At 39.6% G+C, this 143,818-nt stretch overlaps 5 protein-coding genes and 2 long non-coding RNA genes across 10 annotated transcripts; 4 read left to right on the top strand and 3 right to left on the bottom strand.

Annotated features, from left to right (window-relative positions):
* The first annotated feature begins 12,135 nt into the window (after positions 1–12,135).
* FBXO28 (F-box protein 28) lies at positions 12,136–25,661 on the top strand. The gene is made up of 5 exons (XM_051614537.1): positions 12,136–12,385; positions 18,137–18,246; positions 19,271–19,409; positions 21,847–22,042; positions 23,784–25,661. Exons 1-5 carry the CDS (start codon positions 12,173–12,175, stop codon positions 24,176–24,178), a joined length of 1,053 nt encoding a protein of 350 aa, XP_051470497.1. The 5' UTR covers positions 12,136–12,172; the 3' UTR covers positions 24,179–25,661.
* Positions 25,662–26,270: 609 nt separating this feature from the next.
* Positions 26,271–32,960, bottom strand: LOC127382646 (uncharacterized). 2 transcript variants are annotated; one of them, XR_007889013.1, is made up of 4 exons: positions 32,822–32,960; positions 30,512–30,942; positions 29,023–29,989; positions 26,271–26,852 (listed from the first exon to the last, which is right to left on the bottom strand). It is a non-coding gene; the product is annotated as an uncharacterized LOC127382646 (long non-coding RNA). The 2 variants fall into 2 exon arrangements; XR_007889012.1 differs by having other exon boundaries at positions 30,512–32,960.
* Positions 32,961–33,505: 545 nt separating this feature from the next.
* DEGS1 (delta 4-desaturase, sphingolipid 1) lies at positions 33,506–40,170 on the top strand. The gene is made up of 3 exons (XM_051614194.1): positions 33,506–33,664; positions 34,593–35,335; positions 37,095–40,170. The coding sequence occupies exons 1-3, from the start codon at positions 33,583–33,585 to the stop codon at positions 37,239–37,241; spliced, it is 972 nt and encodes a 323-aa protein (XP_051470154.1). The 5' UTR covers positions 33,506–33,582; the 3' UTR covers positions 37,242–40,170.
* A 3,996-nt stretch (positions 40,171–44,166) lies between these two features.
* On the bottom strand, positions 44,167–84,832 carry NVL (nuclear VCP like). Its single transcript, XM_051614192.1, has 23 exons — positions 84,560–84,832; positions 83,053–83,126; positions 81,821–81,873; positions 81,646–81,736; positions 80,703–80,757; positions 79,909–80,175; positions 78,712–78,838; positions 78,361–78,437; positions 77,943–78,077; positions 76,534–76,635; positions 74,528–74,645; positions 73,910–74,054; positions 70,753–71,020; positions 68,502–68,720; positions 67,778–67,882; positions 66,957–67,019; positions 65,490–65,609; positions 64,433–64,532; positions 55,850–55,956; positions 51,674–51,750; positions 50,202–50,284; positions 45,659–45,729; positions 44,167–44,410 (listed from the first exon to the last, which is right to left on the bottom strand). The coding sequence occupies exons 1-23, from the start codon at positions 84,614–84,616 to the stop codon at positions 44,366–44,368; spliced, it is 2,559 nt and encodes an 852-aa protein (XP_051470152.1). The 5' UTR covers positions 84,617–84,832; the 3' UTR covers positions 44,167–44,365.
* Positions 84,833–84,900: 68 nt separating this feature from the next.
* On the top strand, positions 84,901–92,593 carry CNIH4 (cornichon family AMPA receptor auxiliary protein 4). Of its 3 annotated transcripts, none has more exons than XM_051614195.1 (5): positions 84,901–85,022; positions 86,294–86,362; positions 87,331–87,443; positions 90,813–90,953; positions 91,527–92,593. In XM_051614195.1, exons 1-5 carry the CDS (start codon positions 84,954–84,956, stop codon positions 91,552–91,554), a joined length of 420 nt encoding a protein of 139 aa, XP_051470155.1. In that variant the 5' UTR covers positions 84,901–84,953; the 3' UTR covers positions 91,555–92,593. The 3 variants fall into 3 exon arrangements, with proteins under 3 accessions (XP_051470155.1, XP_051470158.1, XP_051470156.1); XM_051614198.1 differs by lacking the exon at positions 84,901–85,022 and adding an exon at positions 86,593–86,778 and having other exon boundaries at positions 91,527–91,728; XM_051614196.1 differs by lacking the exons at positions 84,901–85,022; positions 86,294–86,362 and adding an exon at positions 86,369–86,778 and having other exon boundaries at positions 91,527–91,728.
* A 1,771-nt stretch (positions 92,594–94,364) lies between these two features.
* On the bottom strand, positions 94,365–126,380 carry WDR26 (WD repeat domain 26). Its single transcript, XM_051614193.1, has 14 exons — positions 125,530–126,380; positions 123,856–123,955; positions 123,674–123,730; positions 117,350–117,486; positions 116,693–116,790; positions 115,747–115,903; positions 111,030–111,168; positions 107,339–107,479; positions 105,873–105,992; positions 104,935–105,080; positions 104,322–104,400; positions 103,656–103,785; positions 100,783–100,968; positions 94,365–99,319 (listed from the first exon to the last, which is right to left on the bottom strand). The coding sequence occupies exons 1-14, from the start codon at positions 125,883–125,885 to the stop codon at positions 99,294–99,296; spliced, it is 1,872 nt and encodes a 623-aa protein (XP_051470153.1). The 5' UTR covers positions 125,886–126,380; the 3' UTR covers positions 94,365–99,293.
* A 47-nt stretch (positions 126,381–126,427) lies between these two features.
* Positions 126,428–133,902, top strand: LOC127382490 (uncharacterized). The gene is made up of 3 exons (XR_007888968.1): positions 126,428–127,247; positions 131,727–132,075; positions 133,325–133,902. It is a non-coding gene; the product is annotated as an uncharacterized LOC127382490 (long non-coding RNA).
* Positions 133,903–143,818: the final 9,916 nt, after the last annotated feature.

Genomic DNA, 143,818 nt, shown 5'->3' with positions numbered 1-143,818 from the left:
TTTCTTTTTTTTTTTTTCCTTTCACTCAAATTTTGAACTTATTTTACCAGATAAATATGTTTCAGGCCCACGTGGCAAAGATGAACCAAAATCCTTCTGCAAGTATCTGCTGAATGTTTAGGAGCATCTAGCTGGTAACGGATAAAATAAGGAGTATGATCTTTTAATGTATGCCCCAACTACAGGTACCAATTATTGCTAATAATAATTGTAATATTATAAATTCTAAGCCTATCAAATAAACGTGTGTTTATATAAAAAGCAGGTTTCAGAGGTGTGTGTGTGCACGGTACATACATCTTGTTAGTGCATGCTGCTTGCAAATCAATCCACAGGAGTCTCTGTTGGCACAACTTCTAATTTTTACCTTTTCCACACAAAACTGCAACTGTACCCCAGCTAAGGAAATGAAGCTTCAAGGGGTGCACCTATTTCTTTCCAGTTTTTGTCCAGGCTCTCTGACTCATACGCTGTGGCAGATGCCCTCGGTGCCATCTGGCCACGCACTTCAGATCACAGCTTCACTCCCAAGAGAGGAGGCAAGACTCGCCAAGTTTGCAGGTAAAGTGGGGTCAAAACCACTTGCACCTGCGCATTTCTCAGCAGCATTTCTTACCTCCCCTACAGCATGCCACATTTCTGCCCCTTACAGGAATTCAGACATGATTTCACTGGATAAGCATGAGATTAATTTCCCACAACAGGTCACTAATTACAGGAGAGATTGTTCATTTTATGAGCAGGGTTTAGAAACATTGTGAGAGTTTCTGACTGCAGGTTGAATCTCCAGAGGGTCAACAGTTGGAGGTAACCGAGTCACATACAGGAGAACGGGCAAAAGGGAACAGTTTTGAGTTCTGCATATGCAGAGCTTTCACAAAAAGGAAGAGATCTGCAGGATCTTGAGCCAACAGAGCTGACAGCTGAAGCTCTGCACCTCGTCCCTGGTTCCCACTACTGGCAGCCTGTCCGGAGCATGCTCCAGTTGACTGAGACCACATGCAGTGCCCTAGAAGCACACACAGCAAGGGTCCAGGGGAAGTTAATACTCATGGAATTGCTTGAAATGCATCCAAGAAAAGGAGGAAAAAAATAACCAAACAAAAATGTAGCAGAATTATTCTTCTGTCCATGACAGATCTACATCATTTCAACAACAAAAATTTGCAGTAGCAAAAGGACATTATAGACAAGAGTGGTAACGATAGTCAGTAGAAATCAACAGCAGCAATTTTTTTTATTGCCAGTAATCTTGTTGTGCAACGGGATCAGGGAGAGGGGGGCTGGGAAGACACTGCTGTATTGCATGCCTTCAGCACACCGCTTAATACAATACCTTGTAACAATTAAAAAAAGCTGTACCTGGCAGCCGTTTATATTTTAATAGCCTCTTTAATTCTTCAGCAAAAAGATGGTGAACCTGATTGTTAGATTGTTTCTAAGGCCGTAATTTCAGAGAGTTTGTCAGAAAGCAACGCAAATAGCGTCAGACGAGCTGGAGACCAGCTGGTTTAGATTTGATGTCCACCGCCACCTACTGTTAAAACTGCACCAAGTCAAACTTCCAAGCTCTAGTTTCTGAGGGAAACGGCTTAAAAGGGCAGAGAGAATGGAAAGTTTTGGAATTGAGATTGCTGGGGGGAAAAAAAAGGAACACGCCAAGAGAATTGCTCACCTAAACTCAGCGGGGACACAGCACAGCAGCTTCATAAATTTGGATTCTTCCCAGCAGTGTTGAAGTTCTGGTACCTGATCTAGACAGCTCACCCTCCAGCTCAAGATAAGGCTTTTCCAGACAGTGATTCAAAGCAAAGGCCTCCACTAGTCAGTGTTGTCAAACTCCCTCACAAAAAAACCCCCAAAAGTAGATATAGAAAAGACAACTGATGGCTTTACACCTTTAGCACCTTTATACAGTTTGGGTAATCCACCAGCTGTCCTCTGACAGTTGCTAAATTCATTTTCACTACGTAATGTTGCATTTCTAGTATTTAATTTGTTTTAAAATGTCAGAGCACATATTTTGCAGTGGAAGCAATTTTGGGGAAAATGTGCAGCAGTGACTGAATCTGTCTCCCAGATGGAAAAGAGAGTCCACTAGTTCTAGGACATCCCATATTATCCCAGTGGGTGTTTCCAAAGCAAAAGCCTTTGCTCTATGCTACATTCAAAAGACCACATGAAGAATTACATTTAGACAATGTAAATTTTACATGAAGACGCAGTGTGCCTCAAGTGGTTTGCCTTTCTGTCAAGTCCAATTCTTTAAGTGTAAAGGTTTTCTTAGGCATTGAGAAGTGCTATAATAGGCATACCTTCCTTCTGGTGACAAGCTACTTCTTTCTAAAACGTCTGAGTCTGGCAACTGAAATGACTCTTCAGCTGTAATCTCCTTCTAGAGGACATTCCAGAGGAGATTCCATCAGTGCATGCTTAAAGAACAACATCACCAGGCCTCTATTTGAATGGTTTGCATTTTGTTGAAAGGCATGTTTGGTTATCAAAGTCCATTTTGGGTGCAATGTATACTTCCTTGTTCACTCAGAGGGATACTAATCCAACAAAACAAAAACAAAAACAAAAACAAAAAACACCCACAAACAAACAAAAAAGGTATTCTGTGGCATTCCTGTGTCGCAGCTCAAACAAAATTAAATTTGCCTAACACAAGGATTTACCTCACTCAGAGGCATGAGAGCCAGTCTATTGTCTTGTGAAAGCATTTACTTGTGTATAAAGGGAATATAACTTTGTTGGTTACTGTATATATGAACTGGTAATGCATGTGAGCAACAACATGAGACAACAGAGGTTCAGGTCGAGACCCTGTAACCTTAATTAAAAAATATTTCTTGCTTAACTTGCATCCTCCCTGTAATCCCATTATCTAAGTGAGAGTCACACATGCACCCACTGCACAAAGTATATACCCAATGATGTCACTCAGTAAGCTAATAATTATACAGAGCCAGCAGTACCCAGAAACCAGCAGCACTCAGGAACTAGTTTAGAAATTTGCATCTATTTTCCTGCAACTTATTCAGCTCTTAAGCTGATAATTTAATAACAGCTTCAAAGGGTGATTTTATAAAAGTAGAAAGTTACATTAATACCACTGTATGTAAGCAAGCATCACTCACAGTAAACAAAAGTATTCAATTTATTCCAGATCAACAGGGAATTATGTAACCACAGTAAAATAAAGCTTCTCCAACTTCTCAAGTTACCTGCTAGAAGAAAATTCTAAACTAAAACCTTTTTCTTTTTTCTTTTTCTTTTTTTTTCTTTTTTTTTTTTTTTTTTTTTTTGTAGAAGGTTTTCCACTGAGCTTACTTTTGAGTACAGTTGTGTGAGGATACATAACCCGACCAACATGCTTTCCAGCACTTGAACCTGCAGTCCTCTTTCAGGGAAGATATTTTGACCCCAAGAAAACAGAAAGGTTATTTGTCTGAATCCTTTTCCTTTTCATCCCTCAAGTGCATCAGTTGATCTAATAAATATATTACATATCTCCAGACTCCTACCATCTTGTGGAGTCAAGAATACTTGAATACTTTTAGTTAATTTTTTTATTATTATTTATTTAAAACAGAAAACTACATTTAGTGAAAGCTTGACTGTGTAGCATGCCTAGCCTACAAAAACTTCTCAACATTAGTTTGGTCCTCATATTTTTACCTGAGAAAAATTGTATTGTCTTTCATCTTGTCTCCTACCTGTTCTCCTTTACCGACTTCCTTGAATTTTCCAAGGAGCAACATGTTCTGCCTCTCACCTTCAGCTTAAAATTACTTATGTATGGTATTACAAAGAAATTATTAGGTAGATTTGGATTTTAGAGTTGGGTACTCAACCAGCTTTTTATGCAGTATGTAGCACTACTGGGCCCAAAACTGGTTAAACTACAAAGGATCCATTTCCATATCAGTATCAGTTTAATTGAACTGGAATTACATTCATATCTGAAGCCATTACTCCAGACAACAATAAATATTACGTTTCCTATATAAGAGATAAGTCTCAGCTGCAAAACATGAATCTGTGCAAATTTACACACCTGTCTAAATTAGTTAAGAACATTTTATCAGATTTTAATATGCCTTTATTTCCTGTTTCTATTTTAATGCCTCTCAAAAAAAGAGTCTAGCAAGCTAGAGGCAATTCACAGGGACAAGAGCACCAACTCTCTGTGGATCATTCCAAGCTTGCTTACACGTCTCTCCTCCTCTTCTGGCTCAAAAGTAATGGTCCCTGGAGATGCCCAGATGCAACTGCTCTTCCATGTAAGCAAAACCAAGCTGTGTATTTTGTCTGGATGTGGCCTTGCACCAAACTTCTGCATTAGATTTAGCCTTAGACTTTACTCCATCTCTTGGCACTATCTCTCGGCATATCAAGGGTGAGGGGGTCATCAAGAGCAGTCAACATGGTTTTACCAAGGGGAAGTCATGTGTGACCAACCTTATAGCTTTCCATGAGGAAGTAGCTACGTGCATAGATGACGGTAGGGCAGTAGATGTGGTTTATCTTGATTTCAGGAAAGCATTTGACACTGTCTCCCACAGCATCCTTGTAGATAAGTTGATCAAGTATGGGTTTGATGATCAGGTAGTGAGGTGGATCAAGAACTGGTTGAAAGGAAGAAATCAGAGAGTTGTAGTCAATGGGGCAGGATCTAGTTGGAGGTCTGTGACTAGTGGAGTCCCTCAGGGGTCGGTACTGGGACCGGTGTTGTTCAACATCTTCATCAACGACCTGGATGAGGGTACAGAATGTACCCTCAGCAAGTTTGCTGATGACACCAAGCTGGGAGGAGTGGCTGACACACCAGAAGGCTGTGCTGCCATTCAACGAGACCTAGACACACTGGAGAGTTGGGCAGGAAGAAACCTGATGAAGTTCAACAAGAGCAAGTGTAGAGTTTTGCATTTGGGGAAGAAAAACATAATGTACCAGTACAGGCTGGGGGCTGACCTGCTGGAGAGCAGTGTAGGGGAAAGGGACCTGGGGGTCCTGGTAGACAGGAGGATGACCATGAGCCAGCAGTGTGCCCTTGTGGCTAAGAAGGCCAATGGCATCCTGGGGTGCATTAGAAAGGGTGTGGTTAGTAGGTCAAGAGAGGTTCTCCTCCCCCTCTATTCTGCATTGGTGAGGCCGCATCTGGAGTATTGTGTCCAGTTCTGGGCCCCACAGTTCAAGGACAGGCAACTGCTTGAAAGAGTCCAGCGCAGAGCCACAGAGATGATTAAGGGAGTGGAACATCTCCCTTATGAGGAAAGGCTGAGGGAGCTGGGTCTCTTTAGCTTGGAGAAGAGGAGACTGAGGGGAGACCTCATCAGTGTTTACAAATATGTAAAGGGTAAGTGTCAGGAAGATGGAGTTAAGCTTTTTTCAGTGATGACCAGTGATAGCACAAGGGGCAATGGATGCAAACTGGAGCATAGGAGGTTCCGTGTGAATATCAGGAAGAACTTCTTTACTGTGAGAGTGACAGAGCACTGGAACAGGCTGCCCAGAGAGGTTGTGGAGTCTCCTTCACTGGAGACGTTCAAGACCTGTCTGGACAAGTTCCTGTGTGATGTGCTCTAGGTGATCCTGCTCTGTCAGGGTGGTTGGACTAGATGATCTTTTTGAGGTCCCTTCCAACCCCTAGGATTCTGTGATTCTGTGATCTCGTTGTCTAGCAGCTTGAATGAGAATATGACTGTGTGAATATACCAGACTTCTTTCAAATGTATCACCTCTTATAAAAGCCCTTAATATCCATAAAGTGAGCAAAGCACTCCAGAGAATACATGCCATGCAGAAAGGCATTTTGTATTTTTCAATTGATTACACTAACTTAATAAAACAAATCTGTTCTCCTCCCACCCAACTTCTGCTCTTATCCTCAGTTTTTGAGCACATTACTCTTTGCTCTGATATTCCTCATTAATGTGGCAGTTCTTGACCTAGTTACGCACCTTCCTTCACCTCCAGCTCCTACTCCAAGCTTTCTTCCCCCCATCCTTTGTCTTCCCAGACATCCACTTGTTAGCTCCCGCTTCTCAGTCTCTTCCTTCCCTTCTCTGAATCTCTTATCCTTTCTCACATTTGATATTTACAACTTTCCTTGTATTTGAGCCAGGATCCTTTCTCTTCATTGTGCCTCTTGGCATTGCTCATCGCTACAAAATGCCCAAATTAAATATTCTATGTACTTTCAGTAAAATTTTACAGTCCCTGCTGCCCTTAACAGACCACACTCAAATAAGTTGGAAACATGACATATATATTGTCTTACAAGCACACAGTAAGCAGTGAGAGGCTGAATCTGCACAGTATAGATCCCGAAAGAATGAAAAAGCTACAAGAAGTTTTGCTTAAAAGGAGTGGAACAATACATTCCACCTAACATCTTCCTGGTGCATCATTTAGATGTTCCCAAAAAAATTCAGTCCAGTTATGCTTACTGTTCTAATATGGTATAAACAGAACTAAGGCTATTTCAGTATTTCTTTTAAATCTTATAAGCATTGCAGAAATCTAAATGAGTAGTAACCCAAATAAGACAAATGAGGTATATATCATGCATGCAAAAAGTTGAGAACAGAGTTTGCATGTTACTTGACATGCAATAGACTCTACATAACTTTATTTCATCCCTTTTGGGAAGTACTATCGAGTTATCTGGCTTCATTCTAGGCCCTGGTAAATGAACAGTTAAGCTAGTAGAGATTTTGTGATTTTCTGCAATTCTCTGTCAGAAAAATGACACAAGATACACTGGGGAAGGATGGGAATCAGCACCTGCAAAGTGGTAGATTTACCCTACTTATGGAAGCAGACTTATTAACTATAAAGCCATAGTTGTAGTAAATATTATAAAATATATATTGTGCATATTATTAACATACTCTGCATAGTAATATAATAAAAATAAATAACATATAGATTATATTTAGTAATCTTAAAACTCAGATTGTTCAAATTATAAGACAACACAGAAAAGTGTTCTTGTAACTATATTGAATTTTATATGCTTAGGTAAGATGAAAAAACCTACTTGCTTTTAAAGCATTAATGGACTGCCAGACCAAACTTCACAAGCCAAATCACAAGTTTATAAAGAATTCTCCTAAGTACATTGTAAACTGCTGAGTGTGCATGTGAAAGGAGATCAGGTCCTAAAATCATGCACAAGAATAAAAGCCTTGTTCTAATATAGCCAGATCATTTTACAGCTGCATTTATGAGTTGAGGGGTGGGAGGAGCACAACACTTCCAAATCCATAGAAGATGTACAGTGTTCTGCTCCCAAAAAGGAAATTAAAAGTTCAGTGCACATTTTTTGAGTGCCATTAGGATGACAGACATAAAGGCTTACCCTTGCATTTGCCCTGATCTCAAAGTAATTCTTTTCTAGTTGCAATATTTCTTTTTTTAAGAAAGAGGTTGTAGGTGGGCTTCCAAGGAAGGGAGGTGGCTGCACATGAAAGAAATGGGTCAAGATAAACCTTCAAAGAGAAGAAACATGGCTGAAAAAAATGTACAGAGATGGCGCAAGCAGCTAATGCTTTAGTCCTGTAATATGTTAAGCTGTACCTACCTTGGTGCAGGCACTGCAACAAGTGGTTCCATTCTCCCCAAATATTTGATGGCTTTCTCCCACACACTTTCCTATTGTCACTTCTGGCATTTCATAGAATCATAGAATCTCAGAATCACAGAATATCAGGGGTTGGAAGGGGCCTCCGAAGAACACCAAGTCCAACCCCCTTGCTGGAGCAGGCCCAAAAACCAACAACAACCACCACCACAAAAGAAAAAAAAAAGAAAAACCAAACCAAACCAAAAAAACCCCAAAACTAGGGCAGATGACTCAGAAAGGCATCCAGACAGGTCTTGAAAGTCTCCAGAGAAGCAGACTCCACAACCACTCTGGGGAGCCTGTCCCAGTGCTCTGTAACCCTCACATTAAAGAAGTTCTTCCTCATGTTGAGGTGGAACTTCCTGTGCTCTAGTTTGAATCCATTGCCCTTCGTCCTATCACAGGGCAAAAATGAAAGAGGTTGTCCCTCCCTTCTTGATGCCCAGCCCTCATGTATTTATAGACATTAATCAGATCTTTCCTCAGTCTTTTCCTCTCTAGACTGAAAAGCCCCAGGTCTCTTAGCCTTTCCCTGTAAGGCAGGTGTTCCAGTCCCTTAATCATCCTCGTAGCTTCCACTGGACTCTCTCAATTAGATCCCTGGCCCTCTTAAACTGGGGAGCCCAGAACTGGACATAATACTCCAAGTGAGATCTCACCAAGGCCGAGGAGGAGGAGAACCTCCCTCGATCTGCTGGAGACACTCCTCTTAATGCACCCCAAGAAGCCACTGGCCTTCTTGGCCACAAGGGCACATTGAATCATAGAATGGGTTGGGTTGGAAGGAACCTTAAAGATCATTTAGTTCCAAGCCCCCTGCATGAGCAAGGACACCTCCCTCTAGATCAGGTTGCTCAGGGCCCCATCCAACCTGCCCTTCAACACTTCCAGGGATGGGGCTTCCACAGCTTCCCTGGGCAGCCTGTGCCAGTGTCTCACCACACTCACACTAAAGAATTTCCTCCTAATGTCAAACCTACATCTCCCCTCTTCCACTTTTAATCCATTACCCCTTGTTCTCTCACTACAAGCCCTTGTAAAAAGCCCCTCCTCAGCTTTCCTGCAGCCCCTTCAGGTACTGGAAGGCTGCTATGAGGTCTCCCTGGAGCCTTCTCTTCTGCAGGCTGAACAGGCCCAACTCTCTCAGCCTGTCTTCATAGCAGAGGTGCTCCTGCCCTCAGATCATCTTTGTGGCCTTCCTCTGGACTTTCTCCAGGAGCTCCATGTCCTTCTTATGTTAGGAACTCCAGAATTGAACACAGTACTCATGAGAGCCGAGTAAAGAGGGAGAATCACCTCCCTTGACCTACTGGCCACACTTCTTTTGATGGCTTTCTGGCCTGCAAGTGCACATTGCCAGCTCATGTTGAGCTTCTCATCCACCTAAATCTTTCTCCTCTGGACTGTTTTCAACCTATTCTCCACCCAGACTGTATTTGTGCTTGGGATTGCCCTGATCCAGGTGAAGGATCTTGCACTTGGCCTGGTTGAACTTCATGCAGTTTGCACAAGCCCACTTCTCAAGCCTGTCAAGGTCCCTCTGGATGGCATCCCTTCCCTCCTGCGTGTTGACTTCAGCACACACTATGGTGTTGCCAGCAAACTTGCTGAGGGTGCACTCAATGCCACTGTCCATGTCACTGACAAAGATGTTAAACAGCATGGGTCCAAGTACCGACCCTTGGGAAACAACACTAATCACAGGTCTTCATCTGGACATCGAGCTGTTAATCACCACTCTTAGAGTGTGATGATCCAGCCAGTTCCTTACTCAGTGAGTGGTCCATCCAACAAATTTGTACTGTTCAGTTTTGATACCAGGATGTCATGTGGGACAGTGTCGAAGACTCTGCACAGGTCCAGGTAGATGACATCAGTTGCTCCTCCTTTGTCCACTGATGCTGTGCCCCATTATAGAAGGCCACCAAAGTAGTCAGGCAGGATTTGCCCTTGGTAAAGCTGTGCTTATTGTCACCAATCACCATTTGTTTTCCACATGCCTTAGCAGGGTCTTCAGGAGGATCTACTTCATGATCTTGCCAGGCACAGATCCTCTTTTCTAGTCAGTGAGAATTTCTCCAGACTGCCAACACTTTTCAAATATGATGGATAGAGGCTTTGCAACTTTGTCTGCAGTTCCTTCAGGAGCCATGGATGAATCCCATCAGGTACCCATAGACTTGTGCACCTTCAGGTCCTTCAGATGGTCACAAACTTGCTCTTCTCCTACAGTGGGGAGATCTTCCTTTTCATGGTCCATACCTTTGCCTTCTCTAACTTTGCCTAATTATTTTCTTTTGCAAGTCAGTCTTCAGATCCCAAATAAGGACACACGCTCAATGCTACTGATGTGAAAAAAACAGTGGCAGCTGAAAAAGCAGCAGTGGCAGTGAGGAGCCTGGCACCATACTTCTTCACAATTCTGTCTGGCTAAAATGGTTGTGAAACTACAGTGCTAGTGTCTGACCATGCTCAGAAGCACAAGAGAATGTTCTAAACACGGTGCTGCAGTAGTTACGTCAAAGAAACCTCCCTAATATAAAGGATTAAATGCAAATAAAGGAGCAGTTTGTCTTATTCTGTGTTCAGCTTCCTTGATTACACCTAGTTCCAAGCAGTGGTTTGCGTGCAGTTGCAGTTTTCAGCTGGCTCTGAGCCCTGACAGGCTGACAGCAGACCTGCACACCCACTGCTCCTCCCGGCTGCTGGGGCTGCCCTTGCACCTCCTGGGTCAGGCTGGACACCAAAAGAGGGTGCTCACCTGAATTACAATTGTAAGAAGTATGCAGTTGTGCCTCACCTACAAGTGAAAGAAGTATTTTTCTGAACTATAGCTGCCCCACTGTAATTCAACTGTATTTTCCTGGGGGGTGCTGTACCTGTGCAGTTGGTGCTGCTCCTGCAATGCAGAGGGAGCAACAGCAGCAATGGAGTTTTTGGAAGTCCTTTTCATATTCTCATACAGTTTCTTCAGGAGGGGACATGAACAGGGAGCTGCTGATCTCTTCAGTGTCTGGTCACAGGGTGCAAGGGGATGGTGTAAAGCTGCCTCTGGGGAAGTTCAGTTTGGGTATTAGGTATTATGTCATCATGGAAAGCAGAGCAGAGGGATGGGCTCCCCAGGGAAGGGTCACGGCCTCGAGCCAGTTGGCATTCAAGAAACATGTGGAGATGCATGTATATATGTATATGTGTATATATACATACATATATATGTGTGTGTATATGTATATATATATATGGTGAAAGCTCCTGCACCTGGGTTGGGACAATCCCCCATATCAGTATCTGGGTGAAGGGATGGAGAGCAGGCCTGTGGAGAAGGACTTGGAGGTACTAGTGGAAAAAAAGCTGGACATGTCCCAGCAATGTGCACTTGCAGCCCAGAAAGCCAAACATATCCTGGGCTGCATCAAAAGAAGCGTGGCCAGCAGGTCGAGGGAGATGGTTCTCCCTCTGTGCTCCACCCTCATGAGACTCCACCAGGAGTACTACGTCCAGTTCTGGAGCCCCCAACACAGGAAGGACACGGAGCTCTCGGAGAGAGTCCAGAGGAGGGCCACGAAGGTGATGAGAGGTCTGCAGCAGCTGTCCTGCCAAGACAGGCTGAGAGAGTTGGGGCTGTTCAGCATGGAGAAGGTTCCAGGGAGACCTTACAGTGCCCTTTCAATACTTACAAGGTGCCCGTACGAAAGCTGGGGACAGACTTTTTATGAGAGCCTGTTGTGACAGGAGGAGTAATGTTTTAAAACTAAGTGGGTGGATTTAGACTAGATGTTAGGAAGAATTTTTTTTATTTATTTATTTTTTTTACAATGAGGACGGTAGAACACTGGAGCAAGTTGTTGAGAGAGATGGGAGGTGCCCCATCCCGGGAAACATTCAAGGCCAGGCTGGACAGAGCAACCTACTGTCGCTGAAATGCGCCTGCTCACTGCGGGGGGGATGCACCGGGTGACCTTTCAAGGTCCCTTCCAACCCAAACGGTGCTGCGAGTCTACCGCTTAACCTTCACGCCACCCCGCGCGGAGGGAGGAGCAGATCCGGACGATGACCGCGGGTCTCTGCCCTCCGCACAGCCCACCCCTCCCTGACACCCCGCACGCTCCCCAACCCCCCCTCCCGCCTCCCCTCCGGAGCGGGAAAGGCCCCGCGGCGCCACCACGGCGCCGCCCTCTTCACCCCCCCCCGCCGACTGCAGCTCTCAAGCTGCCGTGACACACGGTACCACCGACTTCTGTTGTGTGTTGTTTCAAACCTGCCGCGAGGCGCTGCCCGGCCGACACTGGGCGGGGAAGGGGGGGAACTGGAAGCAGCATCCACCGCCCTTCGGCGCCCTGCCGGGAAGGGTCTCCCGCGGCGCCGGCCGCCCCTCAGGCCCCTCAGGGCCTCGGCCCACGGGCGGGCGGCCCTGCCGAGGGCCCCGCCGGGCCCCGCCGCCGCCGCCGCGGCGCATCCCGCCCCGCCCGGTGCCGGAAGTGTCGTCATAGGAAGGCTCGCTGCCCGCCCGCCCTCCGCGGAGGAAGGACGGGCTCCGAAATGGCGGCGCCGGAGGAGCGGCTCCTGTCGGACGGGGAAGGCGGCGCCCTGGGCTCGGCGCGGCTCTCCCCGCCCCCGGGCTCCGAGTCTCCCGAGGCTCTGGCGCCCTTGGAGCCGCCGCCTCAGAGCAACACGCTGATGGGGCTGCCCATCGTGGCGATCGAGAGCATCCTCGGCTTCCTGTCCTACGACGAGACGAGCCAGCTCCGCCTGGTAGGGGCCGGGGAGGGGAGGCGGTGGGGCGGGCGGGCGAGGCGCCGTGCTGCGGCCGGGGCCCCGGCCCCGCTGGCCGGGCCCGGGGCGGGGGCAGCGCTCGGGGAGGCGGGGAGGAGCCGTCCCCGCCGGCTGCTGCCCTCGCCGGCGAGAGGGCGGGGGGGGGCTGGCTCCCCTCGCCCCCGAGCCCCGGGTGCGGGCGCGCAGGTGTGCTGCTCCTCCGCCGAGGCCTTTTACCGCCTCCGTTCTCCCGCCGTTCGTTCTCTTTAAGAAACGACTGGCATCCTGAGGCTCGTACCCCCCAGCGACGGCTTTCCGTGGGAGGGGGTTCGTCTGTTGTGTGTCCTGGGTGTATTTATTTTTGCTTACAGAGCTTAAGCCTGCAAGTGTAGGAGACGGTGAGCCTGCTGCTCCATTTAGAAATAAATGGGGGGCGAAAAAGATGACGTAAGAAAGCCCTTGTCTGCCTGAAAGGATTCCTGCTTCTTCCAGTCATAGTAGTAGGTTTAATAAAAAAGATAAAACCTCTACTTCTAAGCTTTATAATGCCAAAAAAACCACAACAAAGTGCAGCTGTCAGTGAGGACATCAGTGTACATCTATCTGTACTGCCTGCATAGGGAGCCTGATGTATACCGTGACATAATGTGATAAGGTGCTGTCTTGCCGAATTTCTTACCAGGCTGTTAAATGAAGTAACAGTGGGGGAGTTAGTGCATAGTTTTATGTACTGTACTGTTTCTGTTTTAAGAACTCTAGTAGCCTAAACTGGATAATCTTACAAGCACATTTCTGCGGAAAATTAGACCTCACGTGTCCTGAATCAGCAACCTGAAGTATTGCATCCTGACCATAGCTTTAAGTTGAAAGATCTTCAAGCGGAAAATCTGTTATTTTTTTTTACTGCACCAAATACACCAGCACCTAAATATATCTTGCCTGATATCAGTCCACTAAAGACTTTTGCTGCTTCTGTGAGCGTAGGTAGTGGAGCTGTGAAAAAGATGTAGTACTGCCTTGTTGGACTGCAGCCTCTTCTTTTGAGTACTTACAGTTGGAATGAAGGGAAGTTTGTGTACGGTTTGGGTACGCTCAGTGTCGCATTTTATAAATGGTAGTACCCATGGGAGTTATCACTGGTCAATAGAAGGTTTTTTCTTTCTGTAGGGTGAGGCTAATGTTTGTAAGCAATGCTTTGTAGGCAGTAAAGTTAAGAATAGAAAAGATGGTGGTGTAAGGACTAAGCCATCTCTTTTCTTCTTCATGCTACTTAAGAAGTAAAGTTTAACAGTTTTGTGCTGTCTTATGTAGCACCTGCAAGTTCATTTTTGTGGAAGTAGTTTTCCCTTTTCAGAAATTTCAGAAAGATGCAAAAACAGGCTGGATAAATACTAAATTTGACACACACGCACATAATACTAGATGTAAAAAGAAGGAAACCGTTTAGTTGGTCTTTCCCTATTTTTAATTTTTGACAGTCAAGAAGCTTAGTCTCATCAAATTCCTTACTGTTCCTTAAGCACATCAGAAGGCATTATGACCGGTCGTCTGAGAAAAAAGTACACTTGCCTTTGTTAACCAGCACAAATGTAAAGAATCAAAACCCTTTCAGCTTCACCTAGGCAAAAGTGTAGCTCATAACTACTTAAGCTTGGTCAGCTAGGTCCTTTGGATGGGCACTCAGAATTAAAGGCATTCTTTTGGCAGTTCAGTGAAGGTTATAACCACAGAGCAAGAAACTGGATGTAACTCCAGACTCTGTTGATGGAGAATTAAGGTAGCCTTTAAAAATAACAATAGCTAGGGATAAATTCATAATGAAATTTCAGCACTTGCAGATTTTTTTAAAGGCTACAAGTAGCCTTAGGAGGCACTTGTATATGCCTGCTCTAAGATCTGTCTTGCACAAACAGGAAATTTTTCTTCTCTGAGAACTAACAAGAGCTCCTTATCAAAGATGAACAGGTGTATCTTATAATGAGTAGTATTCTGCTAGAGATACATTGCAGGGCCACATTAATTTAATGTCATGGATTAAATTGCTTAGGATTCTTAAAGTCCGAAGACACTTAAAGTGCCCAAAAGCAGCCTAGTTAACTCCTTAGAATGTAGCATTCTGTGGGCTAAAGCATGTTGAGAAAGGTAGGAAGATACTATCCAGTACATCAGTCAACCTAAGCAAAGTTTGATCATCCGTGCATAGACACAAATACTTCCCTAAAGTATTCACTTTGATATGTTCTCTGGATCCCAGCATTGAAGGAAATGGCTGTTTTACTGTCTCTTTTTCTGGATCACTTTTACTCAATGATAAAAAAAATAAAGTGTTAGTTGAACCAGTGTTGGAACTAGAGTGTGTACAAAAAGACAGGCTAAGGAGTTGGCTGGGTGGGAGGAGACAGAACATCAGCAAATGTTCCAATTAAAATAGAGATAGGAACATGTTTTGTTTATGTAGAGCATAATGAGGCTTAAGATCTGTAAGTTTTTTTCCGTCACCAAAGGACAAGGTAAAGAACATTTCCAGCTTGTAATGACTGCCATCAGGGAAGGCAAGACCATGAGCCCCTCACTGTGCAGAGAAGCACTTGCTTTCTGCTATTCCTGCTGCTACTGCATTTAAAAGCATAAAGGAAGCACCTACTGATTAAGCAGAAAAGTAGATCTAAAGTAATGGAGATTAAACAGTAGGTAGACAGAATGCAATCTTGTCTGAAATTATGCCTCAGTGTAAATCTTGAGTTCTCAAACCTTTGTTCAGATAGTGAATGAGAGAAAAAGCAGCAGCATTTTGCTTTAACTTCTTTTGAATATTAACTTCATCTACTTCCTCTGACATGTCATCATAAGAGAAACACAGAATATCCAAAAGATCCTTATGTCTGAAACTGTAATGTTCTGGACCAGCTGCAGCTTAGTACGATGTTGATACGGAAACTAGCATATCTTCTAGTTTTCCAGACTTCTTTTACTGGAATTTTTAATGACTTACAGAAGTTCTGGAATTTTTACGTGAATGGGGTAATTATGAAATTCTTATATTCCAGTTTCTTTTCATTCACGTGTCTGAGCTTGGTAATGTGCTTCCATTCAGGCTATTCCTACAGCGAGTGTGATGAAAAACAATCAATCCATAACCTCCTCCCATGAACACTCTGAGGAAAAGGTGATCTTGGATTCTGACACACATCAGAAGTGTCTTAGATTCTGCAGCAAGCTTGAGCTTATTTTCTGCACAACACAAATAAGGACTGATAGCTTTTGGACAGCACAGCTTTAATCTTCTCACAGTTTCAGTAAATCTGTATTTCTGTTTTAAAGCTTCTTGCTGAATTCATCAACATTTTGTCACTTACTTTACCCTAGAAAGACTTTTTGAAATGTGGTGCCTGTGTAGCCTCTAAGAAAAAGAACATATATTGAAACTAAATACTTTAGGATATTTTAATCTCTGTTTTGATATTGGTTATCTGTAAATGAAGCTTAGAAGAAATAAGACAGGCTTCAGGAACTGGAAGCTGGCAGTAGTTCTGTAGTAGATTGTGTCAGTTTAGATTGTTTACAAAGGAAATGGAAAACTAGATCTTCCATAGGAACTGTTTTAAATTGGTGCAGGAAGAAGCAGCCACCTTCTTATTCTCCTTTTCACATGGATTTGGAATAACTTTCCAACACTGAAATTTGAACACATTGTTTTATTGGACTTCATATTTGAGAAAACATTGGCTCTTTCAGTTTTAGTCACAAAAATATTCACAGCAATTTGCAAATATGAATATGAGCAAGTTCAGATTTTTACTTTCTTGTGGGTCCATTGATTAGCTAGTATCAAACTGTCTTGGACTGATACGAATGCTTAAAAGTGTAATAATGCTGCTTTGCATAGGACTGTTGACTATGCAGTCTAAAAGAGGTGTATTGTTCCTGTAACTTCAGGGGTTGTATGGTTTAAATGGTAACATCAGGAACCAGCTGAGAATTAAGAGTTGATTGGCAAAACAAGTTGCAGACAAATACTTTTGGTTTCTGGTGGTACCTGTGTTTGGTTTCTAGGCTGATAATTGGCACGAAGACAGGTAACGTCCAGAAACTGGAGCAAATATTTCTTCATGCTGCCTAATGCAAGCAAGTGAGTAAGAGTAAAAAAAATCAGAGTTTAGAAATGTAGTGCAGTTCACGTTACCCATTGTGGTAGTGAAGGGCTTCACCACACTGCAGGGTCCTCGCTGCCACCAGGTGTCAGTGCACACGTGGTTAAAATCACTCCTGTTCTTCCTCCGGATTTCTAGCTAGTAGTGTATCTAGGATTGCTTTTCTCGTGTGCAGAGTAATTAATCGCGTGGCTGTCATCGTCGTTGTGTAGGTACTGGTTCCTTGTTCAGGGGTTTGGCAGCATTAGAACTTCAAGTAAGCTGTTAAGTCTTGTGCTCAAAAATGGTGTCAGGTCCAGGCATCATTAGTGCAGGTAGTATCTTGGAAGAAATGTGGCAATTTCCTCCTTGCTGTAGTTGAAGGGCCAGCATTATTTATTATTCACTGGAAGTTATTTAGCTACACTCGGTGAATGTGGGGAAGAGTGTACTGAGGCTGTTGTACCTCTGTCGTTAGCCTGTGATTCTTCTGTGTTAACAAGGAAGATCCAACAGAAAGGAGCACAGACACATCAGCAGTAATTACTTAATGGTCTGTTAAAACAGATCTGTTTGAAAATGGTCAGTTCTTACAGAACTTAAACCAACTATGACTCGCAGAAAGTAAAAGTCCTTTAAGTAGTGGCTTCCATATAAACAGGAAATAATTGCAGGCTTTTCTGGGAGAAAAGATAATCTCCTTTCTCAAGGTATAAATTTACATAGACATTAAAATTATGAAATGAGTATGTAGTGTAGTGAGCAGTGTACAGAGGAAAGGAGTGTTTGTTTAAAAAAAGAAAAAAGGTGAAGCTAAAGGGATCACAGTGGGAGTTGTGCACTTCAGTAAAAAAAAAATAGAACCAGTTTCAAAGGAGAGTTCACTAAGCTCTTGCAACTTCAAAACTGAATTTTAACTGCTTTAAACGAGTTGACTTTGTCTTGTAACTGGTTACTTTGTGAAGGTTTAAACTTAGCAGTTTATTATGTTTTCTGCAGCTATTAATGTTCTTTCTCCCTAAATCTGAAAAAAAATCAAGGCCTTTGGTATCCAGCAGAGCAAATAAAGGAATCTGTTAAACAGAGAAGAAAAGACTTGTATACAAAAAGAATCTTGCTTCACATGCACTGTACTGCATATTTTTTTTTAATTTAGTTGTGGCTGTCTTAAAAAATACAAGCCTTAAGTGTTGAAAGAAAATAATGATGATTTCTTGTTTTTAATGGCTTCTTTTTTGAGGTGACAAAATATTAACTGGATCTACTGGAATCACTTTGGAGACCAAGTTAAAAGGCAGACACAGGCATTTGCAGCGTCCATTACAATCAGAGGAAATGGTATCTGCTTATGTATGAGTAGCATTCAGCCTACTATCACTTGTTAGGCAGTGCCAGGAGATGAATTTGTGAACTGTGTGGAACATAGTTCCTTCTTTTTGGAGTATCATGACCATTGTTAGAGATAGTGATGCCTTAAGCTCAGCTGCAGTTTCTGCTTCTTGAAATAGGCCAGACACTTCTAAGAGAATATTTTACTATCCAGCAACTATGGAAAAGATAATAGTAAAAGTAACTCGTGGCCTTAATTGAGCCTTAAGTTTTTCTTTTTATTTACATACAGGTTTGCAAGCGAATGGACTTGGTTTGCCAGCGCATGTTAAATCAGGGATTTCTGAAAGTGGAAAGATACCACAACTTGTGTCAAAAGCAAGTTAAAGCTCAGCTTCCAAGGTATGTACCAGTGTACCAGTTAAAACTATAGTTAAAATTAAATGTGCTAGATTCTTTTAAGCAGAATATTGAAAAGAAATTTCTTGCTAGCTAATTCAACTTACATATCTTGAAAATTTGATTCATGTTTGTTTACTTTTTTTTTTCTTCCAAAAGCACCTTGACTGTAAGATCCAATTACAAAGTAATGGTTTGGGTGAATGTAAGTTGTCTTATGCTAGGAACTGGAATATTGGAAAATATCTCTGGTATTTTAAACAGAGAAAATAAGACTGGGTCCTGTATTACCCAGCTCTTATGGCAAATGAAGCAAGGACTCCTAGGAATGAATAAATGCCATTCCTTTTCAAGACTGACTGTCTTCCCTGGTGATTTATCTACAACTCTGCTTTATAAAAGCAAGTTTTTTTCAGTGCCAAGCATTAAACAGGGAAAAGGGAGGGGGTTTGACATGTGAGCATTACTGGGAGCTAGTTTCTCACTTATTGTCTTTTATCCTCTTTCCAGTGAATAAGTGCAGCTGGTCCTGAAGCCTAGCAGATTTCACAGTCAGAGTGAAGAAACGAAATTCTACTTACTGTAGAGATCCTTTGTCAAAAGAGCTTGTATCTCAACCTAAGCTTTGTAGCAAGCACTAACAATGTATAAATTAATGTCAATTTCACTGAAGTACAAACTGTAGCAATGTGAGGGGATAAAAATACTCACACTGACTCAGTGCCTACTGCTGGTTAGTGCTGAATACTTGTTTTGAGCAGTCCTAAGTTATGTGATCCATAAATTCTATACATAAGATGCAGTAACTATGTAGAGAACAAATTTTGTCTAAGAAAGTGTAGTCTGCTATTACTATCTGGTTCTCAAACTGTAATCAATTTTTCCCTCATAAACATAGAACTAATGTTAGTGGTTACTTTTTCAAACCTCAGAGTGTTGTAGGGGGGAAATTAGCTTGAGCGATTGTTACCGTTTTATTTTAGTAACTCATTGTTAAATCAGTGTCACTTAATGGTCTGCCTTCTAGACGGGAGTCAGAAAGAAGAAACCATTCATTAGCTCGTCATGCAGACATCCTTGCTGCTGTAGAAACAAGACTGTCTCTGTTAAATATGACTTTCATGAAGTATGTGGATTCCAATCTCTGTTGCTTCATACCTGGAAAGGTAAAATTTAGACTATATTATGTAGACTGTATGATGTGTTTAAAAAAGATCATTGTCTAACTTGACCTGAGGCAGCTGAGACAAATTTGTATAATGTGGATATATATACTGAAACTGCATTTGAGATACTTGCAAACAAACACATAAGCCAGTACTCTGCTATAATATGCATTCTGAAATGAATGAACCAGACTGTATCTCAATATTATTTGATTTCCATTTTCCCTTAGAATCTCGCTTAATTCTGACATTTGACTTGTGGCATATACAGCCTTTTTTACAAGAAACACATGATATGTAGGGTTTAATTCTGAATTTTAATTGTACAAAACAGCTGGAAGCCAGGTCATCAGAAAATGCAGTAATTTAGACTGTGTAACACTGTGTACTCAATCGGGAAGATTTTCTGCACTTTTCCTAATGGTTTGAGTACTTCAGGTCAATTGAATTAAGATATTTTGTATGTGGAAGCACTGTTCAGTGTTACAGTGGATGGGGTATTTTTGTACAGTAGGTGAAGTTAGTTCTGAATGTAGATAAAGTGTGTTAAATATTAATACTACTGAACAATTCTGGTGTTTCAGAATACTACAACATAAAAATATAAATTATGCATTGGAGATTCTATAAGGGGTGAAAACAGGCATGCAGAGGGGAATTGACAAAGTCATGATGTGAAGAAGACTGATAGAGCTCAGGGTTGAAACAACATCTGTGAACATTAGCCTAATGTTCTATTCCTCTGTCTTTCCACGTGAGGCTTGGATATGTTGGTATTAATTTTACATGGTCAGATAACTGAGTTGTTCTGGGATAAATGGGAAAGTTAGCTGCTGGATTCAGGTGAAGCATGGCAGGCATTTTTACATTCAGTACAGCAGGACCAGTTGTCATTATTAAATATATTTTTATTTTGAAGTGGTCACTTCTTATCTGTACACTCTTGTTGACTTGATGTTTAATTTTGAATTCTATCATCATAGTTTAATATATTTGTGCTTATTTGACTTTATATTTTTGTATATATCCTGTATTTAAAAAAATTTAATATAAAGTCAAATAGCCTTAAGTCCTTGATACTCACATAGTAAATGGAATATTTGGAGAAGTGCTGCCTTTTTTGAACAGTAGGTGGAAAGGCAATGTGCAGTTCAGACCTCAGGTGTGCAGGAGCTGGGCAAGTGAGCTTGCCAGCCATTTTCCTTGTGGGCATGGAGTCATAGAGACCTTGTTTGTATTCTAATATAATAGCTATAAAGTTGGGTTTTTTTTAATTAGTTACTTAGTGTGTGAGCTTTCTAGTGTCGCTGCTCTCTCAGCACAGTTAACAGTTTATCAGAAAATCCTATTTTGGTCAAACAGATTCTTGCCTTTCTTTGTGTTTTTCTCCTGACCTGTCCTGCTCCCTTCAGGAAATTTTGATGAATTAAGCTGCCACAGAGTTGTCAGGATGCTAATTTGTGTTAGAATATGTGAATCCTGAATTGAGGTTTAGGGTATTGTGTTCCTGGTGATAGCAGAGCACTGCTTCAAGATTTTTATATTGAGGATGGCAGGAAAATGCTTTGATGTTGTTGCCAGCAGGATATAGCATAGGTAAAATTAGAGAATTATCTTGTAAGCGTGTTGTGTGATGAGACACTTCAGGCTTGTCTAGCTTTTGCAAATTTTTAGCTTTATTAAAACACAAGATGCAACTGTAGTGTCTTCGCAATGATTTTAAGTTCCTAAGATGTGCGTTCTTCAGGAGACTCTTCAACCATTCTGAGTCAGTAGTTTTGGTACTCAGAGATTGGCAGTCCTGTCTTGACCTGCCGGAGACTATGATTCATAGATTAGCAAGATACATTTCATCTCTCTCTACCATTCCTAACGAAAGGGCTTGATTGTCAAACCTGTTAAGAGGATGTTTATGTTCTCTGTCAGTAGTGATTTGATGTTTTATTGATTTGCAGTGGTTTTGATGCATGCAAGTGGACTCGAGTAAATATTTACAGCTCTTCAGACTGACATGATGGTGATGATTCTTGCTGTTCCATTCATGTTTTGTATGCCTTGTAACTGGCTGGGGGAGTGACTGCTCTGCAGTGTGGCTTAAAGTATCTTGTGTCAGCTTCTCCAAAAAGAAAATATTATGGTCTGCTGAGTATATATTATATAATTATATGTAATTAGAGTATGGATGTAGTAAAACAGACTTTCACACAATGAGCATTATTTCATGAGTTTAAAGAGAGTTTTTGTGATAGACCAAGTGAATAGCTTCTCTGATAAATCACAGACAGCACTTCATTTCAAAAAGCTGATTTAGAACTAAAGCACACAGTGGTATGCAACTGTTATGTAGCAAAAGCCCCTGGATATGCCAGCATTTTTAGAATGGTCTGAAATAATCCTGCCTTTATCAGAAAATCCTAATTCTTCTTAAATGTTTTAGGTAATAGATGAAATTTATCGTGTGCTAAGGTATGTAAACTCTACTAGAGCTCCTCAGAGAGCTCATGAAGTTCTTCAAGAACTAAGGGACATTTCCTCCATGGCTATGGAATATTTTGATGAGAAGATTGTTCCAATACTGAAAAGAAAGATGCCTGGGTCAGATGTATCGGGACGTCTAATAGGAACTGCCCCAGGTATTAATTCCAATGTATAGTTAAGTTTTATTTAGTTTTTCTGTAAAAATTCACAGCACTGTATTTTTTTAAAGCTCCTTCCCTTAAATGCAAGCTTTATTACATAAATTTGATGATAATTGTTTCTTAAGAATGCTAACTGAAATGAATTTTCTTTGAAATTTAAGGAGCCTTTGTACTGCCAAAAGAACAGCCGCTTGAATGTATGTTAGAGTTACAGCTAGTGTGTATTCATTAAACAAATGCTTTCATGCCACCAATGAATGAAACTTTTATCATTGTACTTGGTTGAAATTTGGCACATGAGATGACAACTCAATGCCTTTTATTTTTAGGATGATCAGCAATGAGTTAGCCTAAGCTGTTGTAGTGCTAGTATACATTTGTATGTGCTTTTTTCCTGGGGCACTAATGTATGCACTAACAATCAAAATACTTATGGGTAATAGAGAAAAGACAATTAAAATAGATCTATACATAAACAATTAAGCTGGTCCTTTGTATACTCTGTCAGAATTTCCAGGATTTTTGTGAACCAAAGTCTAAGGTAATTTCCTCATGTAATAGGTGAAAAGCAAAAAGTTGGTAGAACTGTAGTGTTTTCCCTGTGCTGAACAACTTCACATTTCTTAAGAACTGTGAAATCAACTCTCTGAAAGGATAACTAAATGAAATAAATACATCTTAAGCAAAAATGATAGAAGTAACTGTAGGAGCTGCATGTTGTTTCTGCTGTCCTGTTCATCCTTTTAAGCCGTAAGTGTGAATGCCACCTCTTAATTATATCCTGTTAATTATACCTCACTTCCATTGAGTCTCTCCATTGAGGAAGTACTGCCCAAAACCATAGTTGATGTCAGTTGGTGTTTGAAGCCCATGGCTTTATCTGGCTGAAAAATGCCTGTTTTGTATTGAGGGAGGAGCATAACTTATCTAATGGCAAGCCTTTAGTGTCACGTAACTGTAGCTATGCTGGCAGATTAAAGGAAAAAAAAAAACCAAGAGGACTGTTCTAGGCTGTTCCTTACTGTTCTGTCTTTGTAGTGCTTGAAAGCTGCATCTTACTTGCACAGCATCGCCAGAAGAGTAAACTGATGGAAAAAGTGATTGATATCTTTTGTGACAGAAAAAGTGAAAGAAATTATACAGAAGCTGTTAGTCTCCTTGATTTGCAGAACTTTATTAATCAGCATTACCAAGCTCAAATTCCATTATCGTTTTAGTGGTTAGGAAGAGTGAGTCTAAAGAAGTATGGAAAATAAATTCCTTTATTCTAAAAAGTAAGTTAAACTGAAATACCTTGTTAAGCCCAAACCACTACATTTTAGTACTTTAGCTGTCTACAAGTAAGACAGCAGAATTGTACTGCTCTATTGCAATATATTTATTTAATGTTCTTCTGTAATAAGTAATTTACAGACATATTGTGGGTTTTTTACTTAACATCTGTGACACTAAGTCTAGATGGCAACATAATATCTCTACATAATTTTTGATACACTAAGCTGTATCAAAAAAGACTGCTGAAAGTTTAAGTATTTTAAATTAGTCATTCTCTGAGATACCATATGCTCTTGTTAAACACTTAAATGACTGTAAATCTGTTTACATGTTCACATAACTTGCAACCAGTACTCAGATTCATGTTTGGAGAGTAGGGATAAGCAAAGTATGAAAGCCAGGACACAATTTCTGCCGTTGTCTCAAAATTGTAGGGGATTAATCACAGTTTTCTCTGAAGTTCCAGGGCCTTCTGCAGCACTGACAACAATGCAGCTGTTCTCCAAGCAGAACCCTTCAAGGCAGGAAGTCACCAAACTGCAGCAGCAAGTAAAAGCAAATGGCACAGGCCTGACAGCACTAAAGCGGGAAATCTCAGAGCTCCGCGTCAAAGTGCAAGAGCAACAGAAACAACTTCAAGATCAAGATCAGAAACTGCTAGAGCAAACCCAAATCATAGGTGAACAGAATGCCCGACTGGCTGAGCTTGAACGCAAGCTGCGAGAGGTGATGGAGAGTACAGTAGGAAATTCTTCAGGTTCCAGCTCAAATGAACAATCTCCTAGAAAAAGGAGGAAGGCAGTTGAATCCACAGACTGTCCTAGGAAATCTAAACGCCTTCGAAACAGAAAATAACTTGGAAGTAAATGACACCTGCAGGAGAATACACTGCTTTAGTAGCCCAAGCAGGTCTGCTTGTTTGGATTCTGTGACTAGTTTCATGGTGTCACTTAGGCTGCTGGCTCTTCAAAACACCACTTACACTTGAACAGTAATTTTCTTTCATTGAGACTTTTCCCTTGCTTTCTGTATGGGTGGGCCTAATGCACAGGATCTTTAAGATTTGCGATTAGATACATACTAACCAGACCTGCTCTTTTATGTTCTGGAGGGTTAATCTTTTTTTCTGTGCAGATGTGTTTAAAGTAAACTTATTTGTGTTTATGCATATGTTCACATAAAATCTTAAATTCAGTCTTAACTGACTAAAAGAGTTAAGCATAAAAACAGATGTCCTGTTCACTTGAAGGAAACATCCGATTTTAAAATCTTGTTTTAGAGAACTTGACTTTTTTTGTTACAAGTGACCTTGTCTGGAATGTCTGAAAAGTAGTTAATACTTTTTGGGAATCTCTCTGTAATGAGTATAACTGACTTCTCAAGCTACAATATTGGCTATATATTTTTGTAAACTTACAAGGAAGGGCCTTCTACCCAGTCTTCATGTGCACACAGCCTGGGTCTAGGTCTTGGGAGCCATCTTCTACTTTTGCATGGATAGATGCATGTACAGCTTAGCCTGCTAAAAGCACTTGCCTGAGACTATTCTTAACTTGGGGGAGAGTACAGTGACCTATAAAGCAACTTATATGTTCCTGAGCCACAATTTAGCATCTGCTTTCAGCACAGCTGCATTCATACACTGAGGCATCTTATCAAGCTAGTTGCAGGAGAATTTGAACCCAGGCTATCTGCCACTTTGCTGCCTGTAAATTGCAGGTATTGTTAGCCAAAGCTGGAGTATTGAAAAGCTGCCCATGCATTGTGTGATACATAGGCCAACATCTAAGAAGTATCAGACAAGTTGTCCCTACAGTAACAAAGCTCAGTGGAAGCTCCATCCCTGGAAGCATTCAAGGCCAGGTCGGATGGGGCTCTGAGCAGCCTGATCTAGTGGGAGTTGTCCCTGTCCATGCAGGGGGGCTGGAATTTGATGATCTTTAAGGTCCCTTCCAACTCTAACCATTCTATGATTCTATTCTATGATTCTATGACTCCATTTGAATTAAATGCTGTATTATGGAAAAATTTAAACTATTTTGTGTGTATGTGTTGGGGGTGGGGTGGGATGGAAGTTTCTCTGTAACACTGATGACAATGTTCTAAGCTTTCCTCATCCTAAAACGTAAATTACTTCAGACAAAGCTTTAATTTCTTTTGCACTTCTGTTTTGAGCTTGTAACTGGAAAAGCATGTCTTGCACTGTTCAGTCTGGTCACTTCAACAACCTCAGAGTTGTGTACAGTGATTACTTTCCCCCGCCCTGTATATTTTTGGAACCTTATACAAATACCGTTGTCCTTGGTTTTGTTTAATGTACTAAACTATGTAGCTTTATCATTTGACTTAGTTTTCTTTTTTTTTATCAGCTGCTGCTTTGGGTTTAGGTGGTACTGAATTCAACTTGGTATGGCACTGAAAATGCTGCATTTGTAGCTGTTCAAAATCTTGGTATTATTACCATGGGTTAAAGTGCATAGTTCTCTTACATTTTGTATGGCTGTCAGATTAACATAGTGGTTGTATTTTAATCACCAAACAAATCAGGAATTGTCTGGAATTGTCTGTTCAAACATTGTATAATTGTGGGAAAACAGACATTTTTCCTGAAACTTCAGCTACAGTTTTTACTTCTGAAACATATTAGTTCATATCAGAAGTAACATTGCAAATGCCTAAGTTTTGGCAGACATTTAATTTTCAAAGAAACTTATTGGGTTGTTTAAACCTTTTTAAAAAAAGGAAAGTTTCTTGAGAAAAGCATGAAGGAAGTGATAAAAAGTTATCTGGGGAAAATGTTAAAATTGTTCAAAAAGCATTTGCTAGTACTGGTCTTCTATAGCTCTTTTTTTTTACTGTTAAAGATCTCTCTTGCTGTTCAGTTTCAATATACTGGCATATACTTTACCTTTTAAAAAATAATAATTTTGAATCAAAGGGTCAGCATGATAGCTATAATTAATGTGTATCATTTGATACAAATTCATGTAATGGTCATTCATGAAGACAAAATCATGTAATACTTTTTGTTAAATACTTGTAAACAAGTATAAACCTTTAATTGCATTTACTGAAAAGGTTTATTCACACATCTTTCACATTAGGTTCTTCATATTTAGTTTTTAGATTATGCAAACAATTCTGCCCCTCTTCCTTCATGAAATACAAATAGTTTGAGGTTATTTGAGAGTGCCTTTTATTTATGTGTTGGTGAATCTCTAGTTGTATGTACACTGAAATGGAAAGAACAACAGCCTATTGTTACGTGAAACATTCTCCATGGATGGTGCCAACTTGGAACCTTCAGCTCAAGGAAGTATCACGTGCTGTGAGTTTGCAGGTGCATCCTGATTCTCTGTGTGCTACCAAGTATAATAAAACTGAACAAGACCCATGAAACTTAAAGAGGTAGAGGGGAATTTTACACACAGGCTTTGAGAAATACCACAACAGAGGTACACTTCTGCTTCATTTCCTGGGTAGAGAGTGAGATGTTTGTATCAGATGGCTCTCAGACTGGAATAATCACCTATAGATGGAATGCAGAAAACAAAATTAACTTAACCTTTAGTGGAAAGAGCTGGAACATTAACTTCTGACACCATATTGTCCCTTATTAAATAAAAAGATTAATCGTGCAATATATATGAACAAGTTGATAAAACAGCCTGAAGTAAAACTAAATCACTTTTGACTGTAAATTTCTATGCAAGTTTACATGAGCTGGTGTATCAGCTTCAAAAGTTCTACTTGGTTGTTACTAGTGATTGTGTATCTGTTCAAGGGAGAACCTCAAGCTACAGAGGCTAAGATGTTGTTTACAGAGTTACTGGAAAAATTGTTTTATTTGCAGCCAGCATTCAGTTTTAGTACTTGTAGCAAGGGCTGAAACTGAACAGCACAAGGATGAAAAATAAATGTCTTTTGCAGTTAGTTTCTTAAAAATAGCTTGGAACTAGTGAGGCTTGCTTTTCTTTTTGAGCTTGCTTTCTAAAAACAGCAGCTTGCTTTCTAAGCTACCTTTTGTTTCACTGGGGATTTTTTACAAATTTGTGCATCTAGTGAACGTGGTGAAAATGGTATCAGATGCCACGATGGTACTTTTTTGAGGAAAAAGCTGCTTGCAACCAGGTCTTGCTCTCCAAATTGAACACCTTGTATGTCAATGCAGTATGCAAGCACCTTCCAAACAAGGGACCCCTGAACGAAGAAAAACTACCTGCTTAAAAGATAAATTTATCAGATCAAAGAACATACAGAAACAAATGTTAAGTTCTTCAGTCCCTGACACCCGGCATAGCACATTCACAGAATGACAGAATATAAGGGGTTGGAAGGGACCTCCGAAGATCAACCCTCCTGCCAGAGCAGGACTAAAAAAACTAGGGCAGATCACTCAGAAAGACATCCTGACAGGTCCTGAAAGTCTCCAGAGAAGAAGACTCCACAACCTCTCTTGAGAGCCTGTCCCAGTGCTCTGTAACCCTCACAGGAAAGAAGTTCTTCCTGAGGTGGAACTTCCTGTACCCGAGTTTGAGTCCCTTGCCCCTCATCCTGTCACAGGGCAAGTTAATCAATCAAAGGAATTAATCACAGCACCCAGAACTGATAAGACAGCTGTGTAATGTCCTCAGTCTCTACAGCTGCTATAACAAAGGCCCACTCATACCCTTTTGGATCCTTAAAATACCCTTTCCTGAGGTAGCCTGTGCCAAGGATGCATGGAGCATCTGAGCTAGTCACTATGAGGTGCTTTTCCCAGTTACTCCAGTGAGGCTTATTTTGGCCTCCAATACAGTCAGCTCTTGAGATTCCCCTGTCACTCCAGAAATACTGATGAATTGAGGAGAAGGACTTGGGGGTAATGGTAGATGAGAAGCTCAATATGAGCTAGCAATGTGCACTTGCAGGCCAGAAGGACAACCATGTCCTGGGCTGCATCAAAGTAAGTGTGGCCAGTAGGTCAAGGGAGGTGATTCTCCCTCTTTACTTGTCTCTCATGAGACCCCATCTGGAGTACCGTGTCCTGTTCTGGAGCCCCCAACATAAGAAGGACATGGAGCTCCTGGAGAAAGTCCATAGGAAGGCCACAAAGATGATCTGAGGGCTGAAGCACCTCTCCTACGAGGACAGGCTGAGAGAGTTGGGGTTGTTCAGCCTGGAGAAGGCTCCAGGAAGACCTCATAGCAGCCTTCCAGTACCTGAAGGGGCTGCAGGAAAGCTGGGGAGGGACTTTTTACAGGGGCATGTGGTGACAGGATGAGGGGGAATGGATTAAAAGTGTAAGGGGGGAGATTTAGGTTAGCCATTAGGAGGAAATTCTTTAGTGTGAGTGTGGTGAGACACTGGCACAGGCTGCCCAGGGAAGCTGTGGAAGCCCCATCCCTGGAAGTGTTGAAGGGCAGGTTGGATGGGGCCCTGAGCAACCTGATCTAGTGGGAGGTGTCCTTGCCCATGCAGGGGGTTTGGAACGAAATGATCTTTAAGGTCCCGTCCAACCCAAACCATTCTGTTATTCTATGACCATCTGTGTGGTTCTAACTTGACAGCCATTGAATCCACACAGTTCAATAAACTCAGTTGTCTTTCCTCTCCACCTGGCTGGAGGCAGGGTCCTTCTAATTGTGAACATAGCACTCACTATTGGCACATGGGTATGTGTAGCTTGCATGAATTATGCTTTAATTCCTCCTACTTACATCGGGGATCTGAAGTCCATCTACTCTGGCTGGAGAACTGCTCACTTGAGACTGGAACAGCCATCCTCCTGGAAAAACGCTCTCGTTTTTGTTCTATCTTGCAATTTGCACACTCATGCCTGTAGGGCAGCTGTAGGTTTTCCATCCCATCTCTTGATGTCCTCTCCATAATCACATAGAAAAAACCATGGGGCAGTTCATGTCGTGTTCCACCTCTTTTGAGCCAGTGTCACAGGAGGATGTCTTCTCCTAATGGCTGCAGCATGGGCCCATGCAGGAGAAGAGTTAGGTCCATTCTGCACCCTGGACAGTCTATCGGACAGTTTATCAAACAGTTTTTCAAATAAGTTCTCTTATTTCTCAGCCATTTTTTCCATGGCCGAGATGGAGGCCTGTAGGGGGTCAGGGAGACAATCTTCATACCACTGTGCTTTGCCAGCCATTTCACCCACAGACAGTGTCTTGCCACCTTCTTCCCAGACCAATGTTGCCAACATGCAGGCATAAGTCAATGGTGTGCTCTGCACAAACTTCTGCAATGTATGTATGTTGCATGGCATTTCTTCAGGATGTATAATTGTCTGTGGGTCACTATAAATAATACCTTGGACAGCTGATTCTCTCAGATACTAACACATTATTCTGCAGTGGTCCATTTGCTCCAGCAATATAAAATATTGTCCTTAAAGGGAAACCTGCCCTTTATGGCTAACAAGAGTTGCCTCCAGAGGCTTCGAGCATCTGGCTTTCTCTCAAGTGCCTCATCAATGCCTCTGTCTCTGGGCAGGTATCCCAACTGCTTGCCTTCTCTAAGTTACCTTCAAGTTTATGGTATTGGCCCTGGTATCCCAGTGATGAAGCAACCAGCTGATAAGTGGCTCACCTTCACGACATCTCAAGTATTTTCTCATAATTTGCAGCTCCTTCAGAGATAAGGACTGGACGGCTGTTCAGTCTGTCACCACCCCTGAAGCACAGTCAAGAAAATCAGTAATAACATCCGCAAATAAAAAACAACAAGTAAACAGTAATATGATGCATACAGCAGGTAAGGCAGCATTGTGGCACTTAACTGAACAAAACTCTAAAAATAGACACTATATAACACTGCACTCAACAACAACATGCTATGAGCTGTTTTAATTTCCAGCCCCTTGAGACTCTCAAAGGAAAAAAATCTGGTACTCTCTCAGCTGGGCTACTGGGTCTCCTTCTGACACAGCCATAATTCAAATTATTCAGGCAACATACCAGAGCTGCCGTTCAAGCCCCACGTACAGCACCAATAAATCTGTCAAGGGTTTAAGGTTGGGCTGGCTATTAAAAGGCTGTCAGATTCTCACTATTAATCCTTTTCCCTTCCCAACAGGAGAAAGGAAAGAGAGAAAGAGACTTACAGGTTGGAAAGAAATTAAAAGAGTTTTAATGAAATAATAACAATGAAACAGAAAGGTAAATAGTATTAGTAAGAAAATAATGAAATACTTACATATACATCAATCTCTCCTGATGATGATTGTCACCACCAATGCTGCAGCACAGGCACTGGAAAACTTCCAGACCGGAGAGTGGCAGACAGGAACTGCGTTCAGGAACACATGGATCAAGATTAAAGGCAGAAGAAAGGACAGAGTCCTCCTTGGACACTGGTCATGGACGAAGAGAGCTTGATCCTCGTGTTCCTCAGCTTTATACTGAGTATGATGCATATGAGATGGAATACTTTGTTGGTCAGCTGTGGGTCACCTGCCCAGTTCACTCCTCCCACAGATGTGACCCTTTTTACTCCCTTTCACTTACAGCAGAGTAGCAGTTTAGCAGTGAACTTTGTTTTACTTACAGGAATACATATAAGCAATACCACTACATACCTTTGCAGTACATAGAAATATCAAGCAGCATCAGTCCTAGAAGCAGACACTGAAAAAAGATGCTCTTGATTTCTGAAAGTACACTCAGAAGAGATGTAACTGAAAGACAAGATTACTAAAAAGCTAATTGGTTCAGTTCTAGTTCCAACCAGGACAAGTTCATTAATGTTACAAGGATGCCTTCACATAATTTCTTAACATAAATGATACGACTGTATTGAACAGAAACTTAGTTGCACTTACTGAGATCTTCTAACAGTTAATTTTGGGAAGCACTAAGATTGCCTAAGAATTTTCAACACCAACAGCCCCTTGAAAATGGGATGACACAAGATTTAGTTAATTGTGTCTTCAGACAGGACTACCCCATTTCCTGGTGTTCCTGATGGTTTTAAGATAATTGGCAAATTACAGCGATAGATTGCTATTTTGTTCATAAGTAAATTCAGTTTGGAGTATTATATTGCAACACATCTGCTAGTTGTGAACAATTCTGATAGTGTCCAGTTCCATTCCTCTGCTACTTTGCACAATACCTGGAGCAGCTCACTTGTCCGTGTACTCTCTGCTCTTACAGTTGTGCTTACTGGATCTCACCTTCCTGGTTGGATGAGGATGCACTGACAGCTTTGGTTTACATGTAACTGAGTCTTTTGGATTCAGCTGGATCTCTTTGTCTTTGAAAGGGAAAATGTTAGATACAAAAACTGTTAGCTTGCTGGAGACCTAACAAATTTGATTTTGTTGTATGGGCTGCTTAAACCAGAAAGACTCAGTGATTAAACAGGGAAAACACTTTGCACTCCAGGACACTTGGGCAATTAAATTCCCTCAAACTTACTTTAAAAAAAAAAAAGTTGGTTAAACCTTGTTTGGCTGCTATGGAATGTTTCATTTTAAAATCTAGGATCTTTGATTTAATTACCCAACCGAATTTGCAGTGCTGTAAACCTGCCTCTGTGTACTGAACTCGTGATGCTGTTTCTCTCCTCCAGTGTTCCTGCCACCCCTCTTATCGGCAGACACACTTGTTCTTTTGGCAGGATCCATCCCACGGATGAGGAGGTCTTTAGCACAATCCTGAACAGCAGTGCTAATATTTGAACTACAAGATGAAGGGAACATTTTCAGAAATATTATTATGTACAGTGTTTGGAGTGCAGTTGAGTGAAACACTTGTGATCCTAGCAATTTTGCAGTCAGCTTCTGCAGGTAGCTCAAAAGCACTGGTTTATTGTGAAGCAGTCACTGACCTAGAAAGTAAATCTGAACATCCCTCGCAAGAACAAAATGCCTTGATGAAAGCTGAACATCTTTTTTACCTCTTCCGCTGCATCAGTCCTCACAAAATCTATGAAACTCAGATTGTGTGACTGAAGAGGAAAAAGCTATGGATAAACTTTTCCATCTCACCTCTACTTGCTCACTTTTTCACCGCTCATCAGATCCTAATACACACTTTTAAAAATGCAGGTAAACAAAAATATTCATGGAGCTGTTATGTTTTATAGACCCTGCACTTTGTCCATTACTTTAGATGGTGAACATTTTCAAGTAGGGTTTGCATTTCCCCTACATTTGCACAGTTGTACATGGGGCTTTTAGAAACTAGCACGTATTACCACTTTTTATTATTACTACTGAATTTTAAGCAATGCATCCTAAACTTGAGATATTCACATATCGCATTAATAGACAGGGTATAATTTCCTCTGTTGTTTTCATCACTATTATTGATTTAGATAATTTTAATTTCAGCAGATTTATGGACAACTAAAATCCCAAGCAAGCAATCATTAGACTTATACACGATCTTTGTAACTGAACTGCTCACAGTCGATATTATATGAGAAACAGATGAAGAGACACATTAAATGGAGCTTAGCTCTTACAGTGGAGTTTGTCAAGAAGTTCTTAAAATATCTTACCACAAGAAGTGAAGAAAACAAGGGACCTTCCCACAGGCCTTTTGAGTTGTAGTTCAATAAACCGTCCACACCTTTTGTTGCAGAGCGGGGACAAAAATAACTTAACCTCCCTCCTTAGATATTAATGGTGCAGACGGCGCTGCAGACGGCACCCCGCACATCACCCAGACCCCGCCGCTCGGGCCCCTTCTCCCCCAAACCCCCGCCCCGCGGGCCCCTTCTCCCCCAGACCCCCGTCGCTCGGGCCCCTCCTCCCCCAGACCCCCGCCCCGCGGGTCCCCCCTTGTGCCGCCAAGCGCACGCCGCGCTGCCGGCGCTGCCGCCAGGGGATGAGCCGGTCCCGCCACCTCCCGCGGGAAGGCCGGGGCGCCGCCCCCCGGGGCCCGCCCCTCTCCCGTGAAGAGGGGGACGCTCACACGACCCCCCTGCGGGGGGAGCGGGGGCTGCGGGGCGGCCTGTGCCCCCCCGGGCCCCGCAGCGCCCCCGCGGCCGCAGCCGCCGCCCCCCCCCCCCCCCCGGCCACGGCTCCGCGGGGCCCGGCTCCGCCTGGGCGGGGCCCGACGGCCCTGACAACGGGCAGCAGCCAATGGGAAGCGAGGACGGGCGGGTGGGCGGGGCGCGCCGCCCAACGGCCTCCGCAGCGCTATAAAGCGGCGCTGCGCGCCCGCCGGGCGGTGCGGAGCGCAGGGAGCGATCGGGCCAGCTGTGGTTGTCACCAGCCAGGCGGGGCAGGGGGAGGCGGCGGTCGCCGCGCTGCCGGGATGGGTAACAGAGTCGCCAGGGAGGACTTCGAGTGGGTGTACACGGACCAGCCTCATGCCGACCGCCGCAAGGAGATCCTGGGTGAGGAGGAGGAGGGGTGGCGGTGCCGCTCCTCGGCGGCGCGGCGCGGGGGGGGCAGACCCCTACAAGATGGCTGCCAGCCGCCGCCGCGGGGGCTCCGGCCGCCGCCGCCAGCCGGGAGCGGCTCCCGGCAGGGCAGGCCGGCTGGCGCACGGCGGGGCGTGCGGCCCGGCGCTCCTCGGGCCCCGGGCCGCTGGTGGGGAGCGGCGGTGGCCGCGGAGGCGGGAGCCGTCGCCTTGCCGGCGCTGGCGGGGGAGGGGAGGGGAAGGGAAGGAGCGCTGGGGGCGGCTGGCCGGCCGCGCCGGCAGGGCCCGAGCTCCGCGGCGTGGGTCGGGCGGCTGCGGCTTCCCTGCGGCGCTGCGAAGGGAGCTCTGGGCAGCCGCGGGGCGGCGGCGGCGGCGCGGACACCCCGCCCTGCCGGAGCTGCGGGCCGCTCCCCGCCGGCGGAGCGCGGTGCGGGGAGGGGAAGGAGGGGAGGCGAGGAGCGGAGCGGAGCTGAGCGGCGGGTGCGGTGCTGCTGGCCGGGCTGGGCGGCGCGCGGGGTGCGTGGCGGTCGCCGCGTCGTCGGGGAAGCCGCCTGAACGGGCGCTGGGCTTGCTCGAGCTGCTGGTGGCTCGTCAGCTCCTCCGAGTCGCTTGCTCCCTGAGGAGCGGGACGGGGGGTACTGGTGCTCGCTGTGTAGGTGTCTAGTTGCCGAGCAACAGAAAAATGCCGCAACGGTTTCATGATAAAGGATTGGATTGTAGCAATCAGTGTCACGACTGGCAGAGGTGTGCATTTGTGTTGCCTTTGCAGACAGCTCCAATTGGGAGGAAAGGAAGAAACGACTATCTGCTTTTGTAATCTAATAGGCATAGTTGGTGGAGAGGAGAGCTTCTAAATAATCCCCTTTTTTGTTTGTTTTTTTGTTTAATTCTTTCCTATCTAGCTAAACATCCAGAGATAAAAGCGTTGATGAAGCCAGACTACAACTTGATCTGGGTGGTTGTGCTGATGGTTCTTGCGCAGCTGGCTGCATTTTATCTGGTTAAAGACTTGGACTGGAAATGGGTAATCTTCTGGACGTACGTTTTTGGAAGCTGTGTTAGCCACTCCATGACTCTGGCTATTCATGAGATCTCTCACAATAGTGCCTTTGGCAACTGCAAAGCAATGTGGAACCGATGGTTTGGAATATTTGCCAACCTCCCTCTTGGTGTCCCATACTCTATATCCTTCAAGAGATACCATATGGATCACCATCGTTACTTAGGAGGTGACGGAATTGATGTGGACATTCCTACCAACTTTGAAGGGTGGTTTTTCTGCACTCGTTTTAGGAAGTTCATGTGGATTGTTCTTCAGCCTTTTTTCTATGCAATTAGACCTCTCTGCATAAATCCCAAACCCATTACTCGACTTGAAATAATCAATTTGTTGGCTCAGCTTTCCTTTGATGTCGTGATATATTATTTGTGGGGAGTCAAATCCATTTTTTACATGCTTGCTGGTTCATTACTTGGACTTGGGTTGCACCCTATTTCAGGACACTTCATAGCTGAACATTACATGTTTTTAAAAGGACATGAGACTTACTCCTACTATGGGCCTCTTAATTTGCTCACTTTTAATGTTGGCTATCACAACGAACATCATGACTTTCCCAATATTCCTGGCAAGAGCCTTCCACTGGTAAGTTTAATTCCAAGGTTATTAGTTTTTCTTTAAATAAGCCCTACTTTTAACTTGAAACTCAGGTAGAAGAATGGGAGTTGAGGATTAAAACAACCACAAAAACAAACAAACTAGATCAGTTTCTAAGTTGAGTGATGAAGGGGGTGTAATTACTTACCGTTTTAGTGCAACCCTGCCCAAGCTTCAAATGTGCTGGCTGCTCAAGCCTCTTTTGTAAAAAAGTTGCAGATACCTTTGGAGATTTGTTGGCTCTGTCTTTGAAGTCTTAAGGACAATTCTGTAATGTGTACTTATCCTTGAATCTCTTCTGCCACTGGTGGGGCAAAGAGATGGTTTGAGGTGCAGCTAATGTTTGTTGTACTGTTGGCCAATGTTTAATAGCTTTCTATTTTGGACCATCTCAGTTTCCTCTAGTGAGAACCTTTGAACCCTAAGTAAGTATCAGCTGTACTTTGACAGAATTAAGACTTCAAGCTAAGACTTTACATCAGTGCGTATGCATGGGTAGCTGGTGTGAATTTTCAGACTGGTTTCTCCCCACTTCAGTATTCGCTGGTTTCTTATAAATAGGTGTTTAATGCTCACTGTATACATGTTTTCCAGTTGGAGCATGGGAATCCAGGTTTCCAGGGCTACACCTAAAACTCATGAAAAGTGTTCTTAATCAGAAGAAATTCACAGTTTGTCAGCAACTATAATTTGGTTTTGTAGCTTTGTTACTGCACTTGAGCCTTGTAGGCTTGTCTTTGGCATGGTCTAAACTTGACTGGTGAAACTGAGGTGAAATAACTACTCAAGCACTTCTTTAGCAGGGCAGTTTAATTCTGTAATTGGTTTGTTGAGACTTTTTTGTTTATTTTGTGGTTTGTTTTGAAAAAAAAGACATTATTTGTCTTATTCATAGATTCCATCTTTTAAATACAGTTGAAGTTGCTTTAACTCACCACCTTTGATACCTACATCTGTTCTGGTGAACCACCACTTCATTTCTTGCCCCAGTACTTCAATTGTAAATAGGGAAGGATTTTTTTTTTTTCAAGTATTTAATTGCAGAGGTAAATACTCAGCTCTTGATCAGTAGCTCTGATAAGAAAACAAAGCCTTCTTTTAGAACAGTGTAGTTAATTTGTTTGGTCTGGACTCTGCTATGCTGTGTGCTGATTCCAGCTGGGGTACTGGTGAGCTGAGAAAAATACCTGTTGAATAAAAGTATATTGGCTAGACACATGATTCTATAGGTGTGATGAAAATGATCTTCAGCTCCAAACCAGGCATGCAAATATATTGGGTTTGTTACTTATTTCTGAAAACAGAAATAAGATGTTTCTTCTAAGTGTTGAAGTTTGAAACTGTATGTAAAAATAGCTATCTTAAATGGCTCTTCTAGAACTTACTACATCCTTTTTAGTGATACTTGAATACCTATGAGTCAGCAGTGAACTGAGTCACCAACTAGCAACCAAACTGCTTCCTATTGTGAGCTACATCATTTGGTAGGTAGCACAGTGAGCAGTCTTCAGAGTGTTGGTGGAGTTTGTTCTCCTTAACTTCAATATAAAAGGTTCATGTGAAGTTTACTTAACCAGGGAGTTGCTTTTTCCATCTAAAAACTTTCATGCTGTGGCACTAATAACCTTTCCTATAGAATCTGGCTTCTAAACTGAAACTTCTAGTACTTAAGTCACAGGTTGAGGACTAAAGTTGTCATGATTTGTGTTAATATAAATATTAAATAAACCTCGTATCTCCTCTTTAGGTGAAGAAAATAGCAGCTGAATATTATGACAACTTGCCACAATATAACTCTTGGATAAAAGTACTGTATGACTTTGTGATGGATGACACAATCAGCCCATATTCACGCATGAAAAGGCAATTAAAGGGTGAAGTGAAGCAAGATTAAACTTCCGGCAACGAATAAACTTTGAAATGTCTGCTTGCTTGAAAGTGGCTGGTATAAGGTCTCTTGCTAAAGATGTCCACCAGTGTCCTGAGTTAAGATGTACAACAACATAGCAATGCATCTTTAAAGATTTTGTAGCAAACTCCTACCAGCTATAACATTCCTTGCAGTCCTTTCATTGGTTTAATGTGTTTGTTTGCCTAAGGATCAGTGTTATATGCATAATGCTAAATCACTTTGTTACAGAATTTACTTTGGCGGGTGTTAAATCTATATAAAATACCTGTTTGACTCTTATGTTTTAAAAGTTCTCAATATAGTACACTGCCCCAACATGCTATTTAGATGACTGTAGTGTTAAAAATGTTGTACTTACCTGTTAATTCTAAACTAACATGATTTGTTAACTTAAATCTTCTGTTGAACCTGTTTCCTAACATATGGGTTGAATAACTACATTTGCACAGAAATGTTAAGTTGGCTTGTGTTTAAATATGTAAGGTCATTTGAAGCATTGCTTTAAAGTTCCACCTTTTCTACTGAAAGTACCTTAAAGGAGCGGTATATCAGACTGAAACTCATCTTGGAGATGGTTTGTGAGATTTCCTTGTAAAAAGGTGAGCAATTCAAGGGTATTACCAGCTTTGCCACCTACTTTCTCAACTGCTTGCGTTAGCATACAGCTTGAGCAGCTAGCATTTTGAATTGTATTATGTAAGCCACAAGGTAACAATAGAACTACTGGGGTTTTCATATTGGAAAAATCTTGCTACAGTTTGGGGTTTTTCAGATCTGCAAAGAAAAATTATTAGGCTTGTCCTAATTGGTTTTGCTGTTACTGTGGTTTTAAATATTTACACTGCTTTGGAAGTTTGGCTTGTATGGTAAACTGAGTCAATTGAAGCAGATACCGGTCTGGCAAACAAGACTAGCTACAACTACTGACAGCTCTATCTATTAAGCACATTAGTCATTTGTGTACACAGAAAGGTGTTTCGCAATGATCTTGATTTCCAGCCCCCCTTCCCCAAACCTACAGTAGCCTGCATAAACATTTGTCTGTCTTGCATATTAAAATGTGGTGAGAGCACAGATGGTGGTATCAGATTTCCTGCCTACAAAGTTTTTAATTTAGAACAGAGAATGGATAGACTTGCTGAACACTGAAGAATCTCTACAAACCTCAGCACAGTGTATTTGCCTTCTGTCATCTAATGCATTGATGATGGCTTTAAGCTGTCAAAGATGGCTAAAAATCACCCTTAGTTCTCCAATGGTGATCCTATGCTATATTCTTCACTTATCTCAAAGATGAAATCTGACAAAGTGGTAAGTCTTAGCTGCTGTCCACACTGGTCTGCTGTAAGTAACTTAAGTTTTAGATGCTTTCAACATTTTTTTTAAGAAGATAAGTGCCTGAAAAGCATGTATTTCTTAACCCTTGCTTGACTGCAGTCCTGTTTTCCATTTTAAGTGTGTGGGCTCTTGTCTCTGGTTAAGCAATAGAAATGATATGAAATTGTGCCAACCACTTACAAAATTACTTAATTATGATGTCAGCAACATGCTAGCCAGCATATTGCTCAGGGTAGACTGTAATGCCAAAATATACTTTTTAAAAATGTGAAAATACTTAATAAGCAAAGATAAAAAGTCCCTTTATTAGGACTTCAGTTTTAGAGAAATTTGGTGTTAAGCAGATGCAGGACTTGCTTAATTGAGTGGTGATAGAGATGAACTTTTAAGAATCATTGCCTCAGAAGAAAACTGACTTGTTGAAAGACTTCCATTAGGCTTAAGTTACAAAACAGTTTCTTCTTGAGGCACCTCAGCATGATGGCTCAATTTGAGAAGCGAAAGGTGGAATTAAATCTCTTTGGATGGCTTACCATAGCTGGATGAAAAGATGGAAAGTGTCTCCAAAATGTCTTATGGCTAAAAGCCAAAGTTAAGAAATGCAGTCATTCTGGTTGCTTACTTAATACAACCAGAGTTTAGGGTCATAATGTTATACTTAGGCTTAATTACCTTAATTATCATGGAATCACTGATGCCCTTTACTGTTCTCCCAGTGGGTAGTGCAAGTGTGAATTCCTGCTTTTAAACAGGTCTGAAATTGCCATTTCTCTTGTTTATAATAGCAATTGTTGCTTTAAGGTGTTCTGTGATCTTCCCTTCCAAATCTGACTATAAATGTACCTTTTTCACTTGAAAAGCTGCAGAGTAGTGTGAAACTTTGAGGCAGATATTTATGCTTCCCATAATTTTTCTGCAGTATCTGCTACTGCATATCTTTGGAGAAGATTTACTGGACTAGGTTATTCTGAGCCAGTGAGACTTAAGTTTGGATCTATACCATGGTCTGATCCTTGCAAGCATTGGTAAGTACCATTCTTAAGCATGTAGTTCATGTGTAATACACAAGAGGCTCTGGCATCTAACTTCAGTGTAGTTTCATCCCTAGAAGAGTCAGGAGCATTTCTGAACCACTGGTAAAAGGAATTAAGACCAGATGGACTATGTGATTAGTATTTGATATATTCGAAGGGAGTAACTACTTTTATTGAGTCATACTAACAATGTGGTGTGTAGTCCAAAGGTATGGCACAAAACCAAGAAAAAATACGTTAACAAACAACAACAAACATTAACCATCTAGTTACTCCTTTTAAGGAGTTAAATAATTTTTGTTACTACAGTTAAACTACATCTGGCAGAAACAGGTTAATGTAACTTTTGAAATACTTTATCTGAAAGTTGGAGGGAGCTTTGACTAACCAATGAAGAACAAATTAAAGAGCATTAAGAACCCTGTTATTTAACCTAATTATAATTTTTAATCTATTTAGGTGGAATGAGTTAACTTTGTCCTTTATACATGCTTGTTAGAGTTTGTTCCTTTCTGTGTAAATAAAGCATCTTACTAGTTTGTCAGACTTCTTTGTATATCAGCTGGGAGCTGTCAAAACAGAGCTGATCTGGGGTCAGCTGTGTTAAACATGTCATCCAAGTATTTTAGCTGCAGTTAAATTGTGCAGAGCTCTGAATGCCCTCCAGGGCATTCAGGGCAACTTAACATTTTCAGAATAAACTGCATTGCATGGTTTTTAATCCCCATCCCCTTGATTATTTGAGGCTGCTGAAGTGGAATAAATAATGCATCTGGATTCTGACCATACTAAGCATTAATTTTCCCACAGGACAGGTGTGGGTATAGCCCTCTTTCAAAGCAGCTCTTGCCTCTGACATTCTTGTTTTGCTGTTGAACCTGTTCCACAACAGTGACAAATTAACATCTTTTAAATGGGTGCATCTTTCTGGCTACAGAGCTCCATAGTTTCAGATCCAGGGCAAGACCAGAGGTCAGTTAAAAAGTAGTTAGGACTTTCAGTTCTGTGTCTGATAACTTCCTCTGGTTAAGTCTTTAAATGTAGCCAGTAAGCACATAATGCGTACTTAGTCTATAGATGTTGAGAAATAGATTATTCTATGTTAGTGGATGCTGTTACGTAATAAGCTCCATGGTTCACCTCTGCCTCCTTGGCATTTATTCTTGTATCACATGAAAAGGCATTACAGCAGAATGCAATGCTGTTCATTCCTTGTGTAATGATGAGTTTCAACAACCAGTACTGTCAATGCTATAGTTTGCAAGATGTCATACTAATTCTGTTGGACAAAGAGAAGAAAAGTCCCTTTCAGGTAGCAATCTTGCATAAGTGGTCTAAGACACAGGTTTTAGAAAGTACACTTGTGTTATTTGGAAAAGTCTCAAAAGGCTTAAGGCAAAGCAAGTTCTGTTCTAGCTAGCATACTGCAAAGCACAGGACCCACTTCTGGGTCTGCCAGCATTGTTTTTCTATGACCTTGCAGAAGCAATCTGACATAGGTGTGTCTAAATCATCACGTACTTGCACTTTTAGTATAGCAACCTGCAGATCTATGTACACATCTCTCTCAAATCCTGTATTTCACAATCAAGCCTGCAGTCATGTACAAGACTTTAGAAAACTTTTTCAACATTTTTGTCCTGCTGCTGAGTCAAGAATGAAGACAAAATTTGTTTATATATTTGTTTTTATTTATCCCTGCTGACATTTCTCTGCACTGCTTTTGTGCCCTGTCAGTGCTTGAGTTAGCAGCTAATATGCTCTGGGACAGAATAATTGTGAATTAGATCTGTGGCTGGCCTGGGGGAAAGGGAGAGAATAGAATGATGAATGATGACTCAATCTTGCCCAACAGAACCAAGATGAATAGAGGCAAAACCTCTTCAAGGCACATCTGCTAGGAGGGCAGTAGTCGCACATGCAGAACAAAATGGTGGTCTCTGTATTGCATGAAGAAGAGGCTCATTCCTGAAAGTGATTACTATTTTCTATGTAGATGTACAAGGGATCTTGTATTTTATCTCTTACCAGTTTGGTTTTTTTCAGTGATAAGTACTATAGCTTAAGCAGAATTTCCCATAAGAAAAAGTGGAAGTGTGGGTACAGCACTTCCTTGTGTGAACTGCCAAATACAGTTTAGTTTCCTTCCCTTGTCTGCTCCTTGATGCACATGTAGCCCAGAAATGGTAAGCAAACAGGATATGGACATTGGACTGATACATCTTTTTCTGCCTTTCAACTTAACTTCATGTTTTCTTGTAAATTCAAGCCCTACTGCACCCCACTTTCTCTCCACTAACGTGTTAAGGAGAATGATCACTGCAGACCTTGTACATTAAACATGTTCTATATTAAGACTCTTGACAAGACTATACTACTAGTTAGTAGTAGTTACTACTACTTGAATAGCATTTCTTCCTTAGTCTTGCCTTGCAAGTCCTATCTTGCTTCCTTACTCCATATATGCACAGGAATAGTACCATTGTAAGAGGAAAGGATGAGAGAATTCTTAGGAGAATATGCTAGGGCTTGAGGACTTTACTCCTTCATAAGCTTGTTAACTGCAGCTACCCTTAAGTATGGTAGGAGGATTTTCCTCTATCCATAAAGGATAAATAATTCAAGTGGTTATTTTTGACTGTGGAGTGGCCTGCCTGTCACATCTTTGGTCCAAGCTAAATTTTATCACTGCAGTTTTATCACAGTTAAACTTTTTTAATTCCTGAGGCAAGTATTTTATACATTGTTTATTTTTTCTGAAATCAATGCATGCTACAGGCAGGTAGAAACATTGATAGCCTTTATCTTAAGGTAAATTGGCTGACAGTTTCAAAATGGGCACTTGAGGTACAGTATAATACTCTCATGGAGCTCCTTTCTTCATTGGTCAGCTCTTAAACACAAGGGAACTGTGTTACAGTACTAAGAGTTCAAAGCTTGCTTTCATGTGGTTGTAGCTTCCCATAAAGCTTTTATTTAAGAAAGGCAGTAAAAAACCTTCAAGTTGTAGATTTAGAGCGAAAAAGGGAGTTTGTGACATACCCGGCTCTTACATTATACTGCATGTGACACTAGTGATAGTACATTAGTTACTTAATTGATACATACTAACTGCATTACCTCACAGTGAACATCCATGAGTGAAACTACTTGGAGATAAAATTATGATCCTTCATCTCAAGATTTCTAGGAATCACAGTAATTCCTAAACCTCCAAAGACTAGTTTACACAATTACATGCAGACACAATCTGCTTTTTTTGCAGGGGCTTTATTTGTTAGTCATAATGGGCCACAACTTTAGTCACCGAGTCTCAGCCTTCCCTGGAAGAGGGAAGTCTGTGGTGATTATTTGCGATAGCCTTCCACATTTACTTTTGGGGGAAAAATGTGCGAGAATTTTTTTGTCAGATGGCAATTTAGAGAAGAATCTAAGATGTTAGGCACTGTTCCCTATTAAGGCAAGGTCAGTCTTTAAGTTTGATCAGGTTGCTCAGGGTCACAGCCTGCCTTCTAAGCCTTTAAGCAGGGTATGGGCCTACAGAAGAACTGTTGCTTACAAAAACTATTTTACTGTTTCCTACGGGAATTTCATTACTTCAAAATTATTTACAGTTCTGTGTAAGCAAACTTAATGGAAAGTCTTAGCAGAAATCATCCATTTCCTTGACAGTTGCAGTGCCTTTAGGAAGAATAAGACTAATCAAAGATAGGAATGGAGATTAATGATTAAAAACCTTTGTAGAATGATAGTGGCAAAAAAAAATATCTCTGAAGGCTTGTTGGTTTCAGAAATTAGTTGCACAGTATCTGTCACATTTCAGTGTTTTATTTTAACTCAATACTTCCTAGCTTGCTGAGGCTGAAAGTTATGACCCACTTTCCAAGATGGAATGTATTGTATTTAAAAAAAAAAAAAAACAACAAAAAACAAACTTGAGGCTCTTAGCCTGTTTCTTATAACAGTAATATTTTCCTGCATCCAAAGGATATAAAAAAAACTTAAGCTAAGAAATGCAAATCCATAATAGAATTTTTTATTGTAGATTTGTCTTTAAAAAAAAAACTAAGAACCAACTTGTAAATTCTTTTACCATTTCAAATGTTTCCTAGGTGGCTGTTAAATCACAGTATTTTCACATTTCCATACTTTACTCTCTTCTCAGTAACTTTAAGGCAGCTCACCAACTGTGGATGGTTTCTTTTGATAAGGTGAAGGGAAGCTTTTAGAAGCTCTGAGAACCTCTGCTGGCACAATCACTATGTGTCACTGTATTGGGAAAGGCATAATGAATGGTATGATAACATGCAGTGCACTACTTTCCCAGCTCTGTTCTCCCAGTGATTCTTCCTGACTTCTCTTGAAAACACTTATTTTCCTTTATGGTTGAAAGCAGATATTTGAGCCATGTAAGCACTGAAGAGTTAGCTCTCTGGCTCTCAGGGTTTTCTGATTAAGCACACCAAATACTGTATCAGAATGGTATTAGCTCTTGAGCACTAAAAGCATTCATTTCAAAAAATAAGCAGGAAGCATATATTGTATTTTTTTATTCTGGAAACAGTTAAGGATGGTTTTAGAGTAGCAGGTTATGATGACCTTTCTTCAAGTACAGTTTAAAAAGTTGAGATTTAGTACAGCTTTTTTCCAACATGTCTCTTGAAAGCAGGCAGAGGTATTACAAAGTTGTTCACTAATGTACAGTAGGTCTTCTTTGGGAATTGTCCAAATCTATCACCTGGACAGTGACTGACGCAGTTCTTCGTACATTATTTGATCCTAGCAGTTCCAAGAGGAAAAAAATACTTCAGACAACAGTAAAGCAATCATGCAATGCTTAAAGTGATTTTATATGTATTAGTTATCAAGAAAGTGAAACAAGCCAGCTATTTGAGCCTCTAGCTTTTATTTGTAAATGTTTTAAAATATAAACAAGTTCCAATATTTATAGGAAGGTGTATAGAGAATTTTTCAGATTTGTCTGGCAGATAGAAAGTAGCCTCTGGAAATGGGAGGTATTTTATGCTCTTGAAGATATTTCAAAATACCTAACTGAAAATTTTTCAGATGGATATAAGTGAAATATAGGGATATTTAAGCTGCCTTTGAGAAGCAAAATTATATTTCTGGTTAAATCTTTAGAACCAGAAGGAGAATGTCCTAATAGTTACCAGTGATTGCTGGTAGCTATTAGGAGGAGATGATGTAAGCTTTTAAGGCTGTTACTTTTGAACCGTTTGCTTAGTGATTGGCAAAAGGGAAGAAACTAACAACCAACACCATTTTTAAAGGGTCTTGGAGCCAAAGACCACTTAAATTTTGGAAAAGGTTACTGATCCTCAATGTACAATAACTAAAGGAAATAACTTCTCTCTGCTAGGGTTCAGAGTTAATATATTAATGTATTTTGGCTACAGTACACTCTTGGCAACACAAGCTCTGCAGCAGTAACAATTCCTATATAAACTATTCAATTATATAATATGCTTGAACAGCTTTTCTTTCAGTCACTAAAAAAACAGCTCATAAGGAAACCTTTAAAATAAAATTATTTGACAAATGCAAATAAGAAGACTGATAAGAAATAACTAAGATGACAGTGTGTTTTATATTCTATCTCAAAATGAATTATGTCTTTTTCACATTAGCAGAAATGATTGAGCATCCATCTAGGGGTGGGGAGGTGTGGTGTACTCTTAAAAGCCTTGACTTTTAACAGAAAATTTCACAGACATAAGAAGCTGTGGCCAGGTCAGTAACTCATCTGGGAAAGTCAGTGAAGTCCAAGATGTCACACTAAAAGATGCATCTATATGCATCTATATGCACCATCTGTAACTGAAAAGGTGGATTTGAATTTCTGAATGTAAAAAAAAAATTAGTTTTTTTTAATGCAGAAACAGGTGGTATCAGTCTGAAATACATGTAGGTATACTGCACCCTTAACTACTCCCACCAGTCTCCAGCATAAAAAGAGTATGCTTTCAAGGGAAGTAATGACTTTTACATACTTGAAGCTTATCTTACCTTCTTGGATACTGAAGATTTCACTTTTCTAAAAGCTTCTTCAAAGTGCTTATGTGAAATCTTGATCTCTCCTTAAAGAATAAAGCATAATAAATTATAAAAGTTGCAGGCAAGTGACAATCAAGAGAGTGTTGCATATATTTCAAGCCAGCATTCGTGAAATCTAACCATGTGCTAGTCAGTTGGATGAGATGAGTTCAGAAGTGTATTAAACACCTGAACTACTACTGTAGCCTGCTGTCTATGATCTTTTGCAAGATCTTAATCTTTCTATCCCTTGCACCTTAAGCCAAAGAATACTTATGTTTTCCAGAAACTTGATACCTAATGTTTCCATTTGCCGATGGAGAATTTCATTCTCAAAGATGCCTAGTTAACTGCAGCTTATGTGAAGTCCAGTTAGAATTCAAGCCCCCTAATCCTTGAGGAAGTGAATGCCTCAAGTCCTGCTGCTTCCAGTTCTGGCCTTTATTTTCTAAATGTATTTAATATTAAGCTTCCCTACCTGTTTAATAAGTACCTAGAAAACTTTTTATCATTCTAATTCTACTACAGGATGCTCAATTCCTAAGTAATTGACTTCATACCATTGCCTTGTGTGGCATTACCCAGAAAAGCTTTCACTTTGCAACTCGATGTGGTTTAAGTTTATGTAAATTGCCTTTCTGACCTTAGTGCAGCCAATAGTTATTTCTAATCATAACCTTTTTGAACAGGATTTTTTAGTATGCTTAAACATAAGCATATCTCAAATACAACATGGATTCCTCTGCTCTCACAAGCAAGTGCCTTGTTTAATCTACACTTAATCCCACGATACCACTACTATACAGATTCATTGCAACGCTAACATAGGTATCATGTAAGACATACTTTTTGTACCCCTATCGTAAGAGTCAATTTGGTGCATTTTAATAGATTTTAAGACACTTTTTGCTCCCATAGATATATGTACTGCCACTGCCTTTGCATACATCTTTGTAATGTGTGATGGGGTGTGCTGACATGAAAAACTGATTTCCTCATTAATATATTTGATGTCACAGCTTAATAAAAATTTTCTGCTTATACAGCAAAAGACTACATAGCAGATGGAAGGCACTAAAGATGAGAACTTGTTTAAGGTATAAAACAGAAGAGCAAGTAGTCTAAAAATTATTACTTGCTTTAAAAAATGAAGGTTAAACTGAACTTAAAACCCTGCTGTTCTTTTTCACCTCAGGTCTCTGCAGCTTATTCAAGATTCCTATTACCATACTAAGTTATACCAGTATAAATAAAGATGTAAATTTAAAATATCAGCATTTAAACTTATTTCCCTAAGGAACCACCTTGGGTCTTTCCAAAAAGCCAAATTACTTTGAGTCATCACAACTCCATGAAATAATATGAAGCTATGAGAATTTCATATTGCTTTCAGTTTTGTTTTTAAGCTTGTAAATTTTTAATTGAATTATGAAACAATATACAGTCTCAACTATAGGGAAGGAGCAAGGACAGAAAAAGGAGAAAGCAGCATTAATCAGCTAGGAATGTCAGTACCATTAAGGATGTGGTTACCAGAAAAAGCCAAGGTGACTTTTTATACTACCTTATATACTAATATAACATTAGCTATGGCCAGGTATAAGCATACCTTTACTGACTGCTATGTAAAGTAGTTTGCCTCTCATTTAAGTAAGTTAGTCCACTTCATGCTTACTGCATTATAAAAGCAGTCTCAAGGTTTGTTACTCTGGAGAATTTTCCTGTTAGTAATCTATACCTTGGCTACATGCATTAAAAGTTTGCCTTGATTTCTGATGACAATCTCATTTAGTCCAAGTAAGTAGGTATGAATTTATCTAAAATAATTTATATTGATAATGAAAAATTAAGTATATCAACAGGTACCATATTTAAAATAAAAGTACTTAAAACACCAAGGATAGCTGGTTCCCTCTCCTCTTAATTTGAAAGTATTAAGCAAGCACTAGATTTTGTTTTTCAAATTCAACCACAAAGATACAAAAGTAATTAATCTTACTTGTTAAACCACACTCACTCTTAACTGCTGTAACAAGAAGTCTCATAGACTCTTTGCTTAAGAAGATCAGCTTTACAGATTATGCAGGTGATGTGGGGTCATGGCTATCTTTGAAAAAAACAACCAACCAAAAGGGAGACTTAGGAATAAAGGTCACAGCTTAGAAGGTCAATGAATTACCTGCATTTGTCTTTGCAGCTGAAAGCATGAAGAGATTCTTACACCCTACACATTCTTTGTAACTAGATCTATTTGAAATAAATATACAGAAAGTATTAACCTCCTAACTGACCTAGTTTAGTTTAACAGTAAGACACTAGGAAGAGATGGTGTTCACCCAAAGGTTCTGAAGGAACTTTTCTATTACAAGTTTCAGTTTTTTCACTGCTAGCTGAATCTTGTAACCTGTTATGACAACCACCAGGGGTGTTAACTGGTAAACTCCAAAGAATTGTAGAAGAGACCCTTTGGAGGACTGAAAGCTGATTAAAGGCTTGATGGTCACTTTTTAGGATAGGAAATGGGCAGCAGTAGGATTCTACTCTGGTAGTGGTGCTGAAATAAGTTTTATACCACATCTTCATCAGTGGCTTGGAAAAGGGTGCCAGAAGTGGCACCCTTCAAAGTTGCAAATCAAATTGAACTCCACTGGGCAGTCAAATGCTGGGCCAATGATGAACTCCAGAAGGACCTCATACAACTGAAACTCTGCCCAATATTTTTTAGGATTCCCCCTTGCCTCTTCCCCCAGACAAACTGTAATATCTTGTAACTCCTGGACCACAGTGACTAACGTGACCAGCTTCTCCTAAGACTGTTCAAGTTTGAAGCCAAATTTATGGATTCTTACAAGAAATACAAAAAACCCCACCACATTTCCATTTCACTACAGAAAAGGTCCTTTAAAGCAAACCACTGTTGAGGGTTAAAATAACCACACCTCTACATTTATTCTAGAGTAAAAATACCAGGTATAACACAAGGTGCATCAGAGCTTCCACATAACAGAAAGGAGCAGCCCTCATCTCAGCCAGTTGATTTCAAAACACTGAGTGGTGACAGGACACAGCACCCATCTACAGTCACATACAGAGTGTGGGAGCAAGCCAGTTTTGTGTGTCCTGTGGTAACATCAAAGGAGGAAATTCTCCAGTCTGCACACATGCTACTCTTTTGAAGATACAAATGGAGGTGGTCTCAAATCAGAAACTACACTTTCCTACCTGCCAGGACTGACATCTTGGAAATCCAAACCCAAGGACATCCCAAACAAGTAGCTGCTATAAACATGCACGTCAAGCTATCCCTGTTAGGGATTTGCTAGCTGCCAACACATCCATACAGGAAGTACTGGGGCTGCAATACTAAATGTGAAGGCTGAATTCAAATGATGAACATACAGAATGAACCCTGCTATATTATGGATAATTATAAAAACAAACAGGATAAATTCAGAAATTGCTATCTCAAATCGAGATTTTTCCATCTACGCCAGGCAAAATGGGTAACAAACCAATTAATACAACAGTGAAGATTCTTGTACTTTGTTTCTTCACTCCCCTATCCCCCAATTGAATATGCTGGTTCCCTTAAAACAAGAAATAGAAATAATCTGCCCTGTTAACCTACTGTTGTTAAAAAAACAGATGTGACTGATGTACTAGATCAAAAAGAATGATTCAAAGCCATTAAAATTCCACTATGATTCTTAGAAATCACAGGCATACTAAAACTCTAATATATTTTCCAAGGACATAGTCCATTCCTTCTTAGCTTTGCATTTTGACTTAAGGGTAAAATAACAAACAAAATATCTGGAAAAAATCTAGACACACACACATTTTATGTAAAATAGTGTCAATTTCCAATTAAATATTCATATCTGCACCAAAAAAAATAGTTAAAGAAAAGGAAAATAACTCTTAAAACAAAAGTGCAGAGAGATATTGGAAGGAGAGATGTACTTGAAATTATTGATAACTCCCTGTTAAGAGTCCTAGCAAGAGCCACTGATAAGCCAAACACCTAAGATAAAAATGGCACGCACAGTTTCCAGGGGGAATTACTACAACATTTGTGTATTCGCTTACAAAATTGTGCACCAAAGGTATGTGATCAGTATGTGCACACTTACAACTGTACTAAAATCTGCAAATAAGTCAGTATAATATTTGATAGTGATGTGGAAATTTGGCAAAGAAGAAGTATTCAGTCTAGTATATAAACTGTCAGTTTACACTACCATTTAACAAACTTTTCTTAAAGGCTGCAAGGTTCAGTTCTTCTGGAAAAAAAGTTTATGCTGAATCGCCAGCACAACTATTTTTCCCTGTACTCCTCCCTATGCCTACTTCAGAGATGCTTATGTGTTCTTGAAACAAATCTGACTTAATTTTTGTTTGGCTCAGAAGTCATCAATCATGCTTGCCTTTCTGCTTGTCTTTAACTACCTTAAAATACTTTTTATTGCATTTTTCTTCTCTCTGCTTAGTTAAGATTTTTGTAAAGATTCCTTACCTTTCTTGCCTTTCTGCAGGGCCATTTCCTGTCTCAAGGCACAAAGTGAAGCTTCACGCACTAGAGCAGAAAGGTCTGCCCCTCTACAGACACAAACAGAATAAAGAACTTTAGGATGAATTTCTCTTCTGCTGATGGCATATAGAAAGACAAGACACTCCAAATGATGGTAAAAGCCTGGTTCATCTAAGAGGATTTGGAAAGAGGTCCAAGGACTACGCAGTCCTGCAGCCTTTATTATGGAGTGACATCCCCTAGATTTTAGGGACAGATTAAGATCAAATAAATGAGAAGCAGGGGAAGAAGAAAAAAAACCCACCCATAATCCTTAAAAACACAAAAGGATTTTCATATTATGCCCCTCGGTAGGAACATGATAAATCTCTTTTTTTTTTATCAGTCTTATGAAAGATTCAAATGGAATCAACCGTTATTACAAAAAGGAGTTGCTTTACTCAAAGATACATCAACAGTTAACATGCTCTTAGAATAATAGTATCCACAAAGCATGGTCACATCAGTCTTCATAAATATTTAATTCCAGTTTCCAGTTGTTGAACTTTTCACAGGCCTTCAAACTGCTGCAAGTCATTGAACCAAAGAAAATGTTCACAATTAACTCTCCATGCTTCATTTGGGGGTATTCAGAATATTGCTGTATTTAAAAAACAAAATAAACAACGAAAATCCCACCCCAAAACCCAAACCACAAACACACCCCACAAACAAAGCCTCAACCCAAACTACATACAAAAACAAACAGTAAGTGAAAGGGGCAGAGAAAGAGAAGTACTCCAAGCTAAAAACCATTGCTGGTGATAGCCTCCATTTCTAAGATTCAAAAGCAATACTGTGACAAACATCATGTCAAACTTTTTTTGGTGTGGATTCCAGAAAATCATTAACTATTAATAAGTCATTTAATAGATAAAAGCACAGCTGTTTTGTAAAACACAACTGCAATTAGTCTGATAGATATGGCTATCAAGCTTTCTTAAAAAACACACCTTGGTATTTCTAAAGCACAACTTGAAATAGGGCCTCATTACTTTGTCAAACACCCATTGCTTTCAACTGTGTGACAGAACAAGCTGGTTAGGGTTGTTTCACCAACTTGCTTTCATCATCATTGTACATGTGTCTACAACTTAAGGAGGGCTCTTTTTATCCTCCGATTATGCCAGAATGATGAAATAAAAACCAAGCAAAACCAAGAAGCCTCTAATGATCTGTATTTACAACACAAAGAGGACTATTCCAGATGAAAAATACTTTAGCATTCATATATTCCTACCAACTCCTTAGAAAAAAGCACAAGTGTGAAGACAAGAAAAATAGCTTGAGTTAAAAGGCTTATAAACCCTGAAAGTTAAGAGATCTTAATAATAACAACATAAAAACACATTATCATGCATCAGAAGACTGTTAGCACTGCAAATTAAATATTAAAGCCAAAACTAGAAGCTACTCACGTATAACAATCACAATGTTGACTGTAAGCAATTTCTTCAAGGCTTACATCAGTATCTAGTGGAGGCCGTGTGCCACCCTGAAGGATTTGAGATAGTAAGAAAAGGAAGATAAGAAAACATTCTTTTTTTACACATGCCATCCCCAAAGTGATTTTCATCAATCAGGAATCATACAGGAATCTGACAGATTCTCTGAAATATCCACAAATACTCGTGTTTTTAATCTCAAACCAAGAAGAAGGACAACCAGCCTTAAAAAAACAATTATGAAATAAGTAATGCTAAATATTAACTTTCCACCAACAGATTAAGTTTTGTCTAAAAAATTGATGGCCAGCCTGTCACAGGGCAAAGTAACACTGACACATTCTGTATGTGCACATGCCCTAAGCAGCTGGTTACATCAACAGCATTGTTTAGCTGAAAATTTCCTCTAGTTGTAGTATGTGTTGAAATGAAATAGCTAAGCAATAAGCACGTAGGCTTAGTCTTAGCACCTTTTAGACAGAATTATTTGTGTATCCCAAGTTCTAGACATATATTTTCAAACTTAGAAGTTTTCCATTGTAGCTTTCATAAAAGTTTACATACACTGTAGACATTTTAATAGGCTTTTTGATACTACTCTTCTTTATTTTTACTGCTTCCTCCACAAAGATCCCAGAATTGTTTTATTTTGTTACTATATTTGCATCTCCAATAGCAAAAAACAACATTATAAATTACATTTGAAACTAGCCAACAAATTTTTCAAAACTGTTAGCATGGAGATCTCCCTACTATCCTTAAACAACAGTAAAGTAGTATGGTAGTACAGAGTTTCTAGATGTCTATAGAATCCAACTATACCCAAGTTTAGACATGAAAGGACACTTTTTGATACAATTGATATAGTTCTGCCACAAACTCATTTGACAGAAATGCACAAATTATTATAATTATTTTCTGACTTCTTCAGGTGAGCTAATACACCACATACCTACACTGCCTTCAAGAGGAAAAAAAAAGTGTAGTAACTGGCAAGTTAAAACCTTTGAATACTTAACAGACCATAGAATAATGAAGGACTAGGCAAAGTAAGGGAGCAATCTTGAATAAATCTTTGGTAGAATATCAGTTAGAAAGGGAAAAAATACCAAATCAGCCAGAAAAGACAAAGTAACAGCCTGATTTTGAAACATCTGGAAAGGAGAGACTTCAACCTGGAAACAAGAAACCCTCATACAATTTCACATGGGATACTTAAGTAGTTGCTGTACAAGACTGCAAACCAGAGAGACCTTCTCTGCTAAAAAGAAATGTTTTACCTATTGCTTTGAGTAGCAACATATGTTGGGCATTTTTTGAGTGTGATGATCTGCCTGCCCTGGAGACAAGCTCAGCAGTACGTGCACCACAAAAGCTTGCTACCACTTGCAGGAATGTATTAATTATGTGAAGACATGCTTCTCTTGCATAATTCATATGCAATTTGAAAATGACCAATTGGTACAAGTTAACTGAAAGAAAACTTTCACAACAAGGCTTCAACCTACATCTGGGCTGTCTGTTCTCCTCCCCATAACTCCCTCTTCTACTTCCCATGCTGCCTTTGTGAGCATCCATGTTTTCCCTCAGCAACAATTTGCAGTTTCCACCTCCTGTACATGTGTTCCTCAGGGATTTCTGAGAATGCATACCATCACACACAAGCTGCTTACATCTGCACAAAATATTTTGTTATATCTAGCCCATATTTAAGCAAGTGTTCCTATACATAGATCTTTCAAATTTCCTTATGTAGAATGCATGGATGAAGTCTAATAAAAAGTAAGGTATTTCAATTAATTTAACCTATTCTTGCAGATAACTCCAATACATTTTTAAAGAACATAACAACCTATTTCTTGTTCTTAACAATAGAAATACAAATCTTTGCCTGGCTTTATGAGAACACTAGTGACTGCAGAAGTAGCATGGAATGAACACAGAAACACACAAGGGAAAAAAACTAATTTCAGAGAGTGTTTGTATCTCATTTCTACTGGCCTTTTAATTAAGAACTAAGAAAAATAATCCATTAAAGACTTAATGCCTCATTTACTACAAAGATTTGTAACCAAAATATTAAGATTAGTATGAAATAAGTATGTATGGAAGTATTTGATGTTCCAAAAATAGCATGCCCTGATAACCAATATTCACAGGAACAAAGCTAGTCAAGACTATGCCATTTATTGCTTGTATCACAAGAAGGCCCATAATCAGATAAGGCAACAGCGAAGATGGTTTGTCAGCAGAAGACAAATATGCTCTGATAGCAGGATAATGACACAGTTACCACATCACATGTGCCACTCTTCTTCGTGTTATCGTAACAGGAAGTTGGACTGTAGCCTCAAAGATTCCCAGAAGTAGAGAGCAAAGACACTTTCGGCAACCAAGATTTACGGCAGCTGAAGTAAGCACAATTCTGAACTGTTTGAATCTTAAAGGGCATCTAGAAAACAGTTCTCTGTAACACCCGGTTTGTCATCACCGGTCAAGATGAAACCAAGAGATGAACTGAGGACTCAACACCAAGTTCCTTATCCTCGGTGTTGCACACAAGTGACCCTAGCCCTACCACTTGGATTCATGCATCTTGGTGACTAAATGTGGCTGTGAGAGGGAACAAGTGAAATCTATGAGAGAGTGAGAGAAATCAGTTTTGTTTAATACCACCTTCCCCTCCCATGGAATCTCTCACAAAGCTTTGCTGCACTATTTTCCTACGCTATTAATTACAATTAGAATGCTTGAGACAAAAATCTCCAAAGATTCTCCTGCAAAAATTAGGGAGAGCAGGCTCAACAATAATATATTAAAAAACAGAGCAGATGTAAACTCTGTGCCAGAATCCTTCTGCTCTCTTTGGACAGTCTATTGACTGACTCTTACTACCCACTTCTTCCAGAAGAACAAGGTATGAAGTCAGAACAATCATACAAGCCCAATTTTTAAAGGACACTTCCAGTTATCTTTAAACATAATTTGGTAAAATAAAAAACATAATTCCTTATAATATGTATGAAAAACAATTCATGGATGTCACACTCAAATTATCTTATTTTAAAAGGCAACCATTTTTAAGAACAGGATTCTAAAAAGTTTTAACTGAAATATTTTTATAAAACTTAGAAACAATAAATGGATCTACTGCTACTAGCAAATGGAGGCATACTAACTATTTCCTTCCATGAAGTAATTGCATAGAACAAATGAAGGGAAGTCTTAACAACCTGAATTTTTAACAAGAGTCTAACTTTTGAACAACCATTTTTGGCATGAAAGAATGTGCTAGAAAGAGTTATCAGTTTTTTAATTCTATGGGATTCATTATTGCCTATACCACAAATTTAATGTTTATGCAAGTCTTAATTATATTTTTTACAAATTTGCTAATTGATTTTTTTGCCACACTTCATAATACAATGATATCTTTTCTCTGTAGTAAATACTTGGTCTCCTTTGCAGCTCAAAAGAAAAAAATCTGACAGGACACTTGCTCTTAACAAGCAATGTTGATCTGCTGGAAAGAGCAGGAAAGATCAGAGTGCTTCATAAAGCTTTGCAAGTTCTTTTTTTAAGGTCTTGATTACTGCTGTGCTGTACTTAGAGAAATACTCAGATGGAATTCTATAATCCAGATCTCTGATGTGGCAGAATGTGCCACTAACCGCAAGGAGGACAAACCCACGAAGGCAGGTATTTCACATTTTACTTTGACCAACAACCTGTATCACCACTAGCTTCCTTTAATCCTAAAGGTAACTAAGTGTCACAATTACTGTTGAGCAAATACAGCTGGACCTTGTGAAACATTCAGATGAATGCGTGGAACCCTTCCCAAAAATCTTACAAAACATTCATAGGCCCATTACACACACAGATAACAATATTTTAATCTGTTCAAACTGTGACTATAAATGCAGCAACTTCTATGCTTAACAGGTTTGCTTTACTCAAGATTTATCAAACCCTTGCAGTCTCAGAGGAAATTTAACAGCAAACCTGGCTGCTGGTTTATTTTTATGACCTCATGTAATACCTGAAAGTGTTTAATGAAACAGGAGTCTGCAACTCCCTGTAAAATTTAATTTGTCTTAAATCATTCCACCAGGCTTCAAGATTAAGATTTTTTTTCCAAATACTCACTTTGGTGATGGTCTTTAAAATAGCAAGTCGATCTTCCGGTGGTGGCAAACCCACATAGAGTGTCTTATCCAGTCTTCCAGGACGCAGGATAGCTGGGTCAATTATATCTTAGGAAGGGGAAAAAAAGAAAAAAATTATCCAGAAATGAGATATAAACCCTTAAGAAAGTATACACACAAGAAGGAATAAATGCATACTTGCACTGAGATTCAAAGAAGCATTTGTGCCATAATGTGAAGCTCTGAGCATTAAAATAGCTGATTGAAATAGTTTCATCTCTGCCAAGTAGGAATCTCTGTTACCTGGTACAGTTAAGATACTTCTGCTCAAAGATGGCTCATAAATAAGAGTTTCATTATCTTCACAAACGAAGACAACTCTGCCTTTGGCAATACAGTGCTAGAACATTTTTACTGTCTTATAGTCAAGTGAGAAATTCCACATTAACTCACAAGAAGGGAAAAAAATGCTTCTGGTTTGTTCTATTGAAAGAAATTCTACCCGTATAAACTTGCAAATCTGCTTGGAAGGCACAGTGATAAATTAAGTACACAGGGCCAGTCATAAGCACCCATAAAGTTTAACTACTGGTCATTTGTATTTCTACTACATAGTAGTTTTCTGAGTGGTAAGATAGGAAGCACATGAAAACATAAAATAGAGCTGCAAAATACAGAATTTGTTTCCCAGGAAGAACTGCAGACTCCAAATTTATGATGTGTGGAGAAGAAACCAAAAATCATCACAAATGTTTCTAGAAAACTGTTCAAAGCTTAAAGGTAGTAGAAATGTCTAGTAGCCATTTAGCACCGCAGGCTTCAATACTGAACTTCCTCAAGGGTAGAAATTATTGGTCTAACACAAGATACAAAAAGGGCACATAACCTGAGAAAGACCTCAATTCCTGTCCATATTTCCGCACAAATTGCCTGGATGATGTTTCTAAATGCTTCTTGATGCCCCATTTTCCCATCTACCCAAAAGATTATAAAGTCTTGCTTTATTTTACTACATAATTCTGAGTCACCATTCCAGGAGGTATTTAAAAGACATGTAGATCTGGCACTTAGGAATGGTTTAGTGGTGGACTTGGCAGTGTTAGGTTAAATGGCTGCACTTTTAAACGATTTTAAAGGTTTTTTTCCAACATAAATGATTCTATTATATCCTACACAATATGGTAACATGAACAGTAAAATCATAAAAGCACCCACAGAAGATATAAAGAAAACTGTACTTCTAAAACAACAGACTTTTTTAAAAGTCTGAAAATTAGACAGACATGTTAGGTAGCTATTGCAAGAATGTTATCCAACAGTAACAGTTCAAAGTTACACCTAATTCTTAAGCTGGAAACTATCAAGGACTCCAAATGAAGCTCTCAACACTCTTACAATCATTATATCCTTGTTGATCAAACGTAGCTAGCAGACAAACTACATGCCTTCATTTATATTGAAGGTGAAGAACTGTAGAAAGGTAAACTTAATTCTTACTATGCACATGCTTAAAAGAAAACAAAATAAAAACCCCAAAAACCCCTATCAAAACAAGGAAGCAAAAAACCAAACAAAACCAACACCAAAAAATCTACCACCCAAATCCCAAAACAGTAGCATGAAAGTAGAGCTAGCCCTTTCTTGCAAATGAAAAAAGCTTGCTTCACTCAAGACTTCCAACTACGTCATCCTACCACAATGTACTCCTGATTCACTTTTTAAAGATGTGCATAGTGTTGTTCAAGTTACTCTCTCACCTATGCTTAAAGGACAAAAACTAGAATGAGATGCATACATTAAAAATTGCTCCACTATATTTTCCTTGGACAAAAGCAATTTTTTTTCCCCCTAAGATACAAAGGTTGTGGCTAGGGGCATGACTATGCTATTGACAATGTGATGAGAATGGTGAGGGGAAAAAAAGCAGGAACTTGATGTATTATTTTAATCTAGACCAGATGAAACATAGGTTAAACTGAGTCCCTGCCCAGGCAAAAACATCCTTCTTATACATCTGTTCATAGTGCCTTATGATTCTGTCTCTTGCTTCTGGCACAAGAGCACTTTCCTGTTTTTGTGCCTCTGTGGACAGATTTGCCACATTATTAAGGCAAGATGACAAGGTTCACTGAACAAACATCAAAACAAATACTCTCAATAGGGATTGCATTACAGCACCGTGCACTTGATAACTTCCCTATCCTAAAGTTTCAAAAGCTCTTTAAAAATACTAAGTTTGATATGCAAAATACTGTTTCCATTTTGTATGCTGAGAATATGGCACTTGCCATGTTATCTGCCCAATTATACAAAGTTACCAATATGGTCTCAAAATGCACACCTCAATTTGTTATGTAAATTACTACAGTGCCCACATTCAGAGTTACCACCACTCACACTAACTCAATAAGCTGTAGTAACGATGGCTTACAATTAGAAGACAATATCAAAGCTCAAAACACAGATCTACACCCCTTATCTCCTTACAAGTCAGTTCACTTCACTCTGCTGATTCAGACCTGGGCCTCAAGTTCTTGGTAGTTCAAGTCACATAACACAGAAAATTAGTATTTACTTATTGGTGAAACTCACTCATTAGATGCATTTCCTATCTGTTCAAAGATCTGACTAATATTCCTCTTTTAGGAAATTCAGAGTATTCCATCCTGAGAAATCATTATGTTCTCTCCATATCTATTATCTCAAAACATACCTGAACAGAAAGAGATACATTTAACATTTTAATGAAATTAAGGTAGTTATTGTAGATACCTCTTTCAAAGCCTATTGTTATCGCTCAAGTTTGAAAGTGGAATGTGGAAATATGATAACACACTGTACTTCTTTTCCAAGCAGTTGTCTCACAGAGAGACTATACTTCTATTGAGAGAAATATCTAGTTAATAATTTTCTGTCTTGGTTTTCTGATGTAGTCAGTTCTGATGTATTATGTTCTTAGAAGACAGTAGTACCATTTTCCAAACAATTCGGCAAAATTACATAATGGGTCATTTAGAGTGCATCCAATCCTCACTTTGTTTTTAAAGGTTAAAACAGGCACTAGCCCCTAGAAAATTATGTCAAATTTCAGTTTGCTGCACTGGTCTCCGAACTACTGCACAATTGTATCCTCTTCATTAAATTCTACTGAAAGGATTTTTTCATGAATCCCTATAATGTGATGTCCTATTGTCCTATAAAAAAAATCTATTAGTCTCACACTCATTTCAAGTTGATTATTCATGTCTTATCTCAACTGTACAAAAGCCAACCACGATTACAGAAGTTCCGTGCACACCAGCAACAATAACCATTCTACTGAGTCTAAACTTCTCATATACTCATTACAGCTTTTAGAATTATTTTTAAGCATACAGGGTCTAGGTCCTCCCATTAATGATGTTCTGGAATGTAGACTCAGAAGTTCTAAAATGTTTTCTGAGACTATAGATGAACACTGCAGTCAACAACTTTCCTTCTACACAACAAATGAACTCCACTGAAGTTACTCTGAAAGATACACAACATTCAAGGGCTGCTGAAATGCAGAAATACAATTTGTGTGAATTAGACCTATCATGAAAGAAACTGTTCCATGCCTCACAGAGTAGGTGTTTTTTTTAGATCTTATCTTGCCTTTAATTCAGCAAAATGTATTAATAGGTACAAATACAACAAACAAAAAACCCAAACCAAAACTGAAACTACAGTCAGAGAATGAAGATTATTTTTTTACTGTTTCAAAATGTGGTTCAGGTGAATAGCTCTAGAAAACTAACAAAAACTTCCTAAAGAACTCACTGAAACTAGGAACATGCTCTCAGATAATAGTAAAAGGGGAATTTTGCAAGACTTAATTTGAAAAAGCTGGAGAGAAAGATCATGAATAAAAGCAAAGACAACATCACAATTTACATCAAGCTTAACTCACTACCAGCTTGTGGTGTTTCACTGATCTCTTGTCTGTTTCCTCAATGGTGCTGATAGCTTGATAAGCATTTCTGTAAAGAGTTTATAGATGTTCAAAACCTGGGGAAGTCAGAAAAGAGTAGAAAGCAGCAGGATCTAATAGTGAAACTCAAACTGGTAATTAGAAAATTCTGGGAAATTACAGACCTTAGTTAACAGCAGTGTTTGATGGCATTTAGTCTCAGATTTGGGGAAGGAAGTAGGTTGAAAAAGAATGTAATTATTCTGACCTATAAAATTTCCAACAGGATATGACATTTCTGCCTCTTTTTTTCCCTTCTCTCTTTTTAATGTCATTGAGTTCTTTAAAAGTTTAATCCTCTTCAGAAAAAGTTTTACACTGATTCTGCATTTAGGAAGAAAGAGACTTGAGCTGGAAATACTGTATCCCTGCTAATTTAGCAGTAGTCAACAAAGATCTACATAGGACTTTCAAAGTTACTGAATAAGTAAGTGCAAAAAACATTAAAATATCCTGCTTTTAAGGACAGATAAAAGGCTTATTTCAGCACTGCCAGAATAAGAATTACCGCTTGCATATTGTATATGATAAACAAAGGAACCAATTTCTTGTGCCTACACTTTTGGCAAAATGGGAATTAGAATGTTCCAAGTCCTGAAAAGCTATTATGAAAAAAGAATTTGGCAGTTTTCAGCCACGGGGAATTTAAACCACCACCACCATTTCATATAACACCTTCCCACAGGTGCTAACACCTCACCAGAACAACTATGTCAGGAACACAGCTTGATGCCAGAACTGGTTGAGCCACTGGTACTCTACTGCTAGTACTACTATTCTTTATAATAATATTTTTATGAGACCAGACTCTTCTTTTGGCACCATGGTCTCCAAGACTGAAATGCTGGTAACACTAATAGTCATGAACAGTAACAACAACCAACTATAAAAGCTACCATGCATGCAACCACTCTAAAACAGAAGCATCTTGAAAATATGCTTTCTCTCCCATTAAATTATACTAACATGGATTAAAAAAATATTACTTATATCACTTCACCATTCTGGCCCAGTGGAAAATTAAAGGAAGTTGTGCTGGGACACATATTATTTACATTTATATTACACAACATCCAGGACCTCTGTTCACCATAAATATGACAGAAAAATCTTTCATCTAAATGCCACACTTGTAGGCAAAAGAGCTTTTCAGGCACCATGACTTTAGTTTGCAGGAATAATTTAAATATACTAGAAAGTATAACTGTGTTTCTCCTACAGATCTGTGCAAAGACATCTTCTTATTAGGGCTCACAAGAGTGCTTTACTAGCATAGACTTCACTGTTCTCTACCTGCAGTCTGTTCCTATTAAGAACCCAGAACATACTAGCAAAATTTAATCTGCTGAACACTGCCCCTTCCTAAGCACCATAAGTGGTGAAAAATCTGGTACTTCCTCAGTTTAACCACAGCTTCAGTGAAAGTTGTTCTGATAAAAGCTGGTAAATTGAAAACTATATTTATTCACAATGACAAATGCAGATATCACAGCAAAAGTTTGCAGTCTAAACTTATCCAAAGTGTTGCTAATGCACACAACTGATAAACTTCTAAAGCAAGAGATCCATCCTATTCAAACTGCAGATAACTGCCTCCTCTGGCAAAAGTTGGATGTGCCAAGCTTTGCCGTTCAGAAAAAGATATTTTAGCATGCTAGAAAGACAATTTATCAAGATACAATTCACTTCCATTGACAGAATTTGCAAATAAATTCATAACCTTCCATTTAATGATTGTATTTGTTATCCCTGCCTTTGCATTTTCTTTACATTTGGCATTTTTACCTCAAATCCACTTATGCCATCAATGTCACTGGTTAGTAAGACATTGCTGAGTTCATGCCTTACAAATTTCCAAGCTTCTCTCAAGTATTACTTAAACCATCATTACTTGGGAAAGTTTTGTCATTTTATCTCTTCCAATATAGTAAAGCAGTACATTTACCACTGCAGCTGGACAAGGCAACAGTGACTTTTTAAAACTGAGAAAAAAAAAAAAAACACAAAAAAAAGCCCAAAACCAAACTACCTCCAAACCATTACAAAGGTACTTTTTACCGACATAATGGTAAATCTGCATCTAGTATAAGGCTTACATAACAACTGCACAGATGTCTATTTCATATATACATGAAAATGAGACCCGTAAGCAAGTACTGAATTAGTGTAAATGTGAAACCCGAAAAGCTAGGAAACAGGACAAATGCACACACACAAGTATCCATATCTTGAAATTAACATCTGAGCAACATTTACTCTAAACTGGCCCTTGTAAAGCTACTAGATTACATACTCAGCTGCCTCTAGGAGAGGAGTTACTAGCTCAGAACACTGCCATGTACCACACTGGTCCTAAAAATAGTCACCCCATGTATACCTCTGGTACACCTGAGGTGGCACTGCAGGAAGTCAAGCTGGATGTTCCTGAACTTCAAAAATGTAATTCACACCCCAAGCTACCAGTCAGAGATAACAATGAGTTTAATGTCACCAGCAATTATACATGAAGCCCCTGAGAAACACTAAGCAATAAGGCTGCCTGATCTAAATACTTGCACTAGCATAACTTATTTAGGGAGAGGTCTCTTTCCTAAGGCAACTAGACGACATCAGCACTAACACTCTTGGTACATTCAACTCTATCTATATATAGACATGCTACATTGTATAACCTCATTCTCTATTCTACACTGGATTAGATAGGTCAGAATCATTAAGCTCATCTCAAGAAAACCTACCTCAAAGAATTTCTGCAAGCATATGCAGATTTAAGAATCTGCTGCTGACACTGCACGGCGTAGAAGGCTTGACTAGTCTGTCATGATGCAAAGAATTCAAGAGACAGGAAAACTTCCCTTAAAAACTTTGATTTTTTTTGACTGCTGGAAAAAAACAAAACCTTCTAATAGTTGCCTGTATTAGGTGATTTCATACCCAATTTTCCTTAACCTGCAGGGCCCAAGTAGTCTGCCAAGTTTTAGCTTTCTCATCTTCCAATTTATATCCAAAGTAGCTACACTGCTGTGTTTTTTTTCCATGCTAAGCCATCTCTCATCAGAATTCGACATCTTGTCATCACTCAATACATAGAGATATAAACAACTAAGTGTGTCTTCTTGTTACCAGCACTTTACCAAATACACACTTGATGCAAAATTCTGGTATCTACACCAGTATGGTTTTACCAAGATAGACTAGTAACACTGTATTTAATTTAAGTTGTAATATTTGGGAAAAATGCTCATAACCAAGGAAGTGCAACATCTTCATGCATACATTTCTATACTGACAACAAACTCCTTTACTTCTAACTCTAGGCATCTAGATGGAATTCAAATTCAGGAAGAGACAAGTTTGTATTGTAAGACTTCTCCATAACATAAAAAAAGTCAAAGAGTTCGTTGTAAAATACATGATGTTTGTAAAGCAAATGTCAATGTTTAGCTTATTAACTAAGAAAATGCTGGAGGAGTTACAAAGCACAGACAGCTATCGATATCAAAGCTTGACAAAACATGAGGAAACAGCAGAATGACTTGAGGCTGAGGGAGCCAAGTTTGGAATATGAAGCCCAGGAAACAAATATAAGCAAACAGAAAAATTATTTAACATGAGACAGATGCCACAACGCAAAAAAAAAAAAAAAAAAATTAAAAATAGCAGAACATTCTAAGGTTGCTTTGGACAGGAGGCCAAGAAGGCCAACAGCATCAGGAATAGTGTGGCCAGCAGGAGCAGGGAAGTGATTGTGCCCCTGCACTGGTGAGGCTGCACCTCAAGCACTGTGTTCAGTGCTGGGCCCCACAGGAAGGACATTTTGGTGCTGGAGCATGTTCAGAGAAGAGCCACCAAGCTGGTGAAGGGTCCAGAGAATAAGTCATAGGAGGAGGGGCTGAAGGAATTAGGGATGTTTAGTCTGGAGATGAGGAGGCTGAGGGGACACCTCATTGCCCTCTACAACTACCTGAAATGAGGTTGTAGGGAGGTGGGTGTTGGCATGTTCTCCCAAGTAAATAAAGACAGGACAAGAGGAAATGGCCTGAAGTTGCAGCAGGAGAGGTGGTTGAGTCAACATTCTTGGATGTATTCAAGAAGTGTAGATGTGGCACTTCAGGGCATGCTCTAGTGGCTGAGGTTGTGGGATTTGGGTTTTTTGTTTTGTTTTGATTTTTTTTGTGTTAATGGTTGGACTCTGATCTCAGAGGTCCTTTCCAGCTATGACGATTCTGTGATTCTGTGACAGAAAAGCAATGCAAGCAGGAAATATATAATTTTTGCTTTAGTTATCTTTTGTTCTTTTATGCTCCAAGGAGATAATCCAAAATCCAATTATTTCAAAGGTCTTTCAAAGCACTTCACAGCAATGTACCAGGTGCTAATTAGGACATGTTTTAAGAGGTTGCTTCATCTCATATTGTCACAAGAATGTGGAACAGATTAATTGATCTGAAAAGGTTTGGATTTTATGAGACACTGTAATTTTAAGTACAGAACAAGGTTAGTTATGTAATTAAATATGTAAGAACACATTATTTCATTACAAGAGAACTAACGATGTCTGATTTATCTTCCTTCTGATTTTGGGGTCCTTACCTGGCCTGTTTGTGGCTGCCATAATGAAAACTTGCTGTCGATTCACCAGACCATCCATCTCTGTGAGTAACTGGTTAACTACTCGAACACTGGCTCCTGACTTTAAATGGAGAAAACAAATCAATAAAATTGACAAAGCAATGAGTCTGTGATTATTTCAAAGTAAAAGAAGCAAAAGAACAACTAGCTCACCACCCTGAAATACTATTCAAAGAAAAGTTTCTTTTTTGAACTTTCAATTTAGCTCTATTCTGGATTTCTACTATCATACTCTCAGCTTGTTTCCACCCCAAATTCATGCTATCTACACACCCACCACACATTTTAACATTTGGTAAACGTTTTCTTTCCCACTGAAAAACCATGGACTTACTTAAATAAAGACGTATAAATATTTTTACTAATTATTCTCCTGTCTGTCTCTACAAGGACACCCAAAACCTCTCAATATTCAGCTTTTGGGAAAAAAAAACACCGCAGTATTTCTCCAAATATTTAAACAGAGCAGCTTTCCTTTCAACACACTAGCAGGCTGTGCCAAGAAATTAACTGCCCCAAAACCAGAAGTTTAATCCCAGGTGTAGGTAGCTCCTATTCCAAAACAACAGCAGCAATAAGAAAAAAAATCAAGACAGAGAAAACTTCACAGGCAGAATAGCTCTGAGGTCTAATGATTTCCATCTCTTGCCTCAAGTATTTTCATAACCTAGTTCATGCTGTTCAAATCCATACATACATTACAGCTGCATACAGGTGTCACAATTTGGCCTTAAATTAAACACGACCCCTTCATCTTTTCCTATGGCTCTAGACAGCCAAGCTGGTGGATATACACACATTTTCTGGATATTTTTTCTATATGCACATACTTAAAATAGTATTAAGCTTTATAAAACTTGGCCAACATATTTTTTCCTCACATATGAGAAAGCTATTGGAATTTTTTTCTTGGGAGATATCAAACAGTATCCTTCCAGGTACTTCTGTTGTTAGTACAATGCCACAAAAGCAGCAACTGAGATAATTTATTTATGGAAATATTTTAAGACAGACTCACTTCACGGTCAGACCTTCGAGGGCATAAAGCATCAACTTCATCAAAAAATATAACACAAGGGGCTGAATTCCTGGCACGCTGGAATACCTGGCGTACAGCACGTTCACTTTCTCCAACATACTAAAACAAATTACAAATCACAGCAATACAATATAAGATGAATGTTTGGCTTGGGGAAAAAAAAAAAAATCATCACAGTTTTAAACACTATTTGAGGTGCTTTGCAAGGGAGAAGTGCAACCTGCTAATCAGTTTACTTCTGACAGCAGTCTTATCTTTATTTCCTTACTGAACAAGAAGGGAACTTCTTGTCACTAGTTCACTTCTGACAGTTCGCAGTACATTCAGAGTTAAATAGTTAAATACTTTCTGTGGAATAAATCTAACTTGCCATCATTCTGTTCACGAGAATCAAGAAATACAGTATTCATTAAGGACCCTGCTGTTTTTAAACTGTTTATAAACAAACCCAGTGAGCAAGGTGAACATTATGAACAACTGAAATTTGTATAAACATTGCCTAAAGACAGGGGGCTGGCAGCACAGAACTTAAAAGTAAGCCAGAATTTTACTTTGAATGGTGAATTGCAGGGGCAGAGGCTGCTAATTTGAAAATGCAAATACTTATTTTTTTCCAAACAAACATGTTTTGGTACAATTTGTTGACTTAACACACTCTCTGATTCACAGCCAGACATTTTCTCTTTACTGCACAAGGAAACAGGGCTCCCCTCTAACTTAGGAGTTTTACTCCTGCCTATCAGTACTTGATGTACACATAAAAAAATATTTAGGGAAAGAATAATTGAACCCAGTATTTTAGTTTTAGCTTCCACATTTTTGAGGTCTTCTGAGATGGGATCTGCAGCCATCTTGCTCATTTCAGCACTTTCTCTTAAGTCTAAAATGGACAGAAGTTATAACACTTCTAAATCCAGTGCTTCAAAAACTCAGACTACAGCACTTTTATCTGTTAACATTTAAAATATTTAAAAATCACTTTGATGAACTAAAAAACCTCATTGCTTTCCAAGGTTTCAAACTTCCATCAAGAAGCTAAAATGACTAGCAAAACACATTTCCAAACCTGAAAGCTTAAAATTTTATTTTGCTGTTTCGCTGTTACTAATCAGCAATTGGCCTCACTGTAAGATTTGAATTTTTGTTCTTTATCCTGATCTACATAAAAGCAATGACTCATATAGTTGGTCATTTAGAAATGCTACTTCAGTTAAGAAGGCTCCATCTGTCAGATAATTTAAACCAAGAAATACACTCAAACTAGCCAGACAGCTTTTTCCTTTTCCCATGAACAACTGCTCTGCTAAAAACTTTAAGCATAGGTTTAATTAGGCAACTTCAGTTGCACCACACTACTGTGAGTTGTGTAATTATCAGGAATTTTGCTTCCCCCACACTTAGGACAAGAATTCCATAAATTACAAAAGCACAATGGTTAGTGCATACCATATTTAGTAGTTCAGGACCTTTCACAGATATGAAGTTCAGTCCAGACTCATTTGCTACGGCCTATCAAAAAGGGAAAGACAGATGTATATATAAACCACATTTTTCCTGTAACTGAAGGGAAGGAACATAGTTATCAACTGTTTGTAAAATATAGAAAACACTACAAAGTATAATTATATGCAATTAAGTCTGGAAGGGGTGTGGAGAAATTAGCAAGGTGTTCTCTCTCTTCAATGGGGCCATGTTCCAGACTCACACCCCACCTTCCTCCCCCTTATTAGCTGAAAAATTATCAATAAATAGGGGGAGTTAAAGACATTCAACTATGTAAGAACATTTAAAGACAAAGATGAGTGACAACCTGGAAACTTGGATGATTACCTGCATTTATATGGGGAAGTCTTAAGAACTGAAATGCTCAAGGAGAAGGAAAACAGAAGTATTTCCAGTAAGGCAAATATAACAAATAAAAATACACACATATAAGACTGTAGGCTACTTCCAAATACCTAGTTAAGTTACAGTGAAATATTCCATAGAAGTGGTTATCTAGCAGAGTTTCTTCCCATATTTGCTACCTTCTTCTTAACCAACTTCATTCCTTCAAGTTTTGCAGTAATTTCCTCTCAATTCAAGAAAAATTGTAAACTTATGGCAAGAAAATCAAATAACTTTAGCACAGTTTCAAATTTAACTTTCTGATGAGAAGTGGTGCAAAAGCCCATCTTCTGGCATCATCCAAACTCAAGTCATTCCCACAAAAACACCTACAAGAAGATTCTCCAGTATTTTTAAAGCATGTTTGGCAAATGTCTTACCTTAGCTAACAGTGTTTTGCCACAACCAGGAGGCCCTGCAAGCAAAACACCAGCTGGAGTAGTCAGGCCCAAGGCTTTAAACTGCTCTGGGTTTTGCACAGGTGCCTATAAAAAAAAAAAAATATCATAGTTAACTGTGACAAAAAGCTAACACAAAACTTTTAATTCCAGTTACAGATGGAGGAAAAATAACTCATACAGAAGTTATTTATTCCAATTCTTTACAGACTAAAAGAGTAAACAGTTGCTCTTGCACTGATAAGTACCCCAAAACAGGAGAAGTACAATTATTCAGAGGCAAAAATTTTATTTACCTAAGTGCTCATCTTAAAGTATTAGCATTAAGTATCCCTGTGACCGGCAGAGAGATTGCTAACCTTTCAGCTAAGTAGTCTCCAATTATATGTGTTGCACTGCATAACTAAAGGATATTGGTACAAAAATTTAAGAATACTTAAGATTCAGGAATCATGAACATACTGAAAGCATGAATATAAGAAGTGAAATTTGAAATACATGCACCAGACTTGTAACAAATTGAAAAGCAAATTATAGAAATCTGACTATTTTAAATGAAGAGGTAAAATTTCTACTTTGGAGCATGCTAGAACTCATGAGCATCACATTAGACCTTAAATAATAATTAAAAAACAAACAAGCACCATCTTCTTTCCTGCACAGGGGGAAATGTAAAAAACTACTTGAAAGTAAGGGTAAGACATACCAATATTGCCATTGTCAGCTCTTCCCGAACATCCTCCAGGGCTCCGATATCTGCCCATGTCACATCAGGAACTGTGACAAAGCCTTCTCTCTTGGCAGAGGGTTGCACTGACGGCAGTGCAACAATAAAATCATTCATCTCAATGCACAGCTTCTGCAGCTGCTCCTCAGGCAAGGGGTCTTGTTTCTTCAGCAAATCCAAAAGTCTCTGCAATTCATCCTTAGGGTACACAAAAAGGGAGAGAAAAAGATTATGCACTGGATTAGATTTTAAGAGCCATTTTTAAGAGTTTTTTTAAAGCAATACTTTCTTCTGCTGTAATATTAATTACTCAAAAACAAATTATTTATAATACACATGAAGTACGTAAAATAAAAACGTAACTTTAATTATAAAAATGTTCCAGGAAAGCACTGAGCTAATGGACTACAATCTTGATTTATATACTACAGCAACAGAACCAGCACATGCATTTTGTCTTTAAATTCTCCCTTACTGCTTCTCCTACACTGATTAGGAGAAAGTTCTTTCCATACTGAAATTTCCAAAATGTGTATTAATTATGTGTACTAATTCTATTTTCAATAAGAAACTGCTTTCAGGAGAAAGTGAACAGCTCTGCTGAACAGCACAAATTTCATACATTTGTTTGACATTCAGTTACTTATAAACCTTTAAAACTTTCAACACACACTTTTAGAATATACATTTTTATTTATTACAATCTGATTTCACATCACAATCTCTTTTTCCCCATGCTGATTAAGCCTGGTTTTGTAACCAGACCCTGATAATGTTTGGGCAAACAGAATAGAGATACAGAGTAATGTTTTTCAGCACTGTCCCACCTTGCAAACCACAGTGCCCCAGGCAAATACATTCCCATTTCCCCAGTCTATTCCTTATTGGGGAAACTGCTTGAGAAAGCACTTAATCAAAGAACTTTATACCTTCATAACATAAATACATCCCAGTTCTAATAAAGAAAGGCAGTATCAAAGGAAATTTATACTGCACCACAAGGAAAACTAAACCAGTTTTTCAGCATAAAAAAGAGGGAGGAAAAAAAAAAAAGTAAAAATTCTGTGAAGTTTCCACATTTTTACTACTGCAGTATATAGGGGAAGTGTCACTTCTTACTTGTTGCAACTAAGATAGCCTTACAACTGATTGCAAAGAAACAGAAGTGTTTATAGTGCCTGATACTCCTTTTAAGGCTTCCCTTGTCTTCTCAACAGAACCATTAACAGAAACTGTGAAACAGACCACTGGGTTTGTTTACTTGAATTGTGTGAATGATTTTTAAAGGTTTTGTATGTTTATTTTGCCATTATAAACACAATGTAATGGTTTTAATGACAATGCCCTGTATTAGACTATGTCAACCTCCTGCCAGCTATCAAAACATGGTTCTGTTAGGATTAGACTTCCTCATTCTCAATAACCCCTTTGATCATGGCAATGTTGCTAAAAGCTGCAACTGCCTGCCCCTCCCCGATTTCTTTTGGCTACATCAGGCCCCAGGAAACACTGGGAGGCATGCAGCATGATTATGTTACTCCAATACAAAGGCTCACTGCAGCTTTTTACACTGATTTTTGTTGACTACAATACAGTTTTCTTTGACAGTCCTTCTAAAATCAGAGGATTTAAAACCACTTCGTTTTACTTCTCCAGACAAATCTTTAGGAAGCCTACACATAACAAAAGCACATACACGCTTCAAATTTTGAGAAGTAGGACCAAAAATTTCTATATATAGATATTCTGGTTCATTGACCACAGCACGTTATTTGGGCCACAGAATAATTCTGGCACTGGAAATGCTTTTCCTGCAACTGAGTTCCGGCTGCACTGCACGTTAACAGCTTCTCTGCAGTTTGAGATGCATTCCTAACTGAACTTTGCTACTGGATAGATCACTCTTCCTCAAACTTGTTATAGGTACTAAACATCATGTGATTTACCCCAAGTAATCACATTACTTAGGGAAAAAGTGGACTGCATAAATACTTCTAGACTTTGGCTAACTGTAACTACGCCAGGTCAAGGAAGAGCCCCGGGCACCATAGTACGCAGCTTTCCAATACCTGAAAGAGGCCTGCAAGAAAGCTGGGGCAGGACTTTTTGCGTGTGCATGTAGCGAGAGGACAATAGATGTTCAAGGATTTATGAGCAACAACTTCCACAACAATAACATTGGTCAATTCTTAAGATTATCAGAAGTACATGCTTCAAGGAATAAATATACCTTAGAAGGAAGTTCTAGGTCTTTTGTACCCTCTTCCATCAGGATGTCTGCTCCTACTCCCATGTCTCCAGCTGTGTTTCCTCCAGCATGTGTATGTGTCCTTTTCTGCTTCTCAGCTTTTATCAGGACTCTGTTCATTGTGCACACAGCTGCCTCACGACAAAGTGCCATGAGATCAGCACCTACATAACCTGGAGTCAGCCGTGCTAAATGATGAAACTCAAAGGACTCTGGGAGCTTAAGTTTTCGACACAAAGTCTGAAGAATTCTAATCAGGTAGGGAGATAAAGAACAACAAAATAAAGATAAAGCTTTTTAAATTTTGATATGAAAATAAACAGCATTGATTTAAGGTATCTTTCAGTCCACATGAACTGAAGTAGTACAATGCAAAGAGGTTTCACTCATCTAAGAAGTAACCAACACTGAAACCCACAAAATTATTCTATATATTTCCATTCAGTTCTTAAATAAAAACCAATAGCATCAACCAGGCAATGTAAATCAGTGGGTAAAAGCTAGTTTTGGTGAATCTAAACATTATAGATTCTCAAAACTTAGTTTACACTTCAAAACTGACAAGGTAGATCTCAGAGTGAACAAGAAATATGCCTACAAGTTATCCATTGAGATACTTCACCTTGTATTCCTAACAACCTTAGTTCACATTGTCTATTCTATCCCACTTCTATTTTTTTATTGAAGAAAATCCACAACAAACTACTCAGCAAAGAGGAAATGAAATCTGACTGCATGAGTTCTGTCTTTTAATCTTCAATATCTTTCTCCTGCCATTGTCAGTGGAATATAACTGCCAATATTTCTTGCATTCCCACTAAAATTTCCAATAGGCAACATAAAGTTTATGTGTACACCTCATGTGTTACCTCATTCTCAACTCCAAAGCTAAAATTATACCTACCTATGCAGTTCCATCACAAGTAAAAATCAGCTCCATGAAACTGACAGTGAGGAGCTATGCTTCATGCTTTTTGTTTAATGGGAGTTTTTTCACTCCGTATCAAGGCTGAAGCTTTAAAAACCTCTTTCAAGGCCCACCAAGACTTCCTGCTGTTCTTCTCTAAGCCAAGGACAACTGAAAACTACACAAATAGTAAAAAAAAAAAAAAAAAAAGACTAAAGCAAATGTCACTGCCCAAACACTGGCACTAAAGAACTGTGAGCATCAGGATCAAATCAACAGCAAAATATCACACGTATCATTGGGAAAATATTTTTAAAAGGCAGCACAAGCCAAAGAAATGAAGATGATTAATATACTTTCTAGTTCCAATGAAAATTATTTTAAATTATTTCCAGATCAAGTAATGTAACTACAGAAGAGTTATTAAAGGAATGAGTTCTTAAACTATACAAAACTCTGAATTTTGTTACGTTTCAGCTGTTTGCCTCCCCGACTATCACATTCTGTCATCTCTAATTTAGATCTAGATGGTACTAGCTTGGTTCTCAAGAATTTTTCAACCTGCCAGACAACAGCTGCACTTAATCAAGTGACTCAAAGTGTAAAAAGTAAAGAATTGTAAATAGGTCATTCTGAATTTTGTTCTATATATAATAGTTTCCTTCATGTGCTTCATACATGCACAAGAAAATGCTGCAAGCAAAGCAAGATGTTCAGGTACACCTGCTCATACTACTCCACCCCCTAACGGTGCTGAACCACAGCTAAGCAGTTCAGATCATGCCTTCAGCAAGCCTGAGTTATTATGTGGTAAATCAGCATACTGTAAGGGCTTCTGTTTCTATTTGACCTTTTTATTTAAAAAAGAGGAACAAATTTCCAACAAAGCTCACCCGAAAATAAAATAAAACAGGACAGCAGAGAGGAGAAGGGTGGGAGTGGATGATTTGAAAATGGAAATAAAACCAACAGTTCCTGTAAGCCTCCATCTCCAGGAACACATGTACATACAAACAATTGCACAAAACAATAATGTGAATGAATGTGACTACACTTGAACTTGTGAACAATCTCTACACACTATGGTGGCTTTCCCACTTACAACTCCTACCCTTTGAAACAGTGCTATTTCTGGAAATACTGTATTTTTAACATGAACCAACCTAAGAAATATCATAGGATCAGAACTCTCACCAGTCAACTCTTTAGTTCTACCTCTAACCACATGTATGTTTCCCAACAACCAAGAGAAACATAATTACTACAGGGCTGTAGATCTAGAGGAAGAAAAAAAAAAAAAAAAAAGAAAAAGTGGAGGGATGGCCAGACGATGGGCAAGGGGAAAGAGGGGGAAAAAATGGCCAGTAGTGCCAACAAGGCAAAGTGAGCAATACTGCAGGCAGAATAGTTTGCCTTTTCAACCTAGAAATAAGATTAGTTGAGCTTGAAGGAACTTATCCTTTAACCTTTCCTTCCTTTAACAGGATAAGCCACAGCTGTTTTCATACTTCCCATCCTGTGTTTTCTGCTGTTGTGAAAATGAGCAGCAGCTCCTTTTTAATTAAAAAAAAATAAAAAATTAAAAATTGTTGTTGTTGTGTTTGGTTTGGTTTTTTGTGGGGTTTTTTTAGTGGGTTTTTTTTTGTTTGTTTATCAGGTTTGTTTGGTTTTGGTTTGTTTTGTTTAATATAGTCTGATGGTTACAGATCTTTGGAGTAAAAAGGGCCAGTTACAGTTACGTCCAAAACAGGGTGACTGCAGCTCAGTTTAATGCCTGGAGTGGTATAATTCCTCGAGGAATGGAATGGAATGGCCTGTTGCTTAAGGTATGTGTTTGAGAGGACTAACAAATGGGCTATGCTTAATTTGTTCCTAATTTAATAGTTGCATAGGGAGTACAAAACACAGAATGTTAACTTCCTGAACAACAGAAAAGATATATTTAATGCCATCATTTATACTGTTAAGGCACTTGAAAACTCATTATCACAATGCTAAAACTAGATTTGCACACCAGAAAGAAAACCACTGCAAATGCAGACAGCTTCCACAACAAAGAGCAGATGCACACTTAATGCCTACTGCACTTTTCAATTTGTGCTCCTGCGTAGGTGCGTACAGGCACAGATAAGACTAAACACACAATATACACATTAAGGGAAAGTACTGTTAATTTCCACATTATTTCCTTATTTATTAATCAAAAAGAACCTTATGCTTTATAACACATACTTTTCTCTTGCTGCTTCATCTGGGATCCCAACACAAATTTCTCGATCAAACCTCCCAGCTCGCCTCAGAGCAGGGTCCAGAGAGTCAGGCCTGTTAGTTGCTCCAATAACAAGAACCTGGGTAGTGGCAGCCACGTTATTCAAGTCTGAAGGAAGGAAGGAAGGAAGGAAATTAGTCATCGTACTGACTATCTCAACTTTGTTCTGGTATCTGTGACTCCTTCCGCAGCACGCAGTAATACTAAGAACAGCAGAGAAACTAACCAACAGTCATATTAAACTGCTGTTCATCCTTATTTCTACCACTTAGAATTTGCATTTTGCACAATCAAGAAAAAAATAAACATTTGAAATTACATTTGACACATATTACCATTATATCTGTTTAAACAATAGACAGGCTTATATAACAGTGTACAGACCACTGCAAAAATAGTGTAATAACATACCCTCAAATTTATTAGAATATTCCAAGAGCCTCCAGGTAAACTATGCCAAAATAGGAAAAATTATTACCACCATCTCCACTAAAGTAGCCATGAGCCATTACTGAAGGAAAGGAGAGAGTGAGCCTGATAATTAGAAAGTTCAGCTTAGTACATATGTTCCTGAAACTAACCATCCATACAAGTTAGGAACTGAGCCACAATTCTCCGCTCCATGTCCTTCGATGCAACTTCTCTTTTCGGGGTGATTGCATCAATCTCATCAATGAAAAGGACACACGGGGCACAAGTCTAGGAACAAGAAACATTAGTAATTACAAAAGTACATGGACATAGCATATCACAAGAAGAAGATTTTTTTTCAGCTTTTCTGTTCTATAATTACTACTCTAAGTCTGCTGCACAATCATCCTGCCCCAGAATAATTCTGTTGTTCTTACTGACTATCTGGAGAGCCACCAGACTATGAAACTGTGCTGAGGCTATGAAATAATTAAGGCATGAGATTCAAAATATCTCTCTATATTGTTTAAAATTTAAACATACATCTACGTTGCTTTATGTTTTCCATAAATATTCCATTGCTTAAGTAAAAAAAAAAAACCAAAAAAAAACAACAAACCCAAAAGAATCAGACAAGAATGGTCTGATTTTGTTTTGTTAGTAACATTACAGCTGTGAAATTTCAAGAGCTAGTTTTACTGCCACATGCAATGAAACAAAAGGAGCCACAGGTAGTAAAGAAAAATCATCTGCCAACTTCAAGATTACTACAGAGCCTGACTGCATTCAAGGAGTAAAAACGAGCAACTCCTACAAGTGTTCTAAAATTCCGTGTACTTCGTGTTCATAAAAAAGCTAACACTAATATAGGATAATAACTACTGTAACTAATAGAAAATAATAACGTTTAACTGATGTAAGTTTATTAATATTCTCAAAAGGCCTTAGTGGTACAAAGGAATAATTAAAGAAGACACTAGAATAATCTTCAAAAAAAATAGACTCATACTTTTAAAAAGTCGTTTAATACCATGCACTGTTACAAGGTAGCAACTGCGCCATCTAGTTGTCATTTAGTTTTCCACTGATAGAGGAAAAGAATGCAACTAAGCCATAAACATTCCACAGTACATGTATGATATATAGTGAAACCATGTCTTGTTTATCTGCACAAGAACTGGTACAAAAACTACCTACTTATGTGAACGGGAGGGACTATATGGAAGGCAACAGATTTTATTTTTAAACATGCTCTATGCAATATATTTAATTTCTTAAAAAGTTATGTTTATAGCAACCTCCCCTCCATCACCATACATACAAAAGGTAAGTAATTTCTAAAAACTTTCTGATCATTTATTTAATTTTATTATGAACAACACCTTAACAAGTCTCTCTAAAAAGTAAAATGTAGTATGAACTGGAAACATAACAATCTAACAGCTTCACAATCAATATTTTTGCCCTGTTTAGCATTCTGTTTAACAGGAACATACTCTATCCAGCTACATACGGTTGTGGGGGAGAGTAGGAAAATGGAATGAAGTTGGAAAACCAGAACATTCTCAGAGGTCAGGAACAGAAAATTGTCCTAATGAAATAAAACATTAGCCACATCCTAAAAAAAGAAAAAACAATCTGCATTTGATTAAATTAAAAAGTATCTCAACCTGTCTTGTTCTCTCTGCTTCTTACTAAATCTGGAAGTTGCACCAAAAAAATAAAACTTCACCTGTAACCTGACTCCTGCTCGTATGCTATTTGTCCCAAATTTCTTCATACCAAAACTCCCAAAGTCTTAAGCCTCTTACATTCACTGAAATTCCATGCTATACAAAAGCAGCGAAAAACTTTGTACCAAAAACCTACAGAAAACTGTTCTTACATATTTTTTGGTTTTATATATCAAGACAAGCAGCTCCAAATAGATAAATAATTTGTATTGCTCCCTTTGTATTGATATGATGAAGTATCTTTTGTCAAGATTTTAGAACAGTAATCTTTGTGCTCTATGACAGCATGACAGTTAGTAGAATGGAATTCTGGCCACAGACGCGAAGAGTATAAAGATTCACTCACTAATATTCACTCGAATTCAAACCACTGCAACAAAGTATGAATCTTTATAAAGAAAAGCACAAGCAATTCAAAATGTTATTTCCCATGGGCATCTCACCACAGCCTGCTCAAACAGTTGTCTCAGTTTCTGCTCGGACTCCCCTGACACTCCAGACACCATCTCTGTGGCTGCCACTTTCAGCATTGGGAGCTCAAGCTCCTGAAAGAGACAAGGAACATTGCATGATACATTCAGAGGTTAGAAATATTTGCTGTCCTAGAGGATAAACATTTTCCAGTAAGACACCTTTTATACCCAAAGATTATGTAACCAAGACTAAACCTTAAAGAGCTTTTAAAAAAAGATTAGTAGCATTCTCCAACTTAAAATGCATCTGAGACATTTGGCTGAGTGGACAGAAATGGATTTAAAAAAAACAGGTTTCTCTAATTCAGTTGGAGAATGACTGCACTATCAAATAGCTTTGCACCTTGGTCCCCAACTCCATCCTTCTCAACACATACAGTTCAGTTCCTTTTCTTTCAAAGATAAAGTCTGCACTTCAAATGTTCATTAATTTACATGGATCTAAATTTAAGGTTATTACCTGTGACATTTAAGGAACAACTGTATTAAAGAAAAAGACACATCCATGGTTATCAATGAATATACCCCTCAGCCTGGAGAACAGAAGGCTCCAAGGAGACCTCATAGCAGCCTTCCAGTATCTGAAGGGGGCCTACAGAAAAGCTGGGGAGGGACTTTTCACAAGGTAGTTGAGAGCAGTGAGAGGACAAGGTGTAACAGATTAAACTTGGAAGAGGGGAGATTTAGGTTAGACATTAAGAGGAAATTCTTTACTGTGAGTGTGGTGAGACACTGAAACACATTGTCCAGGGAGGCCGTGGATGGCCCCTCCCTGGAAGTGTTCAAAGCCAGGCTGGATGGGGCTCTGAGCAACCTGGCCTACGGGGAGGTGTTCCTGCCCATGCAGGAGGATGGAACTGGATGATCTTAAAAGATTCTTTCCAACCCAAACCATTCTATGATTCTATGATAATGTCATATGCTCTGAAATAATTAGGCTGACACAGGCAATGCAACATCCAGTTTTAGAGTTCAGAAATCACTGTTTTAACAGATGCCACCCAATAGAATCAACGCAATACCTCATAAGAGATGGTAAGGTTGAGTCCAGACTTAAAACACTGTGGTAAACATAACCAAAACTATCTTCCACTTACAGCCTTCTCAATATCCATGACTATATTGCTGTCCTGAGAATGCCACAAAACAATTAAGTTAAAGATAAACCCATCACTCCTCTTCACATATTAAGTTCTATAAAGTACAGATTCAGATGTAACTTAAAGGAAGTAAAGATGAATATATTTTAGACTAAGATAGAAAGGAGAGAAAAGAGAAAAAAAGAAGAAAATATCTAGCCTATCATGAAGGAGTATTTTTTTTTTGTCTCTCCAGATATAATTCAGAAGAAGAAGAAATTAAATGTAAAGCCATCTCACCCCAGCAATTGCCTGTGCAAGTAGTGTCTTTCCACATCCTGGTGGTCCATGCAAAAGAAAACCACGAGGTGGAACCACACCTAAGTGGTTATAGACTTCTGGATGACGGACGTGAATGAGCATCTTGCAGATTTCCTATTAAGGACAAGATGAACCTCAATTTAAACTGAAGAAATTAGTATTATAGATTGCTAATATTACAGACAGGCCAAAATAAAGAAAGTTCTGTTTATTCATGTAATTTCAGTGACTGCTTTCAAAAAGATTAATCAAAGGAAAAAAATAAACAAACTGCATTGCTGTTGGTAGGAGCAGCTATTCTCAGCACTGCAGATGAATTATGCCAGATTTTTTTTCATTTTTCATGTGACATTTTATTCAGCACATTCTGCACTCCACCAATAAAATTTTATCTAACCTTTAAAGTTTCATCATTGCCTCCTACATCTTCGAACTTCACTGAAGGGTGGTAAAGATCTGGTTCCTTACTTCTAGCTGTTAAGAAGGAAAAGTCATACAAGTTTAGACACGGCGTAATAACTGTTAACTCCAAATAAGAAAGTACTCATCCTAAACAATTAACAAAGCACAAAGAGTAGTAGCATTTTTTGGTAGATATATGACTGGAATATTTTTTTTGTACAACATTAAGGCTAAACATCTTAACAAAATGCTTGAAGCCAAGAAGAGTGTTTTCTGAAGTGAAACAGATTCTGTGGTCAAAGATAATCTCTTTATTTGGAACAGCATACCAAAAATACCTTCTCACCTTTCTCTTTAAGTAAGACGGAATCAATTTCTCCATCTACATTTGGAAATTCTTCTTTTTTTCTTTTTGCTCTCTTACCCTTTGTCTTCTTTCTTTCACTCTCCAAGACAGAAATTTCTGTTGATTTCTAGGACATAAAACCAGAATTATATATACAAAACCTTCCAAGTCAGTGAATATCTGCAAACACTTAAAAGAACCAAGTGTGTATCTATGATGCTTAACTTATATATACATATATCATACGAACAAAGTCAAGCAAGGCAGGAATTTAACCCCTTATTTTTGTAAAAAAATCCTTTTTTAACTTAGGATTTACCTTTTTTTAAAAAAAAGGTGTAATTATCCCATCTGATTTCTGTAATCAAAAAGGTAGATGTAAATGTAGTTCTTTCTTAACATAAAAAAGAGCATCCTGCCAAAACGTCTGGTCAGCCAAACAACAAAAAAGTTACCTCCCATATATATATGGAAAGCTTTCCTAGCTAAACAGTTGGTTTTTCTAAATAAGAGAGAAAACCACTGGGGGAAAGGAAGGAATCACTAAGTAAGCAGCAATATGTCTGGATAAGGAGCAGGTCCTATTTTTAACTGCTTTATAAATCAATGCCATTTCCTTTCAACTTCCCCAACTCTTGTTCATCCAAAAAGCTTCAACTTTCCCCAGGGTCACTAAGACTTAACCACTGGCTAAGGGAAACCACATGCTATGGCTACAGCAAGCCACATGCTTCCTGACCAGTTAGGCTGGTCACTGGCAAAGGGAATAAATAACAGGTAAGTTCCACTTACCTTTTTCTCAGTACAGGAACTAATCTGTGTTTCCCTAATACTGAGCACCACATTTGCCTCAAAAAATGTGGAGGCATTTAATAATTTTCTGACCTTTTACCTCCCAAACAAACATCCTTGAAAAGGGCCAGAGTGTTCAAAGCTTCCTTCTGACATGGCACAACAATGAGCTAAGCCCTTTCATCTTCTGAAATCAACCTAAAACTCCACTGGGCTTAAGCCAATCTTTCCTTTCTATTTAACACATTCACTATTACAGCATGCATGTTTGTAATAAAAATATTTTTAAAATCCACCCAGACAGTCCTTTCGGTGTTAGCATCACCTTTTAGAAGCCTGTCAAATTACACAGGAAATTACACATTTTTGCTATTTAATTCACGTTGGGTTTGTAAAACACAATACCTCAGAAATCAATTTATTTTCATTTCTTTCTCCGTCCTCTGAAAGGTCAGTGAAAAAGTCTTTTCCACACGGAGTTTTATCAATGAACCAGCCCCCTTCAGAGATGCGCGTTTCAACTCGCGTTCCTGGTAAGATGGTGCTTGTTTGAGGTGCTGTTCGCGCAGGAGGAGGGGTTTCCATTGCTTCATTTTTTGGAGTGGTTGGAAGAGAATCAGGATTTCTTTTCTTGTATAAGCTCAGCAGGGAACTGTTCATGTGATTTGTAGACTGCAGATTTATGTATTTTAAAAGAAAGGTTATAACTTGGATTATTTATATTAAGAAGCCAATAAAAACTATTTCATAAACGTCGTTTAACATTATTCTCTGCTGGAGAAAGTAAACATGCATCTTCCAACCCATTCCTCTGCAAATCAAATGTCTGCATACAATACTACATCTGCTTCTTCAAGAGGCAACAGCCTTTTCAGCTTACCCTGAAATGACCCCTGTTAATTGACAGTCACCTTTTAGTAACAGCCAGATATGTCAGTTCCTTTAATAATTTCATTTATTTGATAGCCAAGTCTTTTGGGCCACCGGTGTGCTTTCCTTAAGTGATTCCCCACCACAGAATCTTCTGTTTTCTTCAGAAAATAGGCTCCTTTTAGCTCTACAGATTCTCAGTTGGAATTGCCAGTAGTGACTATACCTCATCTTCCTGTTCCCTTTTAAACTCGCCAAGTACACTGCAATCTCACAACATAGAATCTCATTTTTTGCAAACAAAACAATCACAATAAAATACAACTTACTAGATCTTCTGCATGATCATCATAATCAGAGTCATCTGTGGCACTTCCTGAAGTTCTTTACATGGAAGGAAGACAAAAGCTATTATGTATCAGAGCAGAACTGCAAGTGATACACCCACGAAACAGAACAAATACAATTTCCACAACATAGCTTCCCACAATGAAAACATGTAGCCTAACACTGGAGAAAAACTTCTGACTAGCTTGCTCTAAATGTACAGCTATGAAGAGTTAAAACATATGTCCTTTTCAAGTCCATGATGAGCTGGATGAACTTGCCAACAGGGCTGAAAGACAGTCCTAAAAAAAATGATGTAGGATCAACCTGATCCAGTTCATCAAGAGATCACATAATCACCAGTGCTGGCACAAGGGAAGTGGTAGCAAATCACTGCTGCACTAGAGTAGTCCTCCTGACTGCAATGTCGTAATTTTCCATGTGACCCTTAATATCCATCACAAGTTAGAGAAACCAGAACGGTCCGTGAGACTAAGCACAGGGTTAGGAATTAGGAAATCTTAATTCCTCTCTCATATCCACCAGTGATTTGCTCTGAATAGTAGTCTTGCAGTCTTTGTCTCTCAGAGTTAGCTAGTCTCTCTCACACCCAAGGAAGATTAACAAAACAAATGAACTGAATGACATAAGGACTGGATTCCTTATGTGGAAAACTATCAAGGAAGCCCCAAGGATATCCACTAGTTCAGGGCTGTATGTGTCCCATAACAGACAAATCAGTATTAGCTCTAGTATCTAGCTGTCCTCAGTGAAAAAAGTGCTTCCATTATCTTCAGTTAACTTCAGAAGACAAGCCTATGGGAAATTAAAGAACTCTGTAACCTTGAAACTACAAAAATGTAATAATATGAAGACAGAAAACTTTAGAGAAATGTTAATACTATTTAAGTAATCTAATGGTAAAAAAAAAATAAATCTTCTTACTCATTTTTCTCTTGTCTTGCTCTTTTTGACAAATGTTCAGCTTCTAAAGCTAAATCTTCATGTTCTTTTTCATTACTGATTATTCCAAACACTGAAAAAGTTGAAACATCTTGAGAAAACAGTCAAAGCATAATCAAAGAATTTGGCATCTTGGACATAATACTAACAGAACTACCTTTTTCAACTTGGATTCTAAAAGCATTTCTTTTTCTTCGTCCATATTCTGCACTGAAAAAAAAACCACACCAAAACAAAATAAAGAGGTTACACCAACTGCTTTCTCCCCTCAGCATACTGTCATTCTCAGCAGAGAAAATACATCGTAAGTTGATACCAAATCTTCTACACAAGTTCTTATTAAAACCCAACTATGTGAAAACATGACTGTTTTTTCCTAAGCCTGGAACAGCTCAAACACTGGGATGAAACCAACTATACTGGTTCCTAAAGAGATGCGTAGTAAAAATTACCGAGGCCCCTCTCTAATGATAGATATAGAGAAGCAGCAAGGTACACTCGGGCACACTAGATTTTATTTAACAACACTACCAATTTTTAAAATGTTAATTCAAACAACAACATATGGACATAGGACTATAGTCTATAAAGTGCAGTCCAGAAAAGAATAACTGTGATAATTAATAGTGGTCAATATTAGAATATCTGATTCAATTAATAACCTTAAGTGCAAACAAAAATCATCAGCCTTCTGCCTTCACTTACTGAGGTTATATTTTATTTATTTGTTTTTACAGAGTAGCTGACAGAGGAAAAACAAAACAAAAACCCCAGACGTGTAAGCATCCTAAGCAAGGGGTCTGACTCCCTTTCTCTAAAAGGGCACAAATAAATAGACTGTGCAAACATAAATGAATATACTTCACATTCATTAACTCACACACCCACCAATGATCTGCTGAAAAGCAACCTTTCTCCCCACCCAGAAAAGCCTAATAGCCTAAAAATAATTTAGCAAGACTGACTGTCCTGCTGAGCAACTGAGCATAAGTCAGCATCTTGCTGAATCATGCAGCTCCCCCATCTGCCTGCACTGAAGTGCTGCCTTCCCTCATTTTAAGCTCATTGGGGTTAGGACCAACGTGCTGTAATGCATCTGTAGCTGTTTAACTTTTTTAAAAAAACCACAACATCCCCTCAAAAAACCCCACAAACCACAACTAGATCTTGCAATGCCAATGCATGAATAAAATATAAGTTACTAGATACACTGGCAGAGTAAACACTGGAGTGGCAATGGCCTTAATGTTTCAATCAACCTCAACAACTGGTAATGAAGTTAACATGAAGAAAATTCAAATTGTAATTAAAAATACAAAAAGTCAAAATAACAAAATAACATATTCCATTTTTTGAACGTAGAACATTATAATACGAATCTTTGCTCACCTGTAGGCTTTCTGCAAATCAGATGCTAAAATTCCAATGTCAACATACTGGCCACACTTCCTACTTGCAAGATACTGAAATGAGGAAGCAAATAAATCAGCAAATAGAATCTTTGTAAATCACTTCACCAGAACAGCTAGAGATCAAACATGTCTATTTCAAACTTTACTCTTCTTAGAAGTCAAAATGAAAATTTGACACAGCTTTGAACTGCCGTGGAGCACATTAGACAGCGTTTCCCAGTGAAATGGGAAATACTTACTAAGTCACAGACAACTAGTTAGTATGTTTCCTGGGGAAAAGCAGCATGCTGTAGTTGGGTCCTTTGGCGACTTCTGCTTGTGCAACTCCACCCTTTCTATTTAGTAAGAAAAATGACTTGGAATCCACACTATCTTATTGTCAATCCTTCTAAGCTTCTTGGATTCTCTCAGTTAACCTCCTTTTGTTTTAGATCTCCTAACTTAAAAATAAAACAATCTACATCAATTGGTATGGATACCGTCATAGTAAGAACTTTAATTTTTGTAGGATGCTTCAAAGAACACTACAAAAAAAGTATATAAATGAAAGCGAATTCTATCAAGCCTTTGTTTTGTTTATTCTGAAAGCAGCTGATCCAACACATTTTCTAACTACAGTTATAAAAGTGTGAGGAAATGTACAAAATTTCAGGTACAACCGTGCTGTATTTGCTTTCTTACTCCACTCTCCAAATTAGGAGTAGATTCCTTTGTAAAAAAAAAAAAAGGAAAATGAGACAGAGAATCTCCCTAAGAGATATGGTTACCACAAACACCAGCAGGGAAAATTTCAAAATCTCACTTAAATCAACATCTCTATTTGAAACACTCGTATCACTTCGGAATTGCACAGAGAATGATTTTTTTTAATTAACACTCCATGTCACCCACGGGCAGCCACTGGCCTGCCGAGAATATCAAGCCCCCCATAACTTCAGCTGGCTCTTTCCCTTCAGAACGGCCAAGGCATAGTTCCTTGCAAAGGGACACACACAACCGCCTGAGGCAGGCGCCGGTGTCCGCAGGAACCCGAAGCCCAGCGCTTGCGTGCGGCGCCCCGAGCCCCCGCCAGCCCCGCGGAGCACCAGGGCCCCCCAACAACCGCCCTGCTCCGCGCTCTCCGCCCGCCTCTGGCCGGGGCCGCCGCGTCCGGCCCTGCCGTGACGCAGCCCAGCGGACAGGCCTGTTTAGATGTGCAAACGCCTCTGTCTCGCCTGCACCGACCCAGCGTGGGTCCCTTCGGGTGTTTTACTGTTCGTTCCACGCTCGAGGGAGCAGGCACGTTGCGGGCCCGCAGCGTGACGGAGGACGGGAGAACCAAACCGACAACGCACAGACCCCACCAACCCCTGCGGGCCCCGGGCTCCCGCCGCCGCGCCCTCCCGCGCCCCAGCCCGCCCGCTCGGGGCCCTTCCCAGCGGGACGGGCACGCCAGCCCCGCCGCGGGACCCCCGGCCCCGCTGCCCCCCGCCCCGCCCCCGCACCTGCTGAACGCGCTGCTTCAGCCGCGGATCCACCCAGCGCCCCGGGCGGCCCCGCATCGCCGCCCGCCCGCCCGGGCTGGCCTCGGGCTTCGCCGCGTGGGGCGGCCGGCCGGGCCTGGCGCAGGCAGCGCCCCTCCCGGCGGGACCGCTCCGGATGCCCTTCCCCCGCGCTGCGCCGCCGGTTTAATTCCCAGCCCTCACTGTTTCCAAAGCCCGCCAGGCGCAGGGACAGGCCGCAGCGTCCCGCCCGCCCGCCCGGCACCGGAGGAGGCCGCAGCCCGGGCCCGCGGGACTACACTTCCCAGCATGCCTCGGGGCGCGGCGGGCACCGCCCCTCGCGGGCGGGGCGGCGGGCGGGGCGTACGGCGGCCGGGAGGGCGGCGGCCGCGGCGGGATGGAGTCGGTGGTCTTCATCTTCTCGCTGATCGACTGCTGCGCCCTCATCTTCCTCTCCGTCTACTTCGTATCCTCCTCCTCCTCCTCCGGGGCTGCGGGTGCCCCGGGCGGGCGGGGCGGGAGCGGGGCCCGAGCCGGGCCGCGCCCGATGGGCCGCCGCGCGGGGCGGTGGGCGGGTGGGAGGCGGCGGGGCCTGCGCGGGGCGGCGGGGCTGCCGGGGGGCGCGCACCGCGCCTCGGCAGGGCTGGCGTGAGCCCGGCCCTGGCGCGGAGGGAGGGAGGGAGGGAGGGTGGGTTGTGGGAGCGGGGCTGCACCCCCGGGACCTCCACGGGCCTGCGGGAACGTGGCCAGACCGCGCAGCCGCTTGGCCGTGAGGAGCCCGCCCGGTTTTGGATGCGAGCTCATCGCTGCGAGACGCTCCGAGTTCCTCGGCAGGCGGAATTTCCCTGTTCTGGCCGGCAGCGTTTGCTGCCTGGCGTCGGACGGTGAAGGCACCGCTTTGTCTTTCTTATTTTTCTCGGTAAAGGAGAATTGGCTCTCGTAATCTTTCAGGTCTTGGTGCTGTTTCAGAATCCGCCTGGTTCTGACAGAAAAAGCTACAGAAGCAGTTGAAAGAAATACATCCTAGACGGACAGGTTATTTGCTGGAAAATGAAAAGACTACCAGTTTTTTAGTTATAGGAAAAAAAGCTTGTGTCTTTCATTTTCTTGGAGAACAGGAGCATCAGCTTTACAGGACATAGCACAGTTTTACAGGACATAGCACAACGGTGTGCACATGTGCATCCCAAGCCTTTTCTTGAGATGATTTTTCTGTCTGAAATCTTAGTGTTTCAGTTGCTGGAAGTTTATTTGGTGAGGACGTCACCCTCTTATTTCCTAGCAAAGTGTGAATTAACCCAATGTTCCTGTAAATATAAAAAAAAAACCAAATAACTTCCTAGCACTGCACTATTTAGCTTTATTGTGAGGAGACGATTAAAATTAACTTTTTTTTCCTTTTAAGTGTTGATTTCAAGTGTTGTAGTAATAATTCTGATACCAAAGGTATTGAGTTTGCCTTCCTGGTCTTTTAAGTGTTGAACTGAACTTTAGCATTTGCACAACAGTTGACATTGGAAAAACATAATAAAATCACTGGGTGTGGTAATAAAATGTGGCTGGCTTGCTAGGTAAAGTAGGAATTTGTTGTAGGTAGTTGCAGTATGCTACTGACAGATCAGCTGTAGAGCAAGACCACTTATGCAGAGAGCAGAGTGGTCTCCCTGACTTAATGGATACAATAAAGCTTTGTGTATTCTGAATAACCATACAATTTTTCCTTATCTTGGGCTTCAGATAATTACACTGTCAGATTTGGAATGTGACTACATTAACGCTAGATCGTGCTGCTCAAAACTCAATAAAGTAAATTATTCTTTGCATTTAATGTAGTTTAAGAAAACAGCCCTTCATCTTCACATCACAAATAACAGGCGTGTAATGTGTATCTGAAGAGCCTTGATTGGCAACATTTTGCAGCTTATGCCTGTCTTTCAGCAAATGCAGTCACAGAAGGCTGTTCTTGTGCTCGGAGATGGGCTGCTACTCAGAATTTGTGGGACGCTTCACACAGTTCTGTGCTTTCATTCTTGTAGGTGTGCCACACCAAGAATGTCTTCTCATGGCTGAAGTTTGAGATCTTTACAGCAACTTTCTAATCTCTTGAACAGTAGAAAGCTTTACTGTGATAAGAAAATGTACCATTTTAACCAAATCTGCTTAAAACTGATTTAATTGAATCAATGTAGTCTTCCCTCCTGGGTGTTCACTTTGATTTAAAGGTATTTTCTTTCTTAATATAAGAGGAAATGCTATAGGATACTACCAAGCCAAAAATGTGTTGTGCCAGGGGCTGACCCAATTTTATTTTGCCATATTTCGTATTGATCAGCTTTTTGAGTTGTTGCGAGCTGGAGGGTGTTGGTGTGTCCTTTGTCTGTGCAGATTGTCATTATCTTCTCTCATTCCTAAATCCCCTGTGCTCTGCAGTGATTTCAAATGACCTCTGTATACTTCCTTAACTTGCTTTCTTAAGTGCTTGTGTAATATAGGTGTGTTCAAACAGCTGCTGTGTTTTTCTCTAGACATTTTTTAATACTTTGATAAAGCATCTATGTTATAATATCTTAGGGCCTGATTTCTGTATTAGTCATATGGAGTCTGTCTGAAGTTACTAGTTTCCCCACATTGTGATGAAATAATATGTTTTTGCTATGAATTTTCCATCTGAGCTTTACATTATTAGAATCAGATTATAACTTCATATAGATGTTTTTTAAGAAAGGAATTTCCATTTGTGCATGTAACTTTTTTTTTTCCTTCCCTTTTTACAGTGGGTGTTTCCTGAAGTGATTGGTCATGCTGTTGTAACTGTATTAATGCTTATTTCATTGCACTGGTTCATCTTTCTCCTTAATTTGCCAGTAGCAACATGGAATATATATAGGTAAGTGCAAAGGGTTTTACATGCTTTTTTCCCCCCACTGTTACTTGTTTAGCTTTTAGTATGAAGATAAGCAATATGTCATGTTTCAGTTGTGTTCTTGAGCTGCTAACAACCTTCATGGATTTAATTAACATAAAACTCCCTTTCCAATTAAAATTACAAGAAACTCAACCGTTTAAAGGATATTAAACTTTTGGCCTTTCTGTAGTGCCCAGGAATCTTGATTTGTGAGTAATTCCCAAGTTCATAGGAAGTAATAGCATGTTAATTTGGATTATGAAGGAGTACTGCAAACATAGTTGTTAGTGGTTTTCATTCTACGTGCCTACATGCCTGCTAGTGATATTAGCATCAAAGTACTTATTCAGCACAGCTGATGGCTGTAAAATTGGCTGTGGTGTTGTCCCCTACACCCTCCTTCATTTACTGTCTTGTCTTTCCCCTTTGTATGCATTAGTTTTGGCCCCCCATCTTGCCTGTTTGTATTTGGAAAGGTTTTCAGACTTGTCATCTTATAACAACTGTCCATGTTACTGGGCCATATACTGTTTTGAAATGGTTTCCTTCTCAGTAGGGGTTTCCATGTGGCAACATTGGGACTGTTGGTTCAAAAATGTTCATTTTCTGTCATTCGATGTGCAGAGGATTGAACCTTTATAGGTGTCATGCTAATGAAAAGTGGTTGTGGATCTGTCACAAATTATCTCTAATCACTGTACTGTGCGAAGTCCAAAAGACCAAATGTTTAAGATAGAGGTATGAAAAGTTGGCTGTAATTCTTGTTTGCCTGAACCTCCTAGGGCCAACTATTTGCAGGGATGGGTCAAGTTGCTCCTAAAATTTAACGGAGTTCCATAGCTGTCATTAAAAAGAAGCTGAGTATCTGTTTACTGATCATCTTATTCTTGGGCAAAATAATAATGTGATTATCACCGCTTTTCTACAAAACTGCTAGCAAAGCATTCACGTGTTTCTAAGCTGGAGTAACATGAGACAGTATAACTTGTATGCTTAATAAACATGGTGCCTAAATGCACACATACAGGGATAGTTTTGTTTTGCCACCCATAGGTACAACTGTATTATACACTGTTGCACAAAATGACCAGTATTCCCTTTGGTATCTGCTGGCAAGTATGGAGTTTGCGTTTGATGTTTTGTTTGGCTAGACTGTTTCTACAGAGACATTAGAGAGAGAAGTACAAGAAATCAAGCTTCAAAGAAAATACCTACTTCTGCTGCTTCTTTTCTCTTAGTTAATGTTTAAAGAAGCTACTTACTTTCCCTTCCAAACCTGGTTAGAGAGAATTTTAAACATACAATTAATTGTATTTCTACACTTCAGTGAGTAAGCTTTGACTGGTGTTTTGAAATGACAGCTCTGATTTTGTATTTCTTATACACAGGGTACACATTCTGAATATTCTGAAATCTAGGATTGTTATCATAGAAACATAGAATCATAGAATATTTTAGGTTGGAAGGGACCTTAAAGATCATCTATAACATAAGATAGACATTGTGATGTCTATTTTACATAGACATGCTTGAGACTATAGGTTAGAATAATCTGGCTCTTGTACTGTCTTTAGGTAGATTATGCCCATCTTCAAATTTAAGGAATAATTTAAAAATACAATATTCAAAATAGAGTGAAAATTTTGACCACGATTTCCACATCCCTTACAAAATTGTGTAATCTGGAGGGAAATGTCCTGTTGCTGTGGCAGCAGCTTCCACTGACTAGAAGCCCTGGAGGCACTAACGTGTATATTCTTTAAAGCTGACAGTTTTCTTGTTCTGTGTGCTTTTGCAGCACAAATGTTTTGCTGTTTAGGGTGTAACAACTGGCTTGACTTGTGCTTGTCAGCATCTGGCATTGTGGTGGCCATGACTACAGTTTCTTAGATGTGTAATATAAGATATATGTGCTTGTGAGCCTCTTGGAAAAGCTACCTTCCAGGTCCCACAAGCTTTAATTATATTGCATAATTTAAGTGTTATCACTCTTCTTAAAAATCAAAATTATTAAATCGTAGAGTTACAAGAGAACTATTCCCTCTATTTCTTGCATAAATTGGTATAGGAAGCTTGTGTTCTTCCTTATAGTGCATTTTAAAGGATAAATTTTCAGTAAATGTTCTAATACTAAAAATAGACCAGTTGCTTAAAATTTCATATTTGAGAGACTTTCAAACTGTAGTTATTTCACATCAACTATTTTTATGGGACGTAGTTGTCTTTGTTATTAGTCAAATATGCTGCAGTGCTTTTTAATGACTCTGTGAAAGCCAAATCCTGTGGTATTAACTTCGTGTTTTGTTTTGGTATTTTGTCTCCTGCTGCTGCTTGAAAATATCCTTGGTTCTTGTTCCCTTTCTTCCCCTCCTGTTATTGAAATGAATGTTGTAAGAGTTGGGTGAGTGCCTTTTGGAGTACAAGAGGTGCCATTCTTTGAGTATATAAAGAAAACCAAAGGTGTTGTTTTTTGAGACTTTGTTTTTTTCTAGGTGTAAGACCAGGAGTTAAATTCCTGTGTAGAAAGAGTTTTGTTCTAGGAAGGCAGAGCCTGTATGATATTAAGTGAATAATAATACTGACTGAGCTCAATCTGGAGGGAGAACTTAATGTCTTTGTATTTGCTCTCTTGAGAAATGCTTATGACAAAAAAAACCGAACACATGCTGCTTGTTGAATTTTCACAGGACATAAACATTTGTTTTGCTGATTCTATTCTTCTTTTTGCTTACATTTCACTTTGTTTCAGTCAATTTTTGTTCTTATGTGAGTTTGGACAGCAGTACTTAACTTCGGTTTTTCCCAGTTTCTCATCCTGTCAGCCTCTATATCTATGCTGAAATAACACAGAATGGTTGTGACAAAGATGGGAATACTACACAGATCATTTGTCTTGTCTTATGCCATCTCACTTTGACCACTGCAGTTTGTGCTTATGTGGGGGTCTTTAAATAAATCTCTAATTCTTGGCTAAATTAATTATTTTCCATTCTTTTTCATCTAATGTATCTTTCCCCTGTGGGTAGATGTTTCCTTCATAATGCTGAATAACCACAAGCAACAATGAAAATCAACTGGAATTGGCTACTACCTCAAAACTCTCCCATTTATACATGAGAAACTGGGCTGATACTTCTAATACCTCTTGTCCTTGTATTCTTTCTTTGCGGGTTGTAGTGGCAGAGATACATGCAACACCCTGAAACTGAAACAGAATTAAAGAGCTCCCTTATGTTGAATTGTGAAACAACTTAGAAGTCCCTCCTGTGCAAGCTCTCCTCCTCTTCCCCTGACACTGCCTCATGTTTTGATGACCATACTTCTGTTGTGTTTTTTCTTTTAAACTTTTAGGTATATTATGGTGCCAAGTGGAAACATGGGGGTATTTGATCCCACAGAGATCCATAACCGAGGACAACTGAAATCACACATGAAGGAAGCCATGATTAAACTAGGCTTTCATCTGCTCTGCTTCTTCATGTACCTGTACAGGTTAGTTTCAAAAATTGCTCCTAAGGAACAAAGGAATTGTCTGCAAGCTATTTTTATATCCTCTATTTAGCTAGTGTAATCGCTGGTATTCGTGTCTTATCTTTTTGCATACTGCTAAGCCTCAGGAATGTATTTTCACAGCTATCTCCAGGCTCATTATTAAAGTGCCTTTATTCTTTCTGATCAAGCATTGTTTGGAAACTCAGACTATTTTGTAATCTCACTCAGTACAATATAAGGAGTTACCGTACCTAGAATAAGTGGCCTGTTTAGAATGGAAATCATCTTGAGGACCAAGTTTATTTTGCAAGTTCTGTTTTAGAAAATAAAATAAATCAGGCTAAGTGGCAAGCAGATTAATTCAGTGACGGGGCCACTTACTACCAGGTGGAAGAACTACTACTCTACTGCAGTATTACTTCTGCAATCCTTGTCTCCATAAGCAAAGCACATAGAGAGTCAAGGCAACTGCAATTTCAGAATCTAATGCAGTTCTCACATGAAAGTGATTGCTGTTCCTTCTTGCATATGCTTCAGTAATCCACTGCTGTAATGTTTTCTGTTTTGTCACAGTATGATTCTGGCTTTGATAAATGATTGAGAAGTTGAAAAAGATCCATTAGCTGCCAAATTGGGTCATCACTCCAGTGACTGGTTGTGGAGCTACAGACGCCTTCCGAACATACCTAGCTCAGTGTTGTCATGCAGTATATTTTTCCTCTTTGAACAATAAATATTTTTCTGTATTTTTAACATAAAATATTTTCAAAAGACATTGGATCTGTGTAGCAGTTGTTTTTGTTCCTTTACAACCCAAACTGCTGGAGCTGCTGCTTCTGTAAGATGAAATCCTTGCTTACAGAACTCATCTGGAATTAAATGGTGAGAAAGGGAACATGTTTCAGCACTATGTGCTGGTAATAGTGTTAGTTCCAGAAAAAAATTAAATGCAGCTCTGATGTCTGCTTCTTACTGAAAGTTGTCAAGATTGTGCCTCTGGATCTCAAGCTGTCCCATTAGATCCTAGTTTGAAGAAGATTTCAAAGTGGAACACTAGCACAGCTTGCTTCTTTGTCAGTTTTTTCCCAGCTAAAAAGCAATGGAATAGAAGTGATGCTTTTCTACCTTTCCACCCCTGTCTCCAACAAACTCTATGAAGTCTTGTATTGAGAAGGATCAAGGTCCCCTTGGTGAAAGTGACACTTGGGTGTAAGGGTGAAAAAACCAAGATGAAACATTAATACTTTTTCCCTTCAACTCCTATTTTGTCATTGAACTGCATCCTTGATCTCCATACAAAGTAAAGCTCATATTGCACCAGGGTTGGAGTTGGTTATAAAAAGACTATGTGCAGTGACTGCTTCATGAACCTGCTGTTTCCATATCCAGGGAGGTGAATCAAGAGCATGTCTAGCTTGGAGAGATGGTCTGGTGAACCATAATCCAGTTATCCCAATTCTGATGTAACTCTGCTTCAAAAACACCAGCAAATTAAGTTTGTTTTGTGTGGCTTTTGTGTCAGTGATAAATACATATAAGCCTGAGTTTGTATCCTGTCTTTAAAATTTTCTATGTGTATAGGAACAGGCTTTTTGAAATAAACACATTGAGTGAAACAAAAAATACAGTTCTGTAAATAAGTCCTAAAATGTCTTAAGTTTTTCCTTCTCAAGTATTTGTTCTTTGGTATATAGCTGTATTTAGCAGATTGTTTCAGTGAAAAGACAGCACTGAAGCTGTGTTTCTCTAGATACCTTGTGTTCAGTGTTTGTTCTAGGAAAAGCTTGACTTTAAATTTATGATCGATGGAGTCTAAGTTCAGCTGTTGCAAAGATGAAAAACTGCTGAAAATTACACCAATTAAAAAATTACTAAGGAAATAGTTACCACAGTTGCTTGCCACTGACTACTTGACACCAGAAAAATCAGACTAGAGAAAGTACTGCCTTATAAAGCTGAACCCCAGACAAGAGGTAGGTCTGGAAAAAGGAGAGTAAATAAAACTTCGAAAGTCAGTCATTTCTGTAGCAGCTTATATGGTAGGCAATTATGTTACTTTTATGTGAAAAAAAAAATACTACACCTATGTTGAGTTTTATGTATTTGCAAAAAGGACAGTGTTAGTAATCTGCTTAAGTCCTTGCTGTAGTGCTAACAGATAAACTGAAAAACATTATCTCTAAGTCTACCACTTAAGCTAGCAATTTCATTTCTTATTCTGAAGACATGATTTTGAGAGAGGAGCTTTATTATTAATGAAGATGTAAGATACATTGTCTTAAATAATTTCTAACTACTGACACCTCAGAATCACAGTGATGACATAGGATAGAGATAGCATATGTATCTCTTGCAGTCATCTCACCAGAGGTAGACATAGGACAGCAGATGAAACAAAGTAATAAAAAACCAAACCAAAACCAAACAACTAAGTTAATCTGCTGTGTGAATTTTTTATGGCCAAAGCAGGTCTGCAGTCCTACAACTCTCCTGCAAATATGAGTAGTACCCAAGGGAAGCAGCACATGGGAAGAAATAAGACATGCCCCTTCTGTTTGCACCTGCATTTAAGGCATGGTTAGGCAAACACTATTCAAAGGGTAAGCGAAGGAGTAAGCTTAATACAGAGGTAGTCCTAGGAGTAAAGATAATTTCTCACCAATATAGAAGATAGAATAAAAAAACCTGATGCAGTTCAGCAAGAGTTTGTATTTGGAGAAGCTACATGAAAAGGAGGGCAAATTTATGCGTATCTTTTTATTTAACTATTAGCTACACCTGAATAAAAATGTCCAAGATGCCAAAGATGAAGTTCTGTTTTAAGGTACAGGGAAAAAGAACAAAACACAGCATTAGCTGGAGGAAACAATGGCAAAATCTAAGAAATATCTTCAAGATCTGTCAGCCATAGAAGCTGCTTTATGTCAACTGCAGATAGAAATCTGGAGGGCCCTGATCTCCAGTTCAATAGACACCTAAGCAAGAGATCTAAGTATTTTAGGAGCACCTTCTTGATACGTATCAGAAAACCCACAAAACCCACCAGTCACCTAAAGCTATCATGTCTGGTATTTACACAGTCTCCAGCTTTAAGGAATCAAAGTCTTCAGGGAGCCTTGAAGGAGCCAGACCTTTATCAAGTTAGATAAGCACAGAAGGGGACAAAGGCAAGTAGAGTGCTAAATATACAGTGAAAACACAAGCATGAGGTAGAGTAGAACCAGGCACCAAGAACTGGAAAGCCTGCACACAACACTGAATGAATCCATCTTCAGCTAAACTGCTGCAAGTTAATTTTCCTAGCAAGGAAACAGAAGACTACAAACATGGAAGGAATCTAAAATTAATGATCAAGAAATTAAGATCCAAGTCAGTAATGTAAGTGAAGTTAGGGAAACTAAGAACTATTCATTCCAGTTATTTATTCTGTTTATTGAATTGAAAGAAAGGGAATACAAACATTTCTGTTAAGTGCTGTGCACCAACATGGAAAAAGTGTATTTTTTTTTTTAAAAAACCCTAATAAAAACAAATCAGAAGTTAATGTAGTTCCAATTGATTTTTAAAGATATGTTTAAAATACTACACATTTATAAAATAAAGTTAAAACGGTGTTCTGTAAATAATTAGTAAAACAAGTGAAAATAAATACGAGACCCAAGTTCTTAAGTTTTTAATGTAATATAGCAAAGAAATTTTTAACTACTTAATATAATCCAAGGAGAGTAACAAAAATCCATAAAGTTTAAGAGCGCAATCCTTTGAAACATTTAATATCAGTCCATAGCAAAGTCATTACATACCAAAAGCTCTAAGTGTTAACTAGTTCCACCACAACTCCATATAAATCTTGACAATTTAGAAATCTTGAGATCAACAATAAAGTTCTTTTCTTGATCTCTACAGCTTGGTTTGTAAGTACATACATGCTTTGAGGATCCATTTTGTCCCATAAGTTTTCAAGGAGCCAATAACTTTTTCCATCTGTGCCTAAAAATGTTAAAAGATTCAAATCTAGCACATATACCCTAGCAATGAAAAATGTTTTAAGAAAAAAGATGGGGCACAATGAATTTCAAATTTATAAAAATATACTGATATTAACCAAAACCTTCTGGTCAAAGGACACTTCACATACACACGATATAAAGTATGTAATAAAACATGACAAGTACCTAGAACATTTGGTTCTCTGTTCATGGAACACAAGCACACGCACATTCATACCAGATGGGAGGAACACTCTCACAGACATTTTATTGAATCCATATCATCTGGATTATTCTTATTATAGAAATAAGAAAACTTGTATACAGTTTATTTCAATAACTAGAGGCAGCTACTGCAGCAGTTCAATACTGCACACTTTAATTAAGTCCACCCTGTTTAAAAAAGTGTCAATTTTTTTGTGTTTTTTCTTTCTTTCTAAACATTTACAGAAGTAACAGTTTTCAAAATTAAGTATGGCAGCTGAAAATGGACTCAAGCCAATGTGGAAATGACAGGAGGAGGTCTAAAGGAATATTAGCCACTTCTGTGATGGGTGTTCCTCTTAATAGTTGTCTCAAAAAAAAAAATTAAGAAACAAGTGTATTTTGTAGCTAAAAATACAGACCAACTATCGAAAGTGCATTTTTCCTCCTCCCTCTTGAGTTCAGTAGTTTGTTGGTCAGTAAATCCTGCTTTTTATGTTAATTCCTCTTTCTCTACCTTCCTCCCCATTTGGGTCTACATCATCTCCCCTCAAACTACAGCTAATTGTATGAGTCCTCACTTCCTGCTAAGGAAGCCTTCAAAACTGAATTTGGGTGGGAGTATCACTTAGCAGTGTAAAAGTAGAGAACTAGACACAAACTCCCAAGAATATACTGAGTTTTATTAGACATTACCTGTTTGAAGCCAAGTTGGGAAGTAACTGGCAAGATATGGATAGATTCCTACCTTGCATCTTTGCTCTAATAATAATAAAAAGAAATTAAAGTTGGAGAACTTTAGAAGGGAATTTAAAACAAAGGTGTAATTTTTCCCCCCACCACCTTCCCCTCCAAAACAAGGACAGAACTAGCATCTTCCCTTTTGTGCCTTGAAAATTACTTACCTGAACAGCTAAAGAACATTCAGATAATTAAATGCTTCAGCATCATTTTTTTAAACATCTCCCTTGACAATAACCTGGGGCTACTGTGAATATTTTAAGCCAACAGTTGACCAGAGAAAGTTACAAAAGGAGCACATGCTTACAGTATTTTCCTCTCTAAAACAATACGCCTTTTGACTAGAAATACAGTCATTTATTGCAGGTGTGTACTTGTTCCAGCCTATGAACATTTTTAAGCACATGGAAATCAACATGTTACAAATGAGCAAATTTCTTTGTTCTCTATCCCCCCCAGTCTCATTTTTATAGTGTGTACAAAAAGTATTGGTACTTTTCAATTCACATATTGCGAATGTAATGTGTTAGAAATAGTTTAGGTTCCTCTTTAATCTACAGGTTGGAATGGCAGTCATTACCACTAGATCTGTAATATTAGTTTACTGGGGGACCAAGTATTGTGGTTAAATGCAGATGACTCTCACCTTTCTCACCTCTGCTCATCCCCTGTGCGAGACAGAGCTGTGCAAGACGCAGTTACTGAGCCACTCTGGAAACAGTGTCCTCTATAGGGAGCTTTCCTTTACATTGCATAGTTGCACCACAGAACTGAAGTGGAGATACCAGAACACATGCTTCTCCCTAACTCTGCTTCTGAATACCTGAAGTGTATTTCAGAGATACAAACCAAGTTCAGAAGAGAAACCCCAGAACGGAGGGGCAGTATTTTGGCAAAAGCACTAAGTTTCAACTTCTAAATCGCAATGCATTGCAATGAAAAGTAGGCATCAGCCCATACCACCCACCCCAATCTTTATTTAGATATGGCCACCACATGAAAAATGCCTGCTGAAGTGCACGTGAGACTTCAAATCTAAACTTGAGATTTGATCCAGCCTTCAACCCCCTGCCTAAAGTTCCCACTGAAGTCCCATGAGTATGAGGTAAGCGGACCATTGTATGAGACTTTTAAGAGACATCAAAAGAGAATTATACTCCATATTCTCCCCAAATAATGTTTTGTTTGAAAACCTAAGTTCCAGAGTAAGACAGTAATTTAGGTATTAAATTTTTATTTAAAACCCGAAGGTTTAGCTTACTCAAATTTGACCTTAGGAAGCTGGCAGTTTCCCTGCAACACTGATGCCACAAGGAAGGAGACTGACTAATCTTACACTGTCTTAACTAGAAACAGAAACAAACAGCTTCCTCTAGAACCAGCTAATGGAAGAAGGAACTTACTTGTAGTCTTAAGTTTACACAAGTATTCCCAGTACTGTGGAACAGTAATTCACATTAATTTTAAGACAGATATACCAGATTGAAGACAAGAACATTAAGTTCCTACTTCATTTTGGAGGTACTAGAAGTATGTCAGATTCAGGGCTGGTATCAGAATCTTAAATCGTGTTTCCATTTACACACAAGGCAAGAAAAAATCCCACCACCAGATGGCTGGAATCTAAAAAAAAAAAAGCAAACACCCTCCCCCCCAAAACAAACAAACAAACAAAAAAAAACAACCAAAAACCAAAACACAACAACCCAACCAACTAACCTGCTAAGCTTCACTTTGTTTTTCTGGGAAAGAAAAGGAACTGTTTATGTTAAACACCACATTCCCATGTATCCACGTGGTTACACTTCTCTTCCCAGGAACTCTGGCAAACCTTCCCCCACCCTTCTTCCACACATGCCTAATAAGGACACTAGGTTATTATCTCAAAGGATGAAGTCCATATTTCTGTTCACGTAATTCTTGGTGGCATGCCCTTCCCTATTCCTCCTCACTTCACCACAGTACCAATAGTACCTTTCTACCCAAGGTGGCAAAAGGGCATCCAGCGCCATCCCATAATGAATTTGTGTGTAGCGCAGAAGCACAGAGATGCTAGGCCATCTGTTTATGTCAAAAAGAATAAATACTTAGATTATAAATGTCCTCTTTTCTTAACAAGGGATATTAGTGGAACTATTCCTAGATGTGTCAAGATGTTCACAGCACCAGCTCTTCAACAAGGTTTGGGAGAGGCATTTAAATCTGCAAACTTAAACATATTTTCTCAAAAAGAAAATCTATACACCTTTGTTTATCAAATAAAGAAAAAATTGCATCATAATACAAGTGTTTAATTATGCTTTTTTATGTTAATTACTTTTACAAAATGTTGACTTTGCAAGGAAAGGACTCCTTCAATGCATTTTTCCCTCAAGGCATAGTCTACCTTTTACCAGCATTGCTGCATGTATTTATATAATTAAAAAAACAAAAAGACCATGTCTTATTTAAACTCTTAGTCTAGTGGTGCACTCTGAATGCTTTTTTTTTTTTTCTAAGTAATACTCTGTTAACATCAACAGTGAATTCATCCTTCTAAAACTCGCTTCACTGTCTATATAAAGGTCCTTCCAGCCACTGCTTTGATTGGGTCTCAAGACACTCCAGAAAAGCATCAGTGATACTGTGTTTCATGACACTTCTTGCATTGTTTTAATTCCAAATGTATACAAATGAAGTCATTTTAATCCTATAAATAATTTATTTTTTAAAAATTGTGCTGTTAACCCCTTTGCAGGGCAACAAGCTATGTGAAAAGTACAAAACTTTTTGTCAAATATGATATTGAGAGTGCTTTTGACGTAGTTCATTGGTTTATCATCTCAATTTATATATACTGTGCAACGGGCACGGCTAGAATCCATGAACCAAGCTGCAAAGATCTCAAGCTAAGTAAGGCGGAGAGAGACTTGAGAAACAATGAAATACTTTCCTATCCAATGTATACTCTTCAGACTAAAGCACTCTTTCTATCAAGCCTTCTAAACTGTTAAATAAAGTGTTCCAAACAAGCATTTAAACTTCATTACACAGAAGAGCAACAAGTAGTAGAAGAGTAGTAGTAGAAGAGCTACAAGAACAGTAGCCTGCCAGACAAAAAGGCAGGAGGGAAAATATATATATACTGAGTTCAATGGTTAGCCTGAATGTAGCACAGTTCTTCACAACCGATGGGGGGATAATTTCAACACGGTGTCCAACAACGTTCTAACGACGTGCTTCATCTCGACTGGTTACTATGAAGCAAGGTGGTAAATGTTTGGCCCCAACCGGGCTTCAGAAATGGTTCTTTTTCATGACGAGCATGTCTGTCCAGCTATCAATCATGTGTGTTTGCACCAAATCCCAAGCCATTTAAAATACGACTAATTAAGTTAAACTGAAGTCGTCTGCTCCAAGTTCGCCATCAACTATCCATGCTACTGCATTCCTCTGAGCAAAAACAAAAACATAAGAGAAAGAAATCACATCTTGAAGATCTTATTAATACTTAATATTTATATTACAAGACCAGTAACAGTGTATTTACATAAGTTTTACTGAACATGCATTAGTTAATGCATCTTATACCATAGCTAAATCCCATGCTAAAAATTACTTGGCTTAGATGTCATTAATCATATTAATTTAGCATGCTAGGTGTTGGTACACAAAAAGCATCTCTTCCAAGAAGAAGTAACACACATTTGCATTGAAGTTCCAGAGAAGTGTGCTAATTACAAAGCTGTTTGTCATCCATTCAAAATTTGTAAAATTGTTAGGTATTATTCTGTGCACTACACCTCTTGTGGAAGCACTGCTGTGAGAAACTCAAGTTTGTTATCGGTTTGATTTTTATGACGTTTACCAGTTCATTTTCTGGAGGAACTAATAAAGAGTGAGCAAGCAGCTAATTGGAGGAAACAGACAAACAAAACCATGAGTAAAACCAACTGGAGGATAGGTTCTGAGTCCTTATGGGTGCACTCAAGTTGTTACAAACAGGAGGTTGGCCAGGCTGGTCCACCTAGTCCAAGACCAGAAGCAGATGCATCAGAAAGCACAGCAGCAGGTAGAGGAGGTAATCCTTCCTCCTGATATCCTTCCAGCCATGTTCACCTAAGGGACATTCTAAACTAAAGGTGTTTACTTATCTAGGTAGCACTCAATTTCTCTTTCATTATTCATGAACTCATATTCATACCTAATAACCACAAGATCCTGTGGCAATGGGATATACTGTATTTCATTTTAAGGCCTACTGTAAATTTTTACCACAAAATTTAATGTGTAATGACAAATCAGCCCTCCTGTGGTCACCTCATTACCAGTTCTGGGAGGGGGGCAAGAAGAGTTGGGAACAAATGCGCATTTTGGCTGTGAAAAAAGTGTCTCTCTCTCTCTCCTGGACACAGATCATTGCTGATGTTTGGAAAGAGTCAATTGTGTACAGATTTTATGGTGGGAAACTTCACTGCCTGGAGACTTTAGAGACCCAGTTTCTAAGCATCTGAATATCATTATTCAATTTGCAGTACAGTCAGAATGCATTATTTAAATTTTAATAACACTGTATGTTATTAAACCTTAAGCACCAGAAGCACAATTTTCAGGAAGGCTATGCAAATAAGTTAATATAATCCTGAGGTCTTAGTGACACCACAGCTTTGCACAGGGCCATGTCAGAAATTTGAGCATTCTTTTGGAAATACCAGTCATTTCATTTTTATTCCACAAACATAAGTGACTTAGATAAAGCCATATATAAAAACCCAGTAATTTCTTCTTAGTACAAGTAACAATTCTAATCCGCAAGTTAAAAGCTTTTTTTATCCTACTTCTGGTATGGAAATTCCACCAAACCAGCTGCCCTTTGATGTAAGCTTTTAGTGATTAGAGAACACACAGTGTTTTACCTTCAATGTCCTGGTTGTCTACAAAAGGTGCTGGTCCCCATATTCTAACAGTGCCATCATCAGAGGCGCTGGCCATCATGGATGGAACCTGTGGGTTCCAGCTCACACAGTTAACAGTACGCGTGTGCCCCGTCAGCTCCGCAATTGGCAGCTCGCTACGCTTGTGCCAAATATATACTTTGTGATCTAAATAAAATATGCAAAAAAAACAACATAGTGAAAAACATTGTTCTACACAGAACAATTTGTCACATTGAACAGCACTTCCACACAAGCCCTCAGAAACTAAAAAAAAACCATTAATGTTGTAAAACCCGTGTCTGTTCAATGGGCAATAGCACTAACAAAATTGTTCTTCTAAAAGCAATCAAAAGAATATGGGTGATGCTCTTCCACTAAGAGGCACATTCTCTTTTAAGACTTGCAAGTCTACTATGCTTAGAATTTGAAGAAAAACATTTTACTACAATGCAAATAAGCCAATACATTGCTAAAGAGAGAAACCAAGCCATTCTTAAAGATATGGAATTGTAAGCTTATGAAAAAAGAGGTATTGCAGGTTTTTTTTGTAATTGTATTTACAGAGTGGTACATGCATTATAAAGTAATGAATACTATAGCAGAATATTTACAACCACCACTGTTAATGAGCACTATTTAAGATCACAGCTCTAGTTTATGAAATGCATCTGGATACTAAAGACCTAAAACATTCCAGTGAAAGTGCAAACACAGCAAGTGAGGGAGAGCAACAAAGCTTAATGTCTCAAATTGTAATCTATTACTGTCTTCAACAACAGATAGTTTTTGTGCAGTATTTGAAGATACACATTTGTACATACTAAAGTAGATGTAATAAACAACCTTTAGATCTTATTCTGTGATAGGAGTATTTTAATTACTTCTAGCAACATGCTATAAACAGAACAGTGAACTAGTCAGAGAAGAGACCCCAATGCAATTTTTAGAGAAGTGATACTGCTTTATAACCAACACATTCAGGAATAAATTAATAAAGGTGTTTTTTGGGGGTATTTTTTCCAGCTGTAGACTAGCAGCCTTCAACAAACCTGTGTGTTGGCCTCACTAGAAATACCTTTTGAATATTCCAAACAGAACTATACAAACTGAACAAGTATGTAGTAACTACTAGCATTACACAAAAGCTTAATATTTATGTATAGCATATAAAAATATTTTTATCTATCTGAAAGGTTTTAATGCAGATGTAATTCTGGAGGCTTAGCAAACAAACTAATCTTCCTTTACTCCTCCTCCCAACCCCTTACAAAACAAACTTGCTCTCTGACCTACCTGCTAGAATAGCATCATGGAACCAAGAGATAACTCAATTGTCTTCTGCTGAATCAGCTCATTTGAGTATAACACCATTATATATACTTGCATTGATGCAAATGTTCTTATGTTTACATTCTACTTAGGATTTCAAGAGACTACATGTCCATGCTATTCATCAAACAACACAATTCACTCTCTGCTTAAACGCTAGACAGGCAAGCCTTTGCTGTCTGGGAGAATCAAAGCCTAACCACAAACCATTATTTTGGTGCTTCTCAGAATGCCTGTGTTTTGTTTTGGAAAAAAAATTAGTTAGATTAGGGCAGCAGCCAATTTCCCTCTCAGAAAGAGAGCTCCATTTTCTTCCTATTGATGCCAATGTTAGAAAAAAGCCAACCTAGCTGACAATGTACCTTCAGTTTAAGAGGTTATGACAATGCTATCAATCTATTACTTGTTTTAAAAAGGTTATGAAAATACTTTTGTTTGCATATTTTTAAGATACAGACTCTTAGTAGTTACATTTGCAACAATTCAGTACAAAGGGGCAACAGCTTCAGACAGTTCAAATCTAAATCAAGTGCCCTCAGTTTCAGCTACTGCTCAGTAGTTTTTAGACAGTGAATAAAATAAAGAATAAATAAATAAGGAAAAAAAGTAGTATGTACACTTACACACGCACATCAGTTTGACCCAACACAAACCCTGAACTTTTGGCTACTCGGGTCTCAAACCAAGAACCTTGTTAAACTATGAAAAGATGTTCACACTGGACGGGAGTCCTTCAGTCATTATATTCCTTTGGGTCTGGTCAGAGGGTGAAATTAGTTTTTTAGACATATTTAGCATTTTCCAGAAAAGGATAGTAGTAAATGTCCTGGCTAACCTTACTTCCTAACAGCTGTGAATCACATAGTACTAACAATGCCTGCTTACATATTCCAAGTGTAATTTTTAGTCTTACATAGGTTTGAATCTTAAGTGACCTCCATGGGAAGTGATGGCACTACATCAGTGACAAAACTGAACCAATTAAAGACATAAACCATTAATTTCTACTCTTGCCACAGAGAGTTGAATAAAAACATAACACAACCCTCTGATCACCAAGAAACCCTACCAGACTATGGCAACAACAGCTTAATTTTAGACTACTCTGTCATAATTAAGATGACTCTGTTGAAGTTACAATAACCTCATCACACTTGTATCTTTAACAGGCAAATTAAGCTGTTGCTCCTCAGAAGTATTTTTTATTTGAACCATAAGCCTAAATAGCATACCACAAAATGAAAAAGCCTCAAGAACACCGCACCCACTTCTAATTAAAATTGTGCAGATGCTTTGGCTTTACAGGAACAACACGAGAGTCATTCACGCTTTCTACAACTACCACCCTCTCAAAAGATTCTTCCTGCCGGCACACAATTTTTTCTTCAAGTATGCCACAAACCCAGTGCTCCTCAAACTTACTTAACAAACCAGTTGCTTGCTTTTATAGATACTAACAACAAAAGTAAGGTATAGGAAGGATACAGTGTTCCAGTTTCCCGCACAAAGGGGAACGATGTTACCTTCACTGCCACTGGCAATGAAATCTTCATTATGACCTCCAAAACACGAGTGAATTGTGTAAAATCCTTGTGTAACACCTTGATACTTTCTCACTAAAACTCTGTCTTGTAAGTCCCATAAGTGAACTCCCTGGTAATATGAAGCATAAAGGATGTTATTTTATCATTAAACATTTCTCATTGCATTCTTTTGAAACATTAACAATATTTAAACATTATGAAAGTACAGTACTTCAGGTAACTTTAGCATTAGATTAAGAGAGTAAAGATATACCAAATTACTAGATAAAACTTCCAGTCTGTGGTCCCTTCCATTTTGAAAGCTCCTATTCTTACTGAAGGTTCCAAATGTATAAATAAAATCTAATTCTCACAAACATTTTAACCTTGCTGTACCTGGCTTCTCAACAGCCAGATATTAACATTTAATAGTAAAAATTTCATAGTATGAAACTCTTGACTATAAATCAGTCAAAACAACCAGTCTCAAGAATAAGACTGCCTTCTTGTCTGAGAAGGCCATGCTACATTTATGAATAATAAGGCCTTCATATTACATGAAATAAAACTGGTTAATATCAAACATTCCAATTCATATAGAAATATTTAAAAGCAGGTAGGAGGTGCAAGCAGATTTATTTGCATTTCCACTTATCCTCAACTTACCTGAGTTGCTACATTTAACAAAGCTAAACGGCCATTTTTTGAAATAGTAAACGACATAATAGGGTGATCTTCTTGGACTCTGAAATTACAAGACACAGCAGTGTTAAGAGTACACTTAACCAAACAATGATGCAACATTAAGACAAAAGGTGTGTCCTGACTCTGCAATATTTTCAGGGAAAGACAGTTCTAAATTTGAAATTAAGTACATCTCTATGTCAGTAAAGCCAGGTCTGCAACTGTTTGCTTATACTTATGACAAATCCCAAGACCAAAAGGGACTTCAGACCTCAAATCCAACCCCTTATTTCATGGCAGGATCTACTAAAATATGCCAGGAATTGAGAATTGAAGACAATTCTTGATTATATAAATGTCAAAACATCCACAAGAAACCTGCTCCACTGCTTAAGTTATTTCCAATACTTGATCTAATGCTTCTTGCTGCAGCTGGAACTCAAAAATTCTTGTCCCATGTTAAGTCTTCTTTCAACACTGACAGTATTTTCATAACTAATTTCCCATCCTGTCCCACAAACCCTTCAAAACCCTTCCTCAATCTTCTCCTAACACTAAGAACCAGGAATTCAAAACCAAAGGAAACGGTAGTTACATGTTCCTGTCTGTAAGATCCTCAAAGTTATAACCCCGAATTCGCTGGTGTGTGTCCGATGCTAGAACAGTTTTCCCATCACTCAAGCACCACAGGCATTGTACTCTCACCCCTTCCCAGGAGTCAAGGAGATTGCCATCTAAGTCCTGATCAGAAGGGAAGGAAAAAAAAAACACACAACAACAAATTTTTTTTAAATGTAACTTAGTTTCAGATCTCTGAGGAGTTGTGACACATATTTTGGAGAAAGTCGGACAGAAAGCAAGTCTTACTCTGTAGAAGAGAGGACCTAACGAACTAGGACTTAGTTGTCTTAACGGAGGGCTTTTGTAGGTATCTGTCCTGGAGAGCTCAGAACCTCTTCACTTATTTTCTTGTGTATGATATGTGCAATCTACATCACGATGCTCACCATTGCCGTGAATGAGGTTTGCATACTGCACTTTTATTCTGGGCACCAATTCAGATGACAAATATTCAGGAGTGTGTGTAAGACTGTGGACCACCATCCAAAATCAACACTAGTCAGGTAATGAAGGTTTCATATTTCTGTTTACACTAAGCAAAGACAGCATGCAAAAACTAAGCCAGACAGTAAAAAAAAAATCTGTAGAATAAACAACATTTGTGGATAAAGGCACTAGTTTTTAACAACGTATTTTCTAGAGTGGCTAAGAAAAATTCCCAGCCCACAAACCCTCCTTTAGGCAGAGGAATCCCTCTACGAAAAATGTTTGAACCCTTCTAACTACTACATAAAACCAGAAGTGCTGCTGAAATACTAGCATTAATGTATTGCTTCTTTGAATTACAAAGAATCAGACATTTGAGTGTACTAACATGAAAAAAACCCAGGAAAAACATTAATGTCAGATTTCCCTGTGACAAAATTTTCATGTCTTGCTTGGTTTTCAATGGGACAAATGCAGAGAACTTACACACTGATAGAACTGTCCACGCTGACCTCCTGTGACAAAACGCTTTCCATCAGGATTCCAGGCCACACTTGTTAAACTGTCTTCATGAGATTGGCTCATCTTTGTCCTCAGCTCCCCAGTCTGGAAAATAAACAAATGCAGCAAGGTCTTATACCAGAACCCTTTCCCCAAAAGGCACTGATAATTTTCTCTGACATGTATAGTTTGTAGAAGTGCATTATTTCAACACATTTTTTTAAAAAGCAACACAAACCTACAAAGAATGCAATAAAAAGGCACAACTACTTCAGCATCTCCAGTGACCCTGGCCTTGATTTTGGACAGCTTCTTTTGTCCCTCAAATCAGAAGAGATGGACTGGTCGGTATGTCAGACAACTGGAAGATTATTAGTAAAGAGAGGAATTAAAAGAAGTTGGAAGAACACATAAGAGGAGAGCAATATGAAAACAACCATGGATACCAAGGAGGCAGGAGGAGACCAAAAGAAAAATGGAGATGACAAAATACCTTTTAGTAAAAAGTTGGAATATCAAAGTATTTAGAATATTTTCCTTCCTGAGCTGGAGCCCTCTGTGCCAGAATTCAGCTTTCACCCCTAGCTTATTATTATAGTAGTATTATACTAGTGTTTCACATGACAGAGAACCAGTCAATGGCTTATCATTGTCAAAACAGTAAGGGCTTCTCTCTGTTCCCTTGTGCCAGCTCTACTGCTCTTCACTGAGCCAATTTAATCAATTAAACAGAAAAGTATTCCAAGGTTGAAAAATGGAAACATTTTTGGTTTAGGAAAACAAGTTACTTTGGAGTTCACGACAGCAAAAGACTACATGACCTGCAACTGAGGCAGGGGAAGCTTTTATATCAACTCAAGTGCCCATTAAAAAGAAAAAAGACCCAAAACCAAACAACAGCAGAAAAAGGTTTTCAAACTCACGGAGGAAACAGTTAAGTAATCTAGCGTCTGACTGAAAGAAACTTCTGAAATTATACATTTAAGCCTTAGTGGACCTTCCACTAACATCATCACAAGGGTTACATAAAGCCAAAATAGCTTGCATCCTTCTGCTGCTCATAAAATCTTTAATATGCAATTGCTCCCCTTAGATGGTAATTCTGCCCTCTGTTTCTTTTAATTTATTCTGTTCATCTCTTTAGTAGCTCTCAAAGGTCCTAGGGATTTATGCCATCCCTTCTCAGAAAGGATCAGATACACTAGAATTGCTGCACAGTCCCAGGCACTTAGACTTTAATTTTTTTTCCCACCCTGATAGACTATGGAGTACAAATTATGTTACTTGGTTTCTAGAGAACTGAAATGAATCAGTCTCTCTTATATACACATTCACATCATTGTACAACAGGTTTGTTCAAGTCACTTCCTTCATGCTTAACATATTTAAATACTGAAACAAAAGTGGTGCATTGACCACAAAGTTGTATTTTTTTTACTTTTAGTACTTACTTGTACATTCCAGAGCCAAAGCTCAGAACAATCATCTGGGCCACAGGCAACAAGATAGCTGTCATCTGGACTCCAAGCAATATAAGAGACACCATATGCGTGACCTTCTAATGTCTTAAGTAGTTTTAGCTGGTGAGTATCCTGAAACGAGAGATTCCATTAAAACAATATAAATGAACTCCTACTGTATTTCACATATACAGTGTGCCCAAGTACAGCATGGTAAGTTTGCTTTATGCAACTTGGCCCCTGCATCTTACAAGACAAATGAACAGGTTCTTACTTGAAAAGCAGTTGCTAGTTTACAGAGTAGGACGATAAAATGAAAGGTTCCAAGCCTCAACGTGCAAAACAACACTTTTGGGTAATTTTCTTCTGATTGTCTGTGATTCTGAATGTGGAACTAAAAATAATATTGTGTACAGACTTGTACATTACGCAACACTTGTTTTAGTATAAAGGGTTCCTGTAGCATCAAGTCTTTCTACACATACTGGAATACAAAAGTATCCATATTTTTCAGAACTAAGTTGCTTTCTTAAAAGTAAAGACATGCTTGGAAGTCTGCACGCTGAGAAGGGAAAACCTCCAAGTGCCAATGTTTTTATAACCTTGAGTGTTATCTTGTGTGCACTGCTCAAGAAAAGTTTTACAGAAATATATTTTTAAAAGCTTCCTTGAGAAGTGTTCTTATTTCAGAACTGCTGCCTACAGCAAGCTGTTGCATCTTTTCTGCCAGATTTAGTGAATGAAGCATACTTCACTCAGAGGATCTTGTATCACCTTTCCGATACAAGTGTTCTGCTGCTTTGTCAGAGGAGCTTGACTTTCAAGCAACTTACCAAAGTAAGTATTACAGCCAGATACTGTGAAACAGCCACTCACTGGCTTCCTAAATACAGAAACCTGCTTCAATACAGTAGTAGCACTAACTCTTGACAACAACATGGATATAAAAATAGAACTGGGCTTGTTAAACTGTTGACAATTTTTGTGAAGCCTATAGGAAAAGGATAAGTGGATTTTCCTTCATCATTTCTTCCTCTCCCCCTGCACGGAAGGTGTTTATATCACCTCTTCAAAAAGAGTGACTAAGCTTGATTTCTCAAATTGTCCTTTATCTTTCTTTTGTTTTAGTATTAATCAGCAAAACACCTCTTGGTTCTAAAGAAAAGATCATCATCAACAGAGGGACAGAGTGACACAAACAACTGTTTCCTGGATCAGCTGCAAGGGATTTGGCAACTCTCAACAAGCCTGCAACTTTGATGGTTCTGCTAGCTAGAAAAACTAAATTCCTCAAAAGAAAGTGGGCTAAGAATAATCTTCAACACACAGAGAAAGAGAGGCAACAAATGGACCTCCAGGGTCCACTCTCCATTCCAATAATTATTCCTGATCTGCATTAGACCCTGCCATCCATATCTGTAGCTAAACCTATCTGCAAGGAAAAACCAAGTCATGTCTGACATCATCTTGCATCCTGGGGTTTGCCAGCAACTGGGGTATTTCTTTGTACATCAGGATTAAAGTATGCCTGCCACTTCTCCTGCATCGTATTTGAGGTTCATGAGGATCAAGATACATTCCTCTCCTAATGACAGGACTTTGTGGTTGTTACAGTCTCTCATGCTGCCCTCATGCTTCTCTTCAAATACAGCAAAACTGCTATACCATGCTTTGCTGTAGAATAGTAGTCACTGGTATTTCAGGAAAATATCCCCCAATTTACTCAATCCGCTTCCTACCCACCACCAAAAGAAATCTCAGCACTTCTATCCCTTTACATATAGCTTTCCCAGATTTTTGTAATGTAGAAGAAATAACTATTCGGGTGTTAACTTCAGTCTGCAGTAGTTAAGCTCCTTGGTTGAAAAGCCAAAAAACTGCCAGCAGTTTCCAGGAAGTGCAGAAAATAAGGAAGGTTTCTGTAAGGAAAGTCTTCTATCAAAAACACCTGCCAGACCAGGTAATGCGCCTATTCTGCTTATCCTTTGTACTCTAGAGCTTGACATACTTAGCAACAGTCAAATAACGCATTCCACACAAAAACCTACTTCACTCAAGACAGTCTTTAATGCTGTTGAATCTGCGCAAGAACTTTGAAATGAGCAAATGAAAAAGAAAAGAGAAGCATGGGTTAAGACAGCTTAGACACGCAGTTCGGTCTGCATGTCTAAGAAATTCATGGTATGAAACAAAGAAAACACATGGAAGCAGTGTCATTACACTTCGAGAGGGGCAATGAAGAAAAGGAAGAAATTAAGGATTCTCATACATGAAGTATGTGTAGAAGGACAATTCTATTAAAACAGCATTCTCCCATCGCTTGCCCAGAGTTGGATGGATGTTTTGCAGTACTTTATTTATACAGACTAGAATAATTCTAAATACCTTAGGTCTTGAAAACCTTATTAAACTTATGGTTCAAAATACATTGTCAACTGCTACAGGAAATGCAAGAAGCATGCTCAGGCAAATCTGAAAATGAACCATTTGTGTTATGTGACCTAATGTTGTTTAGGGATCCAACTCCCTAAAAAAAAGTACTTTTTTTTTTTCTTTCAAGTACTCAAATACAGAAAATAAAATTCTACAAACCTGCTTTCCCACTAAGTATTTCTTAAGAGATTTTGTTCTTCTAGCAACCCTTGGCCAGAAGAGTTAAAAATACTCACAAAATATTTATTTGATTAATCAGATAGATATCAGCTAACAATTCGCTATAAAGTGTGATAATCGAGATGGTATTAAAAACTATCAACATAAAAGGAAGATATGCCTCTACTGCTAAGTCAACAGCAAAAACATTTGATCCTTAACTTACTTAGAATTACTCTTAAAAAAAACCAAAATACACAAATAATTTCCTAAGTAAGTTAAAGAAGTCAGCTTATACTACTAAGCATCTTTTGGCCCAGAGCACACTGGCTCCAGTAACAAAAAACCCACAATGGTTCTATTCCTGAAAAAATACAGCACCTGCTTGTAGTTCAGGGGCTATATAACAACTATGTACACAGAATAGGGTTTTACATTCTCTCATCTTCTCTAATAGCAAAAAGGACTCCAATTATACGGCTACCTAACTTGTAGTGGAAGGATTGAGTTTAGCTCTCAAATGCTACTTAAAGCCAAGAACTGCGAAAACCTTTAATCTTTCACTTAGCATACCAGTTTGCAGTTCTGTAGTTAAAAACTGCAAGAACCTTACTTCTGATAGTGTTTTACAAGCATTAACAATTTAAAATATTGTGTGCATATGCTGAAGTTTATTTAGTCACATACACAGAAGCACCCTTTTTAAGAGTGATTTAAAAGGAGGGTTCCTCACTGTCATGCTCCTTCCACTCTCACCCCATGCCTCTCAAGGCCCTGAAGCTAAGCAGCTCCCCTGGAGGGCACCAGCAGGCTCTACCCCATGGTACTGTTTAAAGGCACATGAAGTTCCTGCCCCAAAACAGCCAACAGTTCAAGTCCATTACTCTCTGGCATCAGGTTTTCAAGTGCCCTACTTCACCAATTTACACTGAATACAATCTTCGGTCTCTTACATCCCAGAGAAAATCCCTAGTCAGTGGGCTACAGCACATGTTAGCCTGTCCTACAAAAATCAAACAACTGTAGCAAGAGAAAGCAGAGAGGGAAGGGAAAGACAAGATATACACATTTTAACACATTGTACACTTACTGGATCAACCTGCCATATAATAACAGTTGTGTCCTTAGATCCTGTTGCTAGTTTAGTGCCATCATTGGAGAATTTACAGAACCACACTTCATTACAGTGCTCCGTTAGTATCTGCTGTGTATAGCATGGGAACTGTTTCCTGTGAAAAAAAATGGGATTCATTCACTTATTAATAAGAAAGCAAATAATAAGAGATCTATTTTTTTTTAAATCAAGCTAGTAAAAAGTAAAACAAAAACTTAAATGCAACACCAGACAACTTAGAAAATTCCTCCATTAACAGCTGCTTCAAATATTTACAGAATAAAGTACCTTATCTGGTAAAAAGGTCACACCACCAAGTGATTGTAACTACTTGTAAGAACTTAAAGCTATTCTTATTCCACTCACATAATTTGTTATGCTTTCATATAACCTCGAATAAAATTGACCTCATTAGGAGTGGAAAAGCTTACAATATATTTTTGTGATGTATAGAAAATACTGCAGTACAAACATCTTTGAACCCTCCATGCAACGTTTGTCCATTGTTTTATTTACATGCGAGGTTTTTTTAAGGATCTAACTCACTTAGCTGTATATTGCCGTATCATTAGAAGTTATTATTACATCAAGGTTTAGTAAACTAGTCTTGTTTCTTCTTGAACGTGATTGTGCGTAAGTTAGGTGTTTCTTCCATTTAGTGCTATTTTTCACTTTCTTTGCAGAGTAACATATACAATAGCTACACGTGACTAACATGATACTGTTATGAAGTTTCAGCTTGAACTGTTTTTCCTCACAAAATCTACATTATTTTGTAAAACAAAGTGTTTATCAAACAACATATTATATTATAAACTACCAAAGGAGAAGAGTCAAACATTTCTCTAGAGCTAATAATTAATGTTCTAGTTACACAATGAGGAAAAGCTAACAGGCAAAATATTAAATTAGGTAAGAACTGGAGACAAGTTTAATTTTATTTACAGCTTGCCCACTGTATAAGAATCTGAGAGTTAAGCTAAAATAGACTTTTACAGTAGATGCTGCTTTTATAAGCAATACTACAGTAATTACAAGTTCATTATTCAGATTAAAAGGCAGCCTCTCTAACAATGGACATTTTTTCTTGAACTGCAAGGATCCTGAAGCGGTTTAAGTCTTACATACAGTTTTTATGGTGCTCAGTGCAACAGAGCAATGTAACAGTAATGAGACACAACAGTACTAATGAAACAGCAGTCTCTGAATATACAGTTGTACTTATCAGTGAAGATAAACTGGCCTAAAGGCCTCCATTTCCTTCAAATTTGTGTTTAGAAAAAGTTTGTTGGTAGCTAGGCTAACAGTCACCTGCAAAACTTCTTACCAGAAGCTAGAAGCTGTAACCTCTCAATCCATTTTCTTTTACCAGAAGATGCTTCCTAGTCCATGCTTAAAGACTAACAAGCAACACTTAACCACCATACATCCCTCATTCCTCTCTCACAGTAGAGGAGGATAAACAAAATTTACATACATAAATATGTAGCTGGCTTCCTTAAGTATGTCTACTTAGTCGTTTACAGAGGAACTAAGTCTGTTCTGCTCCTATTTTAAGCTCACCAGGAGCTGCGTAGTTTCCACTAGAACAACACTGAGCCAAAGGTAAAAAGCCCTACCCAAGGAAGACTACTCAGTTTTCCTTGAAGCATAGAGGGAGGTAGGCAAGCCCTTACACAAGTAAGTGCACCTAAAGGAAGAGTGTTTCATTATTATTTAGCCATATTGTAGTAAGTTAATGTTTTTCCTCATAGCACCAATTTGCTCTAGAAGAGTCTTTATCCGTAACTCACACGAAGTACAAGGGGAACACGGTGTCCCAGGAAAGCCTTTTCAGCATATTTCATTTAAACAAAAATATAGTCAATAGAACAGCACTTGTATTTTAAAGCCTAAGAAATGCAGCCATGGTTTTGTAGACATGAAAAGCAAGCAGACAATGCTGGAGTACACAATTTTCATAGCAGAGGTGGCCTTTAGGTTCCTAAAAAGGGTAACAGGCACAGTTGATATAGCTGCTGCAGATACATACCAATATTGAATTATATTGACAATTCAGTCAAGATCAGAGCATTCTCAAAAAGTTATTTTCACTTAATTAAATATACAATCCAGCAAGTTTGACTTTACACATGGCAAAAATACATTAAACAACCCTTCTGCAGACGGGAGTAGCAGCGGTCTTGAAACAAGAAACCCAAACCAGTCATCTAACTATTTCTGATTTTGGTAATGAGGTACCAGTGTAGCTCAAAGGTTTTTCTTTTTCCCTTTTTTTTAATATTTAACTATAAACTGCTCTGTTCAGCACAACACACTTGAATAATATCATTTACATACTCAGAGTATCTAACAAAGTTATCTATTGTTGTATTTACAGAAGTTGAAAATTCTAAATAGAACACCAAACAGCTACTTTGTTTTATTCCCTGCATATAGGATGGAAGATTAATTCCTTAACTTCCACAACAGTTCTTCCCTAAAAAAAATATTAAAATGTTACATTAATACTACTACTGAAAAAGCAGCAGCATTCACCTCTCATTCAGACTTTCCTGTTTGTAAACTCAGACTAAAGTTCATTTACATGAAATCAAGACAAAAAAACTCCACTGGAAAAAAAAAAACACAACAAAACCAAACAAACCCAAACAACCCAAAACACCCAACTAGGATGATGAATCTCAAATAAAAAAATTACCATCCTCAAGAGCATCAATTCTTTATTATCAAAGGCACAATGAGACAAAATCCCTCACCTTCACTCCCAGTAGTTTCTCCCTCTTATCTCCCACGCTTATGAATTGACTAAGTTTTAGTTAAACATTTTACCTATTAGTGCAATTCAAGGATGTTTGATCAAAATACTGCCAGAAGTCCAAAACAGATTAGTTTCAACTAAAAAAGGTAAAGTTGTCGGTGTTCTATCTTTTAGGTAGTACAGAACTAAAAACTGTCTAAGCTATTAGACTACTTTTGTCAGTTTAATAAAAATCTGGCTTCCACTGTCTTTAAGTCACTCCATTATGCCCAAGCATGGCAGCATGTACAGTGCACCACACACTGATCTCAGACCCCCGCAATAGGTAGGTACAACGGGTTGAGCTGAGGACAGAATGGAAGACTTGATTTTTAAGTGGAACTTTTTTTTAGAATCAAAGTAGTCCTGAGTATACATATCAAATATGCAAGCATAATGTGCTACCACACTAGGTGTAAAAAAACAAAAACAACCCAAACCAAATCTACGGCCAAGCTTATGTCAGAAGATAGATTGAGATGAGTGAAATTAAAAGTCCAGATTTGTTGCATATAGTATCTTTTATATTTGGCTCTGTCTAGTCTGACTTCAGCTGGCTTAATAGTTGGCTTCAATGCTCTCTGGAGTTCAATTACATCAACCCCCTACAGAACATCCAGTGTTATTTATGGACTTGCAGAAAGACTAAAATTAAATCTTTCCATTATTTTTACTTGAAAACTCAATTCTGAAGCTGAAAAGCTACAATTCCAGTATCTGATCATTTCAAATAGCTCTTAAAATGGGGAACAGTTAAATGTCCACACACAAGAATGCAATGCAGCAAAACTGCAAGCTAGACCACAGCCTAAAAATGTTACTTGAATAGATGAGGTGCCAATGATTTTAATCTTAAAACCTTAAGGTGGCTACAGGGAAGTGCTATGGAAGTCTGCATCTTTAAAAATAGATTCCAAGTAACCCAAGAACACAAGTTAAAACAGCTCAGTGCAGAGTTTCTATAAGCAAGTTTGTCAGTACTTAACTTCCTTATATGAGCCAACCTTAACATGAAAAAAATTCTCCTGTAAGCCCAAGTGTAGGCCTATTACATAAATAAACATATAAGGGTATAATATACAGCTCGTATTTTCTAGGTATCCCAGCCTCCATTCCTTTATTACATCAGACACAGCCGTTTTCCATTAAAGCTACATTTAGTTTTTACATCATTGGGTGAGTTCTGCTGGTTAAGGAAAAAACCCACTCAAGTCAGTCATTGCTTCATGTCTTCTAGAGTACATTTTCAAGATTCAGAGACAACAGTTTTGATAAAAAAAAGTTATGCAGACAGCCTTAAGAACCAATATGTAGATGTAAGAGACTTGCAATTCTTACTACCTTACAAATTTGAGAGAATAGTTCATTATATCTAATGTAAATCAGATACGTTTGTTGCATGTTCCTACTTTGTTTTAACTTTTGTGCCTCACTTGTGCACCTCACTATCCAGTACTACAAGTTAAAACTGAAAGTTGACTTCATGAAGTATGAAGACAGAGTCTTGATAAGTAACATACTACTGATTCTCCAGTGAAAAAATACAGCAATCATGTGTTGATGAATAAACAGACTGACTGTCCAGAACTACAAGAAACAAGTGGCTAAGGGTTAGCATAGTAATATATGCTATTCATACCCATCCAATTAAAATTTTAAAGCTTCAGTCTGATCCCATTACCCCATATCCAGCTAACAAAGTCCCTTGTACACACCTTCTCTACTCCTTCCAGTTATTAATTTAATGAGAACTGTCTTTTCCCATTCAAGTCCTGTTAAACCAACTCAGAATAATTTTAATGTTCCTTAAAATGACATCATTATAACAACTGTTATAAAAGACAGAAGAAAAAAAAATGGCTGTACATCTTAAAAGTCACAAGAGTGTCTTACCTACTACAAACATGATCTATTAGCAGCGAGACAGAATCTAGATTACTATCTAGTTTGGTATTATGATATAGGCACCGGTCCCGTTGTAGTTCCACAGCCTGACGCAGCAGGTTCTGTAAACGCCTTGGAGGAAGCATCACTGATGGGGGTAGGTATGCTTTAAGAGTTATTAAGAAAAAAAACCAAAAAAGATACATCAAAACCAAATTACAAGTAAGAATGTATTTTGATCAATGTTGATGGAAACCACCTTAACTAAGTTTAAAAGCTACAGAAAAGAAGTACACACAGCCTGTCAAATTTACAGCTATACATCTGGAATTAGAAACATGAACTTCTGGAAAACAGAGCTGTATGCAAGGTATTTGTAGTTATAGTATATATTGTCCTGGACAACAAGCACCATTTACACAAGCTAACTCAAAACCCAGTATTTAACAGACCCTGTAAAATTCTAAAACAACACTATCAGTTGCATTCATGTAAGGAATTCTCTATTAACACTATCAAATTGAAGAATACCATGACTTTTACAACTCTGATACATACACATACACTAGCCACAAGAAAGAGGAGAAATCATAATTCATAGCAAAGTCTGAGAACACTGTCAACTAGAACTACTATCACTAGTGGTGATAGGCCACACTTAGTTTCAGCCTCTCAATATAGGTGGCATTTACCAACAAAACTCCAAACTGCGCATTTAATCACCAAGTTGTACTATAACTGCACACAGTAAAGAAATAAGAGCTCCTATTGCAACTAGTTTATCAGAGACAGCACAATGTTAGATACAGAAGACTGAAGGCTAAAAACAGCTAAAGGCATCCCCATTAACCAAGAAATACGAAACCAACAACTGGCAAATACAATTCCCTGGGACACATCATTATCTAAGATGTACTGGATTTACAGAGGTAGGAATAAATTCTAAACATCTTACTCTGGAGTTTGTCCAAAAGTTTAGATCTGGAAGCTGTTCCTTTCCCTTCCCATTCTGCTTTTGCACGCAAGTCTTCTGCATGGCTACACATCAGATACCTGTTTAAAAAAAGCGCACACACACAAACAGACGAAGTCTTTCTGGGATAATTCTTTTCACTTTTAAGCAAGCATGACATATAACATTCTTAATGAACTGGAAGCAGATGACTTAAGCTTGAGACCAATGGGAAAAAAGGCAGAGAATAGTTTAAAAAACACACTTCTTCAGAAAAAACATCTACAAATTGGCAATAGAAAACCAAAACACAAGCAGATTGTAGGGAAGGTAGAAAGGTCTTGTGTCAAATAACAAACCAGACTATATTAATCTACTTGTTCAATTGTAAGGTAACAGGCTAACAATTCTCAAGCTCAGATGACCATGTGTGTTTGGGTTCCAGTACTATAAATCAATCAGGTTGTTTTCAAGGACCTGCAACAGAACACTCTTGAATGAATAGTCTTTACTCATCACTTTACCATACCTCACTACAGCTTATTAATCAATGGGATAGCAGCTTTAATACAGTTTGAGTTTTTACAATATCAGCTATCAAAAGCTATAGAAATCCTTAGAAAATTCCACCAAAAATGCTCTTGAAGTCCAAACACTTACCCACTGAGGACATGAATACGTTCTGTATTATACTTCAGAGGCGTCAGTTCACAGCGTAGAACCTGAAGTGCCTCCAGGACCTTGCCATCCTCCAGATATTCCAGGTACTTCTGCTGCAGCAGCAAAAACTTCATCCTCTGACATGACAGAAAGCAGCAGTCAGGGGAAAAAGGTTGACTGAAGTTTCAGAAAACGTTTGAGCCTAAACAGAACAGTAGAAACCATTCTACTATGCCCTTCAGAAATACAGCTAAATGTAATGTTTTATTACTTAATTTCTTTGTACTGGGTTTTCAGCAACACTGCAGCAATTAAGTTATCAATTAATTTTCTTCCTGCCTTATGGGGCTCCAAGTATCTTCCTACCTCATTTCTCAGATGCCCCCCTTCAACTTGCATCATTTTCCTAATCTCTCCCCTTTTCAGTTATCATTCTTGAAACCCTGAATTAGATCAGCTTTCCAATCTTACATTCTATCTAGAAAAGCACCCTTAAGCACATATGTAAGACTACATGAGAGCACAGAACACAGCAAGACAACTTAAGAAGTTCTCATATTGCTTACATAGGAGCTGACATGGATTGCTTGCATAGCTGCGTAAGGTATAGCAATAACAAATGACACTGCCTGAGCCTTTGTTTTGTAGTTCCACAATAAGTTGTTTCCCTTGAGTGTATTATCATTTTTCAGGATTACAGATAAAACAGTTTCCTGTATTTAGGAATTATTTCCTGAACACTGCTGTTTAATAGTCTTCCTTGCACCTTCCACAGTTTTCTGTTGTTTTCTTTAAAAAAATAATCAACCTTGCTATTCTAACAAAAAGTGTCTGTGGATAAAAATATAGGACATTCTTTTAGTGTATTAAAAACCTGAAGTCCTAGAAATTTCTAATAATTTATTGGAAACACAGTTTGATTGTTTCTGGTTGAAACAAACTATTCTGTGTTTGCACACCACCTTTATTGCTAGCAGTTATAAGAGAGAAAGACATTTCTGGTCCACAAGATTCACCATGTTAAACAGGAAAATATACATTCTTAGACACATCAGTCAGAAACATAAGAAAGATTAAATATGCCAAATTACATTTGCTTTTCTAGTAAATACACCACCAGTTCAACCACCAGTTTCCTCTACTTTGTCAGACCTCAGGCATCTCACTATTTTTATGCTCATATTCCGTCAATGTTTACTCAATTTCAACCACATTGCTAGCCTCCTTAAGTAGAGGGATAATTGGGAAGTTTAAGATACTGCTGTCCTATTAAAGCTGACATGAAAGTTTAAGGTTTAATATAGGTAAAATTCAAATTTAAAATATAATGCAGTTTTAGCTTCCAGAAACGTTCAGGTCTTCAGAAGAATAGTTTCCATATATAGTGCTATTAACTTACCACACACACCTTTGTGAAGCTTAAAACATTACACAGTGAAGGTGATTTACATTCAAACATGTCTGTAGTACTCTATTGTCCTGTATGTGACAGGCAAACCCACATCACATGAATTTGGAATTGTTACAGCATCACTATACAGATTTTCCAGGTGATACAACATTTTTTGGTGTTCTGACATGTAGAAAAAAAAGAAAAATATTCCAATTATTTACAACCTCAGTGGTTGGTTCCATGAAGTAGGCCAACAGACCTAACGCTGTTTGCTTATATACCAGCAGCAGGTGAGACAACAGCTTCCCCTCCCTGCTATGCATGTGCTCACAAGGATGCATCACAGTGCTTAGGTAGTAGTCACATACTGTATTTCACTCCTCTTGTTCACCTCACACTGACGATCACCATCTGATAAAAAATACTCTAGTATTTCCAGTTTGTAATAAAAACTATAATCCTTCTAATTCTTCCTTCTCCATTCACGCACATATTTATTAGATTTATATAATATTTCCCCTAAATATGATAAGTGTATCTGTATCTAATTACTCTTTCTCCCTCCCTACTTTTAGGACTTAGCATGTTAATTTAATTTATTTAGGGGGAAAAAGTAAAAAGAACAGAAAATCCTAACAGTTTTTGTAACATCAGCCCTAACATTCCCATGGAAGCATTGTAGTAACACTATCATGCAGAATACTGTTGCTACATTATCCAAAGAGGTATAACTTCAGTTTTGGATTAGAAAGTATAATTTCAAAAAAAAGTAATCAGTGCCATGTGTGACTCTGGCATATTAGGAATATAAAGCCTCCAGAACAACACAGTACTGTACATTTCATGCAGGAGTCCACCATTAACATAATGGAGAATTATAATAAAAGATAAGCAGTTTTAAATTGTCTTATCTATAGCAAAAGCCAGGGACTAAAATCTTGACAAGAGAAATTAAATTGATTTTCTAAGCTATTTTGATAACTGCTCCAGAACTTGCTCTACAGAGTAGTCTAACAATGGCATACCTCCTTAAGGCAGAAGGTACACTTCATATTTAATTTTTTTGTTTTGTATCAGGACACTCATGGCCCCCTGCCACATTTTTGTGTAACTATTGACTTCGTTGACAGATTTCACTGAATGACTGAATTTTGTCTTTTATCTCAGTTGTTTATATGGCCTGGTAATAGTACTGTTAATTACTTCCAATATCACCTTGTCACAGTAGACAAGACCATTTTGAATACATCACCTCTTCTAGAGCCCAAACAACCTCTTCTAGAAGGAAAGGGAACTGCTTATAACATTGGCAACTGTAAAGTAAAAGCACAAAACCTGGCATTTAAGTAGAACAGAACAAGTATAAAACCAAACTGATACAATGCACCCAAAAGAACAGCTTACTCACTATCTGTATTTTTTAGCTACCTTCCAAAGAAGGGAAATAAAAACTATCATAATCGAATTTATACCACGTACAACATAAGTGCCTGGAATTTGTTACCATCATCTCAGTGTTTGCAATGGAAATTTAACACCATCACACAGTTTACAGTTGAACTACCTGAATCCAGACACTATCACCACTTAGCTTAGAGTAAAATCTCCACTCTGTAGGACCCATGGAACAGTCTAATGCAGTAATTTCAGCACTTCAGTCTGGCTGGTTTTGTCTAGTTATTACTACCTCATCCTGTCTTTCAACTCTCTATAGAGGGCGAGGATAAAATGCATTACTTTGTTGTTTCTAGAAGCTATCATTTAAGTGTAAGTTAACACCCTGAACACCCTGAGGCAAAACTAAGACAAAGTTAACTAGAAAAAACCCTGTACATCTATTTTGTTTTAATTTATGAACTATCTGCATTTTGCTTTCTTCAAGTGATAGCTTTTGATTACTAACATGAGTATTTAGTATTTTACTCCGCCACTGTCCTCATCATTAGTGGGAAAGCCTGTCAGAATCTTAAAATTCTAAAAAGCTTTACATGCACCATGATTGACCAGCACCATGTAACCGAAGGTGACAGTTTCAGCAACACAACCGTGAAAATAACAGAACAAACATCCCACCACAGTCAAGAAAGTGGGCCATTTTGATCACCAGTCTTCTAAAACACCTATGCACTTAAAGAAGCGCTTAAAAAAAAATAAAAAAAATTAAAAACTTAAATGTAAGGTTTGCTATGTAAAGGGCAGAAAATATTCTGGCCTACAAAATTTAAAAAGGCTTCAACAATTTCACAAGCAATTCATTCCACCAGGGAACTGCCCTTCACACTGGTAGCAAGAGGAACACCATACAGGCAGGTGGAGCACTTTGCTCAAATGACAACTTTTTTTGTTGTATTGCCTGCCACAGTAGCCATGTATTTTCAAAACTGAGGGATGTAAATGAAAATAAGAAGAGGACGATTAGAAAGTAAATTCTAGACTACTATAGAGGAAGAATCTAATTGAACCTGAGAAGGAATGTGAAGTCTCCTAAGATAGCTGCCAGTAGCCCTAAAGTAAGCAAAACCTTGGGCTAGCTTGAAGCTAATACTTTTTAAGTGTTACTCAAGGAAAAATAATATGCTTGAAATAATTACAAAGATTTCCTACAGTTTGTCTCAAGACAGCTGTATCTTACATGCTGGAAAAGTAAACATGACTAATCACATATTATATAGTACTCACAGTTGTGTTGACATAAACAGAAATAAACAAGACTGTCTCCACCCCTCCAATATAACAATACACAGCATCAAAGTTTCACAAATTGACATCGGCCATTTCATGTTTAGTGTTTTCACCTGTAGAACTTGCAGCACTTTGCAGAAATAGGGAAACTAAAACAGGAATAGAATTTTCAAAATACATATGAATCCCCTTCACTGACCAGGCATTTCAAAAGCAGCTACATATCGTGGTTATTTTGTCCAGGTCACAAACTATAAGAAAAACAACTGCAATATGAAAACCAAAATACCAAATACGCACACACCTCAGACAAACACCTCCTACTTTGTTAAATACTCTGTGGCATCTAAACTTTTAGGTACTCCTTCTTGTGTGCATACATTTTTTAAATATCTAGTCATACAGTGCAAGTCAAGAAACCCAAAATCTATTTTTGTTTTTAAAGAGTGCCTTGTCTAAACTTTCCCTAATCCAGACACATACCATTAGCAGCTCTTTGTTGTAGGCTGTATTACCTACAGAGCATAAAGCATCCTTCCTTACTTGTAATGGTCTTTCACTAGTTTTCCAGGAACCGACTATACTAATACCCACCCAGAATCTCAACCATATACAAAACAGCTGTGAGGGGAAGGAGATGGAGACAGTGCACATAGGATGGAGCAAACACAAGCTCAACTTACCCTGGCAAATCGGTATTGTCTTGCTAACATACGACATTTAATACTGTCATCTGTTTTAAATTATATGTTATTTATATAAAGCAGAACAACTCTAGAAGAAGACAGTAAATATTTGGTTCAGGTAAAGTTCAGTCTCAGCCAAGTATTTTTACTGCACCAAGTTTTATTCAAGCAGTCAGACATCAACACTGAAAAATAGTATGCTTCCAGAGCTCTCCAAAACAGAAGGAAAATGGCTCCCTTTTCTTCAAATGAAAGTCTCCAAAAAGTACAACACTGATACTCAGTTAAACCCCCTGACTACAAGATACGTAAAGCATTTGAATACTCCAGAGGAACTTGATAACTTCAGAAGATAGACATGAGAACATTTGCTTCAAATGAACATTCATACTCACATACAGTGGTTTCATACTTTCAGTCTCCATAAACTATTGAAAACTGTATGCAATATTCAAAACTATTTGTACAGTAGATCTTACATGCATCAAGCCTTCAATAAAAGAGAAAGTGCACTAACTACTAGCCTAAGTAAGAGGTGCTAAGCTTGATCAAAATAACAGAACAAACTTCTCTTAAGTACCTTCTGATGTTTTGTGAAACATCTGCTTTTCCTACTTCCTGTTCTCTCTTTCTCTCCCTCCCCCACAGGACAGGAAATTGTCTTGACAACAAATGAATCAGCTAGAAGTGGAGCTAAGCAGCCATCAGCTGATTCTTCATTGTTTACAGCCACAGACACTTCAAAAAGCCTTACTACTGTTTTCTTCCAAAGTGACCTTAGTTGTTCTCACTTCATTTTATGAAATAGACGCTTAAACACAACAGAACACTTGAAGAGCTAAGTAATTATTTTCATCTTGAGATGGGGGGGGGGAACCAAACAAAGAAACACTTCCCTCAAAGTAACCAAAATCAGAACAACACATTGTAATGGTCAAGTCACAGGATCTACCAACCTTTTATTTCTAGGTTCATCTTTAAAATAAAAGCCAGCCAAAGAGAAAAAGCTCCAAATAAAATCCCGAACAGCAATACAAATGCATTTGCTCTTTAGAAGCCATCTGGAAAAGCAACAGTATTGTTCATGGTCTATAGCAGCCTCTATATTCTTGTAATGTGCTATTACAATGCCAACTCGACATCAGTATTACTGCACTTTATTTCTAAACTTCTCTTCCCTCAAGAAGACCTAACTCACATAAACAGAGATTGTGAGAAGTATTCCAAATTTTAAATTAGTATTCAACATAAGCAATTTCTACAGAAACTGACCTATTTTAGGACTCTTACAGGATTTCTCTTTTATCAGTTAAGTATGTTCAACAAAGTTTAAACATTCAGTGCAACAAATACTAGCTTCAACACTTTGGGGCTTCCTATCTCACATTCTAAAAAAAGAATAAAAAGTTCAGATTAGTATAATGTTTGAGATAGCATGCAAGCCAACTGAAGTAAACAAAAAAGAAAGCAAGAAGTTTGGACAACCAATTTCATAGTGAAATATTACACCACTACAATTAGTCCAACTACACAGCTCTGAAAGAGTTCAAGTGCGCCTCTTACCACAATTGCATGCGGAGAATGCACTAAGGCCTTAAGTTCATTCAGGTCGTTCTCAGCCTGCAGAAATCAGCATAAAAACAAACAAAACAAAAAAGTATATAAGGAGGGTGGATTTTGAATTGTCTCACAGATAACTATAAATTTAAACAGTGGTTAATACAGTCCTATAAGCCCTACGTTACCTTATCCCATTCTCCTTCCATGACATGATTGCGGAATTTGGTAGCAGAAGGATGTTCTAAACGACATCCTGACTCTTGCATGAGAAGATCAACAGTCTGGCTGCAGGAGAGATACAGTGTAAAAAAACCTTACCAGTTTTACCCTCACAAATATACTGCCTGCTATGATAACAGTTAACCATATTTAAAAGTAACTTTAATAAAGTAAGAAAACTATGACCAGATTCAGATGCTTGTCCAAAAAGACTACCTCATTTGCCAGGTAATGGCAGACACGTAAACAGCTACCTATATCTAAAGCAACTTGTCAATGAGCTTGAAAGCTTCGCTGAAGTACCATAAAGTATGTGACTTACCAGCCACCACAAACAGCCATCCCTGCACAGAAGATAAACTTCATGAAGAAAGACAGACTAGAAAGCTGTTAGCTACTGGCTACTGTTCCCTGCCCACCCCTTCCCTTCCCCCCCATAAAAGAACATGGAGAGCTGCTACATCTGCAATAAGTCTAGCTTTTTTCTTCCTCATCATGTATTAAGAGTGGCTCCTTAAAATAAAATAAACAAACTCATGAACCTGTAGCCCTCCCCCTTTTACACTAAAAATAGCTTATTTACTGTGGTGTCATCTATGAACAGTCACGAGTTGTCTGCTGCTGTAAAATAAATTGCCTCTGACACAAGAGGCAAGTTTATGTGCTAAGTTCTTTATAACTGACCCATTCCAGAGTGTTTTGAAAACTTCTTTTGTGGTAGCTATGTGAAGACTTCACAGGACTTCTCTAGCCTGTTTCCAAAATTGTCATGTGTTGTCTCTACCTTTACTCACAAAGTAAGTGTTATGATTAAACACTTAGACATCTCCTCTGGGAAATTATTTTCCTTATTCTGATTTTAGGAAACAGAGCCAACATACTAATTTCTTGTCTACAGCTAGGATTATTACAAAAAACTTGTGCCCAGCCCAGCAGAGGCCTTCACTGCTTACAGGGCCGAAGGTTTTCAGAGCAAAACCAAACAGCCCGTTTAAGTGGCAGCTTAGTTTACACTTGCTTCCTCCTAGCTGAGAAGCCAAATCTCGGAGCTCATCTGTAAAAAGCTGCCCCCCCCGCCGCGCTCCCCGGGCCACATTACGTTTACCAGATAACTTCTCCCACACTAACACGTTTGTATCGATCTGCCCTTATCGGTGTGCAGCTCGACTTCCATATTGCCATCCCTGGCAGAGGAAGCTCCCGGCCTGTCCCTTCGCAGACACCGAGCCGACCGGCACAGGCTTAGAAAACACGTCTCCGGCTCCATTTTTTTTTTATGTTGTTGGTTGTTTTTTTGTTTTGTTTTGTTTTGTTTTTTGCGACCGGGCCTGCCCCACTGCTCGGCCAGTTTTTTGCCACCAACCCCCTCCCGCCTCCGGAGCTCCCTTCCTCTCCCCGAGCCCCGGCTCCCCACCCTCCCCGGGGACCACCGGCCTCCTGCGATCCTGCGCCGGACCCTGCCGCCCCCTCCCCCGCGGGCAGGGAGGAGGGCGCGGGGCTTCCCCCGGCCTCTCGGAGGCCCTGCGGTCAGGGTGCCCCGGACGGCGCCAGGAGGGGAACCCCCCCCCCCCCCCTCACCTCGGGCTGAGCTGCCCCTCGCCCACCGCGGCCTCCTCGCCTCCGCGGCCGCCGCCACTTACTTGAGGCCCAGGCCGTGGAGGTGCTGCCCGATCAGCCGGATCACGTCCTCGTCGGACTGCGAGAGCCGCTTCTTCTTCTTCAGGGCGCTGCCGCCGCCGCCCCCCAGCTCCGCGACGGCCGGGCCGGGGCCCCCGGCGGCGGGCACCCCGTTGTTGACGCTGAGGCCGGCAGGGCTGCCGCCGCCGCTGTTGGCCGAGGGCAGCAGCCCGTTGGCGTGGGCCAGCTGGTCGCCGGCGGCCGTGCCCGCCGAGGCCTCGCCGTTCTGGGCACCCAGACAGCCCAGCTCCGGGCCCGCCGGCCCCTGCGGCGGCTGCTGCTGCTGCTGCTGGCCCCCTCCCGCCCCGTTGGCCTGCATAGCGTTGCCGACGCCGCTGCTGCTGCCTCTGAGCGGGGCGGCGGCGAGCCCGGCGGGGAGCGAGGGGGACTGGGACGAGGTGAGGCCTGCTCTGCCCGCGGAAGCCCCGGGCTCTCCTGCTCCCTCCACCGCCGCCGCCGGGGAGGCCCGGGCTTTCTTCCGCGGGGGCGGGGATGCTCCGCCGGTGTCCGAGTCGGAGGAGGAGGAAGCGGAGGCCAGAGTTTCCTCGCCGAGAGCGGCCGTGGTGGGAAGCCGGGGGGGCGAGGAGGGGCAGGCGGGGGGGGCGGCGGGGGTGAGGGGAGGCGGAGCGGGGCCCTGTGCCCCCCCGGGGGTCCCGGAGGCAGCGCCGCCGCCCGCTCGGGGCTCCCTCTGGCGATGGCGGCGGCCGCCGCTGCCCTGAGCCCCGGTCCGGCAGCCCCAGGCGCCCGGCCCGCTCCGCTCGCTGCCCGCTGGGTTTGTCTCCTCTCAGCCCAGCTGCAGCCTAATGGAGTCCGGGCCGGGACGTCACAGGAAATTCCTATACTGCCCCCTACACACACTTCCGCCGCCCGGGGCGGGGGGTGGGGTGCGGGCCCCGGAGGGGCGGCCGGGGCGGGCGGCTGCGGGGCTGCGGGGCTGCGGGGTCAGCGCCGGCCGCCCTGCCCTCCCGGCCCGGGCCCCGCCGGTGCCTGGGCAGGTCGCAGCCGGCCTGCTCGGGGAGACTGCGGGGAGGCCCCGGGCCGTGTGCCCCCCGGGCCTTGTGCCCCCCCGGGCCGTGTGCCCCCCCAGGCCGTGTGCCCCCCGGGCCGTGTGCCCCCCGGGCCGTGCCCGCGCCTGGCAGGCCTGGGTCGATGGCTGGTGCCGTGGGAAGGCGGGCGGTGGGCACGCACAGTGTGTGGCGAGGGCCCGTCCCTCTGTCCTGTCTGGGTGGGACTGGTTGTCCCCCAGTAAGTCTGTACCGGCTGCAAACACAGAAGGGTGTCTTGGCTCGTGTTAAAACAGGCCTGTGTAAGGCCCAGAACAACTGCACAAACACGGGACCCCCTACAGCATCTCCCGCCACCTGCTTCTGTGATTCCTTAGCCTGTCGACTCACATGCTGTTCTGGAAGCTAAGAAAAGCGCCTGCCACGCTGAAAATGCTCCTGGTTTGGGTTTAATGTTGGGTGAAGTTCATCCAAAACAGTTCCATGCTGAGAATGTTTCTGACTTCTTTATTTTTTTGCTTTTCGGTGTCAGGTGGTGAAATGAGAGCCCTCCACAAACAGCCAGCGGCCGTGGAGGTGACCGGGCGGAGGAGGACTATGGTGATTTCCTGAAGCAGTATGTTTTGTTTTAAAAAAAGGAGAACCACTCAATGAAGATGCATCCTGTTGTTGCTCAGGTTGGTTACTGGTAGGGTTCAGACCTGCTGCCTTTCTCATCTCACGTAGTTGCTGTGTGCATTGGCAAGGAAGTGGGGGGGAAATGGTGGTTTTGCCATCGATCTTCTAGGAACGTGGAGACTTGGGGCACATTGGTCAGGGGAGGCTGTTGGAAGACACTGTGTGTTTTGGGGGTCCCAGACTGTGCCCTGAGTTGTCTCCATCCTGTCACCTCCTGTGCAATGGGGGGAAACTCAAATCCTTAGCTAAGCCTCTGGTCAGAAGTCATGAGATGAGTGAAATCTTGGTCTTTAGAAACAGTGTCTTGAAATAATACATTATGTGTTACTTGGTTTAGACCCTGGAATATTCTTTTTTCATATCCTCAAGCTTTTCTTCAAAACCCAAGGGGAAATAACAGAACTTTATTTTTCTTGATGAAAGCTGAGAATAACATCACATCATCTTTGCCTTCAGAAGCTGAGGTTTTGGGAGCACTGAATGTGGCTGAGTTAAAGTAAAATTGTAAGTTTAAACAGCAGTGCTCTCTTCCAAGTGAAGCTTTGAATAAGTCTGACTGAGAGAAACCATGAGACCAGTGGAGAACTCTGTGAAGAGACAAAATCCTTGAAAGGAGCGAAACCACAGAAGGAGATGAGACTGTGTGGACACCTGGCCAATTGAAATAGATCCCATAATTTTGCCCTGTTTGGAGGCCTCAGAAGGTACTTTTCTGTTAACAGCTGCAGCAATCTTACACCACAGGGGGAGGGTGGAAGAGCATTGTCACTGAGCACTGCTCAGGTACGGCTGTAGGGTTAAATTCAACATTGATCTTGATGAGAGAGGAGTGTGTTGATTTTATGTTCCTCAGCTCACCAGCTGCTGCTGGATAATGTTGCTTGTGTTTTAGCCACTTCACTGGTGTATCTCCTCTCAACTCTGTGGCTCTGTCTTTACAGCATTCTTGAGTTCTTCCTCAGGCCCCCCCTCTGCCCAGGTGGCCATCACTGAATCTAGAATTCAAAGATCTTTTTAAAGATGACAGGAATAATACGGACAGCAACATAGACTTTGTGGAGATGCTTGGCAGTGAATTCTAAAGAGCAAGACTAAGTTTTCAGGAAGGTATAGTTGCCCCTAATTCTTTCCTGCCCTGTGCCTTAGTGTCCAGGGTTGGGGTGAAAACTCTTTCTTGCCATACCAGTTTGTGTCACTGTCCTTTCAGCTGCTTGTCCTGCCATGCTGCTGTCACACTACCTGGAGAGCCTGGCATTCTCTTGCTAGTTACTGCTTTGATTACCTGCATATAGCATGCTGCTGCCATGTGCCAGCTCCTGTCATGGTGACTCTGTGAAGAGTTATCTGTGATGAAAGAAATGCAGAATTCCTTTCCTGTAGCTGGACGATATCATATGGGCAAGTGGCTCTGTATACCCATCTGTGGTAAAAAAGGGTCTTACAGGATCACGGTTTCCCCTATTTATTTCTATTAAATGCTCTCAGGGAGTAACAGTAATGTTTGAAGCTGAAAAGAACCTAAAATATAACGTTTAATTGCATTAATTGCTGTGAAAGTTCTGCCCCTCCCCCCCATCTTCCTTGGGGGAGGAAATATCCCAGCAGAAACAGAGAGCTGAAGGAAGAAGCTCAGTATTGTTGGCATGGCACAGGCCTTCTTCTCTCAGAGAGAGCTGGGATGAGACATCTGAAAGTTTCTCAGGATCTCAGATGACATAAATGTGTAGAAGGGAGATGATTCAGAGTCCCAGGTGTGAAGAGCATGCCTCAGTCAGATCCTAACCCACAAGTGGAAAGTTCCTGGAGCAGTTCCTGTTCCTTTGCTTCTTTGTCACCTACAGTTTTCCTGGTCATGGGGAAGGTTTTTCCTTTGCCTGGGCTTTTCCTAGTCAGCAGGAGGACGTCTTGAGAGAGAGGTCTGTGGCTAGCAGACCTTCCTCCCTGTGCTGCAGCAAGGAAAAGAGAATGAGGAAAGGGGCACTGGCACTGTACTTCAGTAGTCTTTCATCAGCTGAACCCTGATTTGGATCCTATTTCTATTTCACACCCTTATGAAAGGCAGCAGATTTAATGATGATCCAAATAAGCCTGCAGCTTTTTGAGCAACTGGACAAATTGACTATTAAATACAAAACACATCTCACTTGTGACAGAGGACTATTATAATGACAGAAGTATGCATTCATCATACTCAGACATTTTCAAAATTTCCCACAAGTAGAGAATAAATGCAACAGTTCAGCAATAAAAACTGACAAATTTATAAACACCTAGAAGATGGATTTTAAAGACAAGTTTTGGCAACCTTAAATACAGTTGTCCTAATATCTACCATGTTATTGAGGTACAGAGGTAATACATAACTATGCAGAATGTGTACAGTTCTGGCTGTATCATAATTCAAACAACTTCCTATTTTATACAGCCACGTATTTAATAGAAAATCTTGCAGAAACACTTCTTAGTTATTGTGAAAGTTTGGAAGACTGAAGAGACCAATCGCTCCATATAAAAAAAAACACCAATGAAATGACCAAGTGTGGAATATGGTGTCTTTATGTGTAAGAAAAATGTCTTGGAACACTAAATTAAATAAAAGTGCTTGAAAAGCCAGAAATACCTTCCTTTACTAGGTAAAAGAAGTAAAAATAACCCTTAGATTTATGGGCTGACTACAACTAGTAAAACTGGATAACGTTTTTATTACTTTTTTTTTCCATTTTTCTTCAGAAGAGGCTGGGGCAGGAAGTCTAGATCTGAATAATAGGAAGGAACTCTTTCATTAAGGGGCTGGGTTTTTTAGTAATAATGGTGCAGTTGCTTAGGCAGAGCTGATATATTACAAAATATATATTACAAAATATTAGAGAATATTAGAGAAAATCCTGGAGAGATGGAGGTAATTGTTTGATTCTTCCCTTTCAGATGTATGTGTATATAGTTTCCCTTGTGCACCAAATTTGAGGTTACTGGAAACAAACCAACTAACAACAAAGAGCAAAGGAAGAAAGAATAATTTAGAACAATGGCATTTTCCACAGTACCAGCTAAATGCTTTAACAGGCACTTGCATATGCTTATAACTTTCAAAATATGAGATATGGGTGAAAAACAACCATCTGCCTTAAATATAATTTCTAGAAAGCATTCAATAGATAGATGACTTGTAAGCAAATTACACTGGGCTGTGACTCCATCACTTCATGCAGCGGATGGTTGGTATTTTAGTAAAAAAGAGAACTATGGAGAGCCAACGCTGGCTGGAGTTGTGAAAGGCAACAAAAAGGGCTCCTACAGGTACACTGGCAGCAAAAGGAAGACCAGGGAAAATGAGGGAAAATGACCCAGAACTGGGTGGCTGACCTGGTGATAAAGGTCAAGGAAAAGGCTGAGATACTCAATGACCTTTGCTAAAAAACACCCTCCACATTTTGAAGCTTCCATGGCTAGTAGCAGAGTTTGGAGGGAGAGGGGCTACCTGCAAATAGAGTAGGATCAAATTGAAGTCCACTGAATCAGACTGGGTATATACAAGTCTGCTGGACCAGATGGCTTGCATGTGAGTGTTCAGGGTGCTGATTATTGTGTGCTCACTCCATATGACATTTGAAAGACTGTGGCCTTTAGAAGACTGAAATGATAAACAGCAAGTGTTACGCCTTTAAGTTCAGTTATGTCTTGACCCCGTCTCATTGTCTTTGGGCTTAGTGAGCAAGGGGAAATCAGAGTATGCCATTTAAGCTTGACTTTATTATGGTTTTCGATAAGATCTTTCTCTTATAATCTCCCTTATAATCAGGGAGATGTGGATGGGGCAGGCAAACTAGGTGTGTAAAAAGAAAAAAAGGCTTGTACTACCAGGCTTGAAGCGTAAGGACTATTTGTTTTGAAGTCCGACTGATGCCCAGTTAAGAGGGATCAGGAATTGATCCTGGAGCAAGTCATGTTGAATATGTTCGTCAGTGACTCAGGGTGGGACAGAGTGTACCTTCAGCAAGTTTTCAGCTGATTTCCATACTGGGCAGATCAGTTGACATATTGGAGGCCACAGCTACTATTCAGAGTAACCTTGGCAAGCTGCAGGAATGGGCCAGCGAGAACCTTGTCATGGTCAACAGAGACAAGTGCAAAGTCCTGCATGTGGCACAGACTATCCTCATACAATGCTCCAGGCTGAGAGCCAACTGGCTTGGGAGTAGCCCAGCAGAAAAGGACCTGGGCATCCTGGTGGACAAAACAAGTTCATGGGAGTTCGACACCTACAGGGGTGCATTATCAATATACCCAGTAGATATGTGCTCTCTGTTCATTGCTGGTGAGGTCACACTGGATATCCACTGTCCTGTTTTGGGTCCTCTAACAACAGCCTGGAGCAAATTCAGTGGAGGCTGCCAAGTATATGGAGCATGTGATGTATGAGGAGAAGCTGAGGAATTGAGTTTGGCTACACCAGGATCTAATTGTGTTCACTTTTCCAGGGGGATTTGAAGACAGGACAAGGATTCTCTTTGAAATATGCACCAACAGGACAAGAGACAAAATTCAGAAGTTGCACTTGGAGAAAATCCAACTGTGTGTAAGAAAACAAATGTTCCGTGTAAGGGTGGTCAAGTACAGGAACATTTTCCCAGAATGGCTGTGGACTTTCCATCCATGGAGATACAACTAGACTGGAGAAGGCTTTGGGCCACCTAGGCTACCTTTGAAGATAGCCCTGTTTGGAGCAGGAGGTTCAACCTGCAAAGAATCTTTCCTAACTTTAATTTTGCTGTGGTTTTAAATACACTTCCTAGAAGAATCCCTGTGGCATGGGTGGAACAATACCAGGTAACTCAATAATTTTGGTGTCTCAGGGGTTACTGATACTGTGTCCCAAATTTTCAGTAGAGGCATCATGTTGTCTTGTACATGAGCTCATGTGGCAAGGATTGTTGTAGCCTAATTAAATATTAGGTAATCATGCTGTGTCTTCTGTGCACTGAAGTCATGTACATACACTGATGTTGACCTCTGCACTCTGCTGGGCAATCACAGCCTGGTATGGTAATAAAAATAAATGTCAGAAAGTGCTGAGGATCCCATGTAGTATGGAATTTCCGTTTAATACAGGGTGCATTGTGTTACTATATGGTCAATACAGTTGCACAGAGGAAGAGCATATGTGGCATGGCTTTTCCCTGTATTTCTATTGCCATAGGTATCTTTCTGGATATGCAGGATGACATGTATTGGGCTAAGTCAGACTTTGTTGCATGGGCAGTTAAGCACACGTGCAAGAGATCTGATGCCAGACTTGTACTTACTGTACAACTTCTCTGACCATGTACAGCAAGACAATATTGCATATGCTGTGAATCTGACATGTCAGACATGCATGATTTATCTGTCTGGGACTATCCTAGATATCAGCCTGCAAAATCTAGCTGTGTATACTATGGTATATCAGTCTTTTTGAGATATATTAGAAAGTTATGCATAGCTAGGATTTGGAAAGATGGTAGGCAACCGTGTCTATGCTTCAACAAGGTGTTTCCACACTTGAAATGGACAGAATAACAACATGCTTGTACTTTTTATTCTTTCATCCACAACTTGATAGGCAGAAAAGTTCACTTTAATACTTACTAAATCCCCTTCTGACCATGTGTGCAGTGGGAGCTGGCAGGTATTGCACAGAAAAGCCCAGCACTGATTTTGTCCCTTGGGGCTTTCCAAGCCCATTGTTTAGAGTGTCTTCTGTAGTCTGTGTTTCTTAATATTAGTGTGTCCATTTCATGTCCAGAGCTCAGACGGGTTATTGGTGGTTTTGTGTGAGATTAGATTTATCCTTCTATTGTTGCAGTTATTTTCCTACTGAAGGACTGCTCCCTTGCCTTTTACTTCTTGTAGCTCTCAAGGCAATTGTTATTTCACGCTTGTTAATTTTGCCTGCCAGCTCCCACATCGCTCCTGAAGCCTAACCCTGAGTGGGGTAACATGCACTTCCTATTGCCTAGCCACTGAATTAGGCCTTGCCTCTCCCAAAATGACATGTACACTAGTCTTTTCTCTCTGCTTTTCCTGTTTTCTCTTGCAGGCTATATTGCAATGAGCTCTTATACCTGAAACTAAAACTTCAAGACTGGGCATGTAGACTGTAGTATCTCATATCCACTCCGGAATGGGCAGAGAGGGGAAATTGTTACATAATCACCAGCAGATTATATAATAACATTAAGATTGTGATTAGCTTCTTGAAGCCCTGGGATCGCTTAGTAATTTATTTATTTTTTTTCCCCTTGTTAATCAGAAATATATGGTTTTCTCAAGTCCATATTTAAAAAAGCAAGTGAACTGCCAGACCCTTGTTACTTGCTTTGGAGAAGAGATGTCACCGTTTGACTCAGGTCCAACAACAGTGCTCTCGATCCCCTCCCCCTCCCACCCAGGTAGGGAAGGAGAGAGAGAAAAAGAGAGAGACTTGGCTGGATTGAAAACTAAACTACACAGCTTTAATTAAACACTAATGATATAAGAAAATATATACAATTATATACAAATATGTTCATGTATGAGCAAAAGCCTCTCACCTCCCCCCCACCCCCAGAAACTCCCACAACGCTCCCCTGAGCTGGAGCAGTCCTGAGAAATCCCAGAGCTGCTGCTGGAGAAAGTGGAGAGCTCGAGCCTGGGGGTCAATGGTGCTGGATGGACCGAGTCCTCCCCGGGTGCCGGCCATGGACAGAAGAGAAGGGAAAGAAGAAGGAAAAAGGAAGGAAGTTGTCTTCTGTGATCTCTGACCTTCCTCTGAGCTTACGTAGATATATGGAATATCTCTGGCCAATTTTGCTGTCTGTCTAACTCAGCCTCCTACGAGGGGGTCACAGATCTCCCCGTAGTGTCTGAGCCGGCAGAGTGAAGGTGTGACCTTGAAGACCCAGCAGTTAGAAAAACATCCCACTGTCTTATCAGCCTAGCTAGAACAGAATGTTGCTAGTTAAAAGAAAGCTCACTGAAGAAAAAAAATAAAAAATCAGTAAAAAGGACAACTGGCTTCATCCTGGCTCAAACCAGGAGAAGAGATTAAAGGTTAGTGTCACAAAAATGTTGTTGCACTACTATTTAAGTGTCCTTTATTTTAAGGGAAATTGCTAGGTTTTGTTGCAACGGTATCTTTGCTTAAAATTCAGTTTTCTGCAGAAGCTTCTCCAGCCTTGTTGGTGCATGGTATTTACATCAGAAATAAAGAGCCACAAAATTAGAGAAAAGATTTCTTTATGTTGCTTCATTCATTTACATAGTAAAAAAATCTTTACCACTTCATCTCATTTACAGTACATCAGCTCTGGCACTTCTCCTACTTGAGACCTTGTAAAGTTTCAAGTAACTGCTGTAATAAAGAACTCATCACCAGTAACCCAGCACAAAAATACTTCTGCATGCTTGAAAAAGAGTGTTGGTTCCAGAACCATACTGGCCTGAGATGCAGGAGGAGAAACAGAGTCATAGCACAGCAATATTGTGCAGTATTGCAGGCTGATGACTCAAGCTGTTAGTATGACACTCATACAAGACAGAAGTTCCTTCTGTAACTAATAGCAAGCAGTAAGATGTTAAATCCGTGTGATCTGATGGCCTTTAAATGTTACATGATTTCCAGAAGAGTTTATTCACATCAGTTTCCAATGGCTCCTAGTATCTTATATTTTACTTTTTTTGTCTTTCACTAACTTATTTGGGTCTTTGGTAATAGACCAACCTGATTTCTCAAATAGAAAACCTAATGTTCCTCAGATTTTTTAAATGCCTATTTTTTCAAAGTAGGTACAATCTATGGAATATAGGCTGTCATAATCACAGAATCACAGAATCCTAGAGGTTGGAAGGGACCTCGAAAAGATCATCTAGTCCAACCCCCCTGACAGAGCAGGATCACCTAGAGCACGTCACACAGGATCTTGTCCAGACAGGTCTTGAATGTCTCCAGTGAAGGAGACTCCACAACTTCTCTGGGCAGCCTGTTCCAGTGCTCTGTCACTCTCACAGGAAAGAAGTTCTTCCTGATATTCACATGGAACCTCCTATGCTCCAGTTTGCATCCATTGCCCCTTGTCCTATCACTGGTCATCACTGAAAAAAGCTTGGCTCCATTGTCCTAACACTCACCCTTTACATATTTGTAAACACTGATGAGGTCACCCCTCAGTCTCCTCTTCCCCAAGCTAAAGAGACCCAGCTCCCTCAGCCTTTACTCATAGGGGAGATGTTTCACTCCCTTAATCATCTTCGTGGCTCTGCGCTGGACTCTTTCAAGCACTTCCCTGTCCTTCGTGAACTGAGGGGCCCAGAACTGGACACAATACTCCAGATGCAGCCTCACCAAGGCAGAATAGAGGGGGAGGAGAACCTCCCTTGACCTACTAACCACACCCTTTCTAATGCACCCCGGGATGACATTGGCCTTCTTAGCCACAAGGGCACATTGCTGGCTCATGGTCATCCTCCTGTCCACCAGGACCCCCAGGTCCCTTTCACCTACACTGCTCTCCAGCAGGTCAGCCCCCAACCTGTACTGGTACATGGGGTTATTCTTCCCCAGATGCAAAACTCTACACTTGCCCTTGTTGAATTTCATCAAGTTTCTCCCCGCCCAACTCTCCAGCCTGTCCAGGTCTTTCTGGATGGCAGCACAGCCTTCTGGTGTGTCAGCCACTCCTCCCAGCTTGGTGTCATCAGCAAACTTGCTGAGGGCACACTCTGTTCCCTCATCCAGGTCGTTGATGAAAATATTGAACAACACCGGTCCCAGTACTGACCCCTGAGGGACTCCACTAGTCACACACCTCCAACTAGATCCTGCCCCATTGACTACAACTCTCTGACTTCTTTCTTTCAACCAGTTCATGATCCACCTCACTACCTGATCATCAAGACCACACTTCTGCAGTTTATCTACAAGGATGCTGTGGGAGACAGTGTCAAATGCTTTACTGAAATCAAGATAAACCACATCTACTGCTCTGCTATCATCTATTCATCTAGTTACTTCCTCATAGAAGGCTACAAGGTTGGTCAAACATGACTTACCCTTGGTAAAACCATGTTGACTGCTCTTAATGACCCCCTCACCCTTGATATGCCTAGAGATAGTGCCAAGAACAAGTTGTTCCATCACCTTTCCAGGGATGGAGGTGAAGCTGACCGGTCTATAGTTACCCAGGTCCTCCTTCTTGCCCTTCTTGTAGACTGGAGTGACATTTGCTTTCCTCCAATCCTTAGGCACCTCTCCTGCTGCCCACGACTTACCAAAGATGACGGAGAGTGGCCTAGGAATGACCTCCGCCAGCTCCCTCAGCACCCTTGGATGCATTTCGTCCAGACCCATCGATTTATGGATGTCCAGATTACTCAACTGATCCCTAACCCAATCCTCATCTACCAAGGCAAACTCCTCCTTTATCCTGACTTCTTCTGGGGCTATAGGATTTGGGGCTTCTGGAGAAAGCCTGCAGGAGTAAAGACAGAGGCAAAGAAGGTATTCAGTACCTCTGCCTTCTTTATATTCTCTGTCTCTAGGGCACCCACCTCATTCAGCAGTGGGCCAATATTGCCTCTAGTGTTAGTTTTATCTGCTATGTATTTGAAAAAGCCCTTTCTATTGTCCTTGACCTGACTTGAAACGTTAAGTTCCAAGGAGGCCTTAGCTTTCCTAATTGCCTCCCTACATCCTCTGACAATAGTCCTATATTCCTCCCAAGTGGCCAGCCCCTCCTTCCATGATCCATAGATTCTCTTTTTCCACTTGAGTTTGCCCAGCAGTTCCTTGTTAAACCATGCAGGTCTCCTGGCTCCCTTACTTGATTTCCTACCCATTGCGATGCTCTGATCCTGAGCTTGCAAGAAGTGGTTCTTGAATGCTGACCAACTATCTTGAGCTCCTTTACCACCTAGTACCCTTTCCCATGAGAATTCCCTTAACAATTGATTGAGGAGGCCAAAGTTGGCCCTGCGGAAGTCCAGGGTTGTGGTCTTGCTAGGTATTCTATTCCTCCCACACAGGATCCTGAACTCCACCATCTCATGGTCACTGCAGCCAAGGCTGCCATTGACCATCACTGCTTCAACCAGACCCTCCTTGTTGGTGAGCACAAGATCCAGCAGTGCTCCTCTCCTAGTTGGTTTGTCCGCCATTTGCATTAAGAACTTACCGTGAATGCACTGGAAGAACCTCCTAGACTGTGAATGGCTGGCTGTGTAGGCCTTCCAGCAGATATCGGGGTAGTTAAAATCCCCCATGAGGACCAAGGCCTGTAGTTGTGAGGCTGCTCGCCAATATTTGGATCCAATATTCAGATATGTGATGATTTTTTACAATCTCGCGAGGACAAAACAAGGATAATACAGTATCAGTGTACAAACAGGCACTGGGGCCGGCGTGCGGTCTTAGGAGAGATGGGGCAGAACCCCCTTGCTTTCCAACACTCCTCACCGCAGTGGGAGGCTGGTGAGGCTGGACTCTGCCTTCCCTCTCCCGGGATAAACAGCACGACAGCTGCTCCCTTTGTTGTCCGGCAGGACCTGTGAAAAGGTTTAAAGGTGATCCCAAATGGTGAAATTAAGATGCAAATGAGGTCAGATGTCACGTACACACCACATTTATTGAAGTTACACCACAAAATGCCTAGAGCGCACACGACAGGAAGGAAAACAGAGACAGGAGAAAGGAAAAAAAGAAAAGCAAAGAGAGAGCAGCAAGGATAGTTACCACCATGATCCATCGACACCATTGATGGGGAAGCGTTTTGCTGTACCCATAGTGTTCCAGATGTTTATACAGTTCTTGCTCACTCTCCCCCTTTCTCCCTGTACAGGGGAGGCTCCATGCTCCTCAGGGCTGGGGGGAGCATGGTGCTGGGCTATACCTTGCAGATGTTCTTCGTCAGGCTAATTAACAAGATAAGCCACTGATTGGGCCAGCAACACGTCCTTGATTAATTTCCATGTGAAACAGGATGTTGAGACAACTTGGCACCTCAGGATTAGTTATTAGGTGTGGAGGGGTCAGCTTCGCACTGGTGCTCTTATCTGGCCAAGTTGGTGATTTACATGAAATCTCAAGGTTTGGTTACCGCTGAAGCTAAAAGAATTCTCATGTGTTGTTAGAAGTCCACTGCCAAAGACAGCTGAACAGAACAAATTCCATTTTGCCAGAAGCATTGACACAAACACAAAGTAGGTAGCTTGGCAAATCTGATTTGCTGCTATTGTAACAGTGGTATTGGCAGGAAAACCTTAATAGGACTTTGTTTTTAAAAACATCATTTGTCATAGTCATCTAGCCTGACTTTATACCTCTGTAAGGTATAGAGGTATAAAAGGTATATATAAGGTATAAAAATAGCCCAAGCTATTTTTCTAGGCTTCCTCTGGTGAGATGGAGGCACCTACAAAGGTGATTCATCCCAGTTACTCATCTTGGCATGGGATGAATCACTTGTGTCTTTCACTGGGGAGGCTAGCCCAACTATATTAGTCTACATCACTAACTTCTAGATGAGTACAGTTTAAAGGAGAAAATCCTACCACTTTAATGGTAGAACAGCGTCATAATGGGTGAAAGATACCAATGTGCCATTGACAGTAAGTTGTGACAGTTGAACACCTACTTCCATATTACTGGCAGGCCAGCCTATGGCTCATGAATTGCTTGCAGGTTGCAAGCCAAGTTGGAGCTGCACAGTCACATCACTTTTTGGTGATCTGTCATAATTTGTCTTCATAATGGTTCCTAATACTCAGCTGCGGGACAGTACAAGCCAGGAAGGGATGCTGAGACTAATATTGACAGATAAACAGGAGAAGCCACAGGTCTTTAAGGAGATTTTCAGGTAAGATCCTAGGATGACCTTTAGGGATCTCTGAGGACCTACACCTACTACCTCTTACCTGGAAGCTGCTCCCAGAGCTTGCCATCCTCTTGTTTCTTCAGGATGTGTGTCTTACGGCTCTTGGGCCTAACTGGAGTATAATAAATGCAGTTCATTAGATAGTAAATGGTGGTAACAGCTGCTGAATTAGTTTTGTTGCTTTAAAAATATGTACATTATTACACTTCATACAGAAATACTATGATACTTGCACATGAGGAAATAACAAGATGAAAGCTTAATAACCTTTACTGATTAAATGCAGTATGCATTCTAAATACACAAAACTGCCGGCAGTTTCTCATTATTCTCACAATTTCTTTTCCTCATAGAAACAAGAAAAATTACAGGTATCAGCTACTCCATCTTGGAAACAAAACTTTTTCAACAAAACTCTAAAATATACCCTTTTGTTCCTTAAACCCATTCATTTTAAATATTTTTTAAATTTTATAAGGTCACTTATCCTCTAACAGATGCTTGCAATGCCTTCTTCAGCTATATTTTGGTAACATTGTTTCAACATTGAGAAGAGACTTAGGATCATCTACTTCATCATTAAAAAAGTTTGACCATGCACATACGTTGAAATGTCTGGTATCAACACATTAAATGACTTTATTGAAGTCTTACAAGATAAGTGATGCTAAAACATTATTAATCTGTCTTCTACGCAGAAATTATGTATTACTGTAGTACTTACTTTTCTAATCGATTCAAAATTAACATTTTTTATCACTATTGTTTAAAAAATTGTAATAATGCTAACAAAATATATGCCCGCTATTATGTGAAAAATAAGACTATGCTACTTTTATGTATGTTCTGAAGTTTGTCACAGGAATGACAATTTTAGCTATTCCTTTCAACATCTTTAATGGTTTTTATGATTTTCCCAACATAAGATATATACCTACAAACATAATGTAAATAATTTAATGTAGGTAAAAAACCCTATAGATATTTGGTCTGAATTTTTTTCAGCTACAGATTTTATGAATACAGTAAATTGAGGCAGATTCAGATTGTCAACAGATCTGCTTCTATGGCTTTGTTTTCAAACAAGTCTTCTTGAATAATATTGTATAGTTATTGCATATCAGGCAATTTACAAACATAATTACAATATTTGTTTTTTTAAATAAGCTTTCTAGCAAGCTCAACTTGCTGAATTTTATGCTGGGCCTATGTAATCCTTAGGGAACAGCACTGCTCCAGGTTTCAAAAAGAAGCATTTTCAGGAGCAAGGCAATATAAACCCTCTAAGATTCCTCTAAGGGGAAGTTTTGCTGCTTGTATAAATGGAATCAAAATAACATGTAGAAATCATGTCTTCAGTGGTAGTCAGCTTCTGCTGATTTATGCTTTTCTTGATCAGTGGACATCTACCAGTTGTCTAATTTCTAAAGGTGTTTTCATTAAAGGTTATCATGTTCAACCATCATTTTTATGATGGTCATTTTATTGCATTTCTGCTTGCACAGATCAGGCTGCAAGTTTTTCTTTCTCTTTTAGAGGTTTTCATAGGCAGGAAAGAATATTGTATTGTTCTGAGTGACACTGACATACAAATAAATAACACTGAAACTTGGAAGAGTGTTAATTAGAAATTATTATAACCTGACTGACCTGACTTGGCATTACGGTATCTTGCCAAACTGGCTTTTCATTCTTATGCATGTCTGATTTGTTTCTGTGGTGGGAAGCCAACAATTTCATGGAATTGTTTGGCTTAATTCTTCTGTCTTAACACTGCAAAAGATTTGTGTGAGGAAGAGTAAATAACATCAGAATGAGGTTCACTAAGTATGACCTGTGTTGATTACTCCAAATAATATTTGTTATAGATTTCTACTTCAGTAAGTTCAGATGGATTATATAATGGGCCTGTTATTTGTTTACTTAAATTAGATTTACATTGGTTTAAGACTGACTTACACCTGTGTAATTCTGCTGGCTTCAGTGCAGTTTTGTAATTCTTATTGATGTGAGATCACAGTAGAGGCCACTGAAACAGATTTGCATTTAGTGAATTACTTAATCAACAACAACATAAGGCTCAATTTGTTGTAATTTCTGATCATGTTGCCGTCCTTGTACCTCTGTGAACGAAGAGCAATTTAGGCAGCTGTGAACAAGAAGGGGTGGCTGTGTCCAGCTGGACAGGAATCTCACTTAAAGGAGTCCCTCACTTAAAGAGAAGCAGGTCTTATCTTTACATCTCTTGTTCTACATAGATGTCAAAGGCTATTTCTTAAGGTTTTTAAAGTGAGATGGGCCTAACATTTGGCCTGCTTCTTGTGGAGTGATGCTGGAGTGTGGGCTAGGGCTGTGGAAGTTCTCCTGTTTTAGCCAGCTGCTTGCTGCACTAATTAGCTGGGCTGGAGCACCCTAATGACACACCTATACAGCATCTTGTTTTGAAGTGACTTTAGTAGTAGGAGTGGTGTGCTGAGCTGTGCAGTCATATCCTACATTTAACTATAGGTTTATATGAGTAATAACTCAGGTATTGAAACCAAAGTTATTTAGAATATGTAGCACATATGATGCCAGTACCAAACAAACACTGTGGGACCGCTCTGTGGCTGGTACTGTATTCTGTAATTGTTAGTGTGGTTTGACATGTGAGGTTGTAAGTAGCACAGGAGCATTCTCAGTATGATGTATCATGTTGTTCTTTCTGCATCTCCTCTTTTTTCATGTTTGCTTGTAATATTTCAGCAAGAATTCCTGGAGGTTATTTATTTTATTTATTTAGTAAGGTATGTGGTAGTAACACATTGCACAGTATTTTTAACATCCGTGGAACTGTAATCCCTATAGACCCTGGGAAAGTGAACCCCATTTTGGTAGATATTTAGTACAAGCATAAAATGAAGGTCTGTCCATGTCCCAGTAAGCTTACAGTTTAGAAAGAGGAGGCAAAACAGGAAGGTAGCATAAGCAGAATAGTTTGGATAGGGGGGGATTCCACTGTAGCTTTTTTCTTAGTGTTGGCATCAGTCTTTCAAGCTATTGGAAAGGAAGTTATTATTGAGAAGTGATTGGAAGGGAAAAGAGAAGAGAAACAGTGGCACAGTAATATGAAGGGAAAGGACAGAAAGAAAATATTTGAATCAGAGATGCTTTTGGTAATTGACTTCATAGAAATTATACAATAGTGAGGGAAGAAAAAGTCTACGGTCAAATCGCATGAAGAGTCAGTCCAAAATTTCCCAATAGGTTGCTGATGCTTGCTGGCAGCTTTTAGCTTCAGCTGGAAGAGCCTCTTTTCTCAACAAACCGGAATTAATCTGTAACGCTTTTCTCCTCCAGCTTAAGTGACTTGTGTTAAGGGAGCAGTTTTCAGACAAGGACCCTGGACCAAGACCTCTTTGGGTACAGTGGAAGATTTCCAGCTGTATTTTAAAGCACCATTCACCTCTTGTGTCTGAACAGTTAATTTGCAGTGGGATCACTCCCAACTTACACTACTGCTAGAACATTAATGGTCTAAATAACTGCACCTGCTATGTTAATGAAAGTGGGCATAATAGCTCCAGTAATTTAGAAAATTAAGTATTGTGTTGGGGTGTGGAGGAGGAGAGAAGGGTATAAGGGGTGAAAACTTGGTCAAAAGAAATATAGATATCAGATCGCTTGCTGTATTGTTGCTGCAGTGTTACAGTGCTGCTAGTACAAAGCTTTCAGTATTTTACTGTCTGTATTCAGCTTTGAGGTTGAATGTGTTGAAGAGTGGGAGGGCTTTTTGAGTAAGGAGAGAGGAAATTGGAATTAATGTTAATTTAAAAAAATATCCTTCTTATATTTTTTCTGGAAGTGTTTTAAGATTGTGAGATTTGTTTAAGGCCAGTCCCTAGTAGAAGATAGGCCATCATCCTTGAATTATAAAATCACAGGAAAACAGGACTAGAATGGACTCTGAGCAATCCATTCCTTGCTGCAGTCTGCCAACATGTATACCAATATGATTCCTGATAAATGTTTGTCTAACCTGTTTTTGAAATCCTTCACAGCCTCCTTAAGGTATTCAAGTCCTTAACTATGCCTACTGTTAAAAACCCATTTCTAATGTCTCATCTAAACCTCCCACCTGCAGTCTACACCCATTACTTCTTATCATGCCATGCTGGGCCTGAAGAATTCTCTTCTTCTTTGCATCTATCTTTTATGTATTAGATAATGCTTACATTCTTCTGAGTGTACCTTTTTGTGTACATCTGGACTTGAGAGAAAATAGGCTAAAGGAAAAAAAAAATTTAAAAAAACCAACAATCTGTCTGAGACAGTCATTTTAGCCAATGAGGCAGCAAGTGTCTGAAATGGAGGAGTTGGAAAACACTGGGCAGGGCAGGGTGAATTGCTTAAGGCAATCTGGGGCCCTAAACATAGTTCATAAGAGAAGCTGATGCCTGCCATGTGTTACATGTCTCTTATGACAGTGCCTGTTTGGCATTTCTGGCTCACCTGTCACCTGAACTGTGGCCAGGAACTGTGCTTCTGCTGAGCCTGATTTTCAGGGATTAAGTTAGTTCTCTGCTTCCATTTTTAGTTCTCTCAACTTCTTAAGTCTGAGATGGTTAGGAGACAACAAAACTTGAAATGTGGCAGCAGCTACAGGTCCCCCAGCTGGTGGAGACAGAGTTAGAATGAGGCCTACA

This window comes from Apus apus, chromosome 3, assembly GCF_020740795.1.
Source record: "Apus apus isolate bApuApu2 chromosome 3, bApuApu2.pri.cur, whole genome shotgun sequence".
In the NCBI taxonomy this organism is placed as follows: Eukaryota; Metazoa; Chordata; class Aves; order Apodiformes; family Apodidae; genus Apus; species Apus apus.
Note: the sequence above shows the minus strand (reverse complement) of the source record. Positions and strands in the feature narration are given on the sequence as shown.

What these genes read in the sequence shown, in the direction of transcription:
- FBXO28 (XM_051614537.1), top strand. Translation starts at nt 12,173, where the DNA reads ATGGCGGCGCCGGAGGAGCGGCTCCTGTCGGACGGGGAAGGCGGCGCC. An exon ending in AGACGAGCCAGCTCCGCCTG is followed by an intron (nt 12,386 to 18,136) that starts GTAGGGGCCGGG and finishes ATTTACATACAG; the next exon opens with GTTTGCAAGCGAATGGACTT. An exon ending in GTTGCTTCATACCTGGAAAG is followed by an intron (nt 19,410 to 21,846) that starts GTAAAATTTAGA and finishes TAAATGTTTTAG; the next exon opens with GTAATAGATGAAATTTATCG.
- DEGS1 (XM_051614194.1), top strand. Translation starts at nt 33,583, where the DNA reads ATGGGTAACAGAGTCGCCAGGGAGGACTTCGAGTGGGTGTACACGGAC. An exon ending in CCGCCGCAAGGAGATCCTGG is followed by an intron (nt 33,665 to 34,592) that starts GTGAGGAGGAGG and finishes TTTCCTATCTAG; the next exon opens with CTAAACATCCAGAGATAAAA. An exon ending in CTGGCAAGAGCCTTCCACTG is followed by an intron (nt 35,336 to 37,094) that starts GTAAGTTTAATT and finishes TCTCCTCTTTAG; the next exon opens with GTGAAGAAAATAGCAGCTGA.
- NVL (XM_051614192.1), bottom strand. Translation starts at nt 84,616, where the DNA reads ATGCGGGGCCGCCCGGGGCGCTGGGTGGATCCGCGGCTGAAGCAGCGC. An exon ending in TAGAATCCAAGTTGAAAAAG is followed by an intron (nt 81,737 to 81,820) that starts GTAGTTCTGTTA and finishes CAACTTTTTCAG; the next exon opens with TGTTTGGAATAATCAGTAAT. An exon ending in TTGCACAGGCAATTGCTGGG is followed by an intron (nt 76,636 to 77,942) that starts GTGAGATGGCTT and finishes TGTCTCTTTCAG; the next exon opens with GAGCTTGAGCTCCCAATGCT.
- CNIH4 (XM_051614195.1), top strand. Translation starts at nt 84,954, where the DNA reads ATGGAGTCGGTGGTCTTCATCTTCTCGCTGATCGACTGCTGCGCCCTC. An exon ending in GCTGCTCAAAACTCAATAAA is followed by an intron (nt 86,363 to 87,330) that starts GTAAATTATTCT and finishes CCCTTTTTACAG; the next exon opens with TGGGTGTTTCCTGAAGTGAT. An exon ending in TTCTTCATGTACCTGTACAG is followed by an intron (nt 90,954 to 91,526) that starts GTTAGTTTCAAA and finishes GTTTTGTCACAG; the next exon opens with TATGATTCTGGCTTTGATAA.
- WDR26 (XM_051614193.1), bottom strand. Translation starts at nt 125,885, where the DNA reads ATGCAGGCCAACGGGGCGGGAGGGGGCCAGCAGCAGCAGCAGCAGCCG. An exon ending in TTATATGGCAGGTTGATCCA is followed by an intron (nt 107,480 to 111,029) that starts GTAAGTGTACAA and finishes CTCTCGTTTCAG; the next exon opens with GATACTCACCAGCTAAAACT. An exon ending in AGACAACCAGGACATTGAAG is followed by an intron (nt 99,320 to 100,782) that starts GTAAAACACTGT and finishes GTTTTTGCTCAG; the next exon opens with AGGAATGCAGTAGCATGGAT.